We start from the raw sequence: 144179 nt of genomic DNA, 5'->3' as shown, positions 1-144179 counted from the left end.
TCCAAGCACAATGCATGGCATATAAGTGCTTAATAAATACTTCTTTGATTGATCAAGAAAGGACCCATATAAAGGTGACATTTGCCAGTTACCAGTCAGAGCAAATCCTCTCTCCAAAACCACCCTTTCTGCAACTACAAGAAATCTATTGACCATCAGAGTAAGCCCTGGAGCAGAGCTGACCTGGTCAAGAATGGAAATCAAGTACCACAAATATAATTTGCCCCTCTATAACCAGACAGGCCCTGTGCAATACTAACCAATACTCTATCAGTCAGTCCCAAGAACTTGGTTCCTCTCTGAGTATCTGCTTTGCCCCCTAGTTATAATCAAATCAACATTACCACTGCTATTCTGAAAGACAATCCAATCAACTGATGAATGCTTCCACCTCAAAATCACATTGTATATATTTTGGAATTAATTTCCTATGTGCATGTTGTTTCTCCTCCTGTAGAATCTATGCTTCTTTTGGTTGGGATCTATTTCATCTTGTCTTTGTAGTCACTGAGTAGCAAGCTTGGTTCTGTGTACAGAGAACATAATGAATGCAGTTACATTAAAGGAAGGGGCAGCTAGGTCGTACAGTGGACGGAGTGACAAACCTGCAGTCAGAAAGACTTGAGTTCAAATCCAGCCTCAGACACTTATCTGTGCAATCCTAAGCAAGTCACTTGACCTTGCTTGTCTCAGTTTCCTCATCTGTAAAATCAACTGGAGAAAGAAACTGTATATCACTTTAGTATCTTTGATAAGAAAATTTCAAATGGGATTACAAAGAATTGGATATGATTGAAATGAGTAACAACACTGAAGGGATGCCTGGGATCAAAGGCTTTCTAGATGAAGGAAACACGAACCCAGGGACCTCCTTTAGATCAAGGGAATTGTTTACATGCAGCCTAATTATGGTTTTCACTAAAAGCAGATTAAAAATAGCATTTATTGGATCTTTTTCTTCCTTGTGTGCAACAGATGGGAGCACCAGCTAGTTGGCATTCTAGCTGCTCCTGAGAACTGAGTTTGTAAGTTCTTTGCCCTTTGGAAAAGGCAGGGTTCTAGTACTAACAAATGACTATGATACATGGGGCTCTTCCTGAGCTGTCTTCATTTGGACATGTAAGTCATCTACTGCATATTCTAGCTAGTGCTTTATGGTTCACAGACATGAATGTCACATCAGAATACATTTTGTGCTTCAGAAGTGAGACTATTAATGAAGATATTTATAAAAGATGAATATGAAAAACCTACCCACCTAACTATTTCCTCTGGGGCAGTTAAATGGAATTTAAGCTGCTAGACCTTTAGATTCAATGATATACTAATCACGTGGATAATAGAAAACTGGGAAAGGGTTTTCCCCCCAAAACAGTAATTTTCTTTGCTAATATCAGAAAGTCAAAAGCTATTAGAGAAAGATCAAAAGCAGAAAAACACTTATTTTCAGATTTTTAAATAGTGTTTAACACATTATTTTCTGAAGATATGAAAACTCTCAGATTGACCACAAGGCAGCAGTATTTCTTAATGTTACTTGAGGACATGGCTGAAACAAAAGCAAGGAATCACCTCCTGAAAAAGAGCTTAAAGGCTGATTTTGAATGTTGATAAAAACAGTGTTTTCAGCATGACTCATGATTTATACACAATTATAGAATCACAAAATATCGGGAGTCAGAATAAATCTTAAACGTCAGCTAGTCCAACTCATGAATCTCCTCCATAGCTAGTGACTCGTAACCTTTTTTTGAATACCTTTAGTGAGGGGAAACTTACTACCTACAAAGGCAGTTCATTACACTTTTGTATGGCTGAAATTGTTTTGAAAAATTTCCTTCAATGGAACAAAATGTACTTCTTGCAACTGTCTACTCACTTGTTCCTTAGCTCAGTATTCTAAGAAATTCCAGGATATAACCCTTAAAACCTTTTAAAATAACACTTATTATTATCATTTATTATTCAATACTTTTCAAAAGAATTTTTTATTTTGAATGATTTTGATAACAATGGAAGATTCCAAGTTTTCCTTGCCTTCATGTTTTCTAGGTATCTATAGTCTCATTGATATGGATATTCTTTCAGTATTATAGAATAGAATGTATTTCTGTCTTCTGATCTTGTGAAATTCATATCATACTTCTATAAATCTTCAATGGGAGGTTGTGCGTTCATATAATATGATGGTGGCCATCCTCTGGATCTTTTGACATTGAGTGGGCAACAATGGGGGATAAGATTGGCTTTCTCTTATTTTCATTCTATGATTAACTCATCATTTATGAACATTTAGGTATATCTTTTATGCCACTTTTCCTGGCTACTTCTACCACACACCCCCTCCCTCACTATATGTCTCTCCAGTATCCTCTGGATAATCTACAATTTTAATTCTTTAGTCATTATAGAATTCCATGCTTTGTAGCTATGCTACATCCCTGGCAGACTACTGGTACTAAAGTGATAAGTATTTATTCTAGCAAGACGCCTATGGTCATTAAAGGCATTAGAAATTCTTTCAAGTGAAATCCAGCCTACTCCCTTCTTCTGAAAAATTTTCACCTATATCTTGCTAATGATCGATTCACTGTTTACTAGCAGGGTATGGTCAAGCTATTTGTTTTGATAGACTAGGACTATGGTATGTTCATCCAACTGCAAATGCTAACCTAAACATTAATCATTCCTAATCTACTTGCTTTTTTTCCCCTCTGTGGACATTTAAATTTGATCCTTTTGAATGATTATGGATATTATTAGTGTTTAAAGTCTTCATATAGTCAGCATAATGTTATCTGAAAACAGGGTAGTCTGTAGAACTTCATCACCTTTAAAGGGGATTCTTAACTTTTTTGAGTGTTCTGTGGATCTTTTGTCAGCCAGATAAAGCCTCTGGATCTTTTCTCAAAATAATGTTCACAAATAATTGAAGGGAATATTCAATTTCAGTTAGATCCAAGTTCATAGTCCTCTTGAAATGGGAAATCATGGGTGATTTGGACATCCAAGGTTCTCAATTTAAACACCCATGTTTATAAAAAGCTCCTTCCCATTTAGACTTTGGGTCAGATAGATTCTAGGATATTGGCAAAAAGCATTTTTAGTATTTTTCTATTTTAAGCCTTGCTTGATACTTATAATTTGTGAACCATCAAATAAAGATATATTGATTGTTACATATTTCAAGGTATCTTGCATGATTAAAAATAGAGATGGGCGTTATCTTCTTGGAGGATCTTGGTAGGTATCATCCTATTCTACCAAGTTGGATGCTTTTTTATAGTTAAAAAAACAAATGATAAAACCAAAAACACCCTATATTCCCTATACCTTTTAGTAAGCTTTGAAAAAAATTTATAGTATGTGGTAGAATATTGTTTTCAAAAATACTATTAATCACATTTTATACCTTCATAAAAGATGTCATTGTTATTATCAGCTTTTCTTTCTTACTTGAGAAAGTAGGAGGAAGACACAACCAAAATAATAGTTTAGGAGCAGTGAAAGCTGAAACTGCTCTGAGAATCCTTCCAAATCAACCTTTAAAAAGTACCTCAAAACAATAGTAGTCAAAACAATAAGGTGGAGAGAGGGGATTTTCCTGCAGAAAACAACTTTAATGGTACTCAGAGAGATTCAGTTTTCACAGGATAAGGGGGAACTAAAAGAAAACTGCATTACATAGGAGTGCAGGTTGACACTCCCCTCCCCAGCCTAGTGTACCAGGTTCCTTGCTTGGACATAGACCAACTTCAGGATCCTAGGATTCTGCCTACAGCAACAGCAGAACACTGCACACACACACACACACACACACACACACACACACACACACACACACACACACACATACCTTAATGTCTCAAGCCCTAGCATCATACTGGACTACCTGAAAGTCATAGTCAAAAAGAAAGCCTAGACATCATATTATAAGAAATTTTCAAATATAACTGACTTGATATTCTTGAACAAAAGGGAAAACTAGAAATTGAAAGAATCCACTCCTCACCTCCTGCAATAAATCCCCAAACGACAACTCTCAGGAATGTTATAGCCAAGTTCAAGAGCTCTCACGACAAGAAGAAAATACTGCAAACATCCAGAAAGAAATGATCCAAATATCATAGAGACTTAGTCAGGATTACACAGCATCTGGCAAGGGAATTGTATTTACAACCAAGAATCACTTTCCCATCAAAACTGACTATATTCTTTCAGAAAAAAGTATAATCACTTAATAAAATAGAAGTTTCCAAGCATTCCTGAAGAAAAGACCAGATTTAAACAGAAAATGTGATGTCCAAATACAAAATCCAAGAGAAGCATAAAAAGGCAAATAAGAAAGAAAAAATTTAAGGGCCTCAATAAGGTCAAGTTGCTTGTATTCTTATATGTAAAGATGATATTTATAACTCTTAAAATTTTTCTATCATTATTATGGTAGTTAGAAGAATGTATACATAGACAGAGGGTATGATAGTAAGGTGCTTAGGATGATATGTAAACAAAAATCAAAGGGGGTGATTAAAAGCAAAACATTGGTGTGAAGAGAGAGTGAAAAGAGAAAGAGCAGGATTAAAAAAGGAAAACAAGATGGAGGAGAATACACAGAGAGTAATTATAACCATGAATGTAAATGGGATGAACTCACCCATAAAACAGAAGTGGATAACAGAATAGATTAAAAAACCAGAATCCTACAATTATATTGTTTAAAAGAAATACATTTGAGGTAGGTAGATACACGCAGCATAAAGGTAAGGGGCTAAGGGAGAATCTATTGGACTTCAATGGAAATTTTTAAAAAGTGGGAGTAGTAACCATAACCTCAGACAAAGCTAAAGCAAAAATAGAGCTGATTTAAAAAGATAAGGAAGGTAATTATATCTAGATAAAAGGGAGTATAGACATTGAAGTAATATTAATAATTAACATAACTGTACCAAATGACCAAGCATCTAGATTTTTAATAGAAACTAAAAGAGTCTAAGGGGGAAATAGAATATAAAATTATCAGAACTAGATAAATCTAAGCAAAAAATAAATAAGAAAGAATTAAAGGGTGAATGAAATTTTAGAAAAGTTAGATTTAATAGATAGCTGGAGAAAATTGAATAGGGCTAAAAATGAATATACCTTCCTTTCAGTATCACATGATACAAAACACAAAAACTGATCATTTACTAGGGCATAAAAACTTCACAACAAAATGAGAAAAGCAGAAATAATGAATGCAACTTTTTCAGATCACAGTACAATAAAATTATAATCAAAAAAAGTTCATTGGAAATCAAATGAAAAATTAATTGGAAACTAAATCTAAATATTCAAATTGGGTAGTGAAAGAACAAATCATAGTTTCAGTGATTTCATTTAACAGAATGACAATGAGGAGAATGGAAATTTTTTATTACAAGTAATTTGTGTTAAAGAAATAAAATAATAATATTAAAATATTAAGAAGAAAGTAAGCATACCATTCATATTTCTTTTCCTTTTTATTGCCACAAAACTTTCATTAAACCATCTAGGCAGTTTGATTTGGTAGAATAATGAACTTGGAGTCAGGACCTTGCCTCTAACACTTGCTGGGTAATCATGAATAAGTAACTTAAACTGTCTGAGACTGTTTTCACACCTGTATGGAGGAGATAATAATCCACCAAATATATGTCTTATAGGTTTCTTGTAAGGGATTAATAGAACAATGTATATAAAACATTTTGAAAAACTTAAAGACCTATATAAATTAAATTATATAAAATAAAAACCTAATCATATAGAGAGAACAAAAGAAAGGCAGACCTTATTCACCAATGTTCCACACAATGTCAAAAGATGCAGAGGAGGTTGGATGCTTGGATGGACACACACCCTCTAGGAGGACATGAAAATGGGTTCTACAAGGTAAGGAGGCATGAATAAATTTCATTGTATATCATTGAAAGAAGTATTGATACCAATGGGACTGTACTGTAGATCCCTAGCGGGAAAACAAAAGAAAAGGCATGGAAAGCTTAGCATCTGCCAAAACCATTAACATCACTGCTTTTGAAAAGTATCAAAAAGAAAGATAAAAGTAGGTCAAGTTATTGGTTTTCTTGTTTTTGTTCTTGTTTTTTGTTTCTCTGTCTCTGTCTATCTCTGTCTTTCTGTTTCCATCTCTCTCTGTTTGTCTCTGCTCTCCCTTAACAGAAGGTGATCAGTCCAAGTACAATGTTAATGTATACCCTAAATTCAGATAGCTTGGGACTTAGATAATAATGAAATATTGGGCTCATACATTGCTAATTGTTAGAATTCATCAGGCCTTTGATTCCATTGGCTGAGACTTTCCAAATTGGAAGCATGCCTCTAGATCAACAAAAAGTATCTATGAAGTATTTACTTGAATATTATTTAATGATAATTAATAATAGCTTATTTTTATGTGATATGTAATGTTTTATGTAATATTTGGTTGAAGAATAGCTGAAAAAACAGAGGTATGTGAATTAATGGAATTTTATTCATCTGAAAGAAATGATAAAAACAAAGATGCATGGAAAAAACTGACATGAACTGATATAAAGTTGTGAAGAGAGAATTAGACTCTCTTAATTTTTAATGTAATCAATCAACAGCCTTTAATTTAATTGATCAAGAACTTAAAGTGCCCTTACTTAGCACTTAGTAAGTCATTAGGTAGGAGAGTTCACAAGTCACTTATTAACTCATACCTCCAAAGGTCACAAGCACTGCATCCCCTTCACCCTCTTCCCCTGCAGTGCTAGGCAAATTGAAAGGCTGCGATTTGTTCATGTTAGAGGGAGAGACAGGAAATGATGTGGAAAAAGGGGTATAAAAGGTGAGACTGAACATGATCTGGTATGTTTTTGCTGGGGCATTCTGCACTGGAGAGACTTGCTGGATGAGTGACTCAGGCTGAAGGAAGAGGATTGTGTTGGTAGACTTGTGGCTGAAGAAGGCACCGGGACTTCTATGTGGAGATCAGGACTTAAGGGAGCCCTTGCTGGGAAATGAGACAATCTTTATCAGGTCAACACTTAGGCTGGTAGGCTTGACAATTCTCTATTTCCTTCCTATATTTCCCACTTTAATATCTCTACCTTGTTGTAAATAAAAGCTGCTAACAGTTTTTCTGACTTAAGGGTTAATATTTTATAAATGGTGACCACAATCTTACTTTTATAACTCTCATATTTAGTAAAACCTAATTTTAAATCTTGCAAAGTGCAATAAGTAAAGCTAGGAAAACAACATATACAATGTCTACAATAATGTAGACAGAAAGAATAACAAACACAAATCAGCTAAATTAGAATGTTGCAAAATTATAAAGAACAAAGCTTGGTCCAAGGAAGACAAATAATAAGATATTTCCTACAATCCTTTGAAGTCAAGGTCCACAGATATAAAATACTGATTATAATATAAGATTTTCTTTAGATATATGTTGATTGGTTTTGATGATTTATTTTTCTTCTTACCTTCTTTTTTGTCTTTAAAATAGTATTATAAGAGATGACTCTCTGGGAAGGGAGAAGGTGAGGGTAAACTAAAATGTTTAAGTAATGCTTTATGTTTACAAAATACTTGCACATAAATTGTTTCATGTGAGTTGGTCAGTCAGCAAGTATTTGTTTGTGCCAGCCATTATGCTAAACTTTGGAGCAATATGAATAAATACAGAAATATCATCCATACTCTCAAGGATCTCACATTCTAATGAGGAGGGGTACAATATAGGAAAATACACACACACACACACACACACACACATATATACATGACTTGTATATACATTATGTCTGTCCGTGTGTGTGTTCGTAGTTGTAAGTGCTATAATTTAAAATCTAGTTTAGCTAACTTCCAAGAGGATTATCACCAGAGGGATAGCCAAGAATTAATGACCTTTTCTTGACCACAATAACTCAACATTCATGAAACTATGAAATGGATTGTGATGGACAGAATAGCAAACAAGGGTAATGGTTCTTTTAAATACACATTTCATTTAATTCAGAGGCTGGTTGAGCTTAAAAAGGTTATCTCTGGAATTATGCACCCAAAGTTCCCTGGAAACTTTCAGAGACTTGAGCCTATGATGACAAACTTCATCACTATCTTCTGCCATGTGGTGATCCAGTGATGAAAGTCAATAAGTTAATCAATTTATCATATGTACCTAAAATGTATTAGGCACTGTGCTAAGTAAGAACTAAAGATAGAAAATAGAATGAAATAAAAAAAAAACAAAAGCTGTCTCTACTCTCAAGAAACAGTCTCATAGTGGAGAAAACATACAAAAAGCTTTCTACAAACTCGATATAGAAAGAGGGTAAATTGGAGATAGAGGCAGCAAGGTGGTTTAGTGAATAGAGTGCTGGGCACTAATCAGGAAGATGAGTTCAAATCTAGTCTATGGGAACTGAAATAGAATAAGTAAACCGAGGATAAACTACTACTTATTGAGACAGAGAAAGGTAAACTGAGAGGAAACTTTTTCTTGTTGCAATGGCTGCTCTACTCTCTGGCTGTGACTAGAGAGAACTGTCTATAGGGAACCTGAGGCTGCTTATATGTAAGGAGGGATGAGGACTGCTCTCGTGTTTACTCTAGAGTTTGCCTATTGATCCCTACTGATGGCTGATGGATCAATCTACTTCCTAACCTCCTTCCTCCCTCACTCCCTCCCTTCTCCAACCCTCTCCTCCCTTGCTCCCCTTCACTTTCCAATTCTTCTTGAAGCCTTTGGCTTCTTCCCTCCCCCCTAAGTGAACTATAAAGATCTTCTTTTCTTTTTCCTTTTTAAGTAGGGGTTTATTGGGATAACAGGATGGGAAACTGAGGAAAGTGGGATGAGGGTTTCCCTAATCTATAAGGGGAATTTGAGAGGGTTATGGAAATAGTCCAGTAACAAAAGTGAGAAGAGGAACAGTTAGATAAATGGAGGACAACAGCTGAGATCTTCTTCTTTTACAACACCATCAAGGTCTCTCAGTTTCTCCTGGCCAGCCTAAACTCTCAGAGAGAGACAACCAACTCAAAAGCCAAGTTTCTCTTTCTTCTCCTCTCTCTGTGGCCAGAAAATGCCCAACTCTTGGTCAGTCAAAATCTCAGAGAGCGTAGGGGTCCCCCCTTGATCAGAAAGTCCCCCAAAATAAGCCAGCACAATCAGGGTCTTCAGCCAGCCCCAACTGCCAGCCTCAACTGCCAGAGAGAGAGTGACACTCCCAGCCCCTCCCCCTCATCAGCTCAACTACCACTCCTGGGGACATTCTGTTTTAGAATCTTTGTCTTGATTGACAAAACATGTCCCTAGATTAGTCTCTTGCCTCTTGTCTTGTCCTTCAAAACCTTTCTCTCTTCATGACTCTTCCACAGAACCTAGGCAAGTCATTTAACCTTATTTGTCTCAGTTTCCTCATCTGCAAACTAATTCCAGTATCAAGAAAATTCCAAATTGGATTAGGAAGACTTGGATATGACTGAAATGACTCGACAACAAAATGGAGATAATCAGCAAAAAAGTACTCAGATTAAGGAAAAAAGACTTTTTGATGTTTTAGAATATGATGTGATAGATTCTGAATGGACCTTTGGTCATACTCCAAACCCTAGCCTGGAAAATAGAGGACCTAGGCCATAATGTCCGATTTTTTGAAAAAGAGAGAGAGAGAGAGAGAGAGAGAGAGAGAGAGAGAGAGAGAGAGAGAGAGAGAGAGAGAGAGAGAGAGAGAGAGAGAGAGAGACTTCTGCTTGTTGGTTCTCCCGAGTTGCAGCTTTCCAGATGACAAGATGTGATTTAACCCTTTGTGTGTTTCATTCCTTACAGAGTGCCTAGCACTTTATTTTCTTAACCAGTAAATTGAACTCTTTAATCCTATGGTTTTATAGATCTTGTAGTGATGAGGGATACTGAGAGAGGGGGATAGAAAGATGCTGACACAGGAAACAGTTGATGTAAGGGACTGAATTCAAGGTCACAACTTCCTTCTTGTTTCTCTCTGCAGTACAGCCCTAATGGAGTCTGACCTAACAGATGACGAGTCAGTCCCTCCCAAACCTTCTTCTTTATCCTTTGAAATTTCTCCCTCCTATTACAAAGTTCTATGGACAGTTTCTGTAAGTAAAGATCTAATTTATTTCTTGGGGAAGGAAATAAAGAGATAGGGGAGAGAGGGAGAGAAGATTTTCCCTAGCTCTAACTCCTATCTCTTGTTGAAGGCTTCAATTTAAAAGTCTCTTCAAAAGAAATAAGTTTGACTTCTCCTGAGGGAAAAACAGTTGTAGTTCAGTAGCTGGGATCTTCACTGGACAAGACTCTCTCTTCAGCTCAGCCAGGTAGAGGAGGATAAAAGCCAAGCACTTCTTCTGTCTTCCTTCTTCAGAGGGGTTGGCCAGAAAGGAGAGAAGTGAAATAGTCAAGTCAAAATGAAGAAGTGACCAGAGAGCAGCTCTGGTTAACTGCTCCTGCTTTTGAACTCTTCCATGGAATTCTCCATTCCCCTGCTGGGTCTGAAAAGTTCCATCTATTCCTCCTGAACTCATCTTTGCATCTCACTTTCTTCTGTCTTTGCCCATTTCTCTTAATCACAATCTATTAAAACTAGCACAGATAAATGCATACAAGCAGGAGGTACTTAGTGAAAATGGGGCTTTCTCCTCAACCTTTCTCAATTCCTATCTTACCTTCTCTACTTGTTACTCATTTTCCCTGCACAACACCTCCCTCTAGTCATATGATTATGACTACATGCCTTTGGCAACTTTAAGAAAGGAGGCTGGGGTGAAGGAGATTGCTGAGCTGGACCGCTGGTGACCTCCTTTGCCAAATAGTTGTTTTAATTGTCTAGAAAAAGTCTGGTTTTAGGGGAAACCAATCTTTTTAATTGACAACAACCTTTGCTGGCAGATAGAGTCAGAAGACACTAAGCTTTGCTGTCACTGCTCTGAATGAGCCTAGCTAGAAAGTGAGAAGGAAAAGTTAAGAGAGCAGATCTTCCAAGGTTCTAAACAAGATGTCTTCAAGATAAATGACCACAAGATTCCTGGCCTATTGCATATTATACCCCTGTGGCTAACCTAAGATTTATCCAGATTGCCTGGGATTTAGGCAATAGGGGTTGAATCATGCAATAATGATTTGCCTCTTGCTAGGCTGATATTATCTTTTTTTTCTTTTTATTCAAATAAAACCAGTTGCTTACAGACCTGAATTTATTTACTGAGAAGTCAGCATATTAGCTCAGTTATGAATATGAGTCAGTAAGTTATTTTCCTGAATAGGAAAATATGTCATTTCACTTGTTCTTTTCTCTGCAAGATAGAATGTCAAGATTGGGGTGAGGGACAAATTGTGGCATAGGAAACTGGAAATAAGACGTGGAAGGACATGGAAATAAATGTCAGGTCTTGCTGTGTAGAATCAGGGAATAAAGGTCATTTCCACATTCTGTGATTAGACTTCTTTTCTCCTCTTCTCCTCCTCCTCCTCCTCCTCCTCCTCCTCCTCCTCCTCCTCCTCCTCCTCCTCCTCCTCCTCCTCCTCCTCCTCCTTCTTTCTTATTCCTCCTTCCTCCTCCTTTATCTCCTCCTTCTTATCCTCTTATCCTTGTCTATCTTCCTCCTCCTTCTCCATCTTCTGCCCTCTCTGGTCAATGAGGCAGCCTTGTCTGCCTTCTTTTTCCCTTTTCCTCTGCCCGACCCAATGCCTTGAGAATTTGGAAGGCTGTAACTGGAAGAAAATTGTTTTTGTTCCTAGTAGGACTGAAAAGTTGTGTTTAAAAGATGGGCAATGGATTAGCTATTAACATTGGTGTGTCAAAAGGTCTTCTATTCTTTTGTGCATTTAATTTCTTATTTTTTACATGTCAAAACAATTTTTAAAAAGTCCATTTTATGATCTTTCCCTTGCTTCTTCCCAAGAAGGCAGATAGCATGATATAGGCTGGATATATATTATCATATAATACATATTTCCATGTTGGTCATGTTGTAAAACAAGACACATTGCTTGAACTTTAGAAAAATTCATGAAGGAAATAAATGAAGAATGGTATGTTTTAATCTGCATTTAAACTATGTCTGTTTCTTCTATGGTGTGGGATAACCTTTTTTGTCATGAGTCCCATGCAGTTGTTCTGGATACTTGCCTTGTTGGTAATAGTTAAATCATTTACAGTTAATCATCATATGTTATTGTTGTTATTGTGTACAACATTCTCCTGGTTCTGCTCACTTTACTTTGTATCGCTTCATATAAGTCTTTCCAGGTTTTTTTTTTTGTGATCATTGCTTGCCATTTCTCATGGCACGATAGTATTCCATTATAAGCATATATTGCAATTATTTATCCATTCCCTGACAGTCATCCCTTTTAGATTCTAGTTCTTTGCCACCACAAAAAGAGCTGTTATAAATATTTTTGTACAGGTAGGTTCTTTCCCCCTATCTTTAATCCCTTTGGGATACAGATCTAGTAGTAGTATTGCTGGGTGAAGAGGTATGCACAATTTTATGTTTCTTTGGGCATGGCTTCAGATTGCTCTCCAGAATGACAAAGTTCATAGCTCCACCAACAAAGGTCTCATGCTCATGAAGAACAATAGAAAAGAATTCAGCCTGAGGTTCATTTTGGCCTATTTAACCTTTTTGTTTTGCTCTCATACAAACAGGGTGGAAACTGACTATCCTTTGGTGTTCAGTCATTTGTTTCTCAATATACAAATGTGGGAAAGGGCTGGGCATAGAGAGGGAATGTACAAACAAATTTTAATTTCAATTTTTTCAACAGGCATTTACAAAGTACCCACCCTGTGCCAAGCTGTATGAATACAGAAACAAAAGCAAAATAGTACTGATCTCAGGACCTGACAGTATCCTAAAGAAAAATGATTTGGACATGTAAGTAAATTTGGAATCTACAAGGAACAAATAAGATAAGTTTTTTTTTTGTTTGGAGGGTTTTTTTTTTGCTCTTGGGGAAAGATGCTGGGTATTAAAATTTTAAAAATTAAAATGCTATTTATTTTTTTCTTATCAACAAGTAATTATTGAGCCAAGTATACTCCTAAGTGATGGGGATACCAAATAATGAATAAACATTTCTTGCCTTTAGGGAGTATACAATGTAATTAGGAAGATAACACACAAACAAAATACGTACAGGTTAAACTGGACATAACTTAAGCAGGTAGGAAGTAATAAGAAGAAGAACAGGGAAAAGACTTATTGCAGGAGGTAGATTTTCTTATTCTTTTTTTTTACTTTTTGTGTATGGTTTATTATATATATATATATATATAATTTATATATTGGGGATATGTTCAGACTTTTATTGATAGTCTGTTGTTTTTTTTTAAACCACTAGAATAACCAGCTGCTAATAGAAAATTAAAAGATAAATGAGCAACCACTCCCTTACTCCTAGCCATCATTGTAAGAGTAGGAAGAGACTTCATTCTTGTTATTGGTTAATGCAAACTGGATTTGGCATAGACAATTGAACCTTTAAGTGGCTGTGGTGGAATTGTAGAGAAAAAGAAGTGTTGCTGCAATAATACAAAAATGAATATTTGGATATGAATGAGGTTTAAGTGGAGAGTAAGGGGGTATCCTCAGTTTAAGGTGGGGGTACCTTTGGATGTGGATCCCTGCAAATTTGGTGCTGAGGCTCATAACAATCAGCAATTAATTTTCCATTGAGATTTCAAGTTGAAATAATGTCTATATTCTGGGCCCTAGTACCCTCCCTAAATCATTGAGAAATCTTAGCATCTTCATCAGCTATGATGCTATTAAGCCCTGGAGAGATTAAATGTATGGTGAGTCAAAATGACCCCATCTTGTGTCTTGGAAGGGAATATTTAGTGAACCTAAAACATGGAGAATTCTTGATATTTAAGTGTAACACTTACATCCTCTGCCACTGACAAAAATGTTTCTGTTATTCTAACCAGGGTACATCCTAGGGTTAGAGATGTTACTCAATGGTAACTAGGGCTTTATTGCCCCCTAAAGGGAATGTAGTAGGTATAGAGTGCTGGTCTTAGAGTACCAGTTTCACATTTAAATTTGAGTTTGAAACAAACCTCCGACATTTATGAGATGGTCAACCTTGGACAAGTCATGAACCCTTGCTTACTTTCAGTTTTCTCATCTTTAAAAATGAGGAGTTAAACTGCATGGTCCCTTCTAGCATGAAATGTACAATCTTCTCCAATAAAAGTTACAAGTTTTAAAAAGCACAGATGTAGAAATTATGTTAGTTGAAATCCAAACTGATGAGAACTTTCAGCTTCCTGCCATCTGAGTTAAAATGCATTTGACTTCAGAATATTAAACTATATTTTAACCACAACAGCATATTTTAATGACCTATGTAAGTCATTTCGAATCTCTACTAATAGAATGATTAATGGTATAGTCACCCTCTTCCTCTTAACTATGAGGTGAGGCCCTTTGACTCAAATTAGTTAGAATTTACCCAGAGGAGGAATGCCATTGCTAAATTGAGGAGGGCCCCATTATCTACTTTGTTTCAGTGTTTATATTCAAGCTGACCACTACATTTTTCTTTGTTTTCTCCTCAGTAAAATGATGAGAGCAATTTATAGCATATGGAAACATTTCCACCCTATAAGTTATTGGAAACAAGGGAGTCAGGAGAGAAGAAACATGATGGGTAAATTTTATCCAAAGAAATATGTACGCCTCAGTGCTACCAGTATGACTGAGGCCATTCCTGTCTGTCAGGAATGCCTGGAAAATGTTAATGAAATCATGAGTGAGGACTCTGATGGATATTTTTGACTCTGAAGTCCTTCTGTCTCTGTTACAACAACATTATCCCAAAGGGTCATTCAGTCAGCATCCCCATATGATCAAGTATTAGAAGCAATTACATTCAAGATATTTAAGATTGCTTCTAGGATTCAGCCAGTTCCCACCATCCCATTTTTGGCCACCTGAAAACCAAGGGCCTGTTCAAAGACCACACTTCAGGGATCATCCCTCTTCTTGCCCCTCATCCTTAAGTTTCTCTCCTAAGAAGAGGGATGTGGACTCTCCAATGTTTCCTTTCTTAGACTTTTGACTTTGAAATAAGTATGAATCCCTCCTTTGGGTTCTCTAAGTGTTTTAACTTCTAGTCATTGGAGCTGATTGACCTTTCAGGATCGTAGGCTACTCTTTAATATTATAAATTATAGTTGAATTGAAGAACTATATTAATGGAGTTCATATTCAGGATACTCGTTCCCAACCCCAAGAACATCACCTCAAAAAAGAACTCCAGAGGATTTAAAATGACAAATGCAAAGGGAAAGTTTTAAGACTAGGTTTGAAAAGCTTATTCTGGGGGGAGGGGTAGCTGGGTGGCTCAGTGTATTGAGAGCCAGGTCTAGAGATGGGAGGTTCTGGGTTCAAATTTGGCTTCAGACACTTCCTAACTGTGTGATCCTGGGAAAATAATTTAACCCCCATTGTCTAGACCTTACTGCTCTTCTGCCTTGGAACTAATATGTGGTATTGATTCTAAGGTGGAAGGTAAGGGAGAAGGAAAGAAAGAAGAAAGAAAGAAAGAAAGAAAGAAAGAAAGAAAGAAAGAAAGAAAGAAAGAAAGAAAGAAAGAAAGAAAGAAAGAAAGAAAGAAAGAAAGAAAGAAAGAAAGAAAGAAAGAAAGAAAGAAAGAAAGAAAGAAAGAAAGGAAGAAAGAAAGAAAGAAAGAAAGAAAGAAAGAAAGAAGAAAGAGAGAGAGAGAGAGAGAGAGAGAGAGAGAAAGAGAGGAAGAGAGGAAGAGAGGAAGAGAGGAAGAAAGGAAGGAAGCAAGGAAGGAAGGAAGGAAGGAAGGAAGGAAAAGACAGACTTATTCTGGGCAGTGGATACTGATTTCCAGCTAAGAGTTATTGGAGAGAGGATGGATCCTTCCTTTTTAGTTTTTGCTTGTTTCCTTCTCTTGTGCCTCACTTAACTGGTCTTAATCCTATTCCAGCTGAAGCCTGGTCCAACCAGCCCAATTCTTCACCTTATTTAATTTTGGGTGGTCAAGACTACTAAATGCACCATTTTCTCAGACCTGAGTTCAAAGTCTCAGACTCTTCCTAGTTTTGACCCTAGAAATATTACTTACCTTTTATCAGTATCTTCAACTATAAAATGTAGAGGATAACAATAGCACCTATGTCACAGGATTGTTGTGAAGCTCAAATAAGGTAATATTTGCAAAGCATTTAGTACAGTTCCTGGAACATAGTAGGTATGTATTGAAGAAGAAGGAGGAGGAGAAGAAGATGATGATGATAATGATGACAATTGGGATAACCTCCTAATCCAATAAAGTCTGGTGGATTTTTATGGAATTCTTATTTTTTAAGTCTAGCAGGACCATGCATTGAAGGAAAATAGTGAGGATCTTGGACCTAGGGAATAGCGCTGATTCATATCAGGGGCTGGAATATCAGGGGAGAGTCCTGGGGAATGGCCAGCTAGTTGATATTCTAATTTCTTAGTAGCAGGAAAAGATCTCTGGTGACTCATCAATTTTGAGATTTCTTAATACTACTTTGTTTATTGGCATAGAGGAGCTACTAGGATAATAACAGTATAAATGCAAAGTCTTACATTTGGGATCATAAATATCAACTCTGCAAGTACAAAACGGGAGAGATGTGACTATACTGTTGTTGTCTGAAACAGATGGACTGTTGAAAAAACTCCAAACTTAATATGAATCATCCATAGGACACAGATGTAAAAAATGCTAATGTAATGTTCTGTTCTATTTCTAAGTTTCTGTAGGAAGCTTGAGATATTACAAAGTTTCCAATGACATTTTCTTATACATTTGTCTATTCATCTAGAAATTATGGAGTAACTGGTGGGGAAACTGAGGCTCAGAGAAACTAAGGAGAAACTATTTCTTGTCTCAAAAGTCAGAGGTACTAGGTTCAAATATTATATGTAATATTTACTACCTATGTGAAAATGAGTAAATCACTTCACCTGCCTGGGCCTCAGTTTCTTCAACTATAAAATGAAGGATTTAGATTATGTAGTCTCTAATACCCCTTCCAGCTATAATCCTATGAAATAACTTCTTCATGATCACAAATGTGAGCCTAGCAGAGGCTTTTTTTTTAAACCTAACGTCTGAGAACATGTTATTTTAACAATATTTTGATAACATTTCAACATGATCAAGACTTTTTGCAGTTCTTTTAAAAATTTTTATGCATTTAAAAACATTATTCTAAGAAAAACAAATAAATCAAAAGGATTAAGAATTCTTAGACTGTAGGAAGAGACCTGAGTCTCAAGCTTAGCTCTTCAAGAGGCAGCTAGGTGGAACAGTGTATAGAATGCTGGACCTTAGTTCAAATCCAGTTTCAGACAATCATTAGCTAGATGATCTGAGACAAGTCACTTCTCTCTCTCTGTTTCAGTTTCCTCAACTATAGAATAGGGATAGTAATAGTACATGGTTCCCCTCAGACTATTGTGAGGATCAATTGCGGTTATATGTGTAAAGTGCTTAGCACAGTATTTAATATAAGTGCTTAATAATTTTCCCCATTCTTTTCAATCTACAAGTCCACTGGTCTTTATAAAAGATTAAGCTAACTTTCTACCAGAAACCTACAGGATACCTCCAAGATGTCATTTGGCTTCCTCTTCTAGAAATCTCATTTATTCCCAAAGGGGTGAGATTTGAAGTTCTTATAAATGTTGTAATTGTTAGCAATGGGTTGGGGTGTTCTCATGTTTAATTTTGATAAGGTTTTTCTTCCTACCACTTTAGGAAGAAACATTATAATCTAAAAGTTGTTCTATTTAATGCGATGACTAGAACTTTCAGAAAAGAAGGATTAGGATTAGACATGGGAGTTACTGGCAGTACCAACCAGTATGATATGTCTGCATCAATGAAGGAGCAAAGCAGAATTGCATTAACTTAAAAGAAACATGATATGTACCCATTTAGAGACATCTCGATCCCAAATGTTCATCTGGGTATTTGTGCCCAACCTGTGGTAGAGCCTTCTAAACTCATACTGGTCTGATAAGCCACAATTGGACACATTGTACAGTGACCCTGAGCACTTTATCAGAAGACAGCAACCATAACTGGACTAGCATCTGACTCATGACATGCTGAATGAATGTTTGTTGATTGATTGACTCCATAAATGATTCCATTTAACCACTTCATCTTACATGTGAAAGAAATAAGGTCCAAAGGGTGACATGACTTGCCCAAAGTCATGTAACTTAGGAGAAGAGCTTGATCTTAAACTTTTCCCCAAACCTCTAGTCCAGTGTTATCAGCATTATATGATCATTTATCTATTTCCCAGGCTATTGTTTCAGAGCTTTCTATCTTATTTATTAGCAAGAATTCAAAGCATATTTGATCATTGCAAGGACAATCAATAGCTTTGACATTGTTATGAAGTAACCAGAGACCAAAAATATTCTAGTTTATTTGAGAAATAAGAGATCACCCAGGCAGAATGTGGCCTGGCATCCTATATTACAGCAATCACCATATACACAGTCCTGAATCATATACCAAAGACCCCAGTCTTCTAGTTGCCTTGGCAGAAGCTCACAGTATATTCTCACCTCCACATTCCAAGTTAATGGCCTGGCAGGCTATTCTGACCTATTGAATGCTCTCAGCAGAAGGGAATCAGGCAGCTATTATTTGAGAAAAGGGAGGAGTAGAGTAGGATAGATATGAGGAACCTGGAAAATTTCCCAGCCCCAGAGAAAGTCAGGTCTATAGGGTGGGGTGCTGTTATTTTTCTTGAAGTACAACAGACTCATAGAATATCCAGTACCCTGGTTCAAATACAATCCAACCATCATTTACCTAAAGCAAACAGAATCATGCTGGGGGGAAAAAATCATGACTTATGCCCTGGCTTGCAAAACAAATGAGAGGTGAGTACACATAGAATTCCAGAATTTCATATTGAAAAGGATATTAGAGTCTACTTAGCCTAGTGATGGCAAACCTATGACACAAGTACTAAAAATGGCATGGAGAGCACTCTCTGTGGGCATGCTTATTGCTCTCCCCCTGACCCATCCCAACTCCCACCAGAGTTCATTATTAGAGAGGTAGAGGGACTTGGGCATAGATGCTCCCCTCCACCTCTCCACCATGCCTGATGACATTTTTTCACATCCCCCACCCCTCTGCCCAGCTGCCCAATGGAAGTGCACAGGGGGAAGGTGAGTGGCTCATAGGCAGCTGAACTGGAGGGGTGCAGAGTGCTTGGGTCACTCCCCTCTCTCTCTCTACACTCACTGAGGACATTCCTTGCTTTACCCACCCTTCTGCCCTGCAGCCCAATGAGAGTGCTTCCTCCCTCCCCTAGGTGGGGTGATGGGGGGGTTGGGCATGGCACATGGTTTCTGGGGAGGTGGGGCATAGTATGTGGTCTCCAAAAGTTTTGCCATCACTGACCTAGCCTAATACATAACTGAAAAAATTATTTTTCCAAATTCCTTACTAAATTTACAGAGTCAATAAGCCTTCACTAGAAGGCTAACTAGAAGTTAAGACATCACAAAGGATACAATAACTAGAAGACTAGTGATAGGAAATCTACAACTATTTCACTTTGGGGCATCTTTAATTGTTTGTGAACTATTCCCATTGCATTCCCAAACTGTCTCTCATCAAGGTGGTAGAGCAGACAGTCATGCTAGGTTTGCAATCATGAAGACTCAGGTTCAAATTCTGCCTCAGATACTTATTGGCTATTTGATTCTAGGTGAGTCATAATCCCTCAGAGACTAATTTTCCTCTCATTTAATCAAAAGAGAAACACAGGACTTATTTCACATGATTGTGAGGGTAAAGTAAGAAAATGTATGTAAATTGCTTTGCAGTCCCTATATTATTTATATATTATACTTATCTGATATAATAATTATTATTTATGTGGTAGTTATCATTGTTATTGTTATTTTGGGATTCCAGAGATCTAGAAATATGTCTAAATGTTTTTGGAAGTGAACAACTTACAAACAAAAAAGGAACAGTTTAAGATCTGGTTGAATTGAAACCTTATTTGACCAATAGGCAGAGAATGGCTTTTCCTAAGATAACTGCTTTATGGTATTGCATTGAGCAAGTAAGTGTTGTTAGGCTGAAAGAGTTCAAAAAAGAGTCCAAAAGAATAAATTGAGGAACTCTCAGGATGGTTTCTTGGATGACAGCTGATTCAAAAGTGAGCTAATAATGCTGACAACAGAGGTACAATAGATTTTATGATCCTGAAAGTTATAAAAATTCAGAAAGTCCACATCTTGATACATCTATCCTCCTCTCCTTTGCTAAAGGAAAAGAAAAAGGCCTCTTTCTTTTTGTGCTCTCCCTCCCTCTCCATCTAAGGGTTTTTCTGAATGAAAATTTAAATGCAATGCCCAACCTGATAAAGACATATATTATTAGTGATAGAATTTACAGAAAAAAAAAAAACAAAAAACAAAAAGAGAGCAAGAAAGAGGAGAACAATTTTGGTTGATTGTGATGGTTTAGTAGCCAGACCAGTAGATTAGGTAAGAAATGAATTTTGTAACACATGTAAAACCTAGTGGAATTGTGCATCAGCTGTGGGGAGAGGGGAGGGAAAGAACATGATTCTTGTAACCATGGAAAAATATTATAAATTAACTAATTAAATAAAATTTTCCAAAAAAAAAAAGTAAATAAGTTTTGATAGCGATAGCTAGGTGTAGTGGATGGTGGGTAGAGTCTGGGGTCAGGAAGGCTTGACTTTATGTCAGGCCTCAGACAGTTCTTAGCTTGTGTAAAATTTAAAATTATATCTTAATAATAAAAATATTATATTTTATTAGGTTTATTAAATGATCATTAGACATTAAGAAATAAAGAGGATACAAAATAAAAAACACATGCCCATGGCTGATTAGCCATTTTTCAAATTTCCCCACCTTACCACCATCACCACTGATGCTCCATCATGCCAAAGAGAGGAAGAGCCTCAATGCCCACTCCCTTTATCCTCTGTCTACAGGAAGTTTGTAATGATAGGAAGTCAGTGGGCTCTCTGGATATGTAGTTGTTTTTTGGGTAACAAATTTTCAATTATACACTTGGCTAAGTGACTTAATATAGGTTCACCTCAGTTTTCTCATCTGTAAAATGGGGATAATAATGACATCTACCTCCCAGGGCTTTTTGGAGGATCAAATGAGGTAATAATTATGAAGTACTTAGCACATAGTAAGTGCTATATAAGTCATTACTATGTCTACTAATTACTAATTAGTCATTACTATGTGAAAAGGAATGAACACTAATTATTTGATTGAGTTCCCTTTCTATAAGAGGACCAATGAAATAACTTGGAAAACAGAGGTGACCATACCAGACACTGATGAGGCCCCTGGCTAAGGTCTCTAGTGCTGGTGACCGCTAGAGTCACTCAGTCTAGCAGCTCTTGAGACTTCCTTCTAAGAGCCCATCCAATGAACTTGCCCAGAGCCTGCAGTCCCCCCCCCTCCAACAGCCCTTCCTGTTCTTAGCTTCTCACTAGTTTGTTCAAATGACTCAATTCCTACTTGCTGTTATTCAAATGACCCGATCCTCAACTGCTGTATCCCAGTCCCCACCTTCTGTCACTGCCCCTTTTCATGAACATCCCCTTCTCAAGACCATCCCTATTGCCCCAGGACCACATAAAAAGCTACTCAGCACTCCCCTATGAGACCCAGTTAAGCAATAGGCTTCCTGCTCAGCTTGCTGGCTCCTTTACTCAATAAAGGATTGTTGACTGAATCCTGTTGCCCCTCCTTTTTTATCCTTATCAATTACTATGTGTTTTTGGTAAAAATCACTAGTCTCTCTGTGCTCCTATCATTACTTTTTTTTTAATCTTCAAGCATGAAACATAAACCTGATTTTATAAAAAATTATAAGAGATCAAAGATAAACAACTATGAAAAGTAAAAGACTCCTACAGATGCATTAGTTAATTCCGATAACAGATCTGTGCACACACAAGGTAGTAGTTCTCCCATGTTCACTGACAGTAGCTCTGAAGCTTCAGGCTTCTAGAATACTTAGATACTGCTAAGGGAATGGCAAGGTGAATGGCAAGCTTTGGATGTAGTGAAATATCCTGGTGCCTATGAGGCGGGGTTCAATAAAACGCCCTATTTGTCCTAAAGGCCTTTACCCTTCATTTGTAAACCCCTCTGTCTTGCAAGGAACTTGCCTCCATGTGTTTCTGATTCACTTATGCCAAACTCATTTGGATAGTGTTTTTAAACGCTATTTGATGTCCAGAACCCCTCTGGGCCTGTTGAAAGCACAGTTAGGGTCAGATTTCCATCCAACACCTCCTGCCATGACCTTTGCTTTGGAAGGAGCTCAACCTCTGGATGTTTTAAAAGTGATTTTATTTCTATCATTTTCTCTAGGTTTCTGACCTTTTCCCCTAACCATTTTTGTACCTTCCATTACAAACAAACACACCCTCTTGCTCTTTTTCTCTTTCCTTATCTCAGTACCAGATTACCTTCTCTTCTTCCCTGCTGAGCTGGCTTCCTAGTGCCTAGATTTAGGAGGAAGGAAGAACAGCAGGATAAAGAGAGGAGGGCAGGACAGAGCTGGGTGGGGAGCAGTCCTGATGACTGCTACTAACAAGCAAAAAAGAGAGATAGAAACCACAGAATATTTGGTGTATGGGGCCTATTGCTACACACAAACTCAGTTTTGTCTTTCCAAAAAGGAAACAAACTTTACTTATGCCATTTGTTATCTGTTTGTAGGGGTGAGGATATGATATCCTGGCTAGAGATAGGAAGGAGGATAAAGGGGGAGAGGGATAGAGAATGATACTAGAGTGAGAAAGAGAAGAAGAGAGGAAGAGAGTAAAGTGAAACAAAAGGGGGAAGGTGAATGATAAGGGAAAACCAATATTCTAATTCTTTTGATGTTAAGCAAACATTGCTTTACTTGGTCTGCTATAGAATATAATTTATGATAGTGTAATTATTTCCTTCCCATATCTTCCTTAAGGATGTGCATGCATGTGTAATGTAGTAGTATTGACATAAACATTTTAGACAGATGGGAAAGACTTGGTAATTAATTATTTGCAGTTGTTTACTTTTTTCCTCCTCCAATAAAAATAAGAATTGAGATTTTCCTTTTGATCTATGGTAATTTTCTTTTTTTATATACCTTGTACCTTGTGAGTCAGCTCCTCAGTACCCTAAAAGCTGTGTTGCCTCCAGTCCATATGTCCACTCTATGCATTTGAGCTAGATGTTCTTTTCATTTCATATTTTTTTATTGACACTTCTACTTCCCCATTTATCCCTTTAGAGACAGATGTAATGATGGGACACATGTGGTGGCTCAACTATCACTGATGGAGAAGAGGGTCCATTATGGACATTCATACTGATTCTTTCTTTCTTCCTTCCAATTTTTCATCTGTTTGTTGATTTTCTTTCAGTTTTATCCTCAGAAACTTTTGGGTTACATTTGTCAATTTGGATAGCTTTCTAAATATATATTTTTTAATTCTGCTACTTATAAGGATCCTGTCAAGTTGAGCCTCTTTATAAACTTAAAGACATAGGACCATCATGGACATCTGAGGCCATCATAATGTACTTAACAATAGGAAAAAGAGTATCAGTCTCCGGGAGATAACCAGTAAAAATGTCCAGAGCAAAGAGGTGGAAGGTTGTTTGCAAGAAACAAGGTCAGCGTTGCTGGATTTCAAAGTACATGATGTAATGGCTGAGGAGAAGAGAATAGTATAAGAAGACTAGTGTGAAGATTAATTCTCCCCTGATTGTGAAGATGAATTAATTAACTCTCCCCTGATTGTGAAGATTAAATTGTAACCCCTGCCCATTTTTAGATTTAATCACCAAAAGTGTCAACATCCTACTTAAAGTTGAGTGGTGAGATCTGCCCAGTTTTAGATTTAATCAAAAGTGAAAACATCCCAATTAATCATTTAGTGGGAAAGGACTGTGACTCACATGTACAATAGTGGATGATGAATCAGAATCGACTGACTGCCTCCTGGGTAGTCCTAAGTAAGGCTTTAGACTATGATCTGTCCATGTAAAAAGTGGAGGAAGGTACAGGAAGTGATGCAAAAGAAAGTGTCTTTAAAAGGAATTACAACTTCCTGTGATACTCAGGTCTTCATTCTTTGGAGTTGAGACTGGTGACAAATCTACTGACTGGATCTGAGACCTTGAACTTGGCATGACTGTTCTTAAATGTCTCCCTTTGGACTGACAGATGGTGAGTGAAAAAGGCTAACTCCTTTCCTGGATTTTCTAAAGAGACTAGCCTCAGGAGAGCCCTATCATCTTGAGAGAGGCTCCTTGTATCCCCAGATCCTCAGCTAGCTTTGCTGAGGCCTCTCTGACTAAGGACTAACTAATTCTCCCTGCCCGGAATGAGCCAGAGCCTGGGAGTAAATTACTTAGTGCTTACACTAGATTTCTTGCCCTATCCTCTCTGATGTCCTACTTCATTCTTTCTATATTTTGTAAATAAATTGTAAATAAATCTATTTGGAATAAGTTAAATTCCTGGAAACCTTATTTTTAATATAATCCAGTCCAACCTTTTTATATAATTAACTCCCTTTCCCCCTTTACACTTGAAAGGTAGGAAGGGGCACTTTATGAAAGGTTTTAATAACTAAATAGACCTACACTTTAGTAAGATCAATTTGATGTCTGAGTGGAGATTGAATTGGAATTGGAGAGACTTGAGGAATAGAAATCAGTCAGCAAGCCTGAGGCATTTATCGCCTGCACTGAAGTAGTGACAGTTTCAGAGGAGAGGAAATATATAGGAAAAATGTTACAAAGGCAAAATCAATAGGTCTTGACAATGGACATGGGGTCATAAGAGAGTGTAAAGGAGTTGAGGATTACTCTTAGGTTTCAAGACTGCAAGTATGTTTGAACCTTCAGTGGTATTAGGGAAGCCTGGAAGAGAAAGAGTTTTGAGGTAGGGTGTAGAGAAGGGAATAAGCATTTATTAAATAATTACTATGTGCTGGGAACTAAGTGCTTTATAAATTTCATCACATTTGATTCTCACAAAAACTCTGGGAAGTAGATTCTATTTTATCTCCATTTTATAGTTGAGGAAATTGAGACAGATAGAGGGTAAGTGGTGTGTTTAGGGTTATACAGCTAGTAAGTATTTGAAGCCTGATTTATACTCAGATTTTTACTCCAAGTCCATTAGTCTATCCACTGTGATGTTGAACTTAGAATTGTTTAGTTTAAAATATGTAAAGGATATCCAGTTTGAGGGGTCCAATAGCAAAGTTGTCAAAATGAGATTGGAGATCAAGAATCAAATTAAAGCTACTTAAGTAGAGTTAAAAATTATCAGCAAAAGGATGATAATTGAATACATGCAAACTGATGAGATCACCAAGTATAATGGTATAGATGGATATGAAAAGATGATCCACAATAGAATGCTTGGGGATACCCATGGTTAGAATGAGACCAGAATGAAGATCGCAAGTAGGCAACTGAGAAGAAATATCAGATAAGTGGGAGGAAAACCAGAAGAAAAAATTCGTGAGAAACTTAGAATGAAGAAATCATCAAGAAGAGGTTGAATGACAGTATCAAAGAGAAAAAGAAGTATGAGGACTGAGAAAAGTCAATCAGTTACCAATTAACAACTTGAAACTGAGAAAATTTTGATAGAAAGATGAGGTCAAAAACAAAATTGTACAGTTAAGAAAATGGGAGGAAGGAAATGGAGTCACAGATGACAAATACTTTACTTAAGGAGTTTAGCCACAAAGGGGAGGATGGATGGAACAATAACTAGTAGGAGTAGATGAACTGGATGGATCAAGTGAAAATTTTTTGAGGATTGGGAAGATATGGGAATTGAAAAAATGGACTGGAATCCAGGACTTCAATCCCCACAAGCCTTTGCTCCACTTCCCCAGAATGCTTTGTAATCTCACCTGGGCTGAGATCGAGAAGGTATTTAACCTGATAGCAAAAGCTTTTGGCGCTCGCTCTTTTTGGGACTTCTGTTTTGGAGCAGACGCGGCTCTTTCATGATGTGAGATTATCTTGTCTAGGCCTCTCTGGCCTAGGCATGTTTTTCTTATCCTGTATTTTCTTTAATCCTTAACTTTTAATAAACCTCTAAAAAATATAATATTCCTTGTAGAGAGAAACTAATTTCTACCTGCCTCAGTCTCCCCTAAATTTTAATCTTTACAGAATGTTTGTAAATGGTAGTTAAGCCGTCAGAAAATACTAATACTAATAAAAAGAAATATTAATAAAATGAAGATAAATTAGAGTCCAGGGATGATATAAGAGACAGTCTTTAGGGGAAAATTGGATGTAATGAGATGGGATCACTTATGTATAAAGGGGTGTTTCTGTTGATGAGGAGAAGGGATACCTCATTATATGAGATGAAACTAAGGAGAAGGTAATGGTAGCAGGCATTTGAGATATCTGAAATAAGGAAGAGAGAAGAAGAGAGAGGTTGTAGCAAATGGCCTCAATAATTTCCAGTGACATATGAAGTGAGGTTCTTAATTGAAAAGATGGGGAAAAAAATCAAGCCATTTCCCATTTGATAAATGGGCAAGGGACATGAATAGGCAGTTTTCAGATAAAGAAATCAAAAACTATCAATAAGCACATAAAAAGTATTCTAAATCTCTCATAATTAGAGAAATTAAAATAAAAACCTCTGAGGTACTACCTCATATCTAGCATATTGGCCAATATGGCAGCAAAGGAAAGTAATAAATGTTGGAGGAAATGTGGCAAAATTGGGACACTAATGCATTGCTGGTGGAGTTGTGAATTGATCCAACCATTCTGGAAGGCAATTTGGAACTATGCAATTATGCCCAAAGGGCTATAAATGACTGCCTGCCAGTTGATCCAGCCATACCACTGCTGAGTTTGTACCCCGAAGACATAATAGGGGAAAATCCTTGTACAAAAATATTCATAACTGTGCTCTTTGTGATGCCAAAAAAAACTGGAAAATGAGGGGGTTTTCATTGATTGGGGAAGGGCTGAACAAATTATGGTATCTGATGGTGATGGAATACTATTGTGCTGAAAGGAAGATTGAACTGGAGGAATTCCATGTGAACTGGAACGACTTAATTGGAATTGATGCAGAGTGAAAGGAGGAGAACCAGGAGAACATTGTACACAGAGACAGATACACTGTGGCACAATTGAGTGTAATAGACTTTTCTACTAGCAGCAATGCAATGATCCAGGATAATGCTGAGGGACTTATGAGGAAGAACTCTATCCACATACAGAGAAAGAACTAAGGGAGTAGAAACAGAAGAAAAGCAACTGCTTGATCACATATGATTGAGGATTTAGACTTTAAATGATCACTCTATTGCAAATAGTAATAATATGGAAATAGGTTTTGAACAATGATACGTGTAAAATCCAGTGGAATTGCTCATTGGCTCTGAGAGGTTGGAGGGAGGAGAGGAGGGAAAGAATAGGAATCATGTAACCATGGAAAAATATTCTAAATTAATTTATTAAATAAAAAAGAGTAAAGAGGGGGCCTAGAGGTTTTAAGGAGGTATATAAAGCTTGTGGATTTGGTTTGAGTGGATCTCATAGGACAAGTGATGATAGAGGAGGAATTTAGGAATGGCAATGGGGAGCAATGAGTATTCTAACTCCTCTACTCAACCAGCGAGTTAGGGGAATGAGTGAATGTGCAAACTATGATGGAAAGGATCGTCAGGGAATCCATGTAATTAAGAGGAAGTCAGATCTGTAATAGTCAGAAGATGGAAAGAGTGTGAAAGGAAAATATTTACGATGAAAGCAAGCTTTTTGTTCATGGAATAAGTATTCTAGAAAGCATAATGGAAGAGATTCATTGATGTTGAATGGAAAATTTCAAGGTTGGATTGAGAGGGGTGGAAATAATGGAATAGGAATTGAGGAATGAAAACTGGGGTTAAAATAATGACAGTGATGGTTCAGAATCACTGGGATGGAGAGAATATGGCTATTTAGGAGTCTATTAATCACTGACAATAAATTCTGGTGAATTATCAACAAGTCTAAGGGTTTGGTTTCAGGGTAAAGCCCCCAAAAGTTGTTAGGTTGCTCAGGGGAGGGGACTAGTGGGAAGAAGATGAAAAAATGCCTTATCTCTTCTTTCCACAGGCTAAGAGAGAGAGCAGCAGGATTAAGTGTCATGTCTCTATCTCTTTCTGTATCCAAGAAGAGTCCACTGCGAGATGAAAGAGGCCAACCTAAAAGACTGCCATATAGCTAGGCAATATTTGAGGCCAGAACCTAGGTCCTCCTGACTCCAGATCTGGTGTTTTATTCACTCAGCCATCTAATTGGCCCCTCTCATTTGTTTATGATGTGACTTCTTATATCTAAAACTTTCATCCATCTGGAGATAGTCTTGGTATAAGTTAAGATGTTGTCTTAGACATAATTTCTGCTGAATTGCTTTCTAATTTTCCTAGTAGTTTTTATTGAATGGTTCCTTAACCCAGTAAAAAAGGATTTTGAGACTACTGAATACTATGTATGCTACTATGTTTGTTTGCTTCTCTATATTAATCTGATCCCACTGATTAACCAATTTTTTGATATTTCCTCTGAAATTCTTGACCTTTTGTGCTTATACTTCAATTTCATTATCATTTAAAATATCTTTATAAGTAATATTTTGGTGGTTTGATTGGTATAGCATCAAATACATTATTTTAGGAAGTGTTTTCATTTTTTCTAAATCAGCACAACCTACCCATAAGCAGAGCAGTTAGGTGGCATAGCAAATAGAGTGCCAGGCCTGGAGAGCTGAGGAAGATTCATCTTCAAGAGCTCAACTATGGTCTCAGATACTTACTGGACATGAGATTCTCGGCAAACCACTTAACCTTGTTAGCCTCAGTTTCCTCATCTATAAAATTAGCTGGAAAAAGAAATGACCTACCACTATAGGATCTTTGTCAAGAAAACACCAAATGGGATGATGAAGAGTCAGAAACTACTGAAAAATGACAGAACTTGGCAGTGAATAAGTCTCCATTTATTTAGATTTTTTCTGAAATTTCTATTTTATAGTTGTATTCAAATAGTTTTCAAGTGTATCTCAATAGATTGACTCCCAAATATTGTATAAATACTTAAGTGAGTCTGAAAAGAATTGTTATCTCTTCTTTCCAGATTTTGCTATTAATGTACCAGAAAGCTGCTGATATATATATATATATATATATATATATATATATATATATATAACTTTGCTGAATGTATTGTTTCAATTACTTTTAGTGGATTCTTTAGGATTCCATGAAGTATAGTTTGGCAAAAGTGTGTAGTATATAGAAAGTAATGGTATGCTTGGGGATCAAAGTTTAGAATTATAGGAATTTCACTAAATCACAATTTAACACTTTCTTACTTTCCCTATAGTCACAGACAGTGAAGGAATGAGGACTAGAATCTTATTTCTTCTAGTGGATATGTGTATATACAAACATACATATATATATGTGTGTATATATATATATACATACACACACACACACACACACATATATATATCCTTCTAGATAGTTTGCCTGAAGCACAATTATAGAATGAGATAACTGGAAGTTATCTTAGAATCATAAAGTCTCACCTCATTATTTGACAAATTTTACAAACTGAGATCTAGTTTACTCACTGAAAGACATAAGGTTGTCAATTGGGACTGGCACTCAGATTTAATGACTTTTTCTATGATTACCTTTCTACTGATAGATTAGGAATGGTCCAAGACATAAGGTTCTGGTTCAAATTCTGACCTGGTCATTGTAAAAATAATGACAAGAACTGTAAAACTAAAGCAATGGGTGGACTATTCATTATAAACTGATTTAGATACTCTGCTTGCTGTGCTTACAAAGTTTCTTCAGTTTATATCAGGGAAGTGAAGCTCATAAGTGAACTTCTTTTCAGGGTCAGGTACAAGGACTCTATGGAGACTCTTGTTATATAAAAATAAACTTTTTATTGAAAACATAAGGATAAAAAAGGATTTCTATCTCTAACTCCACCCAAATAAAACTCCCTGGTTCTGCAAGGAATTGCTTCTCCCGTGTCCACAGGCTACACTGATCTTTCATAATCTGACTATCCCAAATTTTCCCTATTCTACAATAAAATAACACTCTAATCCTTTTAATTCTTAACTTTGTCTTGAAGTTTTAAAAATAACAAAGGCTAGCTGGCTGAGCCTTAGCAAGAACCAAGTTAGGATTGAGCCTTAACAGACTCAGAGTGCAAACCAAAGACCAGGTCTTTCTTTGATCTTCTCCGAGATAAAATAATCTATGAAAACAGCAATATATAATCGCTAGTGTTTCCCAAGTTAAAAAAGGAAAACACTTAGCTCCCTCAGGTCTTTCCTTCCTTTCCTTCTACCTTAGTCAGTGAGAGAGAGAAAAGAAGATGTCACCTGCTCTCACCACTCCTAGAGAATGTAACTGTTCACTCTCTCAGAGTAACAGCCACACCCTGAGAGTAACTGTCACATAAAAACCATTAAATTGTTAACATTTGAAATTGACACTATGTTTCATATCTGCTTGAAACTTAAATTCTTTCTCAAGCCACTTTCTTTACTTCTTATCTCTAAATTAATATAACAAGAATTAATTTCTAATATCATTCTTATATCACTTACAAGTTGGGACAATGAGTGAGTCACTTAACTTTCTTATTTTTGATTTCTTGTTTGAAATTGTAATCAGAAGATTTACCCTCCCTACCTTATAGTGTTGCTATGAAAATCAGACAAAATATCATGTATGTAAAATTCTTTGCAAATTACAATGCCTTAAATATGACATGGGTATAATTACCCATTATCATCCCTGTTTTATTTTAGAGCAAGTCTTTCAATTAACTTGTAGAAGAACGGAAAACACACATATTACCACTACCATATGTCATTGATTAAAGAAATACATTTCACAAAATGAATCAGTAGTCTATAAAAACATAAGCTAATAGGGACTTAGAGATCATTAGTTAAACACATTCATTTTATGAGGAAATTGAAGCGTAGAGGGCTGAAGTGATTTTGTCAGTCACATACATATGTACACACATATACATACACATATAGCTACCAACATCCCTATTGGTTCAAGCCCTCATCATTTCTCATGCTCCCCCAGTGTTGTTACAATCACCTCTTAATTAGCCTTTTGACCTTGTCTCTCCTCTCTTCAATCAATCCTAAAAACATAGCTGCAAAAGTGATTTTATTAAAACAAAAACAAAAACAAATCTATTTTGCCACTAAATACCTGCTCAGTCTTATTGATTTGAGGATAAAATATAAACTCTTCTCTTTAGCACTGAAAACATTTCCAAATCTAGCTCTAATCTACTTTTCAAGACTTACTGTTCTCACAATCTACAGTTTAGACAAATTGACCTAGTTGCCATTGTTTCTAGTATATAATACTCCATCTATTGTTATGCCTTAAGCTTTCAAGGCTTCATATATTCTTCATCTTCATTTTTTGTTTGCCTCTTAGAATCCCCAGCTTCTTTCAAAGCCAAGAACAAGAGCTACCTCCTATAGCAGGACTTTTCTGATTCTTTTAGCAGCTAATGCTTCCCCATTCGAATTACTCTTTACATATATTATTACCTTTATGAGTATGTATAGAAATGTATCTATGTATCTATAGCAATCTATCCATTTATATTACACATAACATAAATGTAATATATGTTTCCAATAGAATATAAGCTTCTTAAAGGCAGGGACTTCATTTTTTAGGCAAAGAGCATAGTGCCTAGATCATACTAAGTGCTTAATAGTGTAAGATCTGCTTCTTCTGTTATATTAGTTCCTCTGATAGAATCTGGCTATGCCTGCATTCTTCTCAGCTCTCTGTGGAGAGGTTCCCCTCTGGAATTTCACTACCTTTGTGTCCTGATTGGAGGAGGAATAATTCATTAGTGGCAAGGCAGGGACATGGAAATAGCAGGATAACTCTCAAGGCATTATCCATCTGCTTAAACATCTATTGTTTTCCAATTTTAAACAAGATTCCTGAATATCTCATCAGGCTACAATTATAATCTTAATCTAATGGGATGAAATTTACAGGTATAAATATAAACTTTAAAATCTTACAAATAATTCCAATACTCAAACATGGGATGCTAAATAAATGGTTATATACGAAATGTTCCTCATGACCCAATGAATTGTTTAATAATAGCTTTGACAATTAAGTCCCTTTGCTTAATACATCAAAAGTTGGAATCAGCAGATCATATGGGTACTGGAAATAAAAATACACTAAAAATTGCTAATTCTGAAATGCTTTTCATACCATTAGCCAAATGAAGTCACTACAAATTTTAGCCTTCTAGAATCCTACTTTGTTAGTCTCATATTCAAAGGTTTCTTGTGAAACTAGAGGAAATAGTGCTTTTCTCTTCTAGTCTATCATTAAATAGATACTCATATGTACAAAGTGGAATCCAAATGAATCATTTGTTTGTAACAGAAACAGCATATTCTGAGGATTAAAGGCTAGACCTAGAAAAATAAATTTTCCCAGTGTGCATTATAACAGGAAAGTCCACTGTCCTCATGAGGGAAAAAAATAGAGTAATGGTCTCTATCCATAGAATCCATAGAGGATATCTAGTCCTATCTCCTACCTAATGGATGAATTCTACTTATAACATCTCTAACATATTTCAGTCTCATCTTGAATACCTCAAATGGCAGGGAATTCATTCCATGAGTCAACCCACATCATTTTGGACATCTCAAATGGCAAGTTCTTCTTTATTCTGGGCAAAAATCAATCTCCCTGAAGTTTCCATCAGGTTCCAGTTTTGTCTCTGGAACCAAGGAAGATAAATCTAATCCATTCTGAACACATCAGTCTTTCAAATACTTGAAAGCAATAATTATGTTGTACGTAACTCTTTTCCTTTTCAAGCTAAATATTCTGGTTTCATTCATACTTATCAATTGATGTTTTGAGTTCTCTCGCATCTGGTTCTCCTCCTCTAGATTCTTTTTTAAAATTGTGGGACTCAGAAATGAATGCAATATACTAGATGCAATATGGTTACCACAGAATACAGAGGGACCAACACCTCCCTCTTTTCAGATGTTATACTACTATCAATGCAACTTACTTCGGTACAAGCCATATCACCATTCTTCTGGGCTAAGATGGTAGTAGATTAGAAGCAAGGGTCTTCTTTTCCTCACTACCAACTGATCCCTCAGAAGGACAAAAATCAAAATCAAAATCAGATCAATGAAGGGGCTCCACCATAGGATGCAGTCTTTAAGGTAGGCAGGGTTTGGGCATTTCCACACTATAAGGGGGTAAAATTACTCCTACTAAAGCGTGATGGATCACCCTTCCCCCACTCCACCTATGGCACTAGAATCAGAGTGAGTGTGGAGCAGTCTCTAGGTTCTTGGGAAGCTGGTTGAAGTCACCATAGACTTACCCCTGAGTACAGTGAGACTTGGGATCCCAGGAGGCTGAGGAATGTGGAGCTTGGGTGTAGAGATAGGGCAGAGAGAAGCTGCCCACAACAGACTTGGCAGAGACTGAAAAATAGCCTCAGGGCAAAAAGTGTTCTGTAGTTCACTACACCAAGAGCTTGCCCTCCTCACTCAGACTTCTAGCTGGGAGGGGAAGAAAAAACAATGGAACTTTGAATTGAATTGAAACTGGTATATCAATAGACAGTCACGTTTCCTTTGTCAGTTTAATCCATACAGGCCAGATTTATAGTTTCTATCAAGTGTTGTAGCTCTTAAGCCAGGTTTATACATAGAATTAGAGGAAGCCAGGTCCTATAAGGAAACATTATGCATTTATAAGAAATCAGAAAAAAAGCAGGAGATCAGTAATTTAAATAAGTAAGACACAGAAGAGGAAGGAAGATAGGCATCAGAAGTAAGGTCAAACAAATATCCAAAACCAGGTAGGTAAGTCAGATCAAAGAATTAGAAATTGGAATAACATAATATGAACCCATTTCTAAGGTTCCACTATGAGTTTTTAGCATGATCTTGACAGAATAGGGACAGCTTTCAGGATATGGTCAGAAATGAGCACAAAGTACTAGCAAATAAGAGGCTTTATCTCACAAAGGAGACAATAAGTGAAAAGTGAGAGTTCTGACATTCAGACACCTAATATCCCATCCTATATTCCTGCTTAATGACTATAAAGATTTTTTAAATTATAAAGTGAATTGGTTATGAAGAGTTTGTGAGTTATCCTGTAAATCTGACATATTTCTGTGAAGTACTCCAGTTTAGGAACCATGGTTGAGTAAGGAGAGTGGAAAAATTATTTAGATAGTGTTTTCATAGAGATGTGCTCACCACAAAGCATGACAATTGCCCTAATTTTAACACTGTCATTATAGGTAAGTTGCTTCTCTTCTTTGATGCTCAGTTCTCTTATTTTGTAAAACAAATGATAATTATTGAATTACTCACCTTGATGATGCTGATCTTAATAAAGATGATGGCCAAAAAATTAATTTGGGGAAACCAAAAGGTAAATAGAACCAGCATATTTTGTGCAGAGAGTCTTGGGAAGAATGGGATATGGCCAAGGAGTGGTATATAGTCTTTGCCTCAGCCCATAGGGCTGCTCAACTCCAAAATACTAGGGGGTATTTTGTAGTTTAGTTGCCAGAGAACTGGACTCAGCATCAAGAAGACCTGGGTTCAAGTTCTTTCTTGGCTATTTGACTTTGGACAAATTCTTTGTTAGTGTTGTAAGGAATTTAATTTAGGGGTTTGATAAAATATATGAGGATTCTAAAATAATCTTGTGGTCGCTGATTTAAAAAATATTATAGCTCAAGCCAAAATGACTTTTAGTACCTTTATTTATAAAGAGGTGGAAATATTGAAAATGGAAAGTGTAGCAAAAGAGACAGATTTTAACAAGCCTACTAGCCCTTCTCCAATGAAGTGAGGCTCAGCCCAGCAGAGGCTTCCCCACATCTGATGATGTCTTCAGCTAAAAGTTCCACTAGCACAGGCTTCTCCAAAGCCAAGGCAGGAAGGCCAGCTTCTCACTCACCCAAGAGCCAGTACAAGAGCCAAGGTCCCAAGTTGAAGCCTAGTGATTGTCCTCTATGAAGAAGGGAAGATACAAGAAGTCACTATAAACTTCTTCTACTGGGGGGAGTCTTCTGCCTGAATCTGGAGCTTGAAGGATCTTGGACTGGGACTGCGACTTGGAGCTATGACACCTGATATCCCAGACTATCTCCCTGCTTAATGACTATAAATATTTTTTAAAATCATAAAGTGAATTGGTCATTGGGAGTTTGTGAGTTATCCTGTAAATATGATATATTTCAGTGAAATAGTACAGGTTAGGAACCATGGCTGAGAGGGGAGAGTAAGAAAATTAGAAAAGTAGAAAGGAACTATGTTGTGAAGGGCTTTAAATGCCAAACCCCAAGTTTTACATTTGATCCTGGAGGTAGTAGTGAGAAATTATATTTTACTGAATAGGGAAGTGTAATAGTTAAAATTAAATTATGAGACTGCTAGTAGCTTTAGTAGTATTACTATATTAAAGTAGTGATAGTAAAGAGAGGGAAATGTAGGAAAGTGATAAAGAGTTGATTAGCTTAATACCTTGCCCTTTGAAGGATTAAAGCTCACCACTAACAGGGGTTCCTTCAGGTTCCAAGCTCCAACTAGAAGAGCTCAAGAGAGCGAAAGCAGGGGGCAGCTGGGTAGCTCAGTGTATTGAGAGCCAAGCCTAGAGATGGGAGGTCCTAGGTTCAAATCTGGCCTCAGACACTTCCTAGCTGTGTAACCCTGGGCAAGTCAATTAACCCCCATTATCTAGTCCTTACCACTCTTCTGCTTTGGAGCCAATACACAGTATTGATTCCAAGACAGAAGGTAAGGGTTAAAAAAAAAAAAGAGCACGAGAGAAGTGCATTGGTCTTGCCTTATAAGTAGTTTTCTCCATCTACTAGCTCTCCTAAATCACATCCCAGGAACCAATCATAGTTCCTTAATTTGCCTGGCATTGCCCAGGGGGTCACTGCCTGTGGAATCATCTCATTGGTTTCAACTTCTTTCTCTGAGGACCTTTCTATACCTGCACATCTCAATGGTCTTTGACCTCCAGGTTGCTGCTGACTGATGATGTCAAACAAAGTGACACAATGGGGAGGGAAATTCCCTTCCCACAGACAGCATATGTGAGGCCTGAACTTTGGTAAAAATAATACTTTGATAACTGAGCCATGGACAGGTTGAAGTAGAGAGGCATGTGAGACAGAGACACTAATTAGGAAATTATTGTAGTAGTTCAAGTGACAATTATTGAGGGTTTGGTTTATGGTGAAAGCTATATAAGTGGAGAAAATATGATATATATATGTATATGTGTACATATATATTAAGGAATTTAAGGGTTTGACTAAAACATATAAGAATTTTAAGATAACACTATAGTTGCCAATTTAAAAAATTAATAGAGCCCAAGCCAAAATTACTTTTAGTTAGTTTTATTTACAAGAAAAGTGGAGAGTGAAAGTAGAGAAATGTAAAAGAAGACAGAATAAGAAGTCTATCTTATAACCCTAAATGTTGCTCTGGTCCCTGGCTCAACCCACACAGGGCTTGTTAATCCCTCAGTTGGAGGACTTGGTGTTGAATTTAAACAACCCACATGGCTTTCTGGAACTAATATCTCCAGAATCCAGGAAAGGAAGGTCAGCCTTTCACTCACCAGGAGAAGATCCAAAGGGAGAAGATCTGGGAGCAGTCTTACAAAAAGCAGTACAAGAGCCGCAGTCCCAGTAGAAGCTCCTTCAACCCAAAAATTCAGGATGAAGAACTCTTGGACAGGAACTTCATCATCTTTTATAGTCCTTTTTTAAATGTCACTTTCTTTTACTTCTTCCACTTTATGGGGAAAAATTGCAGTCTTTTCATTTGTTTAGCACTGCCCAAGGGGACAGTGTTTGTAGGTTCTACCTCTCTCCTATGAGGGTGTAAACTCTTATCAAAGGATTCACAAGTTTTCAACTTATTGAGTTGAAAGGGTGGAGCTCTCTAAGTGGCTTGCAAACTCCCCATCTAGTGCCAAGTAGGGGTGTTCAAGCTTTGGTTGATTAAATTTAAAAGTAGGCAAGGGGAGAGTTAATCCCATCTTCACAATACTAGAGAGGTTATGAAGGTAGAAAAAGCTATATTTAGAAATAGATTGGATATGTGTAGTGAACAATAGTGAGGAGTTGATGATATGATTGTCTATTGGCCTGAGAAACTATAAGAAAGGTTATGCCCTCAAAGGTAAGAAGATATAAAGTGGGAAGAGGGGAAGATTTGTTTGAAAGAAAATTATTTTTCATATTAAACATGTTGAATTTGAGATGTAAAAAGATATGCAAGTTGAGATGTCCAAATAGCAAATGATGATGCCAATAAGAGTTCAGGTGAGAAATTGGGGTGGATATATAGTTTTAAGAATCATCTGTAAAGAAATATTAATTGAATTCATGAAAGTTGACATGATCACCAGGCAAGATCTTATAAAGAGAGAAAAATAGGACTAAGAAAGAAGGAAAACAAAACATTCATTAAGGGTCTACTATTTTTCAGGCCTTGTATTAAACATCTGAAAATATTTCATTGGATTCTTGTAGCAATCCTGGGAGGTAAGTATAATTATTTTCCTCATTTTACAGTTCAGGGAACTGAGATAGGCAGGTTAAGTGACTTGTCCAGGACTATACAGCTAGTTAAGTATGTGAGTCCATATTTGAATTCAAGTTTTCCTGACTCCAGACCCAGTACTCTATTTCTAGTTCAACCCAACCAGTTGATTACCTTATTAGGTGACTAGTATAGAGAATTGTGGGGTGTATGGGGTGCTCATGGAGGGGTAGTATCTCTGGTATGGAGGGCTTGTCGTGCCCTCCTAGGGCAGCTCTCCAACCTCTGACCCCCACCTGACACCCAGCTCTCACTTGTGGCTCCCAGTAGCTGCTAGCATGTGGCAGCGGCCACACCCCAGGCAACGGCTTCGACATGCTGGCTAAACCTTGTGAGGGTAGCCATTGGGTCATCGACCCCTGGTGAACCAGGGCTTTGCTCACCCAGCATGTGAGGACTGCTTCGGCGGAACAGGCAGAAGAAACCAATAAGAAGGTTCAACGGCTGAGACAGCGACGCAGCAAAGCACTGTGGAGTGCTTAGGGCGTGTTGGAGTACAAAGGACAACACGGCCATCCAATGCAGCTGAGGAAGTCTCCAGGTATAACGACTTTTCGTGCCACTGGACCCAGGCTTCCAACGCCAAGAGATTGGGACTGTCTCTGTGCATCGACTTTTCCACTTAAATCTCCTTCATGCACAAGTGTCTTTGTGCACATTCATCTATCCTAACCCCGTCCACCCTCTTCAAGACCTGCGGCGATGGGGGAGTGGCAACGCAACAGGTAGAGGTGACCACTGGCAGTTGTAGTCACGATCCTGCACGTAGGTGGCCCACAGACCAGTGGTCGCTCGGCCCTGTAGGGCAACAGGGATGTTCGGCACAATCCTGGGCGACTGAGCAGCCCTCTCTAGGACAGCACTGCTCACCCTAATCAAGGGAGGGGACTAGAAAAGGTTTCCCAAACATTGCCTGCCCTACAAACACCCGGTCAGCACACCATGGCTGGAGGGTCATCCCTTTAAGTGGTCGAAATCAAAGGAAACAAAATACAAAGCAACTCCTACTAGGAGCATGGGACATCAGGACATTACTTGAAAGAGAGAATACCCCAAGACCTGAGAGAAGAATAGCTCTAATCAGTAAAGAACTGGCGTGATATAACATTGATATCGCAGCCTTAAGTGAAACATGCTAACCAGAAGAGGGATCACTCAGTGAACCCACCACTGGATACACCTTCTTCTGGAAAGGTAGAGCCTCAAATTTAGACAGAATCCACGGTGTTGGCCTGGCCATCAAGACCAGTTTGCTCAAACAGCTGCCAGACTTGCCTGTGGGCATCAGCGAGAGGCTCATGAAGATCCGTTTGCCTCTCAGTAAAGACCGGTATGCCACAATCATCAGCACATATGCCCTAACACTGACCAGCACAGAGGAGACCATCGAGCAGTTCTACTCTGACCTGAGTGCCATCCTGCACTCAGTGCCCACAAATGACAAGCTGATACTACTAGGAGACTTCAAAGCCCGCGTTGGCCAGCACCATGAAAGATGGAAAGGAGTGCTCGGCAAACACGGTGTGGGCAAAATTAACAACAACAGCCTACTGCTACTCAGCAAAAGCTCAGAGTTCAAACTCACCATCACGAACACTGTGTTCAGAATGGCGAACAAATATAAAACAACGTGGATGCACCCACGATCAAAACAGTGGCATCTCATTGACTACATCATTGTATGCTGGCGAGACATCCAGGAAGTGCAGATCACCAGAGACACGAGAGGAGCTGAATGCTGGACAGACCACCAATTGGTTAGAGCGACTCTTCAAATGCGCATTGAGCCTCGCCATCCAAAATGCGCCCAGACAGTTCGCGCATTTTACAAGGTGAGTCATCTTAGAGATCCATCTTATTTGCAAACATTCCAGTCCTTCCTGGATGACAAGCTGTCTGCCAAGGGACCACTCACTGGAAGCTCAACCGAGAAATGGAACCAGTTCAGAGACCCAGTGAAGGAAACATCAAAGGCAGTCCTAGGCCCCAAACAACGCAACCACCAGGACTGGTTCAACGAGAATAACACTGCTATTGAAGACCTATTGAACTAAAAGAACAAAGCCTTTATGGAGTGGCAAAATAACCCAAATTCTGCTCCTAAAAAGGACAGATTCAAGTCTCTCCAAGCCACGGCACAGCGTGAGATCAGGAAGATGAAAGACCGATGGTGGGAAAAAAGGCAGAAGAAATCCAGCATTTTGCTGATACGAAAAACTACAAACAATTTTTCAGTGCCCTCAAGACTGTCTATGGGCCATTAAAACCCACCTCCACTCCCTTGCTATCCTCTGATGGTGACACTCTCATAAAAAATAAAAAAGGCATCAGCAACAGGTGGAAAGAACACTTCAGTCAGCTTCTCAACTGACCCTCTTCAATTGACCAAAGCGCCCTTGACCAGATCCCCCAAAACCGCACCATTGAACAACTTGACGTCCCTCCTATTAAACAAATGAGTGCAGGCAAGGCACCCGGTAAAGACGGGATCCCAACCGAGGTGTACAAGGCCTTAAATGGAAAGACACTCCAGGCATTCCACATAGTGCTGACCAGCATATGGGAAGAGGAAGACATGCCCCCAGAACTCAGAGATGCCTCCATCGTAGCCCTATACAAGAACAAAGGCTCACGAGCAGCCTGTGACAGCTACAGAGGCATCTCACTACTCTCCACTGCCTGAAAGATCCTTGCCCGTGTCATACTCAACAGACTCCTGTCATCTGTTTCAGAGCAGAACCTGCCTGAATCACAATGTGGCTTCCGACCAGATCGCAGCACCATCGACATGGTCTTCACGGTGAGGCAGATGCAGGAAAAATGCCTTGAGCAGAACCTGAGTCTCTACATTGTCTTCATAGACCTGACAAAGGTGTTCGACACAGTGAACAGGGATGCATTGAGGGTGATTCTTAGCAAAATTTGTCAAACCAATCCAGTTCTTTCATGTCGACATGACAGGGGAAGTCCTATCTGGTGGAGAGACTTCCGATCGCTTCAACATCTCCAATGGCGTGAAACAAGGCTGTGTCCTTGCCCTGGTACTATTCAACCTATACTTCACCCAAGTATTACGACATGCTGTGATGGATCTAGACCTGGGTGTCTACATCAAATACCAACTGGATGGCTCACTATTCGACCTTCGCTGCCTGACTGCAAAAACAAAGAAAACAGAGAGACTCATCCTGAAAGAACTCTTTGTAGATGACTGTGCTCTCATGGCCCACCAAGAAAATCATCTCCAAACCATTGTGGACAGGTTCTCTACCGCAACAAAACTGTTTGGCCTGACTATCAGCCTCTTCAAAACAGAGGTGCTGTTCCAACCTGCACCAGGGAGGCCAACTAATCAGCCGTGCATTATAATCGACGGCATGCAGCTTTCTAACGTCAACACTTTCAAGTACCTGGGCAGCACCATCGCCAGTGACGGGTCCCTAGACCACAAGATCAATGCCAGGATCCAAAAGGCCAGCCAGGTACTTGGGCGGCTGCGCTCCAAAGTCCTCCAACACAGAGGTGTAAGCACTGCGACGAAGCTCAAAGTGTATAATGCAGTGGTCCTCAGCTCGCTCCTGTAAGGTGGCGAGACATGGACACTGTACCAGAAGCACATGAAGCAGCTGGAGCAATTCCACCAACGCTCTCTCTAGTCAATCATGAGGATCCGATGGCAGGACCGAATCACCAACCAGGAAGTCTTCGACAGAGCCAACTCCACCAGCATCAAAGTCATGGTCCTCAGAACCCAGCTACGATGGTCTGGACACGTCATCCGCATGGACCCACAGCCAATACCAAGACAGGTATTCTACAGTGAACTGTCAGCTGGACTCAGGAAACAAGGCCGACCAAAGAAGAGATTCAAGGATCAGCTAAAGTCCAACTTGAAGTGGGCTGGCATTACACCAAAGCAACTAGAACTTGCTGCTTCTGACAGAAGCAGCTGGTGAACCCACTTCACCATGCCGCCATCACCTTTGAAGATGAGCGACGTCGACGTCTTGCCGCTACACGTGAATGCCGACACCAGGCCACAACCGAACCTCCTGTAACAACTGGCGTCCCATGGCCCATGTGCCACAAACTCTGCGCCTCAGCCTTTGGACTCCAAAGCCACATGAGGGTACATCAATAGATGATAATGCACAAAGACAATTGTTATTCTTGGTCACCGAGAGACTACCACTACATAGAGAATTGAGGTATGCCCATGATTAGTGGGTGAGACTTGGATGAAGAAGCATCAAAAGATCTTGAGATACAGCAATCAGAAATGTAGGAGGAGAACCAGGAAAGAGCAAGTGACAGGAAAACATAGAAAGGAGAGAATATCCAAAAGGACAGGGTGATTAATATAATCAAAGTTTTCAGTCAGGTTTGGTAGCATGAAGATTAAGAAGAGGCCATGAGATTTGGCAATTAAAAAACTGTTGGTAACTTTGAAGTCAGGGTTTCAGGTAAAAGATGCACCCATTATGGGAAATACTCCTTGTTTCCCTTTGCTACTTCCAGGTTCTCTCCTCCATCATTCCGTCATTTCTCCTCCTTTTGAGGTTCATGCTGTTTGTATCTACCACCAAATCAAAGTCCTAGTAGCTTTTTTCTACAGATAACCTCATTCTTCCCATATCAGTCTTCATCCTTCTTCAATGAGTTAAACACCTATCTTACAATTTGACTCTCCTCCTCAACTCCTGGCCTCATTCTAACTCTAGGGAACCTTCACCACGCTCAAACTTTCACTCAAATACCCTGACCACTCAGTTCCTCAACTGACTCATCTCCTATGAGCTATTTTTCCACCCTACCTCAGCAAAAGTGTGTAATATGCTTGATTTTGCCATCACTCACATATGTACCACCTCTACATTTGAGTATTCTTAAACCCAACCATAATCTACTAGCTGTTTACCTCTTCTCTCTTCCCTTACAAAATCTTACTTTTAATTTTCACAATGACCTCCAGTCCTTTGAGGCCTCAATTCTATCCAAGGCCATCTCCTTTGCATTCTCTTCTTCCCATGCCGATCCCTTAGTGAACCAATTATATTCTACAATATCCTCCTCCCTCTTTTAAATCCCTAGTCTCTTTATCATATTGCCAATTAATCCCAAATAAGACTCAACCCTGTATTATCCCCATCTTTTATTATCCTCATATTATCTTCATCTTTGCTCTTACACACATGTAGGCAAATGAAAGGTGGAAAAAATCTGTGACCATTCTGACTGGATTCCTTCCAAATTTATGTTGCACAACCTCAAGTTATCCCTCACAGCTGCTAAACAACTCTTTTATACTTCTCTTATCAACTCTCTATCCCACTCTCCTCAGTAGCGCTTTCAAACCTTTTTTATTCCTCCTCAAACCTCCTATGATTCTACCTCTCCTCACTCCTTCAGCTGGGATGCTTGCCTCATATTTTACAGAAAAAAAATTGAGACCATTCACCATTAACTCCTTTTCTCTCCTTGTACTTATCTCCTATCACTCAGGTGCCTTCTGTCATATTTTCCTCCTTCATTCCTGTTTCACATGATAGTTACTATGCTAGGTAATGGCATAACAAACACACAGAAAATGTTATTAGTCTCTGCCCTCAAGGAGCTATGAACCCCATGGAGATATGACTTGTGTCTTTCCATAATTGAGACATTTGGAAATGTTCCACTTGTTTTATTGTAAGCAGTGTGACCCAGTGAGGCTGTCTCATCATGTCAGGCAAACAATGTCTAATTGGTAAGGGAATCAGCTAGTAACTGCCAAATCAGCATCCCTTTCCCCTATTATACTCAGCCCACATGAGATCATTCCCATTTGGGAGAATGGTAAAGCCCAGTGCACTTGTTAAGGCCAGCTAAGTGGGAGGTCAATAATAATTTTTTGAGGGAAGAGCCAGTACCAAATGATAAAGAGTATTCAAAATATGACCAGGACATCAAGACTTTCTGTGGACATGTTGGGATTCAACTGCCAAAGGCAGACCCCACCCTTGTTCACAGTTACTGAAAACCCTGAAAACTAATCCTGGGTAGATTTGGGGAGGTGGTTAAAAGTTAAGGTTAAGGAATAGAATTTTAAAAATCAATTACAGGAGGAGTAGAGATCAAATTTAGATTGGCCAAATCAGTACATACTGAAAAGAATAAAAACAGAATGAAAACAACACCAATTTGGTAAGATCTCTGGAATCAGAGTTGAAGCAACTAGGTTCAAAGCCTGAATAAAACTTACTGTTTATTGCACAACTCACTACAGATGCTTGGGTGATTCACTTAATTTCCTTTTGCAAAGAATACAAATCCTTATGATAAAGGGGTTGGGCAAAAGCAACTCTAATGTTTCCTTCAAACACTAAATCTATGATCTTGTGATCTTTTCTATAGCTTACAGACTGTATGCAAGGAATCATGCTAGATAAGTATAGAAGATAAGACATAATAATCCTTTTCCTTTTAAGAACTTAAGAGTCTACTTGGGAAAAATGCTAGTTTGGCCTTCCATGCTATGTCTATTTTTTTAAAAGCAAACAAATCAAAAAGTGGTGACTCTCTTAGGGGTGGGGTACCCAGAAGTCAGCATACTTGCTTCCCAAGTTCTTTCTCCCTGAAGTTAAATTAGAGACTCATGCTCACTTTCCATTGCAGAACTTTGGGCAGGAGTCTACTACAAACTCAAATGGAAAGCAAAAGGAAAAGTCAAAGTAACACTCATGCTGTGGGTGGTAAGTTCAAAATTCCTTCTTTTACAAGAGCCTGGTGTTCTTGAGACCTGGCCCAGTTATTGTTCTTTTGTTTTCCAGAGGGAGACTGTTATATGCAATAGTGAATAGTCTGATATATCAGAGTCAAAACTTGAAGTTCTCTAAAATTGTGTGCTTTTCACAGTATATTCATATGCATTATTCTCTTTCATTCTCCCAACAGCCTTTGGAGAAAGGAAAGGCATGTATTATCATTACCACTTGACATATGAAGAAACTGAGGCACAGAACCATTAAAGATACTTATAGAATAACCCAGAGAAAGTTAGTAGCATAGCCCTTTTCTCCTTGAACAGCTTATGGGTCAGTTCCTCCATTAAAATGTATCAGAATGACCTAAGAAGCAAAAGCCCAGTTCGAAATTTCTGTAGGGTCATAACTAGCAGCCTCAGCTTTGAGGGAAAACAGTACAAATGACACTTGATGAATCTTCAATTTAATTTTGTGACTCATTACATTCAAATGATATACAAAATTAAGATAGATTCACTAGATTGGTGTGGAGGAGGCATGAAGAAAGAAAGGATTTACAAAACAAGTCAAACATGCAAACCAAAGTAAAGGACCTGATGTGTCAATCAAGGTGTTCATTCCAAAAACAGAATGTTCCCAGAAAAGGCAGTTGGGAGCCTGGCCAGAGGAAATGAACTGAGACTTTGGCTCTGGGTTTAATGACCAAGGGTGGCTGGCTTCATCTGTCCTAGCTTAAAGGACCTTTGGGGGGGAGGGGTTCTGGAGTTTGGCTGAGAAGAAATTAACTTTTGTTGGTGTCTTTGTGTAATTTAAGAAGAAAGAAGATTTAACAGTTGTCCTCCATTTCTCTGGCTGTCTCGGAGTCACAGTTGTGACTAGACTGACATTTCCTAAAACCTTCATAAATCTTCCTTATAGATTAGGGACACCCTCATCCCTCTCACCTCAATTTCCATCCTGTCCTATCTTTCCCAATAAACCTCCTTACCTGAGAAAGAGAACAAGAGTATCTTCTCTAAACCTCTCAGTTCACCTTTGAGTTATATAGAAAGGTGACTGACTAACAGCGGGGAGGGGAAGGGAGGCAGGAGGGAGAGTGTGGAAAAGGGAGTGAGTGAGGGAGGAAGGGTGGTAGGAAAAATATTAATTAATTAGCCATCAGCAGTGATCAATTAGCAACCCCAGAGTACTCCAGAGTAAGCCCTCTAGCAGCATCTTTATCTATCTCTCAGAAGTACTTCTATCTCTATAACAAATACATATCCTGAAGGTTCCCCTTAGCAGCTCTCTAGTCACAAGCCAGAGTATCCATTCACCAGAAATATTCTCCTCAGATTATATTTTCTATTATATTGGTGAAGGAATTCATTAATATAGTATATTCTATTTTGCTTAAGGAATGTGTGTTAAATTTTTGTGTCCACCAAATTTTAGAAACCTGGAACAGAGTTCCCATTGTCCCACTCTCATTGAAGTTATGTCAATCAATCAATAAAGACTTTTTAATGCTCATGTCATAAGCACTGTGGTAGGAGTGAGGGATATGAGTATAAAAGAGGCAATCTCTAAAGGAATTTACATTAAAAAAAGTGGAAAATATATCCACAGATAAGTGAATATATATTTTCTTGTTAAATAATATACATTAAAAATGATGATTAGAGTCATGTGTATGTGTGTATATTTATGGATGTTAAGATTCAGAGATCTGACAATTGACACTAGGAAGCTGATTATAAAAGCAAAAACTTTGAGTTCAGGAAAATGACTAAAACTGAGTAGCTAAGAACTGGGTGTTTCCAGGAAATTCCAGGACTATCAACCTTTCTAATTTGGAATGTAGAGACCAATACAACTCTATTTTAAGAGGCATGGTACAGAATTAATGGAAGGTGACACCATGTAGCAAAAGGAAGGCAGTTACTTCAGGAAAGGAAGTTCAAGGACTGACTCAGGGAGCTTTCCTTCTCTAGAGGTTGGTGGGGCCTGCAGACAAAGCCACGGCACTGGCAACAAACTATTATCTTTTCGGCATATGTTCAAGAAGTTAACATCTGCGTCAAGTTTGTGTAGATATGTCTGGCACCATGAAATCAATACTGGAAATATAGGGGAAAAAAGGGACAGAGTGATTGGCTAATGTGTCATGGGGATTTCAAAGATGGATTCTGTTCATTCTCACCTATCATTGGAGGTATAATAAGAAAAGGAAGATCACAACCTTCCTTTTCTTATTACAGAGAGGAGTCATTGATATGTACTATTTCCCCTTTTTAGAGTATGCTTCTTTTTAGGAGAGATTCTTGAATAAGATGGTCTAGTTTTTTAGCTTTTTTCTTTTTTTTTTTGCAAAATAGAATGTCATTTCCCCCATTTTAAAGAAGACTTTGTCTGCACCCCTTCCCTTCTCCTTCACCTTCATCTCCCACCCATACAAAACCATTCTTTTTCTTATGACTGTGCTTATATTCTTGGTTTGGAAATGAATCTTATCTTGGAGAAATTATGCCATATTTGGAATCAGGAAAGTATGCAAATCTTGGCTCTAAAACTTATGAGTTGTGCTATTACAAACAAGTGAGGTCGCATTATATGGTGGAGAGACTATTCTTTTTGGGGTCAGAAAATCTAGTTTCAAGTCTCATTTTGACTTTACAATTAGCTCTACCTTCAAAAATCACAATGTCCCTGGGGTTCAGTTTCTTCATCTGTAAATGAGAGGGTTGAAGTGAAGTAGCCCCAGAAAGAGCAAAGATGGAAATTTTTAGGGGATAGACCTGGTTTTTCCTTCCCTCCAGAAGGACAAGATGTTTGGGGCAGATAACAAAATGATTTCTGCTTAGTTTGGGTGGCAAGAGACAAAAGAGGAATTTTAGGAATATCAAAGGGCCAGTGAACTAACATTTGACTAAGTGAAGATAAACATTCCTTGGTTAACAGCCCCATCCTAATTCTAAGAATTGTCCCCCCCCCCCATCTTGGACCCCACATTCCTGTGTTAAGGTTTGTTTGTTAGATAAGAGCTCTGCAAAGTATATAATCTGGTCTTCAATGTCAAACCAACGCAGTTTTCCATTAGGGAATTCTGTCCCAGCTGGTAGTTTCTTTATTTCTCTCTTTTATTAATAAATTATGGTTCCAATAATCAATATTCTAGGTGTTTGAACTCATTTGTGAAGTGTCCCGCTTCAGAAGTAGATGGTTTTTTAAGTCTTTCCAGCTCTGGATATTTCTTGAGAAGTAGGATTTACTTCATTCTTTGAATTTCTATCTCATGCTATACACAGGCAATGCTGACACTTAATAAATGCTTCTTTTTTCTGTTGTTTACCTTTTAATTTTTTCTATTTTTTGTCTTTTCTTTCTTTCTTTAGAATATTTTTCCATGGTTACATGAATCATGATTTTCCCACCCCTTTTACCTTCCCCCTCCCAGATCTGACAAGCAATTCCACTAGTTGTACATGTAACATTGCTCATATCATGCTATTTTCATATCACTCATATTTGCAACAGAGTGATCTTTTAACACCAAAACTCCAGTGATATCCTTGTGATTGATCATGTTTGTCTTCTGCGTTTCTACTCCCACAGTTCTTTCTCTGGATGTGGATAGCATTCTTTCTCATAAGTTCCTCAGTGTTGCCCTAGATCATTGCATTGCTGCTAGTAGAGAAGTCCATTACATTTGATTGTGCCACAGTATTTCAATTTCTGTGTACAATGTTCTCCTGATTCTGCTCCTTTTGTTTTGCATCAATTCCTGGAGGTCTTTCCAGTTTACATAGAAATTCTCCAGTTCATCATTCCTTTCAACACAATAATATTTCATCACAATTAGATACTACAATTTGCCCATCCATACCCCAATTGATAGACATCCCCTCATTTTCCAAATTTTTGCCACCACAAAGTGTGGCTATATATGTATATCTATATATCTATATATTTTTGGTACAAGTATGTTTCCTTATTATCTCTTTAGGGTACAAACCCAGCACTGGTATGGCTGAATCAAAGGACAGTCATTATTTAAAGCCCTTTGAGCATAATGACAAAATGCCCTTCAGAAAGACTGGATTAATTCACAACTTCACCAGCAGTGTATCAGTGCCCCAATTTTGCCACATCCCCTTCAACATTTATCCCTTTCCTTTGCTGCCATATTGGTTAATCCGCTAGGTGTAAGGCAATATCCTCAGAGTTGTTTTTATTTGCATTTCTCTAATGAGAAAGGATTTAGAACACTTTTTAATGTGATTATTGATAGTTTTCATTTATTCATCTGAAAACTGCCTTTTCATATCTCTTTTGACCATTTTCAATTGGGGAATGGTTTGATTTTTTTTTTTTGTAAATTTGACTTAGTTTCTTATATATTTGGGAAATTAAACCTTTATCAGAGAGTTTTATTATAATTTCCCCAATTTATTGCTTCCCTTGTAATTTTGGTTGCATTGGTTTTGTTTGTACAAAATTTTTTTAATGTGATGAAATCAAAATCAATCATTTTACATTTTGTAATTGTGGGAAGGGAAATTCCTTCCTTTCCCACAGATCTGACAGGTGTACTATTCTATGTTCACCTAATTTATTTACAGATGAAGAAACTGAACCCCAGGGACATTGTGATTTTTGAAGGTAGTACTAATTGTGCTCAGTTTCCTTCTAAGGTCTCAAGTGCCAACTACATAAAGTCTTTCCTGATCTCATATTTTGAATTTATTTTATGTATGTTTACATACATGTATAATGTCTTTTCTTATTAAATATGAGCTTCTTGAAGGGAGGCAATATTTTTCTTTTGTCTTTGAATTTCCTGTGTTTGGGACAGTGTAGGTACTTAATGAAATGCTTTTTGATTGGTGGGAGCAGTATAAGGTGGCCAGATAACAATCATCAGTTAATTTAAGAATACTTATTCCAGTGGTCCCTTCCTTCTATTACATTTTATAAGCACAAGAGTCCATCTATGTCTCATTATAGTCTTACAACAAGAAGGGTAACTAGGTGGCACAGTGGATAAAATTCTGGGTCTTAAGTCAGTAAAATTCATCTTCCTGATTTCAAATCTATCCTTAGATACTAACAAGCTCTATGATCCTGAGCAAGTCACTTAATCCTGATTGCCTCAGTTTCCCCATCTTTTAAATGACCTGGAGAAGGAAATGATAAATCATTAAAGTTTCTTTGCCAAGAACATCCCAGATGTAGTCACTAGAGTCAGACATCACTGAAAAACAACCAGACAACAAACAAGGAAGGGACAATATTAATTACTGGGGGTGGGTAAAAAGTTCATCAAAAGAAGAACAACAAAAGGGAGAAAAAATCAGTTCAAGTAACATTCAGATTGGTTTCTGTAGATCAGAAATTAGGGATAGATGAGCCTGAATAAAGACTAAATAAACAAGGATCATTGGGCAGGCTTGAGTGACCAAATGATCTGTTTTAAATTGTTGTTCTTTCCATTCTGATGTCACCCACCATTTTGTTTCATAGTTTTGAACCTCAAGGGGAGAGAGCTCTGTTAGTTCCTGACCCTAAGATGAAGAAACTGGCTTCTCTGTTTTCTGAAAATAATCTTATTAGCTGAGCTTCTATGGATTTGGAGGCTTTCCCTTTAATATTGCCAGACTGACAGGATGTTTATCAATATGCCACAAGATTGCCTTGTGCTTATAAGCTGTTTAGCATAAATTTAATTTAAAACTCTGCATAATTTATTTTTAAAAAATTACTCACAGGGTGTACTAAAATTCTTTTTTCTCCAACATCTGTTTAATAGCTCTAAACAACCTATTTTTCACCTACTAGCTAAAAATAATTAGATATGACTTAAAAAGAAAAGTTCAGGTCTTGACCTAGAAGTTCCATAATAATGCAACTCAGTGCTTGGAATGGTTTACTATGCGTTTCATTTTTTTTGGGGGGGGGGCATCTAACCAACACTATTTTACTCTTTATTGATTTTTTTTCTCCCTATCAGATAGATCTGTACATCAGCAATTGGCACTGATTTTTTCCCTTCTTTTTTTAATCTCAAACTTCTGAAACAAATTTAAATTTTCTTTGGCAGCAAAGAAGAGGCATGAGTAAAAGGACATATTGAGTGTATGGTATTCACCCTGACATTACAGCAATTAGGTGTACTGAATAAAGTTCTCTATAGAAATAAAGGAGTGAGAAAGTGTAAACCTTAAAATTTCTTAGACTTATGAATGTTGGAAATTTCCCCATTGATCAATTTCATACTTGGAAAAAATTTCCTACTGATAGTAAGAACTCTATTGGAATGTGAACCCCCTTGGCATGGGAGGATCCTTCTCCTCCCTACTTGGGACTGCTTTAGGACAGAAACCTTTTGCTGATGTAAACCTCAAAATTTCTTAGACTTATAAATGTTGGAAATTTCACCATTGGGAAATTTCATACTTGAAAAATTTCCTATTGATAGTGGGTCTTGGCTATTGGAATGTGAACCCCATTGGCATAAGAGTTTCCTCCTCCTCCCTTCTTAAGATTACTTTAGGACAGAAACCTTTTGCTGAACAATGAAAAGGACTTTGACCTATGCTTAAGCATAGAACAGGAATTTCTTTGAGTCATGATTGATTTTAGAATTGATACAATGGAGATACTTGGAATCAATCTCCACCCTACTCAGTCCTAAAAGGATTGAGGAAGGGCTGCAGCATAGATCAAAATTTAATTATTCCAATCTCTACCCTACTCAGGTTAACAGGATTTAGGAAGGGCTGTAGCAAAGGATCAAAGATTTAATTATTTGAAAATATGACCTTCAACAGACATGTGCAAAGCCAGAGACCTCTGGGCGGTCCTGGGTTAAGCTAGAGCCTCCATTGGCACAGGGAAATTGATGGACAGTGATTGGTAGATGTGAGAACTGAGGGGAGGGAACTTGGATGGTTTCCTTAAAGATAGAGGGCTCTGAAGACTCAGGGGGGTGGTTGAGGAGTTTGTCTGAGTGGTTGGAGTGTGCTCTGAGAAGCTTGCTCTGAAGGAAGCTGAAGGTGGGGGCCTCTGGGACTGTTTCTCCATTTTGGTCACATGAGTAATAGGGACTGATCTCTTTTCTTTGCCCCAGCTATCTAAGGGCTTAGGCCTTTTGGCCCAGCCTAAACAGAAGGGGTATTTAAGCCCTATTCCCTTCTCTCCCTTTTCTCTCTCTCTATCTCTAATTCCTTTCTTCCTCCTGTTGTAATTAAACTCCATAAAAGATTGACTGCTGACTTGAGTTTTCATTTAGGAATTACATAGCTGAATTCCTTGGCGACCTTAAATTAATATATATCAGTCTTTTAAAGTGATTTCCTTGTCACACTGAACAATGGAAAGGGCTTTGACCTATGCTTAAGCATAGAACAGGAATTCTTTGAGTCATGATTGATTTTAGAATTGATACAATAGAGATACTTGGAATGACAGAACCAGGTCTTGGAACTTACAATCTCCACCCTACTCAGCCTAACAGGATTTAGGAAGGGCTGCAGCATAGATCAAAATTTAATTATTTGAGAATATGACCTTCAACAGACATGTGCAAAGGGGGGCAGACCTCTGGGTGGTCCTGGGTTAAGCTAGAGCCACCATTGGCACAGGGGAGACATGGACAGTGATTGGTAGATGTGAGAACTGAGGGGAGGGGACTTAGATAGTTTCCTTAAAGATAGCAGGGTCTGAGGACAGGGGGAGTGCCGGAGTTGGAGAAGTTTTGCTCTGAGAGGTTGTGCTCTGAGAAGTTTTGCTCTGAAGGAGTCTGAGAGGAGAGAGGTCCTGGAGGGGGAGCTCCTAGAGAGGTCTGAGAGGAGGGCTTGCTCTGAAGGAGGCTGGAAGTGGAGGCCCCTGAGACTGTTTCTCCATTTTGGTCACATGAGTGATAGGGACTGATCTCTTTTCTTTGCCTCAGCTATCTAAGGGCTTGGGCCTTTTGGCCCAGCCTAAACAGAAGGGGTATTTAAGCCCTATTCCCTTCTCTCCCCTTCTCTCTCTCTCTCTCTCTCTCTCTCTCTCTCTCTCTCTCTCTCTCTCTCTCTCTCTCTCTCTAATACCTTTCTTCCTCCTGTTTGTAATTAAAAACTCCATAAAAGGTTGACTGCTGACTTGAGTTTTCATTTAGGAATTACATAGCTGAATTCCTTGGTGACCTTAAATTAATATATATCAGTCTTTTAAAGTGATTTCCTTGTCACAAAAGGCAGAGATTGAGGAAGATGAAGAAAAGGTGAAATTGGTGTCTGTATACACAAAAATAAATTGACTATGTTCTTGGGGGTGGAGGGGAAGTGTTGAAAGATAAATACCATGTAGTCTAATGGAGAAAGTTCTACTATTTACTAATTCTATGTTTCAGGGAGCTACACTGGGCAGCATTTTTGTAAGGCTTAAGTAAGATTAAGCAGAAAGTCAATGAGACATTCAGGAAACATTTATTAAGCACCTACTTCACACCAATCACTGTGCTAGACTCTAGAGACAAAAAGACAGAAGTACATAATCCTTGATATCAAAGAGATTATGTCCTATGGAAACAGCATCTTGCTTCTGATGCTTACTGTTAAACCAGTCAGTCTTCCAAGGCTTCTTCATTTGTCAAAATAAAGAGGTTGAAAAAATAGCTTCCAAAGACTCTTCAGTCTAAAGATCTATGATACTGTGGTCCTGTGTATTCATATAAATATATGAAAGTAAATACAAAATAAATAAACATTTGTTTCTGGGGAATTGGGGAAGATAGCATTCAGGAGGAGGGTCAGGAACTTTAATGTAGAACGTGACACCTGAGCTCAGTTTTGCCATAAATAAGATGCAGAGGAAGAAGGAATTATGTTCCAGATGTGGGAGAAAGACTATGAAAAGTTAGAGGAGGAGGAAATTGAAATTTTGAGTGTAAGGAACACACAAAGAGCTTTATAATGGTAAAGGACTATACATATATATGTAATATTAGTAATAGTAGTAGCAATTATAATAGCCAACATTAGAAGGTTCATGAAGTTATGAAGGATAAAATGAGTAGAACCAAGAGAATATTATATACAACCATAGAAATATTGTTTGTAGACTAACTTGTGTATGTCCACCACTAGAGAAAGAAGTGGTAAATAGAAGTAAAACATAATTTATAAATACACATATCTTTTGTCAAATGATGCCTTCTGTAGTGGAGAGAGAGGAAGGAGGAAGTTAACTGGGTATTTAAATGTAACAAACAAGTTAATTATTTTTTTAAAAGATATATAATTATTTTTGTCTCATTGATGTGGGTGTTTCCTTCCACTACTAATGTAGGTAATGCCTCATGTGTTTCCAATCCATACTTTCTCAGAAATCTTATATAGAAGATCAATTCAAAGTTCCAACAGACTTTCTTTTATTCTTCAGTTTCTTGGGTGGGGAGTGTCTTCTCATGCTATTCTTTCATGTTTGTTACATGACCTGCTCACCTCATTTTCTGGTCATTGATAGTATAGATAATGTTATTTAGAGCATGAACATCAACATGGATATTTTTATTCCATCAGTAGGGTGTCAATTCATGGCTATTGAACAGAGATGGTCTATTGAGGTTGACAGCTATTGAAATCATGGTGGTAGATAGACTGGAAAACTTGATTAATGGTCTCTCTCTCAAAACTTCAATTCCTGGGGTATCTAACTTACCTTGGGTTATCATGAAGCACAAATGAGTTGATTCATATAAAGCACTTTAAAAAATTTAAAGTTGAGGGGGGGCTGCTGGGTAGCTCAGTTGATTGAGAGCCAGGCCCAGAGATGGGAGGTTCTGGGTTCAAATGTGGCCTCAGACACTTCCCAGCTGTGTTACCCTGGGCAAGTCACTTAACCTCCATTGCCTAGCCCTTACTACTCTTCTGCCTTGGAACCAATACATGGTATTAATTCCAAGAAGGAAGGAAAGGGTTAAAAAATGTAAATTGTATATGTGTCAGTCATTATTATTTACTTGCAATCCTAGACAACAAATTTGACTGAATCCTCTTTGCTTTTCAAATAATTGTTTTTGTTAATATAGATACAGCCTTAGCCAAATGAAAAGAGAGGAGACTTGTAAGATAATGAGAAGAATAATCAAGTTCAAAGGACTGTTACTCACAAATAAGAGAAGAAAAGATAATGAAGATATTTGAGTTGAAGGATGAAAAGAGGGAAGGCTTAAAAAGATTTTTTTAAAGCCTCCATTCCCCTAAGAAATTGGTTAACTACTTCCTGAGGACATAGGGTAGGAACTCCTGTTTAGTTTTAGTTTTAGATTATGTTTAATGGCGTTTGAAATGCCTTCTCACTTCAGGATTTTTAAAATCAGTGATTCTAAGAATCGAAAGATACAAAGAAACAGTCATATAGATTGTTTTCCTAGAGATTTGGAGACTGGGAATATTTTCTTGTTCATATATCAACCTAAATTTTTCTTCCTGGTCAATGATTGCAGACTAAATTTCATTTAGAAGATATTCAAAGCACATCTGTGTGTGTGTGCATGTTGCAGCACAACATTACATCAACATTTACTAATAAACTATTATATATATATATATATGTATATATATATATATACACACACATATATATAGTACTGTACTAGGTACTAGAATTGATATAAATATCACCCCCAAAGTGAAACAACTTTTTACCTATTTCTTAGTAGTTGTTTTTTTTTTTAACTTTCAAAATAAGCATTAGGTCCTAGAGAAGAACCAAACTTTCAACCATGTTGTACCCCAGAGTCTGTAAATTCAATTTCACCAGAGCCAATTCCCTTATTTATGAGGAAATAGATATGTCCATTTGAGAAAGATGATTAAAGAACAGAACTCAGGACTTCAATCTGGCCTTAGTGACTATATATTATTTAAACTTCTCCAATATTGTAGACTAAGCATTCATTCACATCCCAAATGTGACTTCCTACAGGGAGAAATGATGGGTGGTAGTGACTCTTTCTAATCAGGAGAAAAGTAGAGGAAGGGAGGAAGGCCATGAGACAAAAGGCCAAGACAAAACAATGGGAAGCTGACAAGGAAGTGTATTTGTGTCTACCACTTTAGTTTGTATGTATTTGCAGTGACAGCATAAAGGGAGTAAAAAAATAAAAACAGTATTCAAAACACTAGCTCATGTTTCACAGCTCCTTAGAATGAAAGGGCTGTTTACACGGGTTATTTCAGTTTTTAACCTTACAACAACCCTATGAGTACAAATATTATTATTATCTACATTTTAAAAGACACAAGGCCCAGAGAGGTTATATAACTTGCCCAAGGTCACACAACTTATAAATAAAGGAACGAGAACTTGAAATACTTTCTTTGAAGTCTAGGATACTTTCCTTTCCATCTCTTCCTCTCTCTCTGTCTATCTGTCTCTCTCTCTGTGTCTCTCTGTCTGTCTCTCTCTCCCCTTCCTGAGATTTCCTCTATTTTTTCCCTCTGTCTCTGTCTCTCTCTATATATACTTCTTCCTCTGACTTTTTTTTTCCTGTCATATGTCTTTCTGTCTGTCTCCTTCTGTCTTTCTCCCTCCATTATTTCTTTTTCCACTATTGTCCTTTATGGATACTATCACTCTTCTCCTGGTTCTGTATACTGAATATCAGCTCATTTAGATCTCTAGGGTATTTTTGCTATACCATGGTATCTCTGAATGACCAAAATAGTTTACAGTGTTTTTTGTTGTCATCCTCCTCCCTGAAATCCCATTAAAGCACATCTCCCAAAGGAAGAGAGACTCACAAAGGAAGAATTCTTGCTGCCCGTATACCTAAATATATATATGTATGTGCAACTAAGAAAGAAAAGATAATTAAGGAGACAAAGCAGTTAATTCTCGGAAATGAATGAAATTTCTTCCTATAGGAAAGAAGGTATGTTGGAGTCAGTTTCCTACCACAGAATTCATGAAAGTACTCTGGCTCTTCCTGAAGCCAGGACATAGTCCCAGGATTTAATTTAGCCATCCCAATGAGACATAAAACAAAGAAGGCCAAGCATGCCAGGGGATCTATGAGATTGTCAAACATAGTAGAAATTCCACAGGAAGGCCAAGTTCAGTGTGAAATCCTAACCACATGTCCCTTAATCCTAAACGACCCCAGAAGGGTAAGAACCCCACAGACACAAGCTGATTCCTAGTAGATATTTGTGGAATGTCATGTCATGCCCGAAGTGGCATAAAACAACAGTTAACGAATCCCAAAGAAATAATGATAATAAATCCAGAGGAAGAAATGACTCATGAATCATATTCATTGAAATGGATGAATGATTTGTTCAAGGGAGACTGAGAATCCCAGAAAGTGCATGGTACTGTCCATGAAGGATGGGTAAAACCACTGTGATAGCAATCAAACAATTGAATTTTTTCCTGAGGCTCTAATGTAGTTCTCAGGAAAAAAAAAAGAGAGAGAGAAATGAATGTACTCAATGACAATCTAACAACATCAAAAGTGCCAGAGTAGAAAAGCATAGCATGTAGATATGGAAAGTACTTCAGAAGTCATTTATTTGAGTAGGATCAAGGAATGTCAGAAAAATCATTTGACTTGTCCAATGTCATGTAAGTTGTGAGCAAAAAAGCCGAGATTCAAACCTATTATTACAGATTCTGAACCCAAGGATTTTACTGCAGGCTTTTCTATTCATGTCCTAAGAGACCTTAAGTCTAAATCTTTTTTTTTTCCCTTTTAGAGTTAAAGTTTTCAAGGAAGCATTAGGATGTATATTCTTGAAGTGTTTAGATATCCAGATTCATGCCATAACTTTACCATTATTGAGTATCAAAACAGTGGATAAAAAGTATGTTGATTTAAAAAATATAAATCAATTGAACTTAACCTTTCCACAAAGTTCACATTAAATCCTTACTTTGATTTAACTTGAGGCAGAAGAAATTGGTTCGAATTCTAGTTCTACTACTGATTACACATTTGATTTATCTCATCTATATTTAGAGAAGATTTGCCTAGATAAGTTCTGCTCTATCTAGATGTATGCTCAACTCCCAAAGCCCAATTGTTAAAATTTAAGAGTGGTCATTTATTCTTCAGAACTAGGCAAAAATTACAAATAGGGCTTGACCACAGTCAGGATAACATAAGATTTAGCAGCTTGTATATGAAATAATCAGAGGGCCTGGAATATGATATTACAAAGGGTAAAGGAACTAGGACTTCAACCAAGAATCACTTATCCAGGAAAACAGCATAATCCTTCAGGGGAAAAAATGAGTATTCAATGAAATAGAGGACTTTCAAACATTCCTGATGAAAAGACCAGAGCTGAATAAAAAAATATTGACTCTCAAATACAAGACTCAAGGGAATTGTGAAAAGGTAAACAGGAAAGATATACCAAAAGACATTCAATAAAGTTAAATTGTGAAAATGATTCTTGTGACAACTTGGAAAAACAAAGTCTTTAATCAGGAAAGAGATAGGTTCAATATAATTGGCTGCTCTGATAGAGCCATGCTCCAAAATACCACACAGAGTCAAAATCTGGGGCTCTGAGGGCAATATCTTTGGGAGAATGCACTTCATGAGATGATTCTCTGAAGAACAACAGAACTTGGGAAACTTATATACCATTTTGTGAACTAAAAACAGGAATGTGTGATTGGTTGGCATTACCATGGCTACAAGGAAATGTGTCCAAGACAGGATTATCCTGGAGAGGCTGATGCTTTAGAATGGATGCAAAAGGGAAAGGGTTATGCTACCTGGGAGAGGACTTTAATATAAAGGGAGAAACTACCAGGACAAAAGGGTACTAAATATTTGATTGGATCTACTAGTCCCACCCAAACTGGGACCATTAAGTACTTATTAAGTACTTTAAGATCTATTGTTCAGTCTGAAATAGGTGAGTCTGGGACTTCCCTTAGGGTGATTTCCCAGGAGATAGGGGCAGACTTGGGACCCCCAAAAACCCAAGTGATACTTGTAATGCCAAAAGACTGACATTTGGGTAGTTAGGAGTATACATAATCAATGGGTAAGGATGTGAGCTGGATATAATGGGAAGATATAAAAAAATAAAATAAAACTAAGGCATGAGAAAAAGAGATGTATTGGGAAGAGGTGGAAGGAAAAAACAGAATGAGTTAAATTATTGCACATAAAAAAGGTAGGAAATAGTGTTCACAGTGGAGGGGAAGATGGGTAAGGTGGAAAGGAGAACATGTGAACCTTACTCTGATCAGAATTGGCTCAGTAAGGGAAGAACATACATAATCAATTAGGTATAGAAAGCTATCTTACCCTACAGGAAAATAGGAGGGAAGGGGACAAGAGAAAGGGGGTGGGGGTGACAGAAAAGAGGGCAACTTGGGGGAGATGGTGATCTGAAACTAAACAGGGGGATATAGGATAGAGAATAATATATAATAATCATAATGGTATAAAAAATGTTTAAGTCTCTCTAATAAAGGTCTCATTTCTCAAAAACATAGAGAAATAAATTGAATAAATAAGAATGCAAGACATTCCTCAACTGATAAGTGGTCAAAGGACATGAAAAGGCAATTCTCAGATAAAGTAATTAAAGTTCTCTATAGTCATAGAAAAGAATGCTATTAATCACTATTATTTAGAGAAATTCACATTAAAATGACTCGAAGGTACTACCTCATAACTATATGACACAAAAGGAAAATGACAAAAATTGGAGGAGATATGGGAAAGCTAGGGCACAAATGCATTATTAGGGAAGTTTTGAATTGATTGATTCATTCAGGAGAGCAAATTAAACCTATGCCCAAAGGGCTATAAAATAGTGCATGCCCTTTAACCCAGCAATACCATTACTTGGTTTGGGACCTATGTGCACAAAAAAATATTTAAAGCAGCTCCTTTTAGGGGGACAAATATTTTGAAAGTGAGGTGATACCCATAAATTGGGGAATGTCTGACCAAGTTATAGTATAAACAGGAGGATCTCAGAAAAACCTGGAAAGACTTACATGAACTAAAGAAGAGTAAAATAAACAGAACCTGGAGAACATTGTACACAATGATAAGAATACTTCACAATGAAAAACTGTGACTAACAGCTATTCTCAGCTATACAATGATCCATAACTATCCCTGAGATTCATGGTAAGAAATGCTATCTACTTCCCCTCCTTGGGCGGTAGTAGGCAAGTTGAAAGTCTGCAATTGGTTTCTGTAAAGAGGAGGAGAGACAGGAAGTGATGCGGAAAAAGGGGTATAAAAAGAGCCTAACATGATCTGGGAGAGTATTCCTTTCCTGGCATTTGGAGTGAGTGGCTGAGATTCCTGTCTTGGTTTTGGAGGAGGCTGAGCTTATGGACTTCTGACTGAAGGCTCCACATGGAGATTGAACTTGGGGAAGCCCCTGCTGGGAGATGAGCCAGACCTCACTGGAGAAGACTTGGTAGGCTTTTTAATACTCTGTCTTTTTTTCCCCCTAAATTTCCACTTTCACTTTTTCTACCTCTTTGTAAATAAAAGCTTCCAAAAGTCATTTTGACTTTGGCTATAATATTTTAAAATAGGTGTTACAGACAAAAGAGTGGTTGCCTTAAACTGTGACCACGAAAATATGGCTTCAAGACTTTGAATTGCCAAAACTGTAAAGATAATTTTTTGTGTCTTGATTTTATATTAAAAATAAAGTGGTTGCCATAGGAAAAATTCCCATATATGAAATACCCAAGTCAGCTGGGTTTTTATGGAGATTTTAATTGATACAAATAAGGAATTAAGAAAAAGGAGAGAGAGAGAGAGAGAGAGAGAGAGAGAGAGAGAGAGAGAGAGAGAGAGAGAGAGAAACATAGTATGAATGGCCTAGGCCAATATGGCCTATGCCTAAGCCCTAAGAGAGACCAGTCAGTCTTTAATCCACTCACCACAAGATATTTTCCAAGCAAAACTCTAGTGTTCATAGAGACCCTCCAGTTTAGCTTCTGAGCTGAACTAAGTTCAGCCACAGAGAGAGAGAGAGAGAGAGAGAGAGAGAGAGAGAGAGAGAGAGAGAGAGAGAAATATATATATAGAGAGACTCAGCAGTCTCCTCTGACTCCTGACCACCAATTCAGTTTTTGCAAGCTGACTTTTTCAGAGGCCTTTCTGACCTCCTTTTAAAGAGAATTTTCTCCTATGTCACCTCCCCTAAGTTCTCACATCTACAAATCACAGTAGATGTTTTCACAGGACTGACCGTTCTTAATTCACATCTTCTTTAGTTCTCAACTTCTCTGGGTAGACTAAAACTTCTGAGTAAGTTCACACCTTTTTGACCCTTGCAAGTTTGCAAGTTGCTTGAACTTTTAGTAATTAATTTGACCTTCATAGGTACTTAGCACCCTTTTATATTAGATCTAAAAATAGACCTAGCTTAAAGGCTTTTGCCTCACTATAAGTATGGGTTAAGTACTTTTTCATTGTTCAGTAAGGAGTTTATAACTTTATCTTCCCCTAAAGTATGCCCAAGTATGGGTGGAGTAATGTAAAGTTCTTAATACATTCCTGATCAAGTACCTCCATTGTTTAAATGGGGAATAGCCTTAACCATAACCTTAAGATAATGTTCCAAAGAAGAGTTGAGAATTTTTTAAGATTCACAAGTCTGAGAAATGTTAAGATTCACATAGGTGACCATAATATTACTTTATAATTTTCTTATTTAGTATAAAAACTAAATTTAAACTTTACTCTCTTCTTCTCTACCCCCTCTCAGAGCTAACAAACAATTCAATCTGGGTTGTACATGCAGTATAATGTAAAACATATTTCCATTAGAAATGAACATATTTTTTTTTCTCAGCCCTTTGTTTTTTTTTAAAATATATTTTATTTGATCATTTCCAAGCATTATTCGTTAAAGACATAGATCATTTTCTTTTCCTCCCCCCCCACCCCCCATAGCCGATGCGTAAGTCCACTGGGCATTAGATGTTTTCTTGATTTGAACCCATTGCTTTGTTGATAGTATTTGCATTAGAGTGTTCATTTAGAGTCTCTCCTCTGTCATGTCCCCTCAACCTCTGTATTCAGGCAGTTGCTTTTTCTCGGTGTTTCCACTCCCATAGTTTATCCTTTGCTTATGAATGGTGTTTTTTTCTCCTGGATCCCTGCAAGTTGTTCAGGGACATTACACCGCCACTAATGGAGAAGTCCATTACGTTCGATTATACCACAGTGTATTAGTCTCTGTGTACAATGTTCTCCTGGTTCTGCTCCTCTCGCTCTGCATCACTTCCTGGAGGTTGTTCCAGTCTCCATGGAACTCCTCCACTTTATTATTCCTTTTAGCACAATAGTATTCCATCACCAACATATACCACAGTTTGTTCAGCCATTCCCCAATTGATGGGCATCCCCTCGTTTTCCAGTTTTGGGCCACCACAAAGAGCGCAGCTATGAATATTTATGTACAAGTCTTTGTGTCCATTATCTCTTTGGGGTACAGACCCAGCAGTGCTATGGCTGGATCAAAGGGTAGATATTCTTTTGTCGCCCTTTGGGCATAGTTCCAAATTGCCCTCCAGAATGGTTGGATCAGTTCACAACTCCACCAGCAATGAATTAATGTCCCTACTTTGCCACATCCCCTCCAGCATTCATTACTTTCCTTTGCTGTTATGTTAGCCAATCTGCTAGGTGTGAGGTGATACCTCAGAGTTGTTTTGATTTGCATCTCTCTGATTATAAGAGATTTAGAACACTTCTTCATGTGCTTGTTAATAGTTTTGATTTCTTTATCTGAGAACTGCCTATCCATTTCCCTTGCCCATTTATCAATTGGAGAATGGCTTGATTTTTTGTACAATTGATTTAGCTCATTATAAATATGAGTAATTAAACCTTTGTCAGAGGTTTCTATGAAGATTTTTTCCCAATTTGTTGTTTCCCTTCTGATTTTAGTTATATTGGTTTTGTTTGTACAAAAGCTTTTTAGTTTGATGTAGTCAAAACTATTTATTTTACATTTTGTGATTCTTTCTATATCTTGCTTGGTTTTAAAGCCTTTCCCCTCCCAAAGGTCTGACATGTATACTATTCTGTGTTTACCCAATTTACTTATGGTTTCCTTCTTTATGTTTAAGTCACTCACCCATTTTGAATTTATCTTGGTGTAGGGTGTGAGGTGTTGATCTATTCCTAGTCTCTCCCACACTGTCTTCCAATTTTCCCAGCAGTTTTTATCGAATAGTGGATTTTTGTCCCAAAAGCTGGGATCTTTGGGTTTATCGTATACTGTCTTGCTGAGGTCGCTTTCCCCCAGTCTATTCCACTGATCTTCCTTTCTGTTTCTTAGCCAGTACCAAATTGTTTTGATGACTGGTGCTTTGTAATATAGTTTTAGGTCAGGGACTGCAAGGCCCCCATCATATGTGTTTTTTTTTTCATTATTTCCCTGGATATCCTTGATCTTTTGTTCTTCCAAATGAACTTTGTTATGGTTTTTTCTAAATCAGTGAAGAAGTATTTTGGTAGTTCAATGGGTATGGCACTAAATAGATAAATAAGTTTGGGTAGGATGGTCATTTTTATTATATTGGCTCGTCCTATCCATGAGCAGTTAATGTTTTTCCAATTGTTCAAGTCTAGTTTTAGTTGTGTGGCGAGTGTTTTGTAGTTGTGTTCATATAGTTCCTGTGTTTGTCTTGGGAGGTAGATTCCTAGGTATTTTATTTTGTCTAAGGTGATTTTGAATGGGATTTCTCTTTCTAGTTCTTGCTGCTGAGCTGTGTTGGAGATATATAGAAAAGCTGATGATTTATGTGGGTTTATTTTGTATCCTGCAACTTTGCTAAAGTTGTTGATTATTTCAATTAGCTTTTTGGTTGAATCTCTAGGATTCTTTAAGTAGACCATCAATGAACATATTTTTTATAAGTGAATGAACTTTTAGAACCAAAACACCTACCCAAATAAACAAGTGATAAATGATATATTTTACTGATACATTGCAGGTGGAGTTGTGAATTGATCCAACCATTCTGGAAGGCAACTTGGAATTATGCCCAAAAGGCTTTAAAAGAATGCCTGCCCTTTGATCCAGCTATACCATTAGAGAGTTTTTACCCCAAAGAGATTAAAAAAAATTTTTTGTACAGAAATAGTTATAGCTGCACTTTTTGTGGTGGCAAAAATTTGGAAAATGAGGGAATCCATTGATTCAGGAATGGCTGAAGAAATTGTGTTATATGATGGTGATGGAATACTATTGTTCTATAAGGAATGATGAACTGGAGGATTTCCATGTGAACTGGAAGAACCTTCATGAACTGATGCAGAATGAAATGAACAGAACCAGGAGAACATTGTCCAGAGAAACTAAAATATTGTGGCACAATCAAATATAATAGATTCTGCTACTAATAGCAATGATATGATCCAGGGCAATCCTGAGGGACTTATGAGAAAGAACAATATCCACATCTAGAGAAAGGGAGTAGAAAAGCATAAGAAAAACATATGACATCTTGTGGTTCTATGGATATATGATTGGGGGTTTTGGTTTTAAAAGATCACTCTACTACAAATATGAATAATATAGAAATAGGTTTTGAGCAATAATACATGTATAACCCAGTGGAAGTGCTTGTCAGCTCTGGGAGGTGGGAGGGAAGAGGGGAGAGAGAGAACATGAATATGTAGTCATGGAAAAATATTCTAAATCAATAAATAAAAATAAATAAATCATATGCTTTCGCTTGCATTTCTACTCTGACAGTTCCTTCTCTGGATGTGGATAGCATTCTTTTTCAGACATCCTCAGAATTGTCCTGGATCATTGTATTGCTGTCAACAGCAAAATCTATCACATTTGATCATTCCACAATATTGCATTAACTGTGTATAAAGTTTGATTGGTTCTGCTTATTTCACTCAATGCATCTTAAACTTTAAAATGTGTGGATATACATTTCCCCCTCAGAAATCTGTTTGTTAAACCTTTACCAACACCCTACTTATTTCTACCTCTAAACATTAGGATTCTGTTAATCAATTCATATTGCAAAGGCAGAAGCTTTAGAATTTAGAATTTAGATCATAACTTCCCTTTCAACAGAAATTAAGTCAAAAATATTTTTCTTGTGATAGAGAAAATTTTTCTGAGATAGAAACAGAAGAAGTGGGATTCAAGTATAGATTGACAGAGGTGGAGAAAAGTCAACTCTGAAGAAATGGAAAACTTTGTAGACCTCTACTTCCCACAGAGGAGTGAAAGTTTCAAAAGGAATCTTTCCCTGCTTACATCAGAAAGGATAATCAATAAGCAGAACCTTTCAATATAATTTGTCAAGTGTTATGAATTTTTCTGCCTATAAGGAATGAGTTTGCAATAACTTTCTATCTCTAAAAAGAGATGGAAAGAAAATAATAACAGCTAGCATATATATATATAATTTTCTATATGTTATTTTTATATGTTATTTCCATATATTCTACAAATATAATACTTTTAGCAATGCAATACAAATGTGAAACATTTAACAAATATCTCATTTTATAATTGGTATTGGAGGTAGAGGCTATTATATTTTCATTATACAGATGAGGAAACTGAGACAAAAAAAGATTAAATGACTTACCCAGGTTCATACAACTAGTAAATGTCTGAAATTGGTTTTGAATTCAGATATTTCTGACTCTGAATTCAATACTTTATCCATTCCATCTAGATGTTCTATATTCTGGTGGTAACTGATCATCTTACAAAATATAAGCATCACATTCAACCAGGAACCAGAAAACTTCTACAGTTGCTAAACTATTGTGGGCCACTTTCTCTCAGGCTATAATTGGTAGAGGGATTTATTTTATTTTTTTGCTGCATATCATATATTAGTGAAACTATGTAAAGTTAAAACAAACAAATATACATATGTACATATACATATATGTAATTGTGTATATGCTGAATCCCTACATACTACTTAAAGGGATCATTATTATTTAATAATTCAAGTAATGTATGACTCATGATGGATGAACAGAAAATAAGTGCCATGATCTCCATTGCAGTTATGATCTAGATAGAAGTCAGGGAAAATCTGAATTAGTCACTGCTCTGCCACTAATAATCACTGGGATAATTCACTTCCCTCTTTGATAACCTTAAAATCCCTTCTAACCCTTAAAAAATGAAAAAAATCATTAATAGTTTAAGTGATCTTGGACAAATAATCACAAAAGGCACAGGAAGACTGGCCTCAATGAACCTTATTGCAGGAATTCCACTAAGTTCTCTGGGAAGTTCACAAAGGAGGATTTCCTAGCAGCTGTTCCAGGAAGTTCACTGAGAAAATAAAGATGAATAGGTAAAAGGAAAAGTGGCACAATACAGGACATTTCAACAGAAAATAGACTATCTTCAGAATGGAAGCAAACTCAGGCAAAATTCTGACCAGTAGAAACAATGTTATTGTTGTCTACAAATTATCACAAAGGCTAACATTAATATACTCTACTGCTTTTCAAGAGCCATAGCCAGACATTACTGGGGATTATCCCAAAGCAGTTGTGTGAGTAAAACAGTTAATTCAATAGAGAAAGAAAAATATCAATCATACTCTAGTTATTTAGTTTTGGAAGACATTGTACCTTTATTTAATTTAATTAAACAACTACCTAGTAAATAAGTATGGTATATAAGAAACTATGCTAGGCATTCTAGTGGTAGAGAGATATTACAAGAAACAGTTAAGGTCTCAAGGGTTTCCAATTCTAGACAAGGGTGGGAAATATCTTAAGAAAGAAATATAACATTTTTTCTGTTGGTTTCATGATTAATGTCTTGTTTGCTATATTTATTTAGCTTTCTTATATTTCTATTATCTGGAGGGTTTGAAAAACAAATAGTCGGAGTTTCTGTTTCTGCCTCTTTGTCTCTCTTGTAGAACTGCTAGAACTGCTCTTTTTATTGAACATCTACTTTTCCCCTTGATAAAATTGAGGTTTTCAGGATATGTCATATTGGGTTGCATCTTGAGCTCTCTTGTTCTTAAAACATTCTGTTTTCTCTTAGATTCTTGTGGGTTCCTTTTTTTTTTTTTTTCAAATTTCTTTTCCTTTATATATTTAAATTCTGAGTTCTGGTCACTGATAGAATTTGTTTGTTATTGGAATCTGTAAACTTAGCCATCATGTGTCTTGGAGTTTGCAGAATAAGGTTCCACTCTCCCTCTTTGCTTTGCACCATCCCCTAACCCCTTCCACCAGGAGATTTATGGATTCTTTCGTACTTTGTTTTATGTGTTTAAAAATTCTGAGCAATTTTCTTATGTTATTTCTTGTATTGTGCTGTTCATATTTTATTACTCACAATGTTCTTCTCATAGACCCAAATCCTTTAAGACATCTAAGATGTATGGAGCTTGTATAGAGATTATGTTTAATTTTATCATTGCTTTTTTAAAAGTATTTTTCCAGATTGACCTGCATTTGTGTTTTTGCATGCCCGATTATATATTTTCTCTTTTATTTCTTTGGTGCAGTTTACTACTGTGATGTCATTGTTTGTTTGTTTTTTAATTTACTCTTTATGTTGTATAGGTCATGAAATATTTCACTATTTTTATTTCCCTGAATCCATCTGAATATTTCCACCTATAATTCTATGCTTTCTTGGGAATCCACAGGACTTCTTTCTTATCAGATATTGGTTTGTATTTCTTCATCTTGTGTTATTTATTGAGTGTTTGGACATTGGAAGACCATATTGCCTTCTGTTATTAATATTTCCCCTATCATTTTATCTGCTTATTCTCAGGATTTCCAAGTGAGTTTTCTTCTGCCTGAGAATTTTGATAATTTCTTCCTCACCACCTTATAACTCCTATTTCTCACTTTCTGACTCCTCCTTTGATTATGGTTTCAGTAGGGGCTAGACTTCAAAATCTTCTCAACTATCTCACACGATTTAGCCACATGTTACAGCAGTCTTGGTGTTTGCCCCAATGTACTTCTGGGGAGACAGAAGTAACCCTACATGAATGGCAGCCATTTTCCTTCAAGCTTAGTATATCAACCCAAATTTCTGGCATTCCATCCTAGTTTCTTCTATTTTTCTGGTCTCTGGGTAAGTTCCCAATTTTTTTTTTTGTGACATAGGGAAAAGGTAGAGTTGAGTTTGGTTACAAACTATGTCCTCTTGGGCAGTCCTGTCAGAGTGGGGCAGATAATTGGGAAGAGGATAATGAATGAGAGAATATTAGGTGTTTAGCCTTCTCTGCTTTTAGTTCATTAGACTTTTGCCAAATTGGGGTTCTTGGTATCTTAAATCATGGAGACAGATAAATATCTTTATCTCTTGCACAAAATTCCTTTTTATGGAGAGGTATAAAGTACATATTGGAGAAAGCATTTAGTCTTCAGTTTTGTTGGTTATATTACTCAGAGGTAAAATCAACAGGGGAAGAAATGGATAAGAATCAAGAAAACAAGGATGGAATATGATCTATACCAATGGGGCAAGAACCCATATCTATGAGATCACTTATCACAGAAGTAATAAACTGTAGACGTAAAAAAGGAAGAAAGGGAAAAGAATTATTAAATAGTTACTGTGTTCTAGAGGGACAATTAGGTTGTGCAAAGGATGGAGTGCCAGGTCTGGAGTCAGGAAGATCTGAATTCAAATAAAACCTCAGACACTTATTAGCTATATGACCATGGTTTGCTTCAGTTTCCTTATTTATAAAATGATCTGGAGAAGGAAATGTGTATCATTACCAAGAAAACATTAAATGAGGTCACAAAGAGTGAAACACAAGTAAAAAATGACAGATAAAAAATAATAAACATTCTAAACACTATGCTAAGAGCTAACAATTATCTTATTTGATCCTCACAACAACTCTAGAAGGTAAATATATTTTATCCCCATTTTAGCATAGAGGAAACTGAGGTAAACAAAGGTCAAGTGGCTTGTGTGAGTTCACACAGCTAGTAAGTATCTGAGGAAAAATTTGAACTCGTTTTTTTTCTTATTTTTTTTTTACTCCAGGCCCAGAGTTCAATCCATCCCACCACTTAATTGATGTTGGATGACAAAAAATTGATTGATATGAGGATTCTTCAGGAAGTTCTCTCACAAAGCAGATAAAATGATCCCTAAAAGAAAAGGATAACACCAAATTCCACACACGAGTAAAATTTTGAGTTGAATTCATTAAGAAATTAAGCAAATATATGCTACTTTTCTATTATACATATTACTAGGCCCTTGAAGAGATCACAAAGTTTTAGTTGTGTTGGACCTTTAAAATTCATTAATGCCTTTATAACCTAAAGCCTCTTTAAAAGAAAGATATTGCTCTTTGGAAAACAATTTTAATTTCCAATAAGCAGGAGATATCATCACTTACTGATATATATTATAAAAGGTAATGAAGGTCATGACAAAATCCAGCTTTATAGGCAAGGAATGGAAAGCATATCAGTTGCTTCATTTCCACTATGACAAACGGTAAGTTATGGCCATTTCAGGCTGTTCTTTGATGAATACATTCTGTTTATGATTCTGTTTTTTGGATTCATTGAAGTAGCCAGGAAATAGAGAAAAGAATGAAGGATTTTAAAACAAAGGCTTAAAAGATCATCTCACCAGAGAACAGCATGCAAAATGTTCCCAAAACTGGATTCTATTTACCTATCAACTGACATGAAGAGAGTTTATGAGATGGAGATTGCTCCTGATAGAGATGCAAGGAGCACTGGAAAGAGAGAGAAAGAGCTGGGGGGAGGGAAAGAAGGAAAAAAAAGAGGATGGATGAGAAGATAGAGGGAGGATATAAGGAAAAAAGAGAAGAGAATAGGAGAGGAGAGAGCAAAAGAGAGAAAAAGGGAGAATGACAGACAATTTTTAAAAATCGTTTTTCAGAAGTGCTGTATAGCAGTCAGTCAAGTCAATTTATATTAGTTAAGAAGGATAATTATTTCAGCATCTGACAGGATATTTCATAAATGTTATTTTGTGTATTTGTATTTTTTCATAAGTGCTCACTTCCTCCTCATCCTCTATATCCACTATAAGGATGGTGAGAACAAGGACTATGTTATTTTTTTTTCTTCCATTTTGTGTTTCCAGAACCTAGTATAGTGTCTTGAACATAGTGAACACTTATAATAAATGTTTGTTGAAGCACATTTCATGCTCTCATTCTGTGTGGAGGGAACCCCTTCCCCACAGAATCATGTACTGGGATCCTACCTGTGCCCTGTGTTAGCTTTATGTCATGTGAATGTGCTCCAGTGTGGGACACAAGACAATGGCCTAGGCATTTGACCTGGAAAGGAGAGGGATATCAGTCTGGGTTAAAAGGGAAGGAATAAAGCAAGGAGATCCAGGAAGTAGGCTCTCTTTGTTGTATTTTAATTTTCTTGGATGCTCAGGGAGAAGACAGTGACTGAGATAGATAGCCATGTGGAGAAGTACTCTTGTGGAGAGATTAAAATAGGCTTAAATCTCTCTCTATCTCTATGCTCTCTATTTCAAGTAAATATTAATAAACTCTATGGAAACTAAGGACCAGAGTTTTAATTTAGCTTTAACAATTCTATTATTATAGGAGTGCTGGGCAATTAGAGGAAAGAATGACTTTTGATAGAAATGGAACTAGTGAGAGAATAATGACATTCCAATGGCAAACCAAGATCAAGTCTAAAATACAAAAGAACCAAAAAACTTTACAGGAAGAGGCAAACATTTACATACATCAACATTTCAATGCATCAATAATCTCCTCGATGTAAGAAATCCTTCCAACAATGGAAATACAACCTATCTCTGCTATACCACTGTAACTCTTATCAATGTTCTACCACAATGCTTTTAGGGGATGAGGGAACCCTTGATATAGCAAAAAAATTATTTTCTACTTCTGATATCATACGGATATATTACTATTCATCTTTCTCATTATATAGTGATATGGCCTGGCTGTCTTTTTCTTTTTCTGATCATCAGTTTGATGATATGCTTCACTTTTGTTAAAGGGATTTTCTCAATCTCTCCCTTTTTCTCTTTAAGAGGCAGGAGAGGGGGATTTCTATGTGGAGCAGAGCTGACAGGGGTGCCAGTGAGCCAGAGCTAAAGAATCCATTACCTAGGAGACAAGGGGGCTAAGGAAGGAATGAGTTAGCAGTTAGAGTTCTTTTTGCCTCTGGGTCTTTAGAGAGCAGGAGGTCTGTCTCTGCTACTGGAAGTTTTACTACTGACAGTTGGAGGATAAAACCTTATTTGAGGTTATGGGTGGTGACTGTTGATTTATTAGTGTAGATAGGTAGTTAGTAAATCAGTTTTAGGTAGTGTAGGTTAGATAGACCTGGTCTGGCTAGGCAAGAAGCACCTGTTCTTTGAAGACAATTAGAAGTAGAGTTGTTTGAGATTTGAGGTAGTGGCAGTTTGACATATGCCAAATGCAGGACTTCCCTGTGCCACATTCTGACAAGTACTTTAGTTTGGCTGACATTTTGGATCCCCTATCCCTGAAAGTGAAGGTAAAATCAGACCAGAGAAACATACTTCCCTTTTACATCAAAATCTAGTCCATTTTTGCTCTTTTATAGTATGGCAACTTTCTGTAGTCCTGGCTGCCAATGGGTAAGTGCTATATTACTGCATTTGTCCACAGATTGTGGAACAGAAATCAATTTAATTGGACCCTAATATAATTACGTGTTATGGATTTATTCTTCTTGATATTTTGATTTTGATTTTGTTTTTTTCTCCCAATATTTAATTTTTTCTTTTGTTTTTCTTTTTTTCTTTTGACATGACTCATATATCCCATAACTCAACAATGTATCCTGAGTTGCTCTGGGTGCTATTCAATACCCTATTCATGGGATTGTATAATTTTTGTAAAATCCAAGATCAAAAAAATTTGAGAGAAATTTCAGGAAAAGAAACTCACTAACTCTTTGAATCAAGAAAGTGAACTGTTTGGAGAATGTGCCATAAAAAACCTACATTTCATCAGAAGATCCAGAATGAACTTTGGGATATAATTGATTGAACTGAAGGGGGTTGAACATATAATTTATTCTGAATGTAAACTCATGCCAAATGGGATTGCCACCTAATTGCCTTTTTGCCAATGTGCCTAGCAAGTAATTTCTCTCTCTCTCTTCTATTTTCCTCTTATCTCCAACTACTGTAGTTTTCTCTTAGAAAGTGCAACATTATATGCACCTTTATCTAGAAGATTTTTAGAGTTATAAGCTAATTATGTTAAATGATTCACTGGGGAGATAGTCTCCCAAAGAATCACGGGAGGATTTGGGAGAATATGAATATAGAATTATCTCTCTTTGTTATTTCTAGTATAATCAAACATCAACCTTTAATTTAATCAATCAAAAACAGAAAACACCCCTACTTAACACTTCACCAGCACTAGGTAGGTTCACAAGTCAAAAACTCTAATCTCCAAAAAGAACTGCTCAGCCCTGGAAAGGGCTTCCTAAAAAGGTCATGGCTTCCTGGGTTTTGGGGCTTCTTCTTCACTCTTTGGATCTTCTGGCTTAGAGCCATTCCTGCCTTGGTGCTTAAAGAGACACTCTCCTTGGATCTTGAGGTGGTGAGTGAAGTAATTCATTCCTTGGTTCTTCACGAAGGAGTCCCTCTTTGCTCATTGGCACTTTGATGGGACACTACCTTCAGCATGACTTCTGGTGAGATTCTTGGCAGTCTTAGCCTCAGGTACATTGAAGGTTCTCCACAGACTCTTCAGCATCTCCTGGCTCTTTGGATCTTTGCCTTCCTAATTAGGACTTTGGATTCTGTTGAGATTTGCTTTCAGATTGGCATTTGCAGTTTGGAGATATTAAGATTAAATTTAGGGTATTTGTAGCTAGGCAGTACTTTCTATCTCTTTCTTACATTTCCTACTTTCTCTTTTTCCTACCTTGTAAAATAAAGCTTCTAGTCATTTTGACTTAAGGGATAATATTTTAAATTGGTAACAATATTACTTTAGGATTCTGTGGTAGAGGCATGGAGAGAGAAAGAGGACTTGTAAGCCAGCCAGAGTATAACAGTCATTGCAACAAGAAACAGTTTCCTCAGTTTAAACTATTCTATTTCAATTCTCATATTTGGTCAAAACTCTCAATTTAACTCTTACATATATATATGTATATCATATATGCATATTACATATGTATATGTGTAAGTACATGTATACATTTGAATGGCTTTTCCTCTACTATAGCATAATCTCATTATGATGCTGAGGTGTGGGAAGAGCAGTGACGTTCATGCACTCTGCCACATTGGCTAAGGGTCAAAGGAGTGCTATGGACATTTCCTGCTGTACATTCAGAGTGGAGATCACAAGGTCCAGAAGCTCTTAGGGAAAGCTTCATAGAGGAGGTAGAATAAGATTGTTTGGAGAATATATATAAAACCCACAGTACAAATTTTATTGCCATTCTCCAATTCCAGCCTGATATTAGGGTTTTGCCATAGTAAAGAAGGGACAGACATGAAAACTCAAAGGGATACCCCTTTGATGGGGTGATGTAAGTGTGAAACTCCCTGCTCCCTTATTGGAGGATTAGATTTTCATGTTAGAAATAGTTTTGTTAATCATAATTGAGATTTTAAGATAAAGTAATTAATGATATCATAAGTGATCATATTAATAGGTTTATGAGTATTTTAGTATAAATATTAAAGTTTTGAATTAAATATATAACTGCTTTAACTTAGGTCTCATAGGCCTAACTGAAGCCTCACTGTCAGGTTCAAACCTTCAAATTTGCTCTATCTTTTACCCTCATGGCCTTGAACTTGTGACTCGATCACTCTTCCTTATCTATCAAGTGACTTCTACCAAATGGAAGTATTTTCTGGTTGTTCTAATCAATGAATATCACTTCCTGTGCCTCTATTTTTTAGATGGGTATAACTATTGTCTTGGATTATTTTTGTACTAGTATAAAAGTTGTGCTATTTCTTATGGTTAAAGAAGGCCTCTCACGGTGCTCCGGGTCTTTGGTCTTGACCAGGAGTTCGGTTTTATTGGGAGATATGGCTCTCTCTGAATAAACCTATTTTTTTTTTTATGGCTTGGAAACTTTGCTTATCATTGGCATCCCTGAGGTTATAAATTACACAACAGTGAGGCCCAATAGTTAATTAGAAAAGAACAAATCAATGACTAACAGATATCAAGTCCACAGTTATATATCAGGAGAGAAACTGATTTAGTATATGATATAATTGTTTCTCTATAAATGACACTGGATTATAATCTAAAAAAAAATAGAATCAGAGGGCCACTTGTGGCCTTGTTTATCTTGTTGAGGTATAGCATAGTCCAGTTAAAGGAGTACTGACTTAGGAATCTAAAATGTTATGTTCATTATCCTAGACTTACTGTCTTTCTCCCCAAATCCTCCTCTCTTCGTTAATTCCTTATTTTTTAAATTCTCACCCTCCATCTTAGAATTAATACTTGTATGTTGGTTCCAAAGCAGAAAAGTGATAAGTGCTAGGCAGCAGAGGTTAAGTGACTTGCCCATGGTTACACTGCTAGGAAGTGTCTGAGGCCAAATTAGAACTCAGGACCTCCTGTCTCTAGTGCTAGACTTCAATCCACTGAACCATCTAGCTGCTTCCTTCACTTCCTTATTACTACTGGGGAGCCTTAGATTCCTCACTCTCTCTCACCTCCCATATCCAATCTCTTGTTAATTCTTGCCATTTCTACATATAAAGCATCTCTCTTATCTGCTTCCTTATCTTTCTTCTGTAATTGCTACCACCATGGTACAGGATGTCATCACCTCTCATCTGAGCTTTTGCAATAGCTTTCTTTTCAGTCTCTTTGCCATAAATCTTTCCCTATTTCAGTCTATTCTTCACTGAGTTATCAAAATGATTTCCCTAAAGTGTGGGTCAAACTCTGTCTCCCTTCCCAGGTCCACATCCATTCTTTTTTTTTCCTTTCCATTTGAATTAATTTAGTCAATTTAGAACATTATTCCTTGGTTACAATAATCACATTATTTACTTCCCTCCCCTCCACCCACCCTTCTCACAGCCCATGTGCAATTTCATTGGGTATTACTTGTGTCCTTGATCAGAACCTATTTCCATGATGTGGATGTTTGCACTGGGATGTTCATTTAGAGTCTACATCCCCAACCATATCCCTTCAACCCATGTAATCAAGCAGTTGTTTTTCTTCTGTGTTTCTATTCCCATAGGGTTTCCTCTGAATATGAATAGTGTTCTTTCTCATAGATTCCTCCAAGTTGTTCAGGATCACTGCATTGCCACTAATGGAGAAGTCCATTACATTCAATTGTACCGCAGTGTGTCAGTCTCTGTGTACAATGTTTTTATGGTTCTGTTCCTCTCACTCTGCATCAATTCCTGGAGGTTGTTCCAGTTCCCATGTAATTCCTCCACTTTAGTCCTTTGAACACAATAGTATTCCATCACCAACATATACCACACTTTGCTCAGCCATTCCCCAATTGAAGGGCATCCCCTCATTTTCCAATTTTTTGCCAACACAAAGAGTGCAGCTATGAATATTTTTGTACATGTCTTTTTCCTTATTAACTCTTTGGGGTAAAAACCCAGCAGTGCTATGGCAGGATCAAAGGACAGGCAGTCTTTTATCTCCCTTTGGGCATAGTTCCAAATTGCCCTCCAGAATGGTTGGATCAATTCACAACTCCACCAGCAATGAATTAATGTTCCCACTTTACCACATCCCCTCCAGCATTCATTACTTTCCTTTGCTGTCATGTTAGCCATTCTGCTAGGTGTGAGGTGATACCTCAGAGTTGTTTTGATTTGCATTTCTCTGATTATAAGAGATTTAGAACACTTTTTCATGTGCTTATTAATAATTTTGATTTCTTTAAGTGAAAATTTCCTGTTCATGTCCCTTGCCCATTTAACAATTGGAAAATGGCTTGGTTTTTTGTACAATTGGTTTAGCTCTTTATAAATTTGAGGTTTTGAGGTTTTCTGTCAGTCTCCCCTCTTGGAGCTTTGTCAGGAGATCTCTCCATGCAGTCTGTGGGGAGGGATGTTGGAGTTTGATCTTCCTTGTCCTCTGTTAAGCTTTTGATTGGATTAAAGTCCAGCAGTCTGTGGGGGAGGGGTGTTGGAGCTTGGCCTTCCCAGACCTCTGAAGACTTTTGATGGGATTATTTTCAGCTGGGTTGGGCTGGATGTGCTCTGAGGCCAGAACCTCCTGGAAGGCTGTAGCAATATGGAGGGTCTGTGCAGCTGTGACCAGGCTGTTCGCTCTGTGCTCCCTCTCCAGCTCCTTCCCCACCGCCTGTGTTTTGACTCTCTTAACCTGGCACTGCCCTGCCTGCAAGGTACACCCTCCAGACCAGCTCCTTTGCCCACCCAGAGGTTCCCACTGCTGTTAGAGGCTTAGAGCTCTAGTTGGGGTGGGGAGAGAGGTCCTGGGACCTTCCTTCTGCCTTCCTCTTAATCCCAAGTGTTCTCAAATTCCAGCTTTTTTGGGTATGTACCTTTTGAATTGAGTCCAGCAGGAGGGTTCCTTGGCTCTGTCTTGTTGTTAGGTTTGATTTTCCTAGTTCTGTAGGAGCATTTAGTTTGTAACTGGTAATGAAGGGTATTCAGAGGTCTGAAGTTTTGCTGCTTCTACACTGCCATCTTGACTTCACCTCCCCACATCCATTCTTAAGTAAAATGCTAGTGGAGTGCTTTCCTATTACCTTCAGGATCAATTTAAAATACTCTGTTTAATATTTAAAATCCTTTATAATCTTCCTTCTCACCTCAATCGCCTCCACTTTGGGATCCGCTGATCCTATAATCCTTGTGTTTCTTAGACAAGAGACACTCCATTTCCAGACTGTAGGAATTGTTTTTTTTTTTTAATTCTTACCTTCTGTCTTAGAATTGATACTAAAAGTATCTGTTCAAAAGCAGAAGAGAATGAAAGGCTGGGCAAAGGGTTAAGTGACTTTCCCAGGGTAATACATCTAGGAAGTGGTTGAGACAAAAATTAAATCAAAGACCTCCTATCTCCAGGATTGGCTCTCTATCCACTACACCAACTAGCTTCCCTAAGACTCCATAAATGTTCACTCGTTCTAGAATACCTGGAGTAATTATTACTCATTTCCTGGATTTTCACAAGTATTATCTAAAATCACAACTTCTTCATCAAGTCTCTCCTAATCTCTTTCACTGGTGGTTCGTTACCTCCAATTCATCCCGTACATAGTTGTTTACTGCTGTCTTTCCCCAGTAGATTGTGAACTCTTTGAAGACAGAGATTGTATTTTAAACTTCATTGTAATCTGCAGTGTTTAGTACAGTTCCTGGTACATAGTAGTTGTTTGGTGCATAAATTCTTGGTAAATTGATTTGAGTTCAAATCTTGGTTCTGCCACTTATAACTTTGTGATGTTGGGCAAGCCACTTAATCTCTATGGACCTCAATTTCCTCATCTGTAAAATAAGGAGGTTGGACAACATGATTTCTAAGTTCCTTTCCCTGTCTTGATTATCTTTTATTTTAAGAAACAAAAAAATCTCACAACACTATTTTAATAGTTCTTTTGTCATCAATCTCCATCACAAACACACAAAGAAAAATCCATCTTGAAAAGTTACCATGAATAGTCATTTTTAATGGAATGAGCAGCTTCCACAACATATTTTCATGATTCTTTCTTTATAGTATGCTTCAATGTTATGCATGACACTGAGGAATTAACCATTACTGAGCTATATAATTTTCTGATGTTCCTTTATCACCTAAGACAGTAATCCACTATAATGACTGGCCTAAGTCCAGGCATAAATGTCAGGTGAGCGAAGAAGGATGCTTTGTGGGATAAAAGCAAACTAATATGTGGTCTTTCAACTTATATAAATGTAAAAGGTAGAACTATAAAGAATTTCAAGAAATTATCAAAAAAGCAGTCCCCTGCCTCCAGGCATGTGAATGTCCAAATCAGGTGGTAGCCCTACTTCTTTTTTTTTCCTTTTAAACATTATTTTATTTGATCATTTTCAAAAATTATTCATTAGAAACAAAGATCATTTTCTTTTCCTCCCCTCCCAACCATCCCTGCCATTGGCGATGCATGATTCCTCTGGGTATCACATGTGTTCTCAATCTGAACTCATTTCCATGTTATTGGTTTTTGCATTAGTGTGTTCATTTAGAGTCTTTCCTCAATCATATCCCCTCCACTCCTGTAGTCAAGCTGTTGCCTTTCCTCGGTGTTTTTACTCCCACAGTTTGTCCTCGGCTTGTGGATAGTGATTTTTTCTCCTTGATCTTTGCAGGTTGTTCAGGGACATTGCAGTGACACTAATGGAAAAGTCCATTACCTTCGATTGTACCACAGTGTATCAGTCTCTGTGTACAATGTTCTCCTGGCTCTGCTCCTTTCACTCTGTATCACTTCCTGGAGGTTGTTCCAGTCTCCATGGAATTCCTCTACTTTATTATTCCTTTGAGCACAATATTATTCCATCACCAACATATACCACAATTTGTTCAGCCATTCCCCAATTGAAGGGCATCCCCTCATTTTCCAATTTTTTGCCACCACAAAGAGTGCAGCTATGAATATTCTTGTACAAGTCTTTTTCCTTATTATCTCTTTGGTGTAAGACCCAGCAGTGCTATGGCTGGATCAAAGGGCAGACAGTCTTTTAGCGCCCTTTGGGCATAGTTCCAAATTGCCCTCCAGAATGGTTGGATCAATTCACAACTCCACCAGCAATGAATTAGTGCCCCTCCTTTGCCACATCCCCTCCAGCATTCATTACTTTCCATAGCTGTCATGTTAGCCAATCTGCTAGGTGTGAGGTGATACCTCAGAGCTGTTTTGATTTGCATCTCTCTGATTATCAGAGGTTTAGAACACTTTTTCATGTGCTTATTAATAATTTTGATTTCTTTAAGTGAAAACTTCCTGTTCATGTCCCTTGCCCATTTAACAATTGGAGAATGGTTTGATTTTTTGTACAATTGATTTAGCTCTATAAATTAGAATAATTAGACCTTTGTCAGAGGTTATTGTTATGAAGATTGTTTCCCAATTTGTTGCTTCCCTTCTAATTTTGGTTACATTGCTTTTGTTTGTACAAAGCCTTTTTAATTTGATGTAATCAAAAGTATTTATTTTACATTTTGTGACTCTTTCAAAGTCTTGCTTGGTTTTAAAATCTTTCCCTTCCCAAAGGTCTGACATGTATACTATTCTGTGTTCACCTAATTTACTTATAGTTTCCTTCTTTATGTTCAAGACATTCACCCATTCTGGGTTTATCTTGGTGTAGGGTGTGAGGTGTTGATCCAAACTTTATCTCTCCCACACTGTCTTCCAGTTTTCCCAGTAGTTTTTATCAAATAGTGGAATTTTGTCCCAAAAGCTGGGGTCTTTGGGTTTGTCATAGACTGTCTTGCTGAGGTCACTTACCCCAAGTCTATTCCATTGATTCTCCTTTCTGTCTTAGCCAGTACCAAATTGTTTTGATGATCACTGCTTTATAGTATAGTTTGAGATCTGGGACTGCAAGTCCTCCTTCCTTTGCATTTTTTTTTTCATGATATCCCTGGATATCCTTGATCCTTTGTTCTTCCAAATGAACTTTGTTATGGTTTTTTCTAATTCAGTAAAAAAAGTTTTTTGGTAGTTCAATGGATATGGCACTAAATAGATAGATTAATTTGGGTAGGATGGCCATTTTTATTATATTAGCTCATCCTACCCATGAGCAGTTAATGTTTTTCCAATTGCTCAAGTCTAGTTTTAGTTGTCTGGAAACTGTTTTGTAGTTGTGTTCATATAGTTCCTGTGTTTGTCTTTGGAGATAGATTCCTAAGTATTTTATTTTGTCTAAGGTGATTTTGAATGGGATTTCTGTTTCTAATTCTTGCTGCTGAGCTGTGTTGGAAATATATAGAAATGCTGATGACTTATGTGGGTTTATTTTGTATCCTGCAACTTTGCTAAAGTTGTTGATTATTTCAACTACCTTTTTAGTTGATTCTCTAGGATTCTTTAAGTAGACCATCATGTCATCTACAAAGAGTGATAGCTTGGTCTCCTCATTGCCTATTTTAATGCCTTCAATTTCTTTTTCTTCTCTAATTGCTACTGCTACTGTTTCTAGTACAATGTTAAATAACAGGGGTGATAATGGGCATCCTTGTTTCACTCCTGATCTTATTGGAAAGTTTATCCCCATTGCAGATGATGTTTGCTGATGGTTTTAGATTTATACTGTTTATTATTTTTAGGAAAGACCCTTCTATTCCTATGCTTTCTAATGTTTTTTAATAGGAATGGGTGTTCTATTTTATCAAAGGCTTTTTCTGTGTCTATTGAGATTATTAGGTAATTTTTGTTGGTTTGCTTATTGATATAGTCAAGGTAGCCCTACTTCTTTATGAATGCCTTTGAAATACTGAAATGAACTAAATGTTTCTAACACTTCCTGCTCAAGATCCCTGTTTTTACAGTCACCTGGTTAACTTAGTTGACAATCTGACTCATTTTGTCCCTTTGGTTGTGTAGATATGACCTTGTTAGGAACTGAAGTTGATCAAATTTAATTCCCTTCTTTTGGGGGTAAGGTACCTGAGCCCAGAGAGGGCTAAGTAGTTTGTTCAGATCACAAAGCTAGTTCACGACAGACGAAATTTCAAAATATTCTCTTATTACCTTTACTGCATTCTTCCTCACTCCACTCTTTGCCTCTTATGTGGTACCATTTTTAATCATGGGTCCTAATTGGTGAATGTTCTCAAGAACTAGACCAACTCACAATTGCTAGGTATTATTCATCTAAAATTTCTAAGCACATGCTCTTCCTTTCCCACACCCAGTTTTCTACAACCAATCAACACTTCCATGCCTGGGATGGATGTGGTGATCACTCGCTCTGTGACTCCATCTAGCATCCTTATGATGTCCTAAACCCAAATACTCCATAATATAAATGATTTGTCTTACATGTTTTAAAAATACTTGCAACCCTAGTTCTTAGCAGAGTACCTGATACATAGGAAGTACTTAATAAATGTTTTGCCATTCATTCATTCATTCATTCAATCATTCATTCATTCATTATTCATTCATTCATTCATTCTTCATTTTTGGTTGTCCAGTGACCAATTTAGTACACAAGTTTATATAGTATGCTGCTTACCTAAGTTGTCTCTTAGAAAGCTTTATATAAAAGTGTTGATACATTATGTTAATCAAGGCTAACACTAACATAACATAGTCTAGTCCAATGCCTCTTCTTCCCCTCTTTTAGTAACAATCAGCTTTCCTTGGGAGGAAACAAAGATAGCCCTGGAGGTGAAAGAGATCTCATCTATCAAAGCTGAATCTAAGTGCTACTATGTCCTTGTTATGTACCATTGCTGTGTTAGTACAAAATAAATCTCCTTTTATTAGCAGTTCAATGATTTATAGGTGTCTCATTTCATCCTTAAATGCGGGGAAAACTAAGAATGCTGATCACAGGCCAACTTCTGATAACTGCCAATCCCAACTCTATTTCAACTTGCTAAATCACAAATCAGTTATCTCCACAAGCCTGAATCAAATTCTCAGAGCTACTTTTACCTGGAAAATAATTTGAAGGCCAATGACCTTTGAAAGAGATAGTGATGAAATCTATTCAGAATCCAGAAAGCTGAAGATCATTCTTTATTTCTGACTCAGAACACTGAGAATGATGTGAGTGATCAAGGAATTGTCTACAGTTTAGGATTTGCTCAGCCCCCTGAGGCAAAGACCTATTTTAAACTCTCATAAAAAAACAAATGGGCTATGGAACTCCAAAGGCTTTATAGGAACTTCTAGTGAATCACTCTAACAGAGTAGACTTTCCACCTGGTTTTGGTTCACAGATCATTCGCTCATGGTGGCACCTGGAAGGAACCTTTGTTAGGAAGTTAGCCTGAAAGGATGTCTTCCTAAGCATGATCCTCTTTAAAATGAACACCTCTGTCTCTCAGTCTCTCATTCTCTCTCATGTTCAGAAATGAGAAAAGAATCATCTACAAATAAAAAGTGGTTCTGAGCAATTTTGAAATTATTTTTCAATAATTATTAGCCATAACAAATACCAGATGACATGGATGGATAAACGGGCTTTATAACAACAAAATACTAGTAATATTCCTGTAGTGAATGTACATAACTATATCTGCAACTAGATGGTCTAGAAGTCAGCAATAGGAAGGATAATACTAACCTTTTTTTAAAAAGAACCTTTGAATCTCTACTATTCAGTTTAACAGGTATTCCCTTAGCACTGAATATGTTCATGACAATGGAGATGCAAAGACAAAAAGGAAATAATCCCTGACCTCACAGTGCTTACTACTTAAAGTGAAGGGAGACACAACATTATGTAGAAGTAAATGAATAGATGTACAAAGTAATTTCAGGAAAAAGGGAGATCACTAATGATGGAAAAGATAAGGAAAGTTCTTGAACATAAGATAGCAAATATTTCCAGATGAACTCTGAAGGGCACTAGAGATTCTAAGAAACACAGATAAAGGGAGAAAATATTATAGTCTTGGGATGCAAAGGAGCAAAGGTGGGAGGAGGAATGTTGTGAATGGGAAATGACTAACAAGTAAATTTGACTAGAATGTAGAATCAAGAAGGGGAGTTATGTGAATTAAATCTGTAAAGATAGATTAGTCATTTATATATTTATATATCACTGATATATCTATCACAGAAGAGAAGAAGAATAGCACTTTATATTTTATCTTGGAGGCATTTGGGATCCATTGAAGCATCTTGAGCAGGGCAGTGGCATGGTTAGACCTATGCTTTAAAAATATCCATTTCACAGATTGATTGTTCAGTCATGTCTGGTTCTTTGGGATTTTGTGGATCAAACTGTCTAGGAAGTTTTCTTGGCAAAAATTCCTGGAGTGACTTTCCATTTCTTTCTCCAGTAGATTAAGGCGACAGAAGTTAAGTGACTTACTCTGTGTCATAAAGCTAGTAAATATCTGAAGATGGATTGGAACTCAGGTCTTCCTGATTTCAGATCTGGTACTCTACCCATTGAGATACCTAGCCCCTTCCATTTGACAGATAATATTATTTGAAAGGTGAGAGAATGTAAATTGGTGATTCATTTGTATTTAGTTTCAATATCCAGGTGAAATGTCAATATGAAGACCTGATCTAGGGTGAGTGGTGGCTGCAGGAGTGGACCGAATATGACAGATGTGAGAGATTTGGTAGAATCCACAAACTTGGGAGCTGAATAGATATCCTGGAGAGCAAGAGTGAAGATTCAAGTATGACTGAGATTATGATTCTATAAGGATCAGAAGATAGTTTTGCATTCAATAGAAAGAGGGAAGAGAGGTGGAGGAGGGGATTTAGAGGGAAAGGTCCTCTGCTAAATGCTGAATTTTATTCTAAATCCTCTGTTTTTATCCTTAATATAATCCTTGTGTTTCAGATATCTGTGGCACAAAGTGACCCAATTTGGAGTATGTCAAATTTCATTTGGTTTAAGTTTCCTCCCTGAAACAAGAGATATTCTATTGGACAAACTGGCACCAACTATTTTTCTTTAATTAACAAGCACTTATTTCTTCTTTCTTCCACCTCTCCAGTACTTTGGGAAAAAGAAAAGAAAAACAACTTCTCCTTTACAAGTACAATGACCACAATTCTCTAGAGAAATTGCAAAGGCCTACAAAGCTCCATATTGTCTAGTTCCCTGTGTCATTTACAATAACAGGATGAAGAATCTTCTCCTATTGAGTTCTCTTGAAATTCCATTCTTTCCCTTCTATTTTTTCTGCTATCTAAATGTTGAAAATTTTTATATACCTTAAAAGAATATAATTCATTCTTTTTGACATAATTATGTCCATGATAAAAATGTATTCCATTTTAAAAGGAAACCTCCACATTTTAAAACTGAAAATTATGCTGTGAGTTCCTTGAGATCAGGAAATATCTTGTTTTGTTTTGTTTTTCTTTGTTTCCCAGGATTTTTCCTAGGGTCCAATAAATAGTAATTTCTTAATAAATATTGTTAACTGCCTGCAAAGAAATCAAACCAAGTTTTTATACAATGTTACTGAATTAATAATTTATAAATATGTCAATGTTTATAATTGGTTTTAAATGGTAGCTGCCATGACAGTGACAGTTAAGAACTCAATAAAGAATGATCTTGCTTCATGTAAATTTTTTCTCTTCTTCCTGTGAATATGTAATCTGGAGGATATGCTTATAGGGTCAAAATGTTCTCCAGCTTATTATTTTATGCAATTCTTTAAAATGATGAAAACTTGAGAAATTTACCTTGACCTTGAGACTTTTTCATTACTTTTTCTCTAGTTGTAAATTGTGTCAGATATATTACTTTAATCCCATCCGTCATATCTATTACTTAGTCTAAAACATCTTTTAGTAACTACAGTCTAGATAGAAATGGTTAAACTCAACCATGGACAGTGCCAGAAGTTATGACTGTAAAGGGATAATCTTTGCAGTTAGCTGGAGGTCAAAGATTGGACTCCTTAAAGAACTTTGAGTTCTTCTCTTCTACTTGTTGAACTCAACCATTTCCCACTTCCCCTTTCCCAATTTATCCACTGCAGGCTAAACTCTCGTCTTCAACCATTAGTCCGTTGAAACCATTAACTCTGGAGCCAGAAATTCTGTCTTTCTCTTAGTTCCACCTTTTTGAACTTTACTTTGGATACACTAGAAATTCACCTCGGAACAATATAAGAATGTCTCTATGCTATTTCCCAGTATTGTACATTTTTCTTTGGGGCTCTAGATCTTCCTCCATCCAGAGTATGTTTCTTACCAATAACTTGGATAGACCAGGGTTATAGATAGTTTACCTAAAGTATAAAACTACAGATCTAGAGCTAGCAGGGACCTTAGTCACCAGCTGTTAATTTTATAGATGAGAAAATTGAGTTTAATAGAAATTAAAGAATTTGTTCAAGGTCACATGGATGGAAGAAGTAGGATTTGAACTCAGAACCTCTGATTCTAAATCTATAGTTTTCCATTGTACTATGGATTGTTATGATGATTTCATCTTCTTCTTTGTCCTTCAAACTCTAATTTAAAGAAGACAACTTTTTTTTCTTCTGCAAAGGACCATACTCTAACTGTTCAAGAGTTGAATATTTTTCAGCTCATAAGGCACAGTATTCAAATTTAGCACACTTTGAGTTTTATTTCAATAAAGAGCAACCAACAATCAACATCTATATAGTTTCCAATATAAAAGAATTCAACTTTACAGATGATATTTGCTAGTAGTGATGAAATAATCCTCATAATCATTGAGGTCTGACAAACATAATATGTTAATTGGTAAATTCTAAACAACTGAAATGTAATAATTCAAGCCTAATTTTAATTTTAATTTGACTTGATCCCTCTTATACATTTTCAGTTTTATAGATCTTATCCCACCAACCATTCCCACAAAACTCCCTCACCCCAACCTCCCCATCCCACCATTGGCATAAATATTTCTTTTATAATGAAAGAGATTGTTTTTGGCTTTAGTATTCAGTATTTAGCACTTGTAAAAGTGAGACAAAGTACATTGGCAGTATTATTCATTCTGTGAGCCAGTAGTCTGAATGGCCTTACGTAGTCTTTGAGCTTTTAACCATTCTAGAATGACACTTGGTATTTCCTTAAACACACATTCTTTATACCACTTACCTGATTTTTAAGCCATTTAAGCCATTTAAGAACCCTAATTCATTTTTGAAATATCGTGAACACTCTCCAATGAGAATATGAAGACAGGTTAAACTAGCTTACTCACAATGACAGAGGGAGAGTTGGTGACTGAGCCAGGATGAGAAACTCAAGCCCTGGCCTCCTGCTGCTCAGACCACACAGCTAAACTCCCATGCTGAGATGTGCTGCTGCACCAGCGGTCAACCTCTCACTCTGATGTGAAGGTACAATGGATACTGAGCATTCGGCGAACTCTTTTCAGGTTAACACTAATGGCCATTTATAGAGTGCTTTAAGATTTTCAAAATGATTTGTAAGTCTTCAGGACAGTCATATTAGAAAGCATTATTATTATCCCCATTTTAGAGCAAAGGTATGAAGTTAAATAATTTTCTCAATCACATGGCCACTAGGTATCTGACCTTGGGTTTACCTGGTTCCAAATTCAGTGTTCTATCCACTGTCACTAAGCTACCTAATATTCAGCATTCTGTATAAAATGTCCTTAATTTTCATGATCTAAAGATGAGCAGAAAGCTTTTTTTAAAAATTCAAACCTTATTGAAATACATTGGAATTTCACTGCCTTTGTAAGAGAAGCATAGTAAATATAATTGAATATTTTAGTGAAGACTGAAGCTCTTAAAGTACCTTCTAGTTCATCAGAAAATCACTTATCAGTAAAAATTGAGTGAGAGAGTACACAGGGATGTCCCCAAAGACTCAGCTCAGTTTAAGATATAAAACTATATCTAGACTTTGGGGACAGATGGATATGAAGCCCTTTGCAAAAGTTCAAATACTTCCTCCATTCTAGTATTAATATTAAAAGCATTTTGAAATGGTATAATTCGATAGAACCCTGGACTTTGAAACAGGGAGACCTAAATTCAAATCCTGCCTCATATACACATTAGATGTTTGGGCCCAAGAAATTCACCTCTCTTTCCTCATCTAGAAAATGAAGATAACAATTGCCCCTACCTCCGAGGATTGTGGTGAGGATCAAATGAGATCACAGGTGTAAAAAACTTTGCAAATCTTTAAGTTCCTTATAAATGGCAGCTGTGAGTTAGTGTCACTTCTAAAAGTAGCAAATGTAGCTTATTGGACTGTATCTGTCCAGCAGAGAATCCCTGGTAGTTGCTCATCAACAATAGTCAACATTTATAAAATGTCTTAAAGTTTGCCTCCTACTGTCCCTTCATCTTCACCCTAACCCTGGGAGAAAGGCATTATCATTATCCCAACTAAAAACAAAAAAATAAAAAAACCTTTATCCTTCTGTCTTGGAATCAATAAAGGCAGAAGAGCAGTAAGGATCAGACATTTGGTATTAAGTAACTTGCCCAGAGTCACACAGCTAGGAAATGTCTGAGGCAAGATTTGAACTTGGGTCTTCCTGAGTACAGGTCCAGAGCATGCTATGAACCAGGCTTTACTGATGACCACTTCTACCAGAGCAGCAGACACAGCAACTACAAATAACAATTAAAGTTTTTCAAGTTTTCTTGTATGTTCATTCTTTGTAAGAAAAGAGCAGTTCATGAAAAATTCGGAGTTAATGGAAAAATTTGACTATTTGGGTTCTGGATAACCTAGATTTTGCTGTAGTGTTCATTTCCACTTAGACTTCATACATTGAGGATAGTGTCTAGTTCAGGAAGTACAGCAGGTCTGTCTAGCCTCTATTTCAGACTCAGTTCCTTCTGATTAATATTAAAGTTGGTTACAATTTCCTGCTTTTTCCTCACATGAAGAAGTCATACATATCATTTTTGATTTGAGTTCAACATTTTTGTGTCATCAAATTCCTAAGACATGAGTGAGAGTGTTTGAATGGTGTGAAACAAGCTGTTGTCCCAGTACTGAAATCATGTAAGATTTTTTCTGGTTAATTCAATTCCACAGAAATGTATTATATACGCCTCCTATGTGAAAGGTATCTACTACACAAAGCACACATGGAATGAAGTAGAAACGATGCCTTCAAGGACCATAAAATTAACATTCAGGAAAAGTTTAGTATAAGCAATAAACTGCTAGAGAACCTCATCTTCAATAGAGAAGAACAAAATGAGTACTATTATGGAGTCAATTATATGGACCAGCATGTGGAAAGGCTTCTGGGTCGCCATTTAGAAGATCTACCTAATCTTACTCCTCCTATTCCTATCTCTACAACTGGCTAGCTGTGTGATCTTGAACAAGCAGTAGAATATCCCTGGATCTCAGGGAAGGCAGTCGTTGAATTAAACCATCTCTAAGGACTCTTTTGGCCCTAAAATTCTGGGATGCTAACTATGATCCCTGTCCTGCTTAAAATGGCCCCATTGAGCAGTAAAGATTGATTTAGCTTTATGCCATCATCATGTAAGTCAGAAGAAAGCAAACCCCAATTCACATCTTTGCTTTAATCATTGGAGGCAATTTGAGATCAATAGCAGGAGGCCGTTCAAGTCTGTCAGTACTCACAGAGAAGACAGCTTCTTGGAACCAATATGGACTAATCTAACTTCCTGAGGGAGTTTTCAGAAAGTCTACATACAACATCATGTGGATGGCAAATGTCATATTTTGAGTCCTAATGAGAATGAGAATGCATAAAGAGATCAGGCCAAATGAATGTCAGAATGCCTTGTCATAATGGTTTGAGTTTAAAATTGGACAATGCCAGCAGGATCAAAGACAAAAGCTTGGCCCCTTGATAAGAAAATAGCATAAATAATGAAAAAGACACAGGGATGGGAGGAGGTGCACAATAGTGTAGAAGGGGAAGATTAATAATTCTCTATATATGCATATGTCATATCAGTTATATGTGTATCTATCTTTTTTTTCTTTTTTCAGAAAACAAAATAGAATTCAGTCAAGCACTACACAGAAAAGGACCAGTGCAGAGTGATGAGGCAGATAGGTAGTACTCTGAAACAGACATAGACTCGTAATTAGAAAGGAATAATTAGTTATTAAAGGCTTTAATACATGTCATGTACTATGCCAAGCACTTTACAAATATCTCATTTTATACTTACAATAACTCTGTGAAGTAGCTATTATTATGTTCATTTTATAGAGGAGAAAACTGAGGCAGAAAAATTAAATCATTTCCCCAGTCATCAAATAGCTAGACAATGTCTGAGACTGGATTTGAACTTAGGTCTTCCTGACTCCAGGCTCAGCACTCTATCCACTGTGCTACCAAGCTAGATTTAGAAATCAAAATCTGAAATTTCCTGCAGATGGGGATATGCAATTTGTCTTCGCAATAAACTGGATTCTATTTTAATAGTAAATGGCAACAATGGAACATTCTGAAAAGGATTTTTACTTCTCTCTATAGAGCTATGCAATTTGTCTATGCAATAAACTGGATTTTATTTTAATAGTAAATGGCAACAATGGAACATTCTGAAAAGGATTTTACTTCTCTCTATAGAGCTAGTCACCTCTTTGGCTGCTACAGTCTCAGAATAATATTATGGCAGAGTGTTTCTAAGTCTTTGAGGCAGGGAGACCTACATTAAAGTTTTATCTCCAATACATTATCTGTGGGAACATGAACAACATTTAACCTCTTTGTACCTCTAAGGAAACACTGTAAAACAAGTTAATTGAAGAGCTTCCCATCCCCATTGGTAAAGGGAATACCTACACCAGGAGTTCCCCACACAAATGAAATCACAGATTGACAGCCATGCTATGAATAATTGAACATGATTACCACCAAATTCCTTGATCTACTGACCTATTTAGTAGATGTTATTCAAATGAATCTTGTGATTACATTGATCTGGAAATTTACTCCAGAATATAGATTACAACTTATCTGTACCTCTCTAACCTGTGTGACTTTTGTCTATGATCTACCATAAAGAATCTACCCAATGTACCCTTAGCTTTTCTTCACATAATGAGGGTACACATGGAACTTCAACCTATTTAATTATCCTACCTTACCCTCATGGTTTGGCCAACCCATCTTCCTCCCCGTCAAGCATTTCCTTTATGTCTTTATTCATTTTAGTCTTTGAAGATGATAAGAATGAGATGAACTTTATTTTCTGAAAAAAATCTGTCACATTTCTATTTTTCTGAACTCATTTCTCAGAGGAATAATAATTACAGTGATGATTATTAACAACAAACACAAATACCATTTATGTAGTGCTTCAACGTCTGTAAAATGTGTTGTATGTTTTCTCATTTGATCCTAGCAATAATTCCAAGAAATAAATTATACCCGTATTATCCTTATATGGAAGGCAGACTTTGAAACCAGATGCTCCTTACTTTGTCTTACATACTATCCATTATGCTGTATTGGAAATAGTCTGGTTTTCTGTGAATTGGTCCAGTCTGATGTCCAGCTTTTAGCAAGAAATGCATATATGATTGTACTTATAATTTATTAATACTAATAATTATTTTAATTATTATAGTAATAGTATGCTTATATTTATTATACTAATAATATATTTATAGTAATAATATACTTATAATACTATTATTTGCAATTACTATTGCTACTACTAATTTATCATTGGTATTATGAGGTAACAATTAAATAGAAGAAAATGAAATCATAAAAAAGTTGCTTGTTTAAAAAAGACATTTTTCTATGATCTTCCATATATATGTGAAAACATCACAAAACACTGAAATTATCAGGAGACTATTTGACATTGGCCCAAATCATATCCTAATTTTCTCTCTCCCACTTCTGCCCAGGCTTGCAATCTATTGTTTTCATAGTACTAAGCAAAAAATCTTTAAAAAATATAGTCATCATGAAAACAGTAAAGCAATATAATTGAATGCAACAGAATACAATAATTAAACAACTATTCTAATGCACTCTAAGCTACATTTTAGGGAGATACCTGTGTAGCACTTGCTTTGCATCTCAGTTCCTAACTCCTACTCATTGGTAGGGGTTTCTAGAAGGCATCCTAATATGACTATATTTTAGGATGCTATGAATAATCCAAAGAGATTGGATTTCTAGTACTGTTGCTCATGAGCCCTCACTTACCACCACCACTGTGCTCCCCGTTAACAATTAGCAGAAAAGGAATATGTTAAGGTAAAAGATTAAGAACAGCTGGTAAAAATGTACCCTCCTAAATTTTACCTGTAAACTCCTGCAAATATACATATCATATCAAATATATACCTATCAAATATATACATCAGAAGAAATGTGGATTGTCACTTAGAATATAAGTTGTAAGACATCTAGGTGGCAAAGTTAGTGATTTGATGGACCAATGGTAGGTGGGAAATTGATCCCGGGGAAAAAATACATGTTTATGTATTTATAAATATATATACAGACCCCTTATCATGTTTATATATGCATATATACATATCTACATACATATTATATATGAATACCAATACAGGTATATATGTAAAGAGTTATCTATTCCAGAATAACATTTAAATGAAAAGAAAAAAGCAAACTAAATGTCCAAGAGTAGATGAATAGTTAAATAAATTATAGTATATTAATATAATGGAATATTTCAATATACATATGAAAACTATTAAGAAATCTCAAAGGACTTTTATAACATAATGCATAGTGAAAAAATAGTAGAACAAAAGTGGAGAGCATACCAACTATGAAAATGGAAGAAGAAAAGTGAATGAGAGAAAAGTAACAAAAAAAAATCTTGACTAAAAATTTTGACATTTCATTTATTAAAATGAATGTATTTGAATGTAGGTATGATGCATATTTAATTATTTGAGCTGTTGCTTAATACTGAATTTATAATTATTTTTAATAGTGTTAGCCAAGCTAGATTGAGGTAAATTAGCTAAGCCATGAGAGAGGTTGCACAATTTTTGCTCATCCCCTCTCCTATCCAACCCCCCCCACCCCCCCGACTGGCAGCTTCAAGGTGTTATTCTCCGGCTTTCCAAAGAATGAAATTGACTCAGTTTCAAAAGAAAAGGGAGGACGTGTGCAAAGGTCTTGGGCCATTACTCAGAATATTTTTATTCCAATTTTTTCTGGATGAATCACATTAATAAAATGATTTCTAAATTGCTTTGATATTCTTTGTTGAGAACCTGCCTTTTTGGTAGCAGTTTTACATTCTTATGTGATTGCATCAAACAGCAAGTAACACGGAATCCTAATAACAACTAAGCTAGCTCTTAAGCATACCATATTGTTGAAATATGTAGAAATATGCCTCTCCTGAACAAAAAGGAGTTTGAAAAGCAACAAAAACCCTTCATCATCTGTCTCAATAGCCTGTTTTGTTAAACTTTACAATTGAGTTTATTACTACCAAGAGGCAAGAAGGGGAAAAATATGAAAGAAAGGGGCTGTGATTAAATTGTGTTTCATCCAGACTGAGTGGGCTTGAAGAAAACTCTGAAAGGAACTGTAAGAAAGTAAAATGCAAATAAAGATGTAGAAAGACGCCAGCACCTTGGAATGGTACCATATGTCTGAACCTGAATAGTTTAAGAAATATATTCTCCTGTGATTTCCTATTTTTCTGTGTTCCCACTACACAAAGAAGAATGTTTTCTTAGGAGAGAATATAGAAAATTATACAGAGTTGAATATTGGCTGACCCAGGAAATTTATTTCCAAAATGCATATATGCCCACTGGGACTTCCCAATATCTTTCCCTAACTAGAGCCCTATGCCACGAGACTATGGAGTCAAGGAGAAGCATTGCTATCTATAAAATAAATCAAATATCCTCTTTCTTCTTATCAAGTGGATATTTCTGAAGAGCTCTGCATAGTACCTTCCTACTAGGTATTTAACAAATGTTTATTCCCTTTCCTTACCTCCTTACGCCTTTCAGAGATAAGAAGAAAGAGAAGTGAGGGGAAAATTAATAAATTTAGAAAGGAAATCTTATTCCCTATGATAAGAATTGGAAAAAATGGAATCGTATTGGACTATTGAAGATATCTAAATGTGTTTTGCACCTAAATTCATTTCAAAAGCCCCTGGATAGAGTAATGCCAGGGAGTGGAGTCAAGATGGTGGCTTAAAAAGCAGGAAAAATCGATTTCTCCGTGAAAACCACACCATCAAAAACAAAGTGTTTCAAGGGGGACAGAAAACCAAATCCAACAACAAGACAGAGCTGCGGGATTGTCCTGCTGGATTCAACTTGAAAGGTACACAGAGAAGGTTGAATTCTCAGGTTTAAGGAAAAGAAAGAAGAAAGGTCCCAAGATCCTTCCCCACCTACTGTGCAGAGACTTGGGTGGTCGCTGGGACCTCGGGGTTAAGCAGCCAACTGGGACAGATTGTCTTGCTACCACAGCTACGGGAATCTCAGGGCTCTGACCACAGCTGGCAAGGAGACTTCTGGAGGAGAGAAGCAGAGAAGAGGGCAGGCTGGTCGCAGCCTTCGGCCACAACACCTCCATCTTGGGCATCTATCTCTGGAAGTGTGGGCGTCAAGGGCACATTCAGTTCTGCAGATCGACTTGACTTAAACCAGTTTATCAATAACAGAGAGGAAGCCTCTAGAGGGCAGAAAAGCTCAAATTCACAGAGCTAGCAAACAACCTGAAGAACAAGTGTACAAAATAGACAGAAAGTCAAACTCAACAAGGCAGAGCCACAGCTCATACCTATAGTGTAAGGGAATTTTATGTTTATTTCAACTCCATGAGATCATTAACCTTTTAGCTCTAGATTAAGAAATTAGAAGTCATTTTCCACATCTAGGTTCTAAGGAGAGCCCCAGTCGGCACTTGCTCTTCACTAGTTGCATGACTAGGTAGATATGTTCTTAGAAGTTGTTTCCTAATTCAGAAATGATCATCCATTGCCACTCATAATCATTAGGATAAATTGATTTCCTATCTGCACAAAAATATAAGACAAATGAATTGATTTCTATAAATTAATTTATAGCTTTCAATGGTTTTATGTAATAAGCAATCGGGATTTATTTGAACAATCTGAGATATGACAGGAAACCTCAATGAAAAATTTAATAAAGATATCCTTTCTTTTCTCCCAGAAAATTCACCTATTCTACCACTTTGTCTGAGTACTATACCTGTGATTCTCAATGTGTATGCCATGCCAAGAGTTTGAGATTTGAGCAAATCTTGTGGAATTTACACTTTCAACCACATATTCATGTAAAAATCTCTTGAATTTCCTGAGTTTTTACTGTTTTAGGTTCCCTCACAGGAGTTACACTGAATCATAAGAGAGAGAAAAAAAGGAAAAGATTGAGAACCACTATTAATATTTGAAAATATACTATTTCTGTCTTTCTTCTTCCCTTTCTCCCTCTCTTTATCTCTCCCTTGCCTTCTTTCTTAGAAATGATACTAAGTTTCAATTCTAAGAGAGAAGCATGCTAAGGGCTAGGCAACTGGAGTTAAATGATTTGCTCAGGGTCACACAGCTAGGAAGTGCCCAAGTTCAGTTTTGAACCTAGGACCTCCAGACCTAGCACTCAATCCACCAGGCTACCTAGCTGCCTCTTCTACTCCATGTCTTCCAAGTTTTTATTCCCCATTTCTATAGCTGAATGCATCAACCTGATAGTCTATAGTCACTTCAAACTTATCTTGCCTCAAAACTAACTTTTAATTTTAACTCCCAAGATACCTTCCTTTTGAATTCACTCTTTCTATTAAGGGCAACAACATAGGACCCATCATTCAAATCTGAAATTTTAGAGTCTTGAAAAGGAGAATAAAGTGAGAAACAGGCTTGAAACAGATTTAACAGACTTAAACACTATGATAAGAAACTTGTCTTTTTCCCTAGAAATAAAAGGGAGACACTAAAGATTTTTGTTTGCTTTGTTTTTAGCGGGAAAGTAGCCAGGTCAGATCCATGCTTTTGGGGAAAAAAATTTTTTTTATGTAGTTACATAAAGGATGTATTAGAGAGAGAGAGATTAGAAGTATTATAACTAGTCAAGATGCTAGTACCACTGATGATTATTTGGAATATCAAAGTATTTCCAGAGGGGCGGCTTTTTAATAATACAATGGGAAAATTATTTGTAAATAAAATGTCTAACAAAAATTTTTTTTAATTCTGCAGTTCACAAAAATCCCATGATTGGGGGCAGTGGACTGAGAGCCAGTTCTAATGAGGGAAGTCCTAGGTTCAAATCTGACCTCAAACACTTCCCAACTGTGTGACCCTGGGCAAGTCACTTAATCCCCATTGCCTAGCCCTTACCACTCTTCTGCCTTAGAACTAATATACAGTATTGATTCCAAGATAGAAGGTAAGGGTTTAAAAAAAAATCCCATCATCTTTTTCAGAATAATTGCTCTCTATCCATGCTAATCCCCTTCTTACACTTGTGATGCTGATTTCTTATACCCAAGTATAAGACTTTACATTCTCCCAATTAAATTTTATCTTATTTGATTTATACCAATATGCTACTCTTTTAGGATCCTTTCAGATCCTCACTGTCATTCACTGCATTCACTATCCTTCTTTGCTGTGTGCCATCTGCAAATTTGATGAGCATATCATCAATTGCTTTATCTAATGCCTTGTTAAGATTGTCAATGCCAAGTACAGATTCTTAAAATACTTCATTAGAAACCTTTTGCTTTATTGATATTGAACCATTATTGGCTATTCTACAACTATATCCAATCAATTTGAAATCCATCTTGTTATATTATTATCTAATCCATTTTTCTACATAGTCTTCATAAGAATAGTATGGGATAATGAAAAGTTTTACTAAATTCTAGGCAAACAATATCCCTAGCATTGTTCTCACTTATTTATTAGTTTAACAACCCAATTAAGTAAAGAAATGAGGTAAGTATTGATGAAGCTTTCTGTAATCTCTACTTGCACTATCCCTACTTTATGTCAGTCCTCTTTGACATTTCTCCCACTGAATTTCTTGCTTCTGATTTCATTAGAAATTCTCCATTTTTCTTAAACAACCTAGAGTATAGAAGAGCATTCATTGTGTGCTTTTGCCTTCCCCCTGCCAGGGAGATAAGTTGTAGATATTTAGAACCTTAACTATGGCAGAAATACATGTCATGTTCCAGGAACTTGTCATGTTCTGAGCCAGTCTCTTTAATTTCCCTTATTCTCAAGAAGGATTGAGATTTTCAATAACTTTTTTTTTCCTTTCCATGGAACTACCTATAGGTATTTACACTTAAATTGTGAGCACCGGATTAAAACTTTGCAAACCAATTTTCACTTTTTAATTAGCTATCAACACTATTCAAATTTATTTCCTTTTCTTAATAATAATTGCATGGAGATTCCTACCTACCCTTTAGTCTTGTGCCAATTTTCTGACAGTTTTACCAGTTTACCCTACCTTCCAATCTACTCTCACATTTTCTCCACTTATCTTTTCTACTTTTCTTATTTTGCCTTGCCAAGTATCTATGATATCTTTCTTAGGTTTTCTGCTCAGTTTCTATTCCTAATATTCTTTAATCCTTTTACATTCTCTTTAATGATCTTTTATTGCTTTTTCTCACAACCCCAAAGTAGAATTATATGTAGAAAGGATCGCTATTTTGATTTGGAGATTATTCCTCAAATTATCATCAATTTATTCCAAATTTTGCCAAATATCTTCTCCTTAAATTCAAGATCAGGATTCTAACCCCACCCCACAAATCAACTAGATGATTTTCTTCTCCCTCTTAATTTACCTCATATCCTTCTGTCTTTTTCTGCTCATTATCTCACAGCTTTCTGAGAACCAATAATTAGGAGAACCAACAATTAAGATAAACAAGAGAAATTCAAAGAAATACAGAATAACATGAAATAAAGCAGTGTGTGAGCCAGAAGAACAAAGTGTATGGTTACTCTAAGCATACAAGAAAAAAGAGAATGATTTATATTGGTATTCTTAGTACCTAATACAGTATCTTGGATATAATAGGCAATTAATATGTTTTTTTTAATTGAGAACAAAATATCTGCAAAGTAATCAAAACAATGAAAAAATTTAATAGTAATTGTGAGAGACATTGATCCTTTGAAAACTAAATGTTGATTATTTTGAAAAGCACATAAAAAACAAGAGAAATGGTTTTTAATTAGATGTGTACTTATACTACTTTCTTGAATTCAGAACTATACATGCTAATGGTTTTTAGGAGTGATATGTCTTCTTCCAGTTTGGGTAAAGTTCATCATCTGATTTCAAGTAGGACCACTCATAAACTCATGGAAAGAGAATTTTACTTAAAGACAACCTTTTGTCTACTAAAGGAAATCTCACTTTAAGATCAACTTCTGCATTTTACAGGTGAAGAAATTGAATTTCTGAAAAGTTCAATGATTTCTTTGTAAGTCACATAGCTAATTAATGGCAAAGTTAGGAGCAGAATCCACTTCTCCTAAGTAGTTCAATCATAGGATCATAGGCTCAGAGCTGAAAGGGATTTTAGAGATCATCTAGTCAAATTCCATCTTGTTATAGATGAGGAAACATATCCAGAGAGGTTAACTTGTCCAATAGCCAATAAGGCTATTGTACCCAGATCCTATGAATACAAATCTAATATTTCCTCCCCCTGCCCTCTACCCCCACCCCTTACTAAGTAAATAGATCTGTTTCTTGGTGTTGACATCTAGTACCTGTGTAATGATGGGAAAGTTACTTCATCTCAAATTCTGTTTCCACATTTGCTAAATGGAGATAAAAGTACTTATGCTAATTGTTTTGTTCACACTCATTTCCAAATCAGTTTACTAGAGCACATGTCAACAAAGGATAAAGGGATTAGGTAGCCCAGAAAGATTCTTTCTGGGTGGCAGTGGAGAAGGCAGTCTTGGATTAAATATTATCCCTGATTAAGCCACATGTGGATAATTAATAAACATTTCCAGATTTTCTAAATCAAGTTGCCAAAGACAACTTAAAAAAAATCAAACTAGATGATTTATGAGGTTTTCCTCTCTAAAATGTTAGTAAAGTAATAGACAAACAGGAGAGAAATGATCTCTGCTTCAGGCTCCCTTTGAAATCACCAACAGAATCAGAAACCAAACCCAGGTCACTTGACTAACCAATTTCTCTCTCCAGTGATCATGGTTCTGTATTCCTAAAACAGTAAGTGATATGCCTAAAACACAAAGAAAATATTTGTAATCAGAGCTTCAAGTTCAAAGATAAAACTTTTGAATTTACGCATCAATTTGAGCTTAATCTAATTTCATTGATATAGGAAACTTCCTATAGCAAATAGGTGCCTGTTCTGGAATATTTTAGTCTTAGTTGTTTAGAACACTGAAAGATCAAGTGACTTCTTTAGGATCACAGCATTCAATCACAGTCATATACCACAAATTGATTCATTTCCTAAGTGATATGTATCCCTTCAATTTCTAATTTGCACAAAAATAACTTGCTATAAATATTATTTGTACAGATACATCCATTTTCTTTTACTTTTATGTCTTTGGGATACAGACCTACTGGTGATATTTCTGGTTCAAAGGTCAGAGCACTACTGGCATAGTTCCAAATTGTTCTTTAGAATGGTGAAACTACTTTATTACTTCACCATAACTCTAACAATGCATTAGTATATCTATTTTTCCAAGTCCTTTCCAGCATTTATTTTCCTTTCTGTCATTTTAGCTAATAAGGCATTAGGTGGTATCTCAGAGTTGTTTTTATTCTTATTCATCTAATTATTAAATTACCTAATAAAATGCTTTTTAGAGCATTTTATATGATTATTGATAGCTTTTATTTCTTCTTCTGAAAACCATCTGATTAATATCATTTGTCCATTTATTATCTGGGGAATAGTTTTTGTTATTATAAATTTAACCCTATATATATGAGAAATGAGAACTTTATCTGAGAAAATTGCTTTATTTCCCTCCTGCTTTCCTTCTAATTTTGCCTCCATTGATTTTGTGTATGCAAGAACTTTTTAGCTTCATTTAATATAAATTATCTATTTTAATTTCTATGCTTCTCTCTATCTCTTGTTTGGTCCTAAAATCTTCTCCTATACATAGCTCTTTCAGGTAAATCTTTTCATTCTTCCCCAATTTACTTATGATATAACCATTTATGTCTAAATCATGTACTTATTTTGACCTTATCTTGATCGTTGGTGTGAAATATTGCTTTATGCTTAATTCCTGTCGGAATACTTTCCAGTTTTCCCAGATTTTGTCAAATAGTGAGTTTTGTCCCAAAAGCTTGAATCTTTTGGTTTAGCATATGCCATGGTATTATGACAGTTGAAATTCCTAAAGATTCTCAGTGACCTATGCAATGCCATGACCATATGTTTATCTGTCTAAATTCTATTCTGTTGCCATTTGTTCCATAAAAGATTTAAAGGCATACTTCCTAGGGCTGAAATGAGAAACTGATCTCATTGGAAGAAAGTTCTCAGTATACATTAGAAACATTTTTACTATATCATAAATTGGCCATAGAAAAAACAACATTTCTGCAAATGTTTGGACTAAGTCAGGACAGGATTGGTTCTCCTTAGAAGGGATAAAGAAGTTGAAGATTCTTGAAGAAATGAGAGAACCCTGGAGTAGAGGCTACCCATATACTAGAGAAGAAGAAGCAATGGGCCTAGATTCAGGGAAGATCTGGGTTTAGATCCACACTCTGATGCTGACTAGCTATATGAGCATAGGTTAGACCACTTACCTTTTTTTTTTCAAAGCTTATTTTCCTCATCTAATAAAAAATGGGGAGAGTAATACACGAATATGAATATATGAAGCTCAAATGAAAATATATGCAAAATAATTTCTAAAAGTATCATACAAATGCCAACTTTTGTGAATTATTGTATGTAGTGTGATAGAAGGGTCCTTATGGATAATTTAGTCTAAATCTTTCATTTCATACATGAGGAAATAACCTCCTTCCCTTATTGCTTCTATCTATCTATCTATCTATCTATCTATCTATCTATCTATCTATCTATCTATTCTATTCACCTTTATATAGGTATCTCTTTTTTGTGCCATTACTTCATTTTTGGTTTTTGTATCCCAGGCTTCTAGCCCAGTATTTGGTACATGGTAAGCACTTAAAAAGAAGTTTGTCATTTGATTGGTTGAGTGAAATATGTAGGTGATGGAAAAATCTAGGCAACAAGAGATATGATTTACTCTCAGATTTTTTTGTTGTTCATTTATTTTAGTTGTGTCCAACCCTTCATGATTCCATTTGGGGTTTTCTTAGAAAAATATACTGAAGTGATTTGCCATTTCCTTTTCCAAATCATTTTACAGAGGAGGAAATTGAGGCCAACAGGATTGTGACTTGTCCAGGGTCACAGAACTAGTAAGTATCTGAGGCCAGATTTGAACTCATGAAGATGTTTTCCTGATTCCATATCTGCTACTCTATACAGTGAGCCACCTCCCTGTCTTTTTCTTATGTTAACACCCTCCTAATTTAGTCTAGTTTGAGGAGAGATGATAAATAATAAAAGGGATACTTTCATCAAGTGGAGTAAACTGTACCCACTTTTCTGTACCCTCAGTAACATCACAAATACTGTCAGTCAATAAGCATCCTCTAAATTAGTCTCACGGAGTCAAAATGGGTGTAGTTGTCCACATTTGCCACATTTCCTTTTCCCTACTTTTCTCACACTTAGAATTATTATAATCACCTTCGCATGACTTTGCATCTGATGTCAAAGATGCATGTCCCTGCATCAGTGCAGGGTTAAGCTTCCAATGTTGGTTTTATTTATAGCTTTTGTTTTTACCCCAAACATTCTGACTTGTGACCTGATGATAAGTTTAAGCCCCTCTTGAATGTGTGTAGGTTCAGGATCCTTTTAGGGCTTCTCACAACTATACAAATGTACTATTTCAGCAAAGTTTATAGAATGGTCTCAGAAATGGAAAAATGATCTCAGGATTTAGTTATGTGTGAGAACTATCACTAGACAAGAAGGATAATGATAACAATAACATTTATAATGGTAACTGGCAGTTAGAGAGCCCTTTAAAGTCTACTAACTGATTTATATGCATTGTCTTACTTGACCCACAAAATAATCTTGTAGATAATTATGAAAGCTATTTTATAGATGAGGAAATCGAGGTTTAAAGGAGCTAGATGATTTTGCCCATAGTCATGTAGCCAGGGAACAGAGAGCCGTTCTCGGTTCTCTAGGTTAGGCTACCTCTTCTATAATGCTTACCTTGTGAGAATGCATCACTTTCAAATCGCTTATCTCAGTTGGTTTTCACAACCATCTTGAGAAGAAAATAGCTCCAAGAATGAGCTTTTCCATCCCACTCCCCCAAAGGCTTAAGAATGGCTGCCATAACTCTGAGGGAGAGAACTGTGGGTATTGATTCCATGTCAACACGTTTTTGAATCACTGCCATTGGGTTTTTGGCTAGAGCATCCCTGTGGCAGGAAGAGTTTGGTGCAACTGTAATATGACCCCAGCCAATTTTGACCAGTGTCTACTTGGAGAAGAATGACTTGCCCGCTGTGTTCACAGGAGACTAAGCTGCCTCTGAAATCCTTTGTAGGAAAAATCCACAGAGAGTTTCTGTCATTACTGATCAGTCTCTCTCTTTCCTTGTTAGAATAGTCCTGACAGAGGTTTGACCTTTCTTCCTCCTCGCTTTGAATTAGATTGTCTTTTAGCTCCAGCACTTAGGCCAAAGAATCTCTCTGTCTCATATTCATTTCCTGGCAATTCTAAACTGCCTAAGCAATAAGAAAATGGCCATTCTTGGAGAAACAGTTCACACGAAGGGGAATGGTGTATAATAAGGCTGGCAAGGTAGTCTGGGGCCAGACTGTGAAAGGCTTTAAATGTCAAACAAAGGAGTTTATATTTAACCCTATAAGCAATAATGGGCCAATGAAGTTTTTTGAGCAGGGGCTAGATCTAAGCTTTAACAAAATCACTTTGGAAGCAATGTGGAGGACAGGATGATATGCTGAGAGACTTAAGGCTGGGAAACCATTTCACTAGAGTTGAAACAGCATTATAACATGGCCTATTAAGCCGAGGATTTACTCAAAATGAAAACATTTTCCTCAAACAAAATAATTCTGTAAGTAAGGATGGACCGAAAGTTTGGGAGGGCTTTTGTTTTTGTTGTTATTGTTCATAGGTATCTAATAAAGAAAGGGATATTGCTATGCAACAGAATATAATGACTTTGCCCCTTGGGTTTACTTTTATTCTGATACCTTTGCTTCCCCATCTCTTTCGAATGGGGAAGAAACTGGGGATAATAATAATGCCGCTTTGACACCCTAGATTTAGTGTCTTCAACTTTAAAACGAGGGTTGAACTAGGTGACCTTTAAGGTTTCTTCTGGCTCTAACTGATTCTAAGTAACTTTCCTAGAGTTATGTACCTAAAGATATAATAACACCTATATGAAAGCACTTTAAACTTTTCTTTACAATCATTATCTTATTTTTTTTCCTCACAAACTACCTACCAGAGTATTAAGGATCAAATGAGATAGCATGTATAAAGCTCTTTTCAAACTTAAAAGTGCTATATAAATGTGATTGCAGCTATTACAACAGCATTAAAGATAAGAACTATAAGTACAATTCCCATTTTACAGATGAAAAAGCTGAGACTCAGAGATGTTAAATGACCTTCCTAAAGTTACATAACTGGTGTCAGAAAAGCAATTCAAATTCACATTTCTTAACCTCAAACTCGCAAAATCAAATACCTGCTTATAGACTACAATTTATGTGTCAGATCTACAAAGTCCCAAGGTCACATGACTAGGATTAGAAATTGGACTTGAGCCTACAAGCCAAATCCACCTCCCAAAATCTCTATCGCAGGGGTTCTACCATATTCAATGCTATGTTTTTCCAAAAAATTATGAGTAATTTATCAGATTCCCTGTCCCTACACATAAACCACAGAGGATCTGACCAATCTTTGATGGAATAACATCACTGTCACATTTTTGGCTGTTTTAACCTCAAATTCAATGACAATGTGTCTTTCCAGTATGTCATTCCCTCCTGGCCAGGGAAATAGTTAATAAAAGAAGAAAACATGGCAATCTATCCATTGCTCATTTAATACTTCAAAATGACCTTTTAATAAATGGAACATTTTTAAGAAGTCAGGTCAATGAAAGATTTCAGAATTCTGCCTGTCTGTGCCTCTGTGCTTGGGGGACAAGCTCATCCATTACAACTCAATCATTGAAATCCCCTTCTTACTGTTGAAAAGTTGTCATGTACATCTATTTTTCTTTAAGATAATGATAATGATCTCTCTGCTGGGTTAACATTTTAAGTATCTTTTTGGGGGTTATGGTTAAACTTCTGCTCATTTTAAAACACATTGACATAACAAATTAACTATTCATTTTAAATGTCATTGACATAATTTGATTTAGAAGGTTGAGTTTTTAATTATTTATCTGGAGTCAGTATAATTAAATCAGGATCACTGTGCTACTCCTTCCTACAGGGTTAATTTCTGCCTTTTTAGGATTCACAGTCTAGGATAGAGACTAAGCATCCTGCAAAAGAGTCCTACACTTGCTTGATTGAGTTACAAGAAGAGTCAAAATACTGAACCTGGAATCTGGACCTAGACAAAGGTAAATACATATGTATTCAGATGTGGCCATTTCTGGCAGGATTTATATATAGTTGGTTTACCTGGGAAGTATAAGTTTATAACTTCATTGACTCAAAAATCAACATGTAGCAGGAATGATCAGAAAAAACCTTTGCACAGTTTGATGAGTCCTCCAATGTGTTTGAGGAGTTTGAAGAGCATGGACCTTTGTCAGATAAAGACATTTCTAATAGAACTAGATAAAGAGGGAAGAACATTTTCCCTTACTGAGAGAGACATGCTTCTTGGAAAAGTGGCACAGGGAACTTGTCATTTGTCTCCAGTGACTGGGCTGACTCATGATTATTGGATACCAAGAATGAGGAAGGAATGATTTTTGTCTGAAGAATCTCAGATTAAAAAATAACAACACACACACACACACACACACACACATATCAACCTCTTCCTTGGACACTATGAAGTATAACAAGAGGATGACATGATTTCTCCTCCCTTTCCCCAACAAGTCATCAAAAGTGACTAACTTTTTAGTAATAGGATACATGTGCTTGCCCAGGTAAGCCTGAAACAAAAAGGTTTTTGTACCTCAAATTATTTGCTAACTTCTTCTGTCTTTGTTTCTTTTACTAAGCAAAGGATTACTAATCTTAAAGAATGGATGTTTCTTTCCTTAATGGAAGTCTCAAATCCACAAGGTCTTGAATTCCAAAGTCCAGCATTGGCTTCCCATAGGGAGATCTCCTTAACCATATTATTTTTATGATGCCATACTAGTGATGGCCTTTGCCTTTCAGCTAATTATGTTTCCTAGCTGTTTATTAAAGATAATCTCACTATGGGAGCTTATGAAATATAATTTTAGAGATATAAAACTATAGAATACCTGGTTTGGCTGTTATCCTGGGGACTCAGCATCTTTGTGGAAGATAAATTTATGCAAAATTTAAGAGAATTTAGACTTGAAACTTACCTAAACTTAGTTTTGAAGTTGCCTCCAGAATCTTATTTTGGTGTATAGGCAGGGTCAGAGAGAGAACCTAACCCTCTTTGGAATTGTCCTCTTCCCTACTATTTGAGCATTAGACCCAGCTCCAGAGAGCCCAGAACTCAGATAATGCCCTTTCTTTTCCCATATTCTCAATTCTTAACTTTGAAAATAAACGTATTGTCAGAAGTTAGGATACTAGATGATTTGTGTGCTTAAGTTCATTTAAATAGTTTTAAATTTATCTAGGCAATAGAGAAAAATTAAAAGAGTCATATTGTGAGGGTTGAGAAGTGAGAAAAAGATAGACCTTGATTGAAGGAAGATGGAATATTGGTACAGCTCTCTACAATAATTAATTGCAAACCTCTCCAAGATTATAAAATAATGCCAAGATATTTTCTGATGCTGGTGATCTTTGTTTGATGTCTCACTTTTAGTCTTGGAGGAAGAATGTGGGGAAGGATGCATTACTATGCAGTCTTGAAGTTAATCATCAAATGTGAGAAAGTAAGAGCATCCAAGTGTATACAATCAGGGGTAATTATGTGTTCAATTATATTTGTTTATTTTTATTTGTTTAGAGTGGATATTTTTAAGTGACAAAGAAAGCAGTGACTGCCTCATCCTCTTGTGCCATAAGAGAGATAAAGATGTGTGTGTGTGAGAGTGTGTGTGTGTGTGTGTGTATGTGTGTGTGTGTGTGTGTGTGTGTGTGTGTGTGTGTGTGTGTGTATAACTGGGTGACTCAATGGATTGGAAGCCAGGCCCAGAGACAAGAAGTCTTAGGTTCAAATCTGGTTTCAGTCACTTCCTAGCTATGTAACCCTGGGAAAGCCACTTAACCTCCATTGCCTAGTCCTTACCACTTTTCTGCCTTAGAACCAATGTCTAGTATTGTTCTAAGATGGAAGGCAAGGGTTAAAAAAGAGAGAGATTAAGACAGAAAGAGAGACAGACAGACAGACAGACAAACAGAGACAGAGATGGGGGTAGGGGAACTGATTTCAGTGCAAATATTCAAAGCATTTCCTCCTACCACTGCCATAAATATAGAATGAAATTCCCCCATACTAGATCTAAAACTCTCTGCAGTAAGATAATATGTAAATGAGTTTTGGGGGTGATAAGCTATTTGATTCCAAATGAGGTTATAACATACTTAAGAATTAAGAATCATTTTAGTTTAGTTTTTATTCATTATTTTCCTACATATCAATGTGAAACCTTCAATATTTCTCCAGAAATCTGCTTCTTCCTTACCTAACATCTCACATTTACAAGTTCAGAAACATCATCTTTGGGGAGCTGGTTCCAAATCCAGACCATATATATTATGGATTCCAAAAACCACTGGACTGAACCCAAATCTCCACCCCATTACTTTGTGAACTGGAGGAAGTCTTCTTCTGAATTATGTGTTTTCATTACTTCTTTTCGTAGTTCACAAATTCTCCAAAAAGCTGCTTATTGAATATAAAGAATATTTAGAATTTTTTTGCCCATCCTTTAAAAGGAAAAGAAAAAAAATTAACATGATCTTTTCATGCAGAGTCCAGATGGAAGAAGGGGTTCTTTTTATAGATCATGAAGTCCTCTAGTTATTCCTATTCACCACAATGTTGAAACCACCAAGATTCAGAATGTTATGGAGCTTCCTGAATGGAGTGGCAGATTCCTACCTAGATTATGTGATCCATAATTATACAAAATCATTTGGTCTAATTATATCAACACCATAAAAAACAAATGGATGAGAATGCCAGTTGTTCAGACTATGAAATCCAGTTAGACGAACAACCCGTAGAAATCATAATATGTTATACAGATACATATATAATGTGTATATAATAGGTGTGTGTATCCTAATCGGATCAGAATTCAATAGAAGAAGGAAAGTAGGGTGAAGTTAATTGTCCTTAGAAATATTAACAATTATTTTAATGACACCAAAATTCTTCTAATATCTAAGTTCTATTTTTAAAAAATTGATGTATTTTTATTTTTATGTCACCTTCATTTAAAAATGTATTCTGTGGGATGCAGCCAAAGCGGTAATCAGAGGTAAATTCATATCCCTGAATGCTTATATTAACAAACAAGGGAGAGCAGAGATCAATCAATTGGAAATGCAAATGAAAAAACTCCAAAGCGATCAAATTAAAACCCCCCAGCAGAAAACCAAACTAGAAATCCTAAAAATTAAGGGAAAAATTAATAAAATCGAAAGTGATAGAACTATTGATTTAATAAATAAGACAAGAAGCTGGTACTTTGAAAAAACAAACAAAATAGACAAAGTACTGGTCAACCTAATTAAAAAAAGGAAGGAAGAAAAGCAAATTCACAGCATTAAAGATGAAAAGGGGGACAGCACCTCCGATGAAGATGAAATTAAGGCAATCATTAGAAATTACTTTGCCCAATTATATGGCAATAAATACACCAATTTAGGAGAAATGGATGAATATATATAAAAATACAAACTGCCTAGACTAACAGAAGAGGAAATAGAAATCTTAAATAATCCCATATCAGAAATTGAAATCCAACAAGCCATCAAAGAACTTCCTAAGAAAAAATCCCCAGGGCCTGATGGATTCACCTGTGAATTCTATCAAACATTCAGAGAACAGTTAATCCCAATACTATACAAACTATTTGACATAATAAGCAAAGAGGGAGTTCTACCAAACTCCTTTTACGACACAAACATGGTACTGATTCCAAAACCAGGCAGGTCAAAAACAGAGAAAGAAAACTATAGGCCAATCTCCCTAATTAATATAGATGCAAAAATCTTAAATAGGATACTAGCAAAAAGACTCCAGCAAGTGATCAGAAGGATCATTCACCATGATCAAGTAGGATTCATACCAGGGATGCAGGGCTGGTTCAACATTAGGAAAACCATCCACATAATTGACCACATCAACAAGCAAACTAGCAAGAACCACATGATTATCTCAATAGATGCAGAAAAAGCCTTTGATAAAATACAACACCCATTCCTATTAAAAACACTAGAAAGCATAGGAATAGAAGGGTCATTCCTAAAAATAATAAACAGTATATATCTAAAACCAACAGCTAATATCATCTGCAATGGGGATAAACTAGATGCATTCCCAATAAGATCAGGAGTGAAACAAGGATGCCCCTTATCACCTCTACTATTTGACATTGTACTAGAAACACTAGCAGTAGCAATTAGAGAAGATAAAGGAATTGAAATCATCAAAATAGGCAAGGAGGAGACCAAGTTATCACTCTTTGCGGATGACATGATGGTCTACTTAAAGAATCCTAGAGATTCAACCAAAAAGCTAATTGAAATAATCAACAACTTTAGCAAAGTTGCAGGATACAAAATAAACCCACATAAATCATCAGCTTTTCTATATATCTCCAACACAGCTCAGCAGCAAGAACTAGAAAGAGAAATCCCATTCAAAATCACCTTAGACAAAATAAAATACCTAGGAACCTATCTCCCAAGACAAACACAGGAACTATATGAACACAACTACAAAACACTCGCCACACAACTAAAACTAGACTTGAACAAATGAAAAAACATTAACTGCTCATGGATAGGACGAGCCAATATAATAAAAATGACCATCCTACCCAAACTTATTTATCTATTTAGTGCCATACCCATTGAACTACCAAAATACTTCTTCACTGATTTAGAAAAAAACATAACAAAGTTCATTTGGAAGAACAAAAGATCAAGGATATCCAGGGAAATAATGAAAAAAAAACCACATATGATGGGGGCCTTGCAGTCCCTGACCTAAAACTATATTACAAAGCAGCAGTCATCAAAACAATTTGGTACTGGCTAAGAAACAGAAAGGAAGATCAGTGGAATAGACTGGGGGAAAGCGACCTCAGCAAGACAGTATACGATAAACCCAAAGATAATCCACTATTCGATAAAAACTGTTGGGAAAATTGGAAGACAGTGTGGGAGAGACTAGGAATAGATCAACACCTCACCCGCTACACCAAGATAAATTCAAAATGGGTGAATGACTTAAACATAAAGAAGGAAACCATAAGTAAATTGGGTAAACACAGAATAGTATACATGTCAGACCGTTGGGAGGGGAAAGGCTTTAAAACCAAGCAAGATATAGAAAGAATCACAAAATGTAAAATAAATAATTTTGACTACATCAAACTAAAAAGCTTTTGTACAAACAAAACCAATGTAACTAAAATCAGAAGGGAAACAACAAATTGGGAAAAAATCTTCATAGAAACCTCTGACAAAGGTTTAATTACTCATATTTACAAAGAGCTAAATCAATTGTACAAAAAATCAAGCCATTCTCCAATTGATAAATGGGCAAGGGAAATGGATAGGCAGTTCTCAGATAAAGAAATCAAAACTATTAACAAGCACATGAGGAAGTGCTCTACATCTCTTATAATCAGAGAGATGCAAATCAAAACAACTCTGAGGTATCACCTCACACCTAGCAGATTGGCTAACATAACAGCAAAGGAAAGTAATGAATGCTGGAGGGGATGTGGCAAAGTAGGGACATTAATTCATTGCTGGTGGAGTTGTGAACTGATCCAACCATTCTGGAGGGCAATTTGGAACTATGCCCAAAGGGCAACAAAAGAATATCTACCCTTTGACCCAGCCATAGCACTGCTGGGTCTGTACCCCAAAGAGATAATGGACACAAAGACTTGTACAAAAATATTCATAGTTGCGCTCTTTGTGGTGGCCAAAAACTGGAAAACAAGGGGATGCCCATCAATTGGGGAATGGCTGAACAAACTGTGGTATATGTTGGTGATGGAATACTATTGTGCTAAAAGGAATAATAAAGTGGAGGAGTTCCATGGAGACTGGAACAACCTCCAGGAAGTGATGCAGAGTGAGAGGAGCAGAACCAGGAGAACATTGTACACAGAGACTAATACACTGTGGTATAATCGAACGTAATGGACTTCTCCATTAGTGGCGGTGTAATGTCCCTGAACAACTTGCAGGGATCCAGGAGAAAAAAACACCATTCATAAGCAAAGGATAAACTATGGGAGTGGAAACACTGAGAAAAAGCAACTGCCTGAATACAGAGGTTGAGGGGACATGACAGAGGAGAGTCTCTAAATGAACACTCTAATGCAAACACTATCAACAAAGCAATGGGTTCAAATCAAGAAAACATCTAATGCCCAGTGGACTTATGCGTCGGCAATGGGGGTGGGGGGAGGAAAAGAAAATGATCTATGTCTTTAACGAATAATGCTTGGAAATGATCAAATAAAATATATTTTAAAAAAATGTATTCTGTACTCTCCCATGCTTAGGGAGCATTCCTTGCTATAAAATAAAAATGAGGCATGGGGGAGTCAAGGGGAAAACAAAACAAATGAAAATATCAGTTTAGGGAAGTTAAATTTAGTTCAACAGTTCATTTGTTGTTTCATACTCATAAAACCCTACCTCTAAAAAGAAGGTAAAGAAATGTATTTTTCCACATTTCTCAAAGCACAGTATCATTCATATAACATAGGTTGTTTAGCTATTTCCCAATTGCAGGATAGCTTCTTTATTTCCAGTTCTTTGCTACTTTAAAAGGTGTTGTTAAGTTCTAGAGAATAATGTTGTCTTTTAGCTTTCTCTGTGTCTTTAGTGCATATAGTTCCTGGCACAAGTAGATGCTTAATAAATGTGTACTTACTGGCTTCTGGGACATTTTTACATTGACCTCCTTGGCTAAGGTTAACTTGGAATACATGCCTAGAAATCACATCTTTGATTAAAGGTTATAGATATTTTAATTACTTTCTAAGCATAAATTTACATTTCTTTCCTTAAAGTTTAGACCAATTTACAAATCTACTAAACATGTAGAAGAATATCTATTTTTCTAAAAACACTCTAAATTTGACTTCTCATCTTTTGTCATATTTATCAATTTTCTGAGTGTGTAGTGAGACCTCAGAATTCAACAACTGATTTACATTTCTGACCACTAGTAATTTGGAGGAAGCTTTTTTTTAGTATAACATCTGTGTTTTCATTGGTAATATTACTTATTAAGGAAATTTTCTCTATCTATACAGATTATAATTTGTTCTACAACTAATATAGCTTTAGAAATTTGCTATATGGTTATTGATAGTTTATAATTCTGTTTTCAAAATTTTACTTTTATTGTCATGTAAAACACATTTGCATAGTGGTCATAAGAACATATGCATTTATATCCAAAACCCCAAAATAAAACCATAATTACACTGACATTTCTTTCTCTGGAGGTGGATAGCATTTCCCTTCAAAAGTCTTTCAGGATTGTCTCAGATCATTTCTTTGCTAAGAGTAGCCAAGTTTTCATAGGTGATCATATTACGGTATTGCTGTGTTTGTGTACACTGTTCTCCCAGTTCTGCTTAATTCACTCTTCATCAATTCCTGCACATCTTGCTTATCATTTCCTCTAGCACAATAGTATCCCATCACCAAAATGTACAATAATTTGTTCAGCCATTCCTCAACTGAAGGACACCCCCTCAATTTCCAATTCTTGGCCACTACAAAAAAAGACTATCAATTTACAATTCTATTTTTTAACTAATTGTTTCTGTTCTCTTAATATTTTTCCATTAGAGAAGGGCTCTCTGCTCATATTTTGTATTGTTTCCAACAATGGCATGAATGGAGTACACTGCAGGTGTGCCTAAGCATGTTCCCCTGAGTGAAAGGACAGGGATCAATGGAAACATTAGCCATGATATGTCATTATATCTGACATGGACTCTTTATGGTTACCTATATATATTAAATATCAGGCTTTTATTAGAAATATTTGATGTAAATATTTTCCCCCTAATGACAATTTTCTTTCTTGTTGAAGATGCATTTAAAAAAATAATTAGATGATAATATATCATTAAGAGTCATGGAAGGAGAGGGCGGAGTCAAGATGGCAGCTTAGCAAGCAGCAAAAGTTCAGACCTTGTGGAAGTCCCTTCCTTACCAATACAGAGTGAATACTCCTAGGGCACCGAAATTCAATCTGAACAACAGAACAGAAGTGGGGAAGGAATCTGAGAATACTCAGGGCTAAGTGGAAGGCAGAGGGTAGGTCCCAGGACCCCTCCCCCACAACCCGGAGGGCTGAGCCCCCAGCAGCAGCAGGAACCTCTGAGTGGGCAAAGGTGCTGGTTTGCAGGGTCTACCTTGTGAGCAGCGGGGTGCTGGGCTCAGAGCATCCAGCTTGGACAGCAGGGAGGAAGCCAGGGAGAAACAGGCCATGGCTGGGTACCTCCATCAGGCTCCAGACTCACCCTTGTCTCAGGCACATCCAGACAAATCCAGTTGAACTAATCCCATCAGAACTCCTCAGAGTTTAGGGAGGTGGGCAAAGGCACTTGGGGACAGCAGAGAAGCAGCTGGAGAGAACTGGAGAGAGCCTGGGTGGCCCAGCCTTGCAGGAGTCTTCAGAGCCTCAGAGCTTCATACCACATACAGCCCAACCCAATTGAACTCAATCCAATCAAAAGCCTCCAGAGGACAGGGAAGCTAACATTCCTCCCCTAGAGACTGTACCAAGAGATCTGACAAAGCTCCAAGAGGGGAGACTGACAGCCCCAAAACCAAAGCAAAACGAGAGGAGCAAGAGCACAGCCAAATACGGGGAGCAAAGAAGGGATAAACTCGAGCAAACAACAGAAAAAGAAGAAAGAAATTACAATAGACAGCTTCTGCACAGGTAATGAGCAAAGAGCAAATGAAACAGAGGGGGAGGACGCAGCAAAGGAAAAATCAGAAATCCCAGCAAATTGGATACAGGCTTTGGAAGAACTCAAAATGCAATTCAAAACACAATTAAGAGAGGCTGAAGACAATTGGGAAAAGAACTTAAAAACTAAGATAAGTCATCTGGAAACAGAAAATAGTGTCTTGAAAGCCAAAATCAACCAGCTGGAAAATGAGGCAAAGGAGATGAAAGATGAGGTAAAGCAGATGAAAGATGAGTTGAAGAAGATGAAAGATGACCTTCAAAGAAAATCTGACCAAAAGGAAAAGGACGACCAAAAAACTAAGGATGAAATCCAGTCTTTAAGAACCAGAATACAACAACTTGAATTGAGCAACCTCACAAGGCAGTAAGACACTATAAAACAAAACTAAAAGAATGAAAAAATTGAGGAAAATATGAAGCATCTCATTCAAAAAACAGAGGATTTAGAAAATCGTTCAAGGAGAGACAATTTAAGAATTATTGGCCTACCAGAAGATCATGACAAAAGAAAAAGCCTGGACATTATACTACAGGAAATTATTAAAGAAAACTGCCCCGAAATCCTTGAACAAGAGGGAAAAGTGGAGATTGATAGAATCCACAGATCACCTCCTGTACTTAATCCCCAACTGACAACACCTAGGAATGTTATAGCCAAATTCAAGAACTATCAGACCAAGGAAAAGATATTACAAGCTGCCAAGAAGAAGTCATTCAGATACCAAGGAACTACAGTGAGGATAACTCAGGATCTGGCTGCATCCACACTGAAAAAAAGAAAGGCATGGAATACGATATTCTGGAAAGCAAGGGAACTACGTCTACAACCAAGAATCAACTACCCAGCAAAACTGACTATATTCTTATAGGGGAAAGTATGGTCATTCAACAAAATAGAAGAATTTCAAGAATTCGTAAAGAAAAGACCAGACCTGAACAGAAAATTTGATGTCCAAGCACAGAACTCAAGAGAATCATCAAAAGGTAATTAAAAAAGAGGGGAAAAAAGAAAAACAAAAAAAAATGTTTAAGAGACTCAATAAGTTAAAATGTTATGTATCCCTATAAGAAAAGAGGTCATTGGTAACTCTTAAAAACTGTTGTTATTAGCTGGGCAGCAAAAAGAAGTATACTTTGAGGGAATAGCAACAAACTGTATAGGATGAAAGGACAAGACATAAATAGGTATATAGATATATGCATGCAAAAATACATACGCATGAGCATGCATATATATATATAACTAAAGCTTAAAAATATGTTAATATTAAAAGAAATGGGAAAAGAAACAAATGGGGGTAAATTTATATGTCATAAAGAAGCTCATGGTGGGAGGGGGGAGAACATCAATACACTGGAAGGGTAAAGAGGTTGGAGATAGGAAATACTCAACTTTTACGTGCTTTGAAAGTGACTCAAAGAGGGAAAAACAATCCAATCCACTGGGTGCAGAGAATAGATTTGAACCCTATAGGGGAGTAGAAGGGTAACAAACAGTCTGGTGGGGAGAGAAGCAGTACAAGAGAGGGAGGGAGCGGGGGATTAATTTTAGAAAGACTACAGGGAAAATAAGGGGGGGATAAATAGGGAGGGGGGTAGAAAGGGAAGTAAAGTAAGGGTGGGAATAAGGGGGTCTGTTCAAAAGCAAACATTGGTGTAGAAGGAAATAGTGAAAGAAGAAAAGGCAGGTAAAGGAACAGAAATCAAAATGCTGGGAAATACACAGCTAGTCATCATAACTCTGAATGTGAATGGAATGAAGTCATCCATAAAACGCAAGCGAATAACAGAGTGGATTAGAGTCCAAAACCCTACCATATGCTGTCTACAAGAAACACATATGAGAAAGGTAGACACACATAAGGTGAAAATAAGAGGGTGGAGCGAAATCTATTGGGCATCAACTGACAAAAAGAAGGCAGGAGTCACAATCATGATATCCAACAAAGCCAAAGTAAAAATAAACCTAGTTAAAAGAGCTAGGAAAGGTAATTACATCCTGATAAAAGGCAGTATAGACAGTGAGGAAATATCTGTACTCAACATGTATGCACCAAATAGCATAGCATCCAAATTTCTAAAGGAGAAATTAGAGGAACTCAAGGACAAAATAGATAGAAAAAACTATACTAATGGGAGATCTGAACCTTCCTCTATCCAAACTAGATAAATCAAACCAAAAAATAAATAAGAAAGAGGTAAGAGAAGTGAATGAAATCTTAGAAAAATTAGAGTTAGTAGACATGTGGAGAAAAATAAATAGGGACAAAAAGGAATACATCTTCTTTTCTGCAGCACATGGTACATTTACAAAAATTGACCAGGTATTAGGGCATAAAACATTGCAAATAAGTGAAAAAGAGCAGAAATAATAAATGCAACTTTCTCAGATCACAATGCAATGAAAATAATAATTAAGTAAGGGAACATGGAGAGGTAAATCGAAAATTAATTGGAAATTAAACAATACGATTCTCCAAAACCAGTTAGTTAAAGAACAAATCATAGAAACAATTAATAACGTCATTGAAGAAAATGACAATGATGAGACATCCTTTCAAAACCTATGGGATGCAGCCAAAGCAGTACTCAGGGGGAAATATATATCCTTGAATTCATATATTAACAAATTAAGAAGGGCAGAGGTCAATGAATTGGGCATGCAAATTAAAAAATTAGAAAGTGAACAAATTAAAAATCCTCAGATGAAGACTAAATTAGAGATCCTAAAACTCAAAGGAGAAATTAATAAAATTGAAAGTCAAAGAACTAGTGATTTAATAAATAAGACTTAAAGCTGGTACTTTGAAAAAACAAATAAAATAAACAAAGTACTAGTCAGTCTAATCAAAGGAAAGAAATAAACCAAATTGACAGTATCCAAGATGAAAAAGGAGACCTCACCTCTAATGAAGAGGAAATTAAGGCAATCATTAAAAACTACTATGCCCAATTATATGGCAACAAATATGGTAATCTAGGTGATATGGATGAATCCATACAAAAATATAAATTGCCTAGACTAAAAGAGGAAGAAATAAATTACCTTAACAACCCCATTTCAGAAAAAGAAATTGAACAAGCCATCAAATAACTCCCTAAGAAAAAATCCCCTAGTCCAGATGGATTCACAAATGAATTCTATCAAACATTCAAAGAACAACTAATCCCAATATTAAACAAACTATTTGACAGAATAGGCCAAGAAGGAGTTCTACCAAATTCATTCTACGACACAAATATCGTACTGATCCCAAAACCAGGCAGGTCAAAAACAGAGAAAGAAAACTATAGACCAATCTCCCTAATGAATATAGATGCAAAAATCCTAAATAGGATACTAGCAAAAAGACTCCAACAAGTCATCACAAGGGTCATCTACTATGACCAGGCAGGATTCATACCAGGAATGCAAGGATGGTTCAATATTAGGAAAACCATCCACATAATTGACCATATTAACAAGCAAACTGACAAAAACCACATGATTATCTCAATAGATGCAGAAAAAGCCTTTGACAAAATCCAACACTCATTCCTATTGAAAACACTAGAAAGTATGGGGATAGAAGGGCCTTTCCTAAAAATAATAAACAGTATATATCTAAAACCATCAGCAAACATCATCTGCAATGGGGATAAACTAGAAGCCTTTCCAATAAGATCAGGAGTAAAACAAGGATGCCCATTATCACCTCTATTATTTACATTGTACTAGAAACACTAGCAGTAGCAATTAGAGAAGGAAAAAGAAATTGAAGGTATTAAAATTGGCAATGAGGAGACCAAGCTATCACTCTTTGCAGATGATATGATGGTTTACTTAAGGAATCCTAGAGAATCAACCAAAAAGTTACTCGAAATAATCAACAACTTTAGCAAAGTTGCAGGATACAAAATAAACCCGCATAAGTCATCAGCATTTCTATATATCTCTAACCCATTTCAGCAGCAAGAATTAGAGAGCAAAATACCATTCAAAATCACCCTAGACAACATAAAATACTTAGGAATCTATCTGCTGAGACAAACACAGAAACTATATGAACACAACTACAAAACACTTTCCACACAGCTAAAACTAGATCTAAACAATTGGAAAAACATTGATTGCTCATGGGTGGGGCGAGCTAACATAATAAAAATGACAATCCTACCCAAATTAATTTACTTATTTAGTGCCATACCCATTGAACTACCAAAGAACTTCTTTATTGAATAAGAAAAAACCATAACTAAGTTCATTTGGAAGAACAAAAGATCAAGGATATCCAGGGAAATCATGAAAAAAAATGCAAAGGAAGGAGGACTTGAAGTCCCAGATCTCAAACTATACTATAAAGCAGTGGTTATCAAAACAATTTGGTACTGGCTAAGAGACAGAAATGACGATCAGTGGAATAGACTTAGTGTCAATGATCTCAGCAAGACAGTTTATGACAAACCCAAAGACCCCAGCTTTTGGGACAAAAATCCATTATTTTATAAAAACTTCTGGGAAAATTGGAAGACAGTGTGGGAGAGATTAGGTTTGGATCAACACCTCACACCCTACACCAAGATAAATTCAGAATGGGTGAATGATTTGAACATAAAGAAGGAAACTATAAGTAAATTAGGTGAACACAGAATAGTATACCTGTTAGACCTTTGGGAAGGGAAAGATTTTAAAACCAAGCAAGACTTAGCAAGGGTCACAAAATGTAAAATAAATAATTTTGACTACATCAAATTAAAAAGGTTTTGTACAAACAAAGCCAATGTAACTAAAATCAGAAGGGTAGCAACAAATTGGGAAACAATCTTCATAAAAACCTCTGACAAAGGTTTAATTACTCATATTTACAAAGAGCTAAATCAATTGTACAAAAAATCAAGCCATTCTCCAATTGATGAATGGGCAAGGGACATGAACAGGCAGTTCTCAGCCAAAGAAATCAAAACTATTAATAAGCACATGAAAAAGTGTTCTACATCTCTTATAATCAGAGAGATGCAAATCAAAACAACTCTGAGGTATCACCTCACACCTAGAAGATTGGCTAACATAATAGCTATGGAAAGTAATGAATGCTGGAGGGGATATGGCAAAGTAGGGACACTAATTCATTGCTGGTGGAGTTGTGAATTAATCCAACCATTCTGGAGGGCAATTTGGAACTATGCCCAAAGGGCGATAAAAGACTGTGTGCCCTTTGATCCAGCCATAGCACTGCTGGGCTTGTACCCCAAAGAGATAATAAGGAAAAAGACTTGTACAAGAATATTCATAGCTGCATTCTTTGTGGTGGCCAAAAATTGGAAAATGAGGGGATGCCCTTCAATTGGGGAATGGCTGAACAAATTGTGGTATATGCTGGTGGTAGAATACTATTGTGCTAAAAGGAATAATAAAGTGGAGGAATTCCATGGAGACTGGAACAACCTCCAGGAAGTGATGCAGAGCGAAAGGAGCAGAACCAGGAAAACATTGTACACAGAGACTGATACATTGTGGAAAATCGAAGGTAATGGACATCTCCATTAGTGGCAATGCAATGTCCCTGAACAATCTGCAGGGATCTAAAAAAACACTATCCACAAACAGAAGATAAACTGTGGGAGTAAAAATAGTGATGAAAAGCAACTGCTTGACTACAGGGAAGGAGGGAATATGACTGAGGAGAGACTCTAAATGAGCACTCTAATGCAAATACCAATAACATGGAAATGGGTTTGAATCATGAACACATGTGATACCCAGTGGAATTGCGCGTGGGCTATGGGAGAGGTGATGGGAGGGAGGGAAGGGAAGAAAAGAAAATGATCTTTGTTTCCAATGAATAATGTTTGGAAATGACCAAATAAAAATTAAAAATTAAAAAAATTAAAAAAAGAGTCATGGAAGATGAATAAATCCAATACATTAATATTGAGAGTTGCCTACAGTGTAATGGAGAGGCACATTATTAGTATGAGAAATCTACAACCCATTGCCAACCAATACTTTTTTTTAAAGTAGATTAAAGAATGGGAATAAATAAATAGGTGTATGATCAGAAAAGAAGATGAATCATTCATTTGGCAATTGCAAGAGATGATCAATGGACAATAGTCCACTGATAGTTATGTGATGTCAAGAAACCTATAAGAGGGGTCCCAGCATACAGGGTAGATCCCTTACCATATATTTATGTTAAACATGGGCACAAATTGCACAAAAAGGACACATGGGCTATTCTCTAATTCATTGGAACAAATGTTCGTATCTGGGAGAACCCATTAAAGCTATGAAATAATGATCTGAAATTTTAAGTAAAGGATTTTCCAAGATTTTAGTCAAATGGTTAAAAAAATAGGAATGGAGTAGGCAGGCTCAGTGATTGAAAAATGATGGAATTTCCTTGTGTTTACCATTTGATCATGAATAAATATCCCAAAACCCTGTTGACAATACTTGTCTCACAGAATTTAATTAATTTTTTTTCCTTTAGAGTTCCTCAGTTCAGACTTCTAAATATTCTCTTCACTTCACAGTATAAGATAACAACTCCTATTCAGAGCCCTCTCAGGAAAGAATTTCAGATTATAAAGAAGCTTTTCTACCCTTTAGAGAAATGCAATGTTTACCCACTGTCTTGTTAAGGAGGAGAATCAATGGGAAAGAAAGATTTTTAAATGTTGACAGGCAGACAATATGTTCTGTGTTAAAAATCATTTGGACACTGTCAAAACATTTGCTCATTACAAAGTCCGAAATAGGAAACCCTTTGTTACACGATTTATATAAATTCTGAGTGTGTTTGTTTCTGTAGTTCATTTGTACTCAACAATTTTGGCCAAAAAAAGAAAGGGGGAAAAAAAAAACACCCTCTTTCCCTGAATCTCTTCCATAGGAACAGAACTCTACATTGTGGGAGGCACATAAGGGAATTCAAGGCCTGAGACCAGTGGAAGATATTATTGATCAGTGTTGTGTCTGCTAAAAATACTCAGTCTATAACTAGCAATTCTATAACTCTTGAAAGCTTATCATATTCATCTTTTTAGTTTATATTTGTGTAGCTATGTAGCTAGTTTTGTACATGCCCATATCACCAAAGATACAGGCATTCATGTATGTGTTCTCTGACCATGTGGGTGGAAGTAGATCTTTTTACTGATTACATAGCTAGAAATATCTGCATCTTTAAAACTACCAAAATGATAAATGGACAAGGGACATGAATAGGCAATTTTCAGATAAAGAAATCAAAACTATCAATAAGCACATGAAAAAGTGTTCTAAATCTCTTGTAATCAGAGAAATGCAAATCAAAACAACTCTGAGGTACTATCTCACACCTAAAAGATTGGCTAACATGACAGAAAAGGAAAATAATAAATGTTGGAGGAGATGTGGCAAAATAGGGACATTAATTCATTGCCGGTGGAGTTGTGAATTCATCCAACCATTTTGGATGGAAATTTGGAACTATACCCAAAGGACTTTAAAATATTGCCTGCCCTTGGATCCAACCATACTACTACTGGGTTTATACCCCAAAGAGATAATAAAGAAAAAGACTTGTACAAAAATATATCTGTGCTCTTTGTGGTGGCAAAAAATTGGAAAATGAGGAAAATTGCCTTTCAATTGTGAAATGGCTGAACAAATTGTGGTATCTGCTGGTGATGGAATACTATTGTGCTAAAAGGAATACTGAACTGGAGGAATTCCATGTGAACTGGAACGACCTCCAGGAATTGATGCAGAGTGAAAGGAGCAGAACCAGGAAAACTTTGTACACAGAGACTGACATACTGTGACACAATCGAATGTAATGAACTTCTTTACTAGCAACAATTATCTGGTCCAAGAAAATTCTGAGGGACTTATGAGAAAGGATACTATTCATATCCAGAGAAAGAACTGTGGGAGTAGAAACAGAGAAGAAAAATAACTGCTTGATCACATGGGTTGATGGGGATATGAATTGGGATGTAGATTCTAAACAATCACCCTAGTACAAATATTAATAATATGGAAATAGGTCTTGATCAATGACATGTAAAACTCAGTGGAATTGCTTGTTGGCTATGGGGGGATGTGTGTGGAAGGAGGGGAGGAAAAGAACCTGAATCATGTAACCATAAAAAAAAAAAAACTACCAAATTGGAATAGTCTTATTCTTTATCTTTCTGGTAATTTTCAGGAGGTAAAGATGGTGTTTAACCAATGATGACTGAGGTGGGTATGAGAGAAGAGTTAACTTTTTCCTCTTTCTTTTAAGTTTTGTATCCCTTGAGAATTGGATCTGGAGTTTTGTTTGTCCTTTTCAGTTCTAGATGCAAGTGGTAGAATCTACAGATCCAGGTCCTTGAACCATGATAACCTTGGAAGTAGCATTCCAGGTTGGATATTGTTAACCAGCCTAGCAGTGTACTTGGACAAAAGCTCAGGGATTCTTTCAACTTGAAATTTGTTGTGATATATAATGATCCTTTTAGACTGATGCCATGCTTCACATCCTACCCTAAGTGCTAGACACCTGATCCCCTCCCCCACCTTATCCCACACAGGGGAGGGAGAAAGCATTCCCATTGGGCTGCTGGGTGGAGGGGTGGATGAAGTGAGGAATGTCCAGAGGGAGTTTAGAGAGGGAGAGGGGAGTGGCCCAAGGGCTCTTCTCCCCTCCAGCTATGCTGCCTATGATCTGTTTGCCTTACCACAGACAATAGAGGGAGAAAGTGCACCCATTGGGCTGTTAAGCAGAGGGATAGGATGATTTGAAAAAATGTCAGGTATGGTGGAGAGGGTAAAGGGGGCAGCTCTGCCTGATTCCCTAAGCCTTTCTAGTAACCAACTCTAGGGTGGGGGGTGGGGAAGTGCACATGTGCCCAAAGAGAGCACTCTGTGGGTCATCTTGGCACATATACCTTAGGTTCACCATCACTGCTAGCCAAGCTAGGCTGTGAATCTAATTCACCTCCCTTTCCTAGAGATGGAGATGTTGTAAAGGAGTGGGGGGTTGGGCATGAGATTATGACTCCAATGGTAGGGGGGTATTTTAATTCTTGTTATATTGTTTAATGAAATATTCCTTTGTAAAAGCTCATCTAATTGTCATGTGGTTAAATGGAACTGGGATGTCTGGATTCTGTGAATATTAAATTTAACTCTCCCCTGATTGTGAAAATGAAATTAATTAGCTATCCCCTGGTTGTGAAAAATTAAATTAACTACCCTGCCCATTTTTAGATTTAATCACCAAAAGTATAAACATCCCACTTAATCATTAAGTGGGGACCCATGTGTACAACAGTGGGTGACAAATCAGTATCAAACTGACTACCCCTGGGCAGTCCTAAAGCAAAATTTCAACTGTGATTAGTAGATGTAAAATTAGAGGAAGGCACAGGAAGTGATGCAAAAGAAAATGTCTTTAAAAGGTAGTTACAACTTCCTGTGGAGCAGAATTTTCTGAGATTCCTGGGAGAATCATCTGAGCTCTTTAGAGAGTTGAACTTAGACTTTGGCTTCTTTTGGAGTTCTGAGTTTGAGTTGAAGACTGGTGAAGAATCTCCTGACTGGACCTGAGACCCTGTTCCTGATGAGACTGTCCTTAAATCTCTTCCTTTGGACTGACACATGGTGACTGAAAAAAACTGACTCCTTTCCTGGATTTTCTGAAGAGACTAGCTTCAGGACAGACCTACCTCTTGAGATATACTTCCTCAGGTCCTCAGCTTTGCCAAGGCCTCTCTGGCTAAGGACTAACTCTCCCTGTCTGGGTTGAGACAAGGGCCTGGAGTAAATTACTTAGTGGTTAGGTTAGATATCTTACTCTATCCTCTCTCTGATTTTCCTACTTCATTCTTTCTATATTTTGTAAATAAATTGTAAATAAATCTCTTTGGAATAAATTAAATTCCTGATGACCCTATTTTAAATATAATCCAGTCCAACCTTTTATATAAACCGCTATTTCCCCCTTACAATTCCTAAAACTGAAAATGAGAGAAAACACAATTTTTGGAAAAGAGAACTTGATCCAATGGCAAAGACTAGCCAATCCCTTTAAGAGTAACAGAGTATCCTGGGGGCAGTATTGCAACATTAGTCAGCCAAAAAAAAACCAAGAATCAAAGAGCTAAGGGGCCCTAGTAGACACATTTCAGAAGTGGAAGAAGTACAGGTAGAGTAAGGTGCCATGATTTTCCTGACCCAACCCAATAGCAGATACTGACTTTGAACACATGATTTCTGACTTGGGGGTAGAAACCATTCTTGAACACTATGTTTTTTTACTTTGTAGTGGTGAGCTTTTTCCGAATGTTTGGTTTTGTTTCCAATTTTCTTTTTCATCATCAACCTCCTAAAAATAGGTGTAAATAATGATCATCTCTACTTACTTGTCAACCTTTCCCTTTTAAACCCATGACAAATTGGAGTTCAAAATCATAGCTCTACCACAATTTCTCTTTCAAAAGAGACCAATGATATTAATTGTTAAATATAATGACTTTCTCAATACTCATTTGCCTAGATCCCTCTGCAGGTTTTGACACTGCTGACCATTTCATCTACTTAGATATTGTTCTCTCCCCTAACTTCAGAGTCATTGTTCCTCTTTGTAACTCCTCAGCCTTCTTAGGTGGAGCACTATTCACATTTGTTTTCTCAAAGAGAATTAACTATCAAAGTCAATGAAAGTCATGAAGTTCGTGGGAAACATACAAAGTACTTGAAATTCTTTATAGAACAGATATAAGAAATTAAAACAACTTACAGTTGTTTTTGTAGAACTACAAGAAATAGCAAATGGGATTTCAAGAGGAAAAGAATGATGATTTCCAAACTCTATGTTCAGTCCTAATCTGTCTGGGATTCCATTTTATCTGTTTTCCAAACAATACAAATATTGATTAATCAGCTACCTTGTACCAGGCATTATGGAACAAAGTACAACAAATAAACAATCTTTCCTCCCAACGACCAAGATATTTTTACCTAGATATCCAATCTACATTTCAAATTCAACCTGACCAAAATGGAATTGGTTATCTTATTTCTTAAATCCATCTTTCTTCTAAACTTTTTTTCAGTAACCCAGGTGCATAACCTTGAAGACATCTTTGATTCTCCTCTCCATCTCAAATCTCATATCTAATTATTTACCAATTTTTCTGAATTCATATACCCAGAATCCTACTTCAACTGCTCTTTACCTCTCATTCCATCTAACACAATGGCTTATGATTGGTATTCCTGCTTCCATATTTTTCTTTATTTGAATCTATACTCCAAATAATTGCTAAATTCAACTTTATACTATTGCAAAATCCTGATTTACTCTCCTACTCAAAAATCTTCTGTGGTTCCCTATTGCCTCTAGTTGCACATACAAACTCCTGTGTTTGTCTTTTAAAACTATTCATAATCTAGCTCTGCCTAATCATTACCAAATTATTACACACTCTTGCCATTATGTAATCCAAGATCAAACCAAACTCACTTATTGTTTTTCATATGCAATATCCCATCTCCCATATAATTTTGTCAAGAAGTTTAGGCATTATTATTAAACAGTTTCTCCATCATCTTAGTAAGGCTAGATGATCAACAAAACAATAATTTAAGTCCTGATTTATAGCATTTGCTAATTGTTGAGACATACATGCTCACAATGAAAAATGAACAATTGATAAGAAAATATGTTTTGCATGATAATACATGTATAACCCAGATTAAATTGTTTACCAACTCTTGGAAAGGTGAAAGGAGGAATGGAGAAAATTTTGATCATATAACTTCAGAAAACTAATGTGCAAAATTGTTATTACATGTCATTGGCAAAATAAAATATCTTTATAGGAATAAAAAAAAAGAAAAGAAAATTTAAGAACTGATTTCATCACCCTAGCTACCCATGTGAATAATGAAGCATCTTCTCACCCCTCCCTTTTAGAATCTCTAGTTTCCTTCAAAGCTGAACTTGAGTCACCTTTTCTATGAGGCATTTTCCCGATCCCTCCTAAACCTTAGATGTTAGGATCTCTCCTTTGCAAATGATTTATTGTTTACTTTATGTATACATATGTGTGTGGTTATCTACATGCAGACATGTGCTATTATATAAATGATTCATATAAATGCACACCAAACATATAAATTACATATGTGCATATGCATATGTATAAATATCTAGAGATATAAATTACACGTACTTATAATCCATAAATTATAACTAATTTATATTGTTCAAATCTTGGTTTTTCCCCTGATAGCCCATATTACCTTGGTAAAGTTGCTTTATTTCTCTGGATTTCATTTTCCCCATCTGTTGAATATAAGATTTGATTAGATAATTTTTCTACTCTATTCTAGCTCCAAATCTATGAGCCTATGTTTTTCAAAGTAATGCTCATTTTATGAACTTGAAGATTGTATAAAACTATTCATACAGCTGCCTTTGGAAGTCATTTCTGACTAGATCCCTGACCTACATGAATTTTAAGAATGTTTCCTGTCATCACATTTGCTCAAAATACTAAGGAAGTGGCCATTCATGTTTTTAGCTGAGTCCTACATTTCCAGAGACCAATCTGTGCCTCTGTTAAAGCCCATCACAATTTTAAGCATCATCACCTTTCAGGATGGCAGTGAATGAAGAAAAGAACAAACATTATTTGTAAGTACTCACTATCTACAAAGTTCTCTGCTAAATGTTGGGGACAAAAAAAAGAGGCAAAATATCATTTTCTTAAATAGCTCACATTCTAATAGGAAGAAAAAAAAACTGGAGGTTCAGCAACAAAGCAGATAGAAAGTCCTTCCAGTTGTTATCAGCCAAGCAGCTGGTAATACTTTTTCTTTAATATCATTTCTGTTGATAAAACCACCACTGATGATGGTGAAGCTCTTGATAGTGCCAAGGACTTTGTCAGTAAGAACATTTTATTCTGGGTCTTCGTTAGCCGTAGCTGCTGAGAGGGTGAGGTCAAATCACCAGCTGCAAAGGCAGTTACCAGGGTTCATCTCCACACAGATCATTCCCAAGGAGCATAGCTGCAGACAGGCCTGCACTGGAAAGGGTTGTGATAAGCATGACAGGTATTGCTATTCCTTGGCCTTTTGGGTGCAGGATTCTAGGCTGTCTCCAAAGAATTCAATGAAGCTTTCTTGTTACAGAAGAGTTGATTAGCTTGTTGTGGGACAGTAGAATATGTACTAAACATTAAAGAAAAGATTAAAATAACAGCAAAGAGAACACTTTAGAATGCACAGCCTACACAAAGAAAATGAAGCCTCTTTTATAATTTCAAGTAATGGGGATTCACTGCTTTGGTGCATTTTGTTTTGGTTCTGCTCCTTTCGCTCTGCATCACTTCCTGGAGGTTGTTCCAGTCTCCACGGAATTCCTCTACTTTATTATTCCTTTTAGCACAATAGTATTCCATCAGCAACATATACCACAATTTGTTCAGCCATTCCCCAATTGATGGGCATCCCCTCATTTTCCAATTTTTGGCCACCACAAAGAGTGCAGCTATGAATATTCTTGTACAAGTCTTTTTCCTTATTATCTCTTTGGGGTACAAACCCAGCAGTGCTATGACTGGATCAAAGGGCAGACAGAAATGACCAAATAAAATAATGTTAAAAAAAAAGTTAAGTATAATTTTTTTCTATTTACAGCTAAGTGGCACAGTGGATAGTGCTGGGACTAGAGTCAGAAAGACTTACCTTTCTGAGTTCAAATCTGGTCTCACACATTTACTAGCTGTGTGACTCTGGAAAAGTCACTTAACTCTGTTGGCCTTAGTTTCCTCATCTGTAAAATGAACTGGAGAAATATATGGCAAACTACCACAGTAACTTTGCTGAGGAAACCCCTTATGGGGTCATAAAGAGTCAGACAAGACTGAAAATGATTGAATATTTTATAACTATATTTAAATTTAATTGATATAACTTGAGATCCTATTTTTTATATATTTAAAAATTGTTCTGAGAAGTAGCCCATGGGCTGGGGCCTTTCCCCTTTCTCCCGACTACCAAATTTGGCCCAAAATGTTAAAAATATAAGACTGGTAGCATGAATGCTCTTTCAGCTGAGTTTAGCATCTAAATAGTAATGCATAGTATGGGTGAATCTAGAACTCTGATTTCACCAGAGTAAAAAGAAGCTTCCTTTATCAGTACAGATTAAATTAGAACCTTGGATGTAATTTAAAGTCTTGGAAAGTTGAAAATAGTAAAAATAATTAGTCAAAATAGTAAGCTACCATTTAGTAATCCTAACAAGTCCACACCTCTAGATTAATTTCTTTAAGGTCTAATCCCACCCTGGTCCCTGCCCTGGCATTGGCTTCTGGGACAGAAACATTACGGTACCCCAAAGATCCATCTACTCAGACAGGCTTCTTCCCCATGTCTAGTCCTTCATCTGAATTTATCTTTAAAAGTTTATTTTTTCCCATGCAAAATGAAGTGAGCAAATCCAGGAGAATGTCGTACTCAGTAACAACAATAATATATGATGATCAACTGTGAATGACAACTATTACCCATAAGTCAATGATACAGAACAACTCAAAGGAACTGATGAGAAAAAAAGACAATCCTCTATCATAGAAAGAGCAGACAGTTCAAATGGTGACCAAAACATACCATTTCTCATTTTATTTCCTCCATGAATTTTTCTCTAGTATAAGCAATATGTGTTCTGTTCTACAACATGACAAACAGGGAAATATATATTGTATAATAACATATTTATAATCTATTTCATTTTACCTGCCTTCTTGAGGAGGAGAGAAGGGTGGAAGAAATTAATAAAAAATTTTAATGGCCAAAAAAAAGTTCATTTCACAGAATCATAGAACTTAAGAACCTGAATGACTCTCAGATGTCATCTAGTCTAACCCCTACATAAAGGAATCTCTGCTCTATTATACCCAACAAGTGCTGTGCCAAGTGAGCCACCTTTGACCCTGCTGATTCTAGACACTTAAAAAAATGTAGTAGGTGACAAAATCATCAGTCACAGCTTGTCAAGATGTGTCATGATGCAATAGCTTTCTAAATTAAGCCTGGGAACCCCCCATGAATAGGGTAAATTGTATTCCAAGAGATCACCTTGTGAGATAACAATCCAGCTCAGGGCAATTTGGCCATGACTATCATAAGGGGTAAAATTTATAAGGAAGTAAGAGAGGGAGGAAGGGAGGGAGGGAGGGAGAGAGAGAGAGGGGGAGGGGGGGAGGGAGAGAGAAAAAGAGAGACAGAGCCAGAGAGAGAGAGAGAGAGAGAGAGAGAGAGAGAGAGAGAGAGAGAGAGAGAGAGAGAGAGAGAGAGAGAGAGAGAGAGAGCTGCTCAGGCCTGGTCTGAACCAGGCAGGATTTCAGAGGCCCCAGCAAGGGGTGCGGTGTGGAAGGAAGGCAGAAGATTAAATTAGTAAGACTTCCAGCCACCAAGGCCTCTTCCAAGATGAGAGGTCTCTCCAGAGGCTAATGTTTCCAGAAAGCCAAGGGGAAAGGAGTCCCAAGATGATGGGCCTAGAAAAGTCAAGGAAAGGGAATCAGCCTTTTTACTCACCACTGACAAAGGGAAGCAATCTGATATCTCCAGTCCAAGTTCCTCCATGGTCAAATTCCAAGGCGAAGATCCCCTCACAGGAAGTGACAATGAAATTTATTTATTTGTTTGTTTGTTTGTTTAATTATTTATTTGTTTATTTTTATAGAAACCCTTACCTTCCATCTTGGAATCAATATTTTGCTCCAAGGCAGAAGAGTGGTAAGGACTAGGCAATGGGAATTAAGTGACTTGTCCAGGGTCACACAGCCAGGAAATGTCTGAAGCCAGATTTGAATCTAGGACCTCCTGTCTCTGGTCCCGGCACTGAATCCACTGAAATACCAGGCTGCCCTCTGACTATGAAATTTAAAGGCAGTTCTTTGCATCACTTCACATACCAATGGTGGCTTAAACTTACCTTTGGCCTGCCCAGGAGGCAGTCAGTTGTTTCTGATTTGTCACTTGCTAGCACACATGGGTCATAGACCTCCCCTCCCCCACACTTCATCCTTAAGTGGGCGTGTCTACATTCCTGGTGGCTAAAATTCAAAAGAATAAGTAGGGTGGAGTTAATCTCAATTTCACACCACATAGACTAGTTATGGGAGAATGTGTGTATGTGTGTTGAAGTGGGTATGGGAGGAGGATTAGACATCATGTACTTGTCTTCCCAAATTCCCCACTGAGTTGGGATTTCCATATGGGTGAATATGACTCTGCTAAATATTCCAAGTCTAAGGTCCTTTATGGTTATTGATTTCATTATCTAGCTTAGAAAACAAATAAATTAAATAAACAAATAAACAAGCAAGCAAAAATGGAGAGAACATGCCAGAACAAGGAGTGAAATAGCAGTGAAACGAGGTTCAGGAAATAGTATAGGAAAAGAAAAAGAAATTCAAAGGCTAGTGGAATTTATAGTGGTCAGGCAGCTACAGCTCACTTTTATGAGCCAAGGAAAGAATCCAAAGAATATGAACCCATTATTAGAGAAACACAGGATATCACTTTAAGCTTGAATTTTCCTCTCTTATATTAGCCAGCTTCTCATTTCTCCAAAGTACATTTCTCCAGAAATCAGCTACAATATAATAGCTAGCATTTACATAGTGTTTTAAGATTTGAAAAGTCATTTCTGTATATTAACTCATTCTTTTCTGAAAATAACCCCCACTTTACAGAAAAAGAAACTGAGGCAAACAGAAGTGAAGTGATTTGACCAGGGCCATCCAGGTAGGAATAGTCTGAGGCAAGCTTTGAACTCAGATCTTCCTGACTCCAAGTCTTGTGCTCCATCTATTGTTCCTTCTAGCTGCCATTTTATAGGACTCAGGACTCTTGGAGTCCTATAAAATGGCAGCTAAGTATGCTTAAATGCTTAAGAAAGAATTTTAAAAAGGAAAAGGTCCTATAAAATAATATCCTATTTAAAAGGCTCCTTAGATAGTATAATCCTAGAGAACCTCAGCAGGCTGCAAATGACCTGGGATGGAAACTTCCTGAAACAAAAACTAACATTTATATAGCACTTAAAGGTTTGCAAAGCACTTCACATATGTTACCTCATTCAATCCTCACAATCAGCAGTGAGGTGGATGCTATTATTATGCCCATTTTAAAAATGGCAAAATTGAGTCTGAGAGAAGTTAAGTATCATGGTCATGGTCACATAAGTATTATTGTTTGATTTAGGATTCAGAATTGGGTAATAGACTAATATAATAATAATAGTTACCATTTACGTAGCACCTGCTACATGCCAGGCATTGTGCTGAGGGCTCCATAAATATTATCTCATTTGATCCTCACAACAACCTCGTAAGGCTGGTGCTATCATTATTCCCAAATATTTAAAAGGATAAATAAAAGATTGTTCTATTATAAAAATGAATAATATGGAAATAGGTATCAAGTGATTACATTTGTATATCCCAGAGGAATTGCTTGTTGGCTCTGGGAGTGGGGAGGGAAGAGGGGGAGGAGAGAAAATGAATCCTGTAACCATGGGAATTTACAGATGAAGAAGTTGAGGCAAACAGAGATTATTTGACATGCTCAAGCCTTTGTCTGAGGTCATATTTGAATCCATGTCTTCCTGACTAAATCTAGTGCTCTCGCCACTGGATCATAAAGCCATAGATTAAAGATATAGTTTTAAAAGTTTTGAATAAAATGGTTACTTAATTTGTGCTCCTGGTTAAAGACATGATCTGTTAAAAACCAGAAATTGAAATCTTCTTAAGAACTTTCCTACTCTGGTATGGTCTAGACAATATGGCTTCCACAGTCTTATGATTACTTCTAAGGTCTAGAAAGATTTATTTGCGGAGATTTTAGGAAGCCTGTGGTTTTAACTGTATATTTTAAAACTAAAAACTGAATAATAACAATAATAATGAAAAACCTTAGGGTTTTTTAATTAATTTTTTTTAAATGTAGACTATTTGAGTCAGGAATTTCTGAATCAAAAACAAATAATCTCTCATTTTCCTCCTTTATGTCTCCCTTTCCTCTATAAGGCATACAGTGGAAGAGAAGTAAGGAATAGGATTTATTCAATGTCACTTCACCTAGGACCTCTGTTTTCTCATCTCTAATATTATTGGGTGTGATGTAATGACCCCTATCATCTCTTTTATCTTGGCGTCTATGAATTATTGAGGGAAATTTGACATTTTTAATACCAAGGAAACCACAGAAGGACTTTATTATCCACCATATTATTAGATTAAAATGAATAACTCCAGGTAGTTATTTCTATAGTTTATTAATAATCACTTGAAATAAATAAAGCAGATGGGCATAGATTTAAAGTCTCTTTTCCACTCTAAGTCTGACCATGTTTAGCTCATCCTGCAGGATTCTCTGTCTATCTTCCCTGCCACTTTCAGGGAATTAGAGAGAGGTCTGGTTACACTCAAATGTTTTTTATTCACATTCATGAATGCAGCTCCAGCACTCAAAATGGGATGAACTGGGTCAGTAATGCAAGAGGGGGAGGGTATAAAACCCCCTCTACACAGACAATGTGCTAACCAAGCAGAGGCACAAAACAAAGGTTTCTCACTCAAAAATGAGTTCTATTTCTTTTTTAACTTGGCCATGATCTACAGTGTGAGTGTACATGTTTGTTTATTTTTTTTTCATCAGGTAACAGACAAGGTAACAGCTCTTAAAAATAGTAGTACAATAACTAATGCAGATTTTAAGAAATACCAAAATCTCCAAAAATATAAGAGCCCATTTCATGATAACTGCAAACAAACCCATTCCTTGCAGTCGTGAGAGGTTCCATCAGCTATCATTAAGATTCACATGAGTCTCTATAGCCACTTGTCACATGTAATTTAAAAGTTTTTGAAGCTTATGGATATTTGTCACAAGTTCTCCAGATCTATTTACATAAGAACAACAAGCCTAATTAATAAAGACACATGTACCTCCCAATGCAGCTGTGAGTATGTCAAGGACCAGCTGATTTTGCAAAACTGTTTTTGCTGAGGAGTCAATCTCTTCTTGTAGATAAGAGATAGCCTTAGTGTTTTGGGAGATGGCTTAAGCTGTGTCTTGAGCTGAGATATTTCTAATAGAGTCTATCACTGCCATCATTCCAAAATTTGGCAGGACAGCCCAGAAAAACCTTTGTACTGCTGATTAAGAGGCTACTGAATTTGGCCTCAACTTTTTGAATCTAGAATGCCACCAATAACCCAGATTTCTGACTGGGAATTTGTATATCTGGCCAATATAGTGATCATGCACAGGTACAGGTGGAATAACATAGGTTAAAACATAAGTACCATACCATTCTGTTGGAAGGGTAGAGTAAGCCGAAGAGTTACTGTGGGAAGCCATCACCCCTGCTGTCTGACAGAGTCACATTCTGGGGAAATGGGGGCTGCTTCCAATGAGGCCCCCACTGATTCCCCTCTGTGACTTCTCTCTTTAACTTCCCTCACACAATGGATGATTATTGTTCTCTCTCCAATACAAAATAAGTTATAGAAGAGCAAAGACTTGTAGAATAAGCATATCCCACCTTAATCCCCCCAGATTATTACCCTAAAATATTACATTCACAGAATTAAAATCTAAAAATCACTATCCATTACCCCCATCCTTTCCTTCTCCACAGAGTTACATTAACTCCCATTACAAGCCAGGCAAGCCAAGAATGTCAATCATCTTCAAGCCCAGGTCAACAGGACACACTTTTCTAGTTTGTTATGTTACAATAGCCAAAGCATCATCTCCAAGTACCCAAGTGAAACATAAGAAAAATGTGACTTGGAAATTGAGGAAAATCCCAAATCTGGTCTGCCATTAAATTGCCTTTTAACCATGTACCTAGCTACGAAATGTTTTGTGATCCATCTCCTAAGTAATTGTGATTGACTGTGAAAGCTGACTAAAAGCAACAATGATCCTCCTAACTGGTCAACTTCTAGGTCAAGGAGAACTAACCTCTAGATCACCCTGTCATTCATCTATAGCAACAATGTTTCATTGACTATCTCCTTAGGCTATGTGTCTGTTGTTAAGTTCTAAGGAAAAATATATGTAGAAAATTGATTGTTTGCCAAAGAAGCATGTACTCACTAAGCCTATATAATAAACAAACCTCTGTTCCATGGCAAAACACTGTGACAGCTACACATGTGGGACTGAACACATAATGCTTCTCACTCCATTATTTGACTGGACCATCATATGTAGGCAGAGGACCCTCATCCTCTGAGAGAACACTGGATGGTTCTCTAAAAGTTACAAATGCAGAACTGTCCAGGAGTCACCAAACCCCATGGGAAATCCTTCCTCCTCCAGGATGAGATTGTACCAGCAATAAAAGACATGTATTTATATGTCCCATTCATTTCATTTTAAAGCTGTATTCTAGCATAGATAAATGTGGAGGTAGGGAATGCAGTAGTACTTTAGCAATTCACTTTGTCTCCCATGTACTTACTACTACTCAATGGACCCTTTCCTCTTGTTACACATAAATCAAAGGTAGGCAAATGATTAGTCAGGGGTAGTGGTGCTCCTAGTTATCTGAAAATTACTTTCAAAAACCCCTCAAAATAAATTGAGATTTTTAGCTATTTAAATCCTTCAAAGGTCACTGATACAGGTTGTAACCATTTTGATGGAGTCCACCCATTATCATATATGTGACAATTAACAAAGACAAAATGGGAAAAAGGCAATTTAGGCAACATGTGACCTCTTTCTGTTGTAAACTGTGGTAATGTCTCATCACTGTGAACTGGAATTGTTGCCTATGACAAGACAGAGCTCTAATGGATCTGGTGAAGCATCCATCATCCATAAGGACCTCTGGCTTTGTCACAGAAAAGAGTTTGTCCAATTTGTCTATGGACTTTTATAATGGTATTATCTCCAGTCCAGTTATAGGGGGATACAAATAAAGACAATGTAACAGAACATATAGCTAATAGCCAAAACATAGTAACTGAAAGTGACATAGTGTAACAGAATATCTTAGGTTAGATTAATATGTGAACTTAAAAAAATTAAATCTTAAAACAATCTGCAAATAAAATAAATATGATAGGATACAGTCATTCAGTGTCAATAGGAGGTACCTGTTTTACATGTAAGCAATGAATCCAAAAGTCCTTTTCTCCAGTTTTGATAGCTATTGGAATGATTAACACTACTTGAAATGAATCTTCCCAGGAAGGCTGATTTTCCAGTGAGCTGGAAGTTCTTTATGTACACCTTGTCTCCTGGACGTAGGTCATAGAGTAAGAAGTCTAGAATTCCTGCTTGTACTGTAGCTCCAGATTTGTGGAGTTCTCACTATGTGACCTGTAAATTCTGTATCTAAGAAGCAGTAGAAGTCTCTCACCCTTAGTAATGATGTGAATGTGGGAGGAAAAGGCTTAGCTTGTATGGGGGGATGTCCAAAAGACATCTCAAATGGTGATATGGGTAAATCTCCCCTGGGTCTGCTATGAAGATAAAACAAAGCCAAGGGTAAAACTTCAGGCCATTTTAAGCAAGTCCCAGTGCACAATTTTCCAATCATAATTTTAAGATTCTATTAGTTCTCTCAATTTGGCCTGAGCTCTAGGGGTGATATAGAACATGGAATTAGAAAGTTATCCCCAGACAAGAATAAATCTGAGACAAAACAGAATCAGTAAAATGGTTTCCCCTGTTTGAACCAATTCATGCTGGTGGGCCAAAGTGAGGGATAATCTCCCTTAAGAGCACCTTAGAGCTAGGTTTCAGAGGTGGGGTGAGTGGGATAGGCAGTAGCTTGGGAATCTCAATTGTGAGAGTGGCCAATCACCACGTGGCAGCTGCCTGGGATACTCTGGCTTGGGGAACATCCAGGCTGATGGAGATAGGAAAGGAAGGAGGTAGTGTTAGTGAGGGCAATGAGGTGACAGCAGAGCCCACCATGGTGGGACCCAGACTGGGACTAGAAAAGCTTGAGGACTTGGCGGCTGGACCTTGGGGAGGCAGTTGGGAGAGGGTGGGGGAGCACAGAGACCAAGGCGTCTAGGATCTGGGGAGTCTTAAAGGCTCAGGCCATGACTGACTGGGAACAGGAGGGGGTCTGGTTTAGTGTGAGCAAGGCCACTAGAGCCTACTGACTGGAAACAGAGAGGAACTGGGAATCTAGGGAAAGGTTTTCTGGTGAAAAGTGTTTGAGGGAGTGTGGGCAGGTTGGTGTGAAGTCTTTAAAAAGTGTGGATCAGTTGTTGTGAGGTGTCAAATGATCCTGGAGAGGTTGGTGTGAAGTGTCAAGGAAGCTAGGACAGCCAATGGGGAGAGACTTTGAGGACAATCAGTGGGGAAGGGAAAGGTAAGGAGCACGGTGTGGAAAAGTCCATCTAAGGGGGCTTGGAATTGGGGGAGGGAGACACAGAAGTGAACAGTGGAGGGAAGAACCCCAGCGGGGTTGGTGGAAGTGGAAGGAAGGAAGTTGGATGGAAGACTTTGGAGGCTTTTAGCAAGTGTAAGAACCGGTGGCAAAGGAAAGCCTTGAGATTGGGGGTATGTAAGGTGTTTGGGGTTCCATCCAGAATGCGAACCCAGAAGCTGGTGAGGTTGGCGGTGCTGCAACATCTCTGAACCACTTATGGTAAAAGGATCAAGAACTCTCGAGGGGAGGTAGAATTTGACCCACAGGAGTCAGCAAATGAAGCAAAGGGAAAACTATTTGTAGTACCGATTTCTGAACTACCCCACTCATTTGTTCCAGGATTTGGAAATATTACAAGCTTTCTTGTTGATGCTTGCACATATTTGGAAAAGTATGCTCATGTTGAGGGGCTTTTTAGGACATCTGGATTGTGTATCCATCTGAAAGCATTGAAGAGCAAATTGGATTGTGGTGAACTGTGTCTAGATGATGCACTTTCGTGTGATATCTCAGGACTTCTCAAGCAATTTTTTAGGGAGTTGCCACAACCGATCCTTCCAGTTGATTTGCAAGAAGCTCTTATCAAAATCCAACAGTTGGAAAGAGAAGAATACTGCTACAATATTGATCTCTTGTCTTATGCCTGACAATATAGTTTCCATATTATGATACTTTAACTTTCTCAGAATATTTCTCTTAGAGCTGATGAGAATATGATGAATAGTAGTAATCTTGCAGTAATACTTGCTCCAAACCTCTTTCAGTCAAGTTATGGGCAGGAAAAAAATGTCAGCCAACATAGAAAAAAAGCTTCGACTTCAAGTTGCAATATTAAAGGCCTTTATTGATAATGCAACTGATATTGGAGGTGTGCCAGACTTTATCTTAGAAAAGATTCCAGTCATGTTAGGTCTTGATGGCTCCTATTCCTCCCGAGCTCCAGAGGACTATGAAGAAAGTGAATATGAATCTTCTATTGCACATAAGAGGAAAAGAAGAAAGAGTATAGGCTATTTCATTAGTGGAGCACTGAATAAGCTTAAATCTAACAGAACACCCTTCTATACACCTCAGGTAGAGAAAATTACTCTCGAAGAAAAAAAGACATAACTTTTTAAAATTAAAGCTTTGCAATCAGTAACACCAATGTTTCTTACACCTAATACAAAAATGAAAACTACCAATGGATTCTTCACATAACTATTCAAGCAAAAAAATGAAGTCTATTCTAGACAGTTTCAACATTGAATTCTTACCAAGTAGTCTCTTCCATGGTGTTTCAACACCTGCATCAGTTCAATTTGTAGAAAGTCCTGGCACATCTTCTCGGAATTCAATCTCCTCCATAGCTGTCAGTGGAAATCTGTCCAATACAAGTGTTCAGAGGTGAAGTAAAAGGATTGCAAGCAAAAACGTATTCAGGGTGGAATCATGGAAAGCAGGTTGTTTCTCCCCTAAGATAAGTTGTAAAGAAAAGCTCCGAAGATCCCTTCATCTTAAGTTTAGTCTGAAGAAAAATAGCAGAGATGTAAACAGATGTTCTGGAGTGACAAGATATGAACATGTTGGACTATGACTTGCAAGTCAACAAGATTTTAAAAATAGGATTCAGTCTGTAAAAACTGGACTCCTTTTCAGCCCAGATGTTGATGAAAGATGAACAAAGGGTCAAAGCATATCAGCAAATCTGAGGAAAATTTGCTAACTCCAGAACAAACAGATGGTGTGAATTACCACATGTCTTGCACTAGACCTAATAATATCAGTTTTCAAGAAATTAGTACAAATGGGACATCACTCCTTGTGGGAACTTTTGACAAGGAAAGCAATCCTTCTGAACCTGTTCTTATGGTTGAAATGTCACCTGAATTTTCCTGTGAAGTCACAGATATTAATATAAATGGTCAGCATGAAAACAGCTGAGAACGCAACAAATGGAGATGAAAATAATTTAACCACAGAAACTTTAGTGAAAGTGCAGAAAGCATTTTCTGAATCTGGAAGAAATCTTAATACTTTGATAAGTGACAAACCTACATCAGAATATGATTCAAGGAAAGAAAACTTAAATGAAATACCCAATGTAGAATTTATCTCATAGGAAAATATATTTGAAGCTAAAGACTATGATGAAGTGACAATGATATCTAAGGAAAAACTTGATGAAAATCATAACAATAAAGAAGATTCCATAGTTTCAGAAAGAAACTTATTTGATCAAGTTCAAAATCAGGTAAAAGACACAACTATGGAATCTCATACAATTCAGAAATCAATTAAGTCAGAAGAAAGTCTTCATTTAAATACTTTCTTGGACTATTTAAATGAGCAAGAATTTCCCAGGAATGACCAAACAAATAAACAAGAACTCCCTGTAGTAAAAGAAATCATTACAATACAAGAGATTAAAACTAGTATTAAAGAAAATGAACCAAGTTGCTCCAATTCTGAGGAAGTTGTTACTAAATCTTTAGGGCAGGATACATGTCATATATCAAAGTTACAAAAGCCTAGGAACATAAGAAGGGTTAAGCAACAATCATTGGTCCAAACTTGTGATAAAACTCTTTCAGGAGATTTTCAAATGTCAGAACATGGAAAGGTTTCAGACTACATATATTGGTTTAACAAACTTTCATTAAATGATTCAAGTACTGAAAGCAAAGTTAAGTCACCTTTAAAGTTTCAGTGTACTCCTGTTCATCAGTCTGTCAGAAGGATAAATTCCTTAATAGAGGTGTATAGACAACCGGAGAGGTATATATCAGTCAGCTCTAAAGAGATACCTTCCGCATTGGTTAAATCTGTGAACTGTGATGGTGCTCTTTCCTCTCATGTAGAAAATATATCCAGTACTTCCTCTGCTGCTCTTTGTTATTTCGATCATAAGCAAGAGCAAAAGTCTATGTCACTTGACCAGTCAAGCACAGAGCCAACTTCCAAATCAAGCATGGAATTATCTTCTAATTCTTACTCAGTGGTGAAGAAACTCTCAGACTCATGGAATACTTCTCTGAGACCTTCAAGAATTTGCAAAGAGAAGGTGATACTTGGTAGCCAAATAAAGTCAGTTTTGGATGACATAACTAATAATGAATCATTAAAATCTATTGTAAATACAAGTACTACTTTTTCTGTTGGTACACAAGAAAAGAATGTTGTCAGAAAGCCATCAGGAAGAGAAAGGGTTTGGTATAAAGGTTCTTCAAAGAATCCCATAGCAAAGGTTAAACTCCACTACCAACAGCTAAGCCTCTGGAATTGTAGTTAAAGAACATTGTTTTCTTGATTTAATAATGTATATAGGATTAAGATTCTGGTGCTTGGAATGTAGTCTATATTGATACAAGTTTGTAGCTCAGGCTGACTATTAGTTTTTCCTGGATATTTTAAAATTTCAGTGATGAATGTCTTGGGTTTTTATGCTTGTACAAATTTAACTGCCCTATTTTTCTCAAATATGCCCTTTGGGGAATTTAAATTTTTTTCCCCGCTTGTTTTGAGAAAGTAATTTTTATTTTTTTTAATTTTATGATATTTTATTTGATCATTTCCAAGCATTATTCATTAAAGACAAAGATCATTTTCTTTTCCTCCCCCCCCCCCAACCTCCTTAGCTGACGCGTGATTCCACTGGGTATCACATGTGTTCTTCATTCGAACCCATTGCCATGTTGTTAGTATTTGCATTAGAGTCTTCGTTTAGAATCTCTCCTCTGTCATATCCCCTCAACTGCTGTAGTCAAGCTGTTGCCTTTCCTCGGTGTTTCTACTCCCACATTTTGTCCTCTGCTTATGAATAGTGTTTTTTCTCCTAGATCCCTGCAGATTATTCAGGTACATTACACTGCCACTAATGGAGGAGTCCATTACGTTCGATTATACCACAGTGTATTAGTCTCTGTGTAAAATGTTCTCCTGTTTCTGCTCCTCTCACTCTGCATCACTTCCTGGAGGTCGTTCCAGTCTCCATGGAATTCCTCCACTTTATTATTCCTTTGAGCACAATAGTATTCCATCACCAACATATAAGACAATTTGTTCAGCCATTCTCCAATTGAAGGGCATTCCCTCGTTTTCCAATTTTTGGCCACCACAAAGAGTGCAGCTATGAATATTCTTGTACAAGTCTTTTTCCTTATTATCTCTTTGGGGTACAGACCCAGCAGTGCTATGGCTGGGTCAAAGAGTAGACATTCTTTTATCGCCCTTTGGGCATAGTTCCAAATTGCCCTCCAGAATGGTTGGATCAATTCACAACTCCACCAGTAATTAATAAATGTCCCTACTTTGCCACATCCACTCCAGCATTCATTACTTTCCTTTGCTATCTTGTTAGCCAAGAGCCGGGGGGCTCCTGATAGGATTAACTTTCACTGGGTTGAACTGAATATGCCCTGAGGCAGGGACCTTCCATGAGACTTGGATGGAAGGATCCAGCCAGGGGGTTACCGGCTCCCCCCTTCTCTCTCTGTTTCCCTGCTGTCTGTGTTGGGTGCCCCCTCAACTGAGTCAGGTTGTTTTCAGGAAGAGGCCTTCAGAATAGCCGGCCCTGAGGCTCTGAGGTTCCCTCTGCTGCCTTGGACTCAGTGTTCTTGGTTGGGGGGGATGGGTCCTAGGACTTCCTTCTGCCTACCCCTTAGGTTCGAATGATCTCAGGTTCTGGCTTTGGGGGGGGGGCTGTACCTTTTGATCCAGGTACAGGAGGAGGATTCCCAAGGTCTATGCTGTTGTTTGTTTTGAATTTCGATGTCCTAGGAGCATATAGTTGGAGTTCGGTAGGGAAGGGTTTCCGGAGATCTGAACTTTAGCTTTCTCTAAGCCGCCATCTTGACCGGAAGTCGGGAATTTACATTTTATCATGGCTTTTTAGAACAGAGATTAATTTACTTTTTAAAATCCTGACTAGATTTATAAAAGTTGTTGGAATTTGTTTTTAAGACATAACTTTTTCATAAGTGGCTTTTAAAATGACAGGAAGACTAAGCCATTGCCAATTTTAATTCTTAAGTTAGATAAAATTTCAGCAAACTTAGATATAACAAGGAAATAAATTAACTTTATTTTTCTCTTATTTGATTCATTATATTGTTGATGTTTGTGAAAAGTTTCATTTGATACCTTTACTATTAATACAGCATGTTTAAAATTTCTCTTGTTTTTTAAAAAAAATATTTCAACATCATATATACTTATGCCAAGTGGATTCTGCTATGTGTGGACTTTTATAACGTGTTCAAATCTTTCTGATTTATTTGGTGATGTCTAAATCAGACCAATGTACTACGAGGCAGAAAGAATTAATGACTTTTAATCCATACTGTATATTTAAAGTTAATTTGCACAGACATGTTTGTATCTGTTATCTTGTCTCATTTTGTAATTAAAAGTATTTAAGAAAGAAGAGTAAAACTTGAAGCAACTTTGATCATTGGTGATTTCCTGTATGTAAATAATTTGAATTTTGATATAATTGAAGTATCAATGTACATTTGACTTAAGATGAAGATTTGTAATGATTATGCTTGTATTATTTATTTAGCATAGATATTAAACTAAGAATGTCCTGGCAAAAAGAGCACCTTAGAAATAAAAGCTGCTGTGGCTCAGGTGCTAAGGAAGGCTCTCAGGTATCTGGTCAGTTGATCCACTAAGATCAGGAAAACTTTTTAACGTCCAGCCTTAGGCATTGTAATAAAGTCAATTTGTAAATGCTCAAAAGATGTGTAAGGCAGAGGACATCCACCAAAAGCCTTGCCTTGAAAAGCATTTGATTGTATGCCTGGCAAATGGAACAGGCTGCACATACTTTAGAGGCTATGGTAGTTATACCAGGGGTTATTCGTAACTTTTTAACAGAGCCTACAATACCCTGAGTGCCAAAGTGACCTTTCTTATGAATAGATAAGTATATTTGGTGATAAAAATTTCTAGGCAGTAGGGGTTTTCCTTCAGATGACACCCACACATCATTGATCTGTTTTGCTTTAAACTTTTGTTTCCATTTTCCAGTTCTCGTTCATTATAAGAGAGATAAATTTGAATTGTTACTAGTTGTCAAAGTTAAAATTAATTCAGGTCCTTCTAAGGCAGCAAGTTTTGTTGCTGTATCTGCTTGGTGGTTCCCTCTAGGAACAGGATCAGTACCACCTATATGGGTACTGAACTATAGCTAGAGCTTCAGGTAGCTGGAGAGCAGAAAGCACTTCATTAATGATCTCTGCATTTGTGATGCATTTTCCAACAGAGGTTAAAAACCCCTTTTGGAGTCATAGCATACCTACTGTATGGCATATTCCAAAGCCATGTCTAGACTCTGTAAATTCTTGCTTTCTTACCCTTGGCAATTATACAGGCATGTTTTAAAGCTATCAATACTACACCTTGAGCACTTATATTTGAGGGCAGTGAAGCTGATCACAAAGTCTCAAATTCTGTGACTACAGCAGTTCTGGTATAGCATATGCCATCCCTCATGAAAGAAGAACCATCAGTGAATAAAAGTAAGTATAGGTTTTCTAAAGGAGAGTCCAGGAGATTATCTCAAGGCTTTTCACACATGGACACTAATGATTCACAATTGTGCAATGGTTCTTCTGAAATTAGGAAATCTGGAATCAAGGTAGCAGGATTAAGGACTGTATAGCATTTCAAGGTAATATTTTCATTACCTAACAAGGTTGCTTTTTACCTTGCAAGTCATTGATCTGAAAATTCCTGTGTTTTATGCCTTAGCAACAATGTCTGAAATTCATGAGGGCACATTATGGTTAATGGGCACTCCTATACTAAATCAGTAGATTTAGTTATTAACAAAGCTGTGGCAACTATCCCCCTAAGACAGGGTGGGGTTCTTGAAACAACTGGGTCCAGCTGGGCTGAATAATAAGCAACTGGATGCTGAACAGGTCCTGAAGTTTGAGTTAAAACACCTGAAATTGTCCCTCTCTGTTTGTGTACATACAAGGTAAATTACTTTTCGTAATCTGGAATGCCTAGGGCAGTGCTAGAGAGGATAGTCTGTTTCAATTCTGAAATACCTGACAGGTATTCTGCATATATTTAAGCTGTTCAGGGATTGAAATTTTTGTCAGAGTTATAAGGGGTTTAGTGGTTTCCCTATAGTGAGGGATCCACTGCTTTAAAAACCCTGCTTTTCCAAAAACTTCCCTCAATTTTTTTTAGTGGAGGGGGAAGTCAAATTCTGAATAGCTTCAATACACTTAGAAATTGAGTGGGCACCAGCAGTTAGGACAAACCCTAAATATTCAACTTTGGGGAGATACCACTGAAACTTTTCCTTTAAAACCTTATAACCTCTTATATATAGCTCTAAGAGGAGATACTTGATATTTTCCTGGCACACTGTGGAATTTGGTGAAGCAAAGAGTAGATTATCTACAAATTTTATCAAATAGCTCTTCTGAAAAATGATATTTTCTAAATCCTATTTTAAAATTTGTGAGAACAATGTTGGGCTATTGATGAACCCTTGTGATAAATTGGACCATGACCTCTATGAGCCTTTCCAGGTGAAGGCAAATGTATTCCTGGACTTTTCATTGAGAAGAATGCTGAACACAGATCCACCACAGTAAAATATGTGATTGTGCTGGGAATAGAGGAAATAATTGTGACTGGGTTGGGAACCACTGGGTCCCTTTTTATGACATGATTATTGATAGGCCTTAAATCCTATACAAATTGATATGACATGTTTTCCATCTGGGCCTAGTTTTGGCTTTCTCATAGGGAGAATAGGTGTATTATATTCAGATTTACATGGAATTATTATTTCTTGTTTAATTAATGAATCTATCACTGGAGGAATTCCCTCAATTGCATCTTTTGATAGGGGATATTGAGGAATAGAAGGAGGTGGACCACCTTTAGTCTCAATCTGAACAGGAACAGCTGATTTGAGTTGGCTTACATTGGAAGAAGATATGACCCATCAAGACTCAGGTATATCAGCTTTGATTTCAAAGGTGAGGGATGCCTTAACCTCCTGACTATCTGAAAGAAGGACATGAACAAATTTAAGGATTCCTCAGACAATTCTAGCATCATAGAGCCATATTGAGAGCATGTTATTGTGGTTCTAAATTTGCATAAAAGATCTCTCCCTAGCAAATTTGTAGGAGAATCTGACATTAAAATAAAAGAATATTCCACTGAGAGGGGTCCCATAGAAAGCATTTGAGGAGAAAGCTTTTGGACCTATAGAGGTACTCCTGATACATCTACTACATTCAAAGAGCCAATAGGATTACATTCAGAACCAGGTTTTCTCACCAAAACTGATATGGAATCTCTAGTGTCTAAGAGGCAATCATAATATGTGTTCACAACTTTCAGGGTCATTTGAGGTTCTTTATTTTGGGGGAGGGTAAAAGACTGGGATAACTGGCATTAACACATCAAGATCTGGGAAGTCAAAGGTTTCAACCCCCAAATCCAGAGCCCTCCCCCCACCACATCAGAAAGATCCCTGGCTATTCCTTTGGGTTCCCCTACACTGAGGGGTTTCCTACACTGAACACGGAGGTTTGGGTGTGAGTTATGATTTGCCTCATTCAAGTTGATATTCCTCCTAATATTGTTATTATTCCTGAAGCATCTATTTCTATTTTCCTGATTCCTCTTCTTATAATTCATAATTAAGTGACCCACCTTTCCAAAAAAATAACAGTTTAGTAGTTGTTTCATGGATTACTGTAAAGGAGCTATGACCTCTCCCTGTTTTGCCTTTCTGGCTATTTTGGTTAACTCTTTTCTCTCCATCCTTAATGTCTTAACTAAATTAGTGTTCTCTTTATTCTTCTCTCCATGTTTTACAGTTAATTCTTTTATTTCCTTCCTTAATGTCTTAATTAAATCAGTGTTATCTTTCTCCTTTTCCTCATGTCCCTCAAAAGCATAAACTGCCAATTTTTGATTCCTTAAGTTCCATATTAGGCCAGTTTGGACAGCTAGTCATAAAGTACTTCTTAACTACTGTTTTTGTTTTTGTTTTGTTTTGTTTTGTTTTGTTTTGTTTTGTTTTGTTTTATTTTTACAAATTGTATCCTGATTTGTCTAATATCACTTTTCCTAGAAAGATCTAGGTCATATATGCCTTCCAGTACAATAAGCCTATCCATAAACTGAGACAGGTTTTCATTATCTTCTTGCTTTAGATATTCGAATTTAGTCCACTTACCAGGCCTATTAGAATAACCTCTCATTGCTTTCAGTAATGCAGTCCTAGCTTGACATAGTTGTAAGTAATCTTGCTCTGAATTTGGGTTCCATTTGGAATCTTCAGTTGGACAATTAATTTTTCCCTCTTCCTAGACCTGATTAACTAGAGAAAGAATCTTATTTTTTTTCTTTTCTGTTAGCATGGCTTGGAGCATATCTTCTACATTAATCAACGTGGGATTATATGTGTGAAAAATGCTTTCAACCTTATTTATGACTACAATGGGATCAATTTTGAAGGAAGGAATTTTTTTCTCTGAATCTTTCAATGTCTTGTGGAGAGAGAGCTGCATCTCTAATGTTCACTAAGTCTCCTCATCTATGTTGGAACATTCCCTAGAGAGGATAGGCCTCTATTTGAATTGTCTCTGATACATGCTGCTTGGTTTGTTGTCTGGATTGTAATAGAGTGGGTTGTAGTGTGGGTTGATTGGGTTGTAGTGGAGCAGGTAGGAAAAAGGGGAGGAGTGGGTGAGCAGAGAAGGAGGAATTAGTCAGGGGGTGAGGAGGGAGGAAAAATGATAGGGGTGGGGGTGGGGTTGTGGTGGAGAGAAGTGGGGGTGGGGTTTGGGGCAGGGTTGAGATAGAGGTTGGGGGCTGTGAGGAATGGAAGGAGGAGAAGGAGAAGAAGGGTAAGGATAGACTAATCTGGGGTGGGGCCAGGGCTGGGTTGGGGAGGAAAGGGGATGATATAATAGGGTGAGTGGGTTTGAGAGGAGGAGACATAATAGGATGGGTGGGGTCAGGGGAAGGAGGGTGGGGAAAGGAATGTCCAAGAGAATAAGTAGAAGGA

The 144179-nt window shown here is 37.0% G+C and overlaps 1 pseudogene; it reads left to right on the top strand.

Annotated features, from left to right (window-relative positions):
• Positions 1–134201: 134201 nt before the first annotated feature.
• Positions 134202–136877, top strand: LOC100033241 (rho GTPase-activating protein 11A-like; annotated as a pseudogene).
• Positions 136878–144179: the final 7302 nt, after the last annotated feature.

This window comes from Monodelphis domestica, chromosome 1 (assembly GCF_027887165.1).
Source record: "Monodelphis domestica isolate mMonDom1 chromosome 1, mMonDom1.pri, whole genome shotgun sequence".
Classification (NCBI taxonomy): domain Eukaryota; kingdom Metazoa; phylum Chordata; class Mammalia; order Didelphimorphia; family Didelphidae; genus Monodelphis; species Monodelphis domestica.
This window is presented reverse-complemented; position numbering and strand designations above follow the sequence as displayed.